The sequence below is a fragment of the Stegostoma tigrinum genome, chromosome 12, assembly GCF_030684315.1.
Source record: "Stegostoma tigrinum isolate sSteTig4 chromosome 12, sSteTig4.hap1, whole genome shotgun sequence".
NCBI classification, from domain to species: domain Eukaryota; kingdom Metazoa; phylum Chordata; class Chondrichthyes; order Orectolobiformes; family Stegostomatidae; genus Stegostoma; species Stegostoma tigrinum.
In genome coordinates, this window is record NC_081365.1 from 7,378,584 (window position 1) to 7,522,762 (window position 144,179).

Here is a 144,179-nt window from a genome sequence, read left to right on the forward strand (position 1 = left end):
GTGAAGCGGCAGTTTACTTCACTCAATCTTGTCTCTTCTATTTGCTGCACACAAAGTGATCTGCTCTACACTGGGGAGATGAAATGCAGACCGGGTGACAGCTTTGCAGACCAGGAATGTTTTGTCTACAAGAAAGACCCCAAGCTTGCTTACTACTTCAACACACCACCCTGTTCCCTGATCAACATCTCTGTCTCAGGCTTGCCGTAGTGCTTCAGTGAAGCTCAGCGCAAACTGGAAAAACAGCACTGCATTTTTCACTTGGGAACCCTGAAGCCTTCTGGGATCAACATCAAGCTCAAAAATTTAAGAGTTTGAACACAATCTTCTGTGTCCTTTATCCAACCCAACCCCACAGGTGTTGTCATAACATGAGCTGCTTTCAGCACAGCCAAACCCATTCTCACCTACCTATGGTTCCCATGATCAGTGTTTCTTTCTCCCTGGATTACCAATATCCATCCCTTTGTCTGACTCATATGCACCTCACATTCTGCTTGGGAACCCTGCAGCCCAATGATCTCAATGTGGACTTTACAAGCTTCAAAATCTCCCCTCCCCCGACCTCATCCCAAGACCAGCCCATCTCATCCTCGCCTCCTTGACCTGTCCGTCTTTCCTCCCACCTCACTAACCAACCGCAACCCCACTTCTCACCTACCAGCTCATTCATGCCTCTTCGACCTGTCCATCTTTTCTTCCACCTATCCGCTCCTCCCTCCTCATTGACCAACCCCCATTTGAACTCCCTACCTACACTCACCTTCACTGGCTCCATCCCCGCCTCCTTGACCTGTCTGTCTTCTCTCCACCTATCTGCTCCGCTATCCACCTTCTATCATCGCCTCCCCCTCTCTATTTATTACAGACCCCCCATCCCCTCCCCCATTTCAGAATAAGGGTCCAGACCTGAAATGTCAGCCTTCCGACTCCTCTGATGCTGCGTGGCCTGCTGTGTTCATCCAGCTCCACACCTTGTTATCTCAGGCTCCAGCATCAGCAGTTCCTACTATCTTCTTTGTCTGACTAACTGCCTTTCTATCCTGATAGGCTCTGTCTCCACCTATCACTTAATCCACTTACCCTCTGTCTTCAGCATTTGTACCACTTTTTCCTGGCTATTAATAATTCTGTAGAAATGGACCCAAAATGTTAACTCTGCTTTCTTACCATAGGTGCTGCCAGACCTGCTGAGTTTCCAGCATCTGCAGTTCTTTGTTTGACTAAATTACCTGTTTTGTTTAGGATTAATGTTCTTTCATTACTTATAATTCTGTCTTCTGTACTAAATTAAAAGAAAGATAATTATGTGATGTAATTTTTCTACTTGTAGCTCATACTGTGGAGCTGCCACTTCTGTTTTACGTCTGTGCTTTTGAGAGTTCATAAATAAATAAGTGCAACAAATAACAGGTCTTGAGTGTGATACTCCCATCGATGATCCAGTTCTTTGGGATGCAGCCATCGTATTTCCCATCTTTAATTGTCTTGAATCACATCAGTTCATGTATTATATTGGTGTTAAGGCGGGAATTCCAGAATTTTGACTTTCTAGATGGTAGTAACCGTGAGTTCGGTCGGTGCTGGCTACACAGCCGTGGTGAGTTTTTACAATGAACCCTGTGGGTGGCTGTGGCGAATAATGTTAGATGATGAATTCCAGGAATGGGACTTAGCACCAGTGGCAATGATACATTGCTGACTATTCCATTTTCGTGGGTAATGCCATGCCTGAAGTGAAATGTCTGCTTCCTGGATGAACTCATGGTGAGAAGGATGCAAAGTTAGAGACTGGATACAGTATACATTGTTGCAGTCTCAGGGTAAGGAGTCATCCATTTCAGATTGAGGAAAAGAGCACTTTCTTCATACAGAGGGTAATGAATCTTTGGGTGCTCAGTTGTTGAGTCTATTCAATATGTACTTCATGTCATACTTCACGGCAACCTTTCAGGTTGAACTTTGATAGATTTTAGGATTCAAAAGGATTCAAGGGTTATGTGCATTGGTCAGGAAGGTACAGTTGAAACAGAAAATTCTCTGCATTCTTATTAAATGGCTGAGCAGGATTGAATAGATTACTTATGTTCCTATTTCTTACGTTCTTATTAGGCAGGAATGTAGCAAACTGATCTGATTTAGAATTGAACTAATGAGCTGTAAGAAACCATTTAAGGACTCGAAGGGTGCTGTCTAATCAGGGATGAGAAGAGGGTCAACAGCAGGATTAACTGGCTTAAACTCATTGGACAAACAATATAAAATAAGAAGTACAATTCTGAAGGGGATGCCGGAGTAGAGGGAACTCGGTGTGTATGTTCACAGATCACTAAAAGTGGCAGGGCAGTTGGAAAGAGCAGCAAGGAAAACCATACAATGTCTTTGTTTTATTAATAGGGGCACGGAATACAAGGACACGGGTGAGGTCCTGGAGGACTGGAGGCTTGCTAATCTTGTCCCCTTGTTTAAGAAGGGTAGCAAGGATAATCCAGGTAATTATCGACCGGTGAGCCTGACATCAGTGGTAGGGAAGCTACTGGAGAAGATACTGAGGGATAGGATCTATTCCCATTTGGAAGAAAATGGGCTTATCAGTGATAGGCAACATGGTTTTGTACAGGGAAGGTCATGTCTTACCAACTTAATGGAATTCTTTGAGGACGTGACAAAGTTGATTGATGAGGGAAAGGCTGTAGATGTCATATACATGGGCATCAGTAAAGCGTTTGATAAGGTTCCCCATGGCAGGCTGATGGAGAAAGTGAAGTCACGTGGGGTCCAGGGTGTGCTAGCTAGATGGACAAAAAACTGGCTGGGCAACAGGAGACAGAGGGTACTAGTAGAAGGGAGTTTCTGAAATTGGAGACCTGTGACCAGTGGTGTTCCACAGGGATCTGTGCTGGGACCACTGTTGTTTGTGATATATGTAAATGATCTGGAGGAAGGTGTAGGTGGTGTGATCAGCAAGTTTTCAGATGACACAAAGATTGGTGGAATAGCTGATAGTGAAGGGGACTGTCAGAGATTACAGCAGAATATAGATAGACTGGAGAGTTGGGTGGATAAATGGCAGATGGAGTTCAATCCGGGCAAATGCGAGGTGATGCATTTTGGACGATCAAATTCAAGGGTGAACTATACAGTAAATGGAAAAGTCTCAGGGAAAATTGATGAACAGAGAGATCTGGGTGTTCAGGTCCATTGTTCCCTGAAGGTCAATAGGGTGGTCAAGAAGGCATATGGCATGCTTTCCTTCATTGGACAGAGTATTGAGTACAAGAGTTGGCAGGTCATGTTGCAGTTGTATAGGACTTTGGTTCGGCCACATTTGTAGTACTGTGTACAGTTCTGGTCGCCACATTACCAAAAGGATGTGGATGCTTTGGAGAGGGTGCAGAGGAGGTTCACCAGGATGTTGCCTCGTATGGAGGGTGCTAGCTATGAAGAGAGGTTGAATAGATTAGGATTATTTTCATTAGAAAGACGGAGATTGGGTGGGGACCTGATTGAGGTCTACAAAATCATGAGGGGTATAGACAGGGTGGATAGCAAAAAGCTTTTCCCCAGAGTGGGGGGCTCAATTACTAGGGGGTCATGAGATCAAAGTGAGAGGAGGAAAGTTTTAGGGAGATATGCGTGGAAGGTTCTTTACACAGAGGGTGGTGGGCTTCTGGAACGCGTTGCCAGTGGAGGTGGTAGACGCAGACACGTTAGCGTCTTTTAAGATATATTTGGACAGGTACATGGATGGGCAGGGAGCAAACGGACACAGACCGTTAGAAAATAGATGACAGGTTAGACAGAGGATCTTGTTCGGCACAGGCTTGGAGGCCGAAGGGCCTGTTCCTGTGCTGTAGGTTTCTTCGTTTCTTTGTTTGTTTGACAAGGAGGTGATGTTGAATTTGTATGAGACACTTGTTAGACCTCAGCCGGAGGACTGTACATATTTGAGATTGCACCACTAGAGGAGTGATGCAGGTGCATTAGAGAGAGTGTGCAGAAATGAATTATAACAATGAGTAACTTCAGTTGTGAGGTTAGATTGAAGAATTCCGGACTATTCTCCCTGGAGTGAAGAGGGTTTAGAGGATATCACATCGAGGCTTCATGAATGAGGAGGATAGAGTAGCTAGGCAGAAATTGCTCAGAAAAGAAACAAGAACACAAGGACACAGACTGCAAAGTAAGAAAATGTAATTTTGAGGAAAAAGAAAACATTTTCACCAGATTGGTTTGAATCTGCAATAGAAGTTTGTTGGTATCAGATTTAACTTAGCCAGTCAAGTGTGCAATGGATAATTATTGCATGGGCAGAGGGTAAAGGCTGGAAAATGGCACTAGGTAATGGTGCTCATTTAGAAATCTAATGCTCTTACAATGAGTCAAATGGACTAATTTTGTGCTGTAAAACTTGGTGATTATGTGATTATGGACCTGACTTGTCCAATAGTCCATAAACCGAGATCTTAAGCTTGCAATTATTCCCTGATTAACTCTCTGTGGAGCATTCTGATGCTCACTATGATTAAAGGCAGGTAGCTATTGAAAAATAATGTGGATACTGACCAGTTGGATTATGGTCTTGCATTTATTCATTTCGTAACCCTGGTGAGAACATTTAGAAAATTATTAACCAGATGCATTCAGCTGATCAAAATGGGAGCTGAATGCATTGCAGAAGCAGAAGTGAAACACTGGAGGAAATTGGTGTGAAGTTGGAGCAAGTCAGTAAAGCTTCTCAGGGGCTCTGTCCCTTTCCAGCACACTTGCCTGAGAGGAACCTACATTGTTTTAAATTGCGAGGTTAACAGCGACATCTTGAAGAGAGGTATGGGTGCTGATGTCAAATTTATATTCAAGGCGGAGATCAATTTTTGCTCAGGAAGGGAATCAAGGGTTTCACGGAAAAGGCAGGAAAAATGGAGTTAATTATCAGCTCAGCCAAGATTTCCTTGGCAGAGCAGACTCGATGGGCTGAATGGTCTCCTTCTGCTCCAACATCTTATGGCTTTACCAGGTCAGTGGACTGTTTTATTTCATCCTCTACAGCCCAGTGACATTGAAGCTCATTGAAGACCTTCCTGACCCCTTCACCACTCTCTCAGCGGGAGGAAGGGGGAACAGATTCAGAAACTTCTCAGGAGTGATTTGCATGGTTCATACTGGGTGAAAATTCACACTAAGACAGTCCCATATTGCCCTCCAAACACTGATCAGATTAGGGGTATGACAGCTCCTGGTGTGGAAAGCGATTCCTTGGGCCGGACTATTTAGCAGCTCTGGCAAGTGCAGGTTAGTGAGTTGCAAATGTGCTAGCAAATGAAGCTGTGAGAGGCGAATTATAGAGGGTAAAGCTGAGCATTGTCTCTTCCATCTTTATAATCTGCAACTATCCAGAAACTGATTGAGGTCTTTTCCCATGCACTTCTTCTTCCAGCCAGGCCTGCAATGGAAAATGTTGTTAGATCTGAAAAAGAAGCACAGGGACATTGACCAAGAAGGGCCCCATCCGCTCCACTGAGCTATCCATCATTCTAATACAGAAATAGGCCATTCAGCACTTTAGCTCCCTGCCAGTCCTTCTGTTCCACAGGATCCTCCCCTCGTATGGCTTTATCTCATCCCATCAGCATCTCTTCCTCTTTCTTTCTCCCTCCATGTATTTATTGAGCTTCCTCTTGTTGGGACCTCAGTGATTTTTCCAAAGCCACTTAATATGGTGAAGTGAAAAGTGTGAGAGAAGATAGCCATGAAGGAATAACATCAGCAAAGACTATTGGAGCCAAATGGCTATCAACGTAGATCCAGCAGATCCCCACAAACAGGAATGAGACAAAATGCCAATCTATGTTCATGAATTATGAAACTGATCAATTGTGCCTTAGAATGATTAACATCTCCACATGAGGGTAGTATAGTGTGTCTTCTGAAAGTTGGCACCTCAACAATTCACCTCTGGAATGTTGGCATATATATATCCACTTTCAAGTTCTCCACCATAGTGAAAGGTAGGCAATAAACATTGGCCTAGTTAACAACTGCAGCACCCTACAAGAGTGAAAAGCGATTACGTACTCAAGTATTTATTTTGGTTAAGCTTGAACCCATGACTTTCTGATAGAATTGGCAAAAACCCCAGAGTTGCCATGAAGCCTGAAGAATTTGAAGGTCAATTTTCAGGGCACTACTGTCAGCAACTCTGGAGTGAAAATCACTGGGGAGATTAAATCAAGTTCAATTTTGCCTTTTAGTTTCTTGGACACCACGTTATTGGTTGCAAAACTGTTGGAGCTGCGGAGAATCGGGTTGACACGCACGCACAAACACACACAAATGGGACTGGAATGGAACCCAGATCCCTGGCACTGTGCGGCAGCAGTGTCAACCACTGGGCCCCTGTGCCTCTCAGGTGTTGCTACAGGCAGGACCAAGTACATGAAAGGAAGCATCAAGCAAGACCTTTGACGGCACAGGCCTCTAGGCTCCAGAAGATCTGTCACATCTTGGAAGTGTACTGTGTATGGATGCTACTATTGTTGAAGATGTTCATAATTGTCATGAAGCAGATTCTACCCATGGCTGGCTTCAAGATCAGGCCAACAGGAATGAAAGTGCAACAGCAATGGCAGGAGTTTCTGGGAGTAATTTGGGAGACACAGCAAAAGTTTATCCTGAGGAAAAAGAAGCAAACTAAAGGGAGGATGAGGCAACTATGGCAGACAAGGGAAGTCAGGGATAGCATAAAAGCAAAAGAGAAAGCATATAATGTGGAAAAGGCCAGTGGGAAGCCAGGGGATTGGGAAGCTTACAAAGACCAACAGAGGAAAACGCAAAATGAAAAATGGAGGGAGAAGATTATGTATGAAGTTAAGCTGACCAGAAATATAAACAAAGTTTGCAAGACTTCCTTTAGAACATAGAACAATACAGCACAGAACAGGCCCTACCATCCTCGATGTTGCGCCGACCTATGGCCTAATCTAAGCCCACCCATCTACATGATCCCATCATCATCCATATGCTTATCCAAAGACTGTTTAAATGCCCCTAATGTGGGGCATTTAGATATATAAAGGGTGAGAGGGAGGCAAAAGTAGACATTGTGCGGCTGGAAAATGACGCTGTGGAAGTGGTAATGGGGAACAAAGAAATGGCAGAAGAACTGAATAAGTACTTTGCGGCAGTCTTCATGGTAGAAGACATGAGTAACATCCCAAAATTTCAAAGGAATTGGCCATCACTAAGGAGAAGGTGCTAGAAAAACTGAAAGGTCTGGATAAACTACCAAGACCAGATGGACTACACCCCAGAGTTCTGAGGGAGATGGCTGAGGAAACTGTAGAGGCGTTGATGTTGATCTTTCAGAAATCACTGGTGTCAGGGAGGGTCCCTGAGGACTGGAAAATCACGAACGTGACAGCCCTGTTTAGGAAAGGAGTAAGGCAAAAAGATAGATAATTTCAGGTTGATTAGTCATTTGTAAAATGTTGGAGCTCACTGTGAAGGATGATATTTCTGAATACTTGGAAGTACATGTTAAAATAGGGCAAAGTCAGCATGGTTTCATCAAGGGGAGGTCATGCCTGACAAATCTGTAGGAATTCTTTGAGGAAGTAACAAGCAGGTGAGACCAAAGAGAGCCAACGGTTGTTATCTACCTGGACTTCCAAAAGGCCTTTGACAAAATGCTGCACAGGAGGCTTCTGAGTAAGATAAAGGCCCATGGTGTTAGAGGCAAAGCGCGAGCATGGTTTGTTGATTGGCTATCTGGCAGAAAGCCGAGAGTGCGGATAAAAGTGTCCTTTCTCAGGATGGCAGTCAGTGACTAGCAGTGCTCTGCAAGGGCCAGTGTTGGAGGCACAACTTTTCACTCTATGCATTAACAATCTCGATGAAGGAAGTGAGGGCATTCTGGCTAAGTTTGCAGAGGGTAAAAAGATACGTGGAGGGACAGGTAGCACTGAGTAAGCAAGGAAGCTGCAAAAAATTTGGACAGGTTAAGAGAGTGGACAAAGAAGTGACAGATTGAGTACAATGTGGGGAAATGTGAAGCCATGCACTTTAGTACGAAGAATACAGGCATAGATTATTTTCTAAATGGGGGAAAATTCAGAAATCTGAAACATAAAGGGACTTGGAAGTCCTAGTCCAGAGTTCTCTGAAAGTTGCTTTGCGAGTTCAGTCGGTAGTTAGGTAAATGCAATGTCTGTATTTATTTCAAGAGGACTGGAATATAACAGATAAGAATGTGATTCTAAAGGCTTTATAAGGCTTTGGTTAGACCACATGTAGAATATTGTGTGTAATTTTGGGCTCCATATTTCAGGAAGGATGCATGGGTCCAGACGAAGATTCAGAGGAGGTTCACAAGAATGATGCCAGGGATGAAAGATTTAATATATGAGGTCCATGTGAGGACTCTGGGTCTATACTCGGTGGAGTTTAGAAGAATGAGATGGGGGAGGGGGGATCTAATTGAAACTTACAGAATACTGAAAAGCCTGGACAGAGTGGATGTTGGGAAGGGCACAAGCTTACAATAAGGGAAGAACCTTTTGAACAGAGATGACGAGAAACTCCTTCAGCCAGAGAGTGGTCAATCTATGGAATCCATTGCACAGAAGGCTGTGGAGACCAGGTTATTAAGTATATTTAGGACTGAGATAGATATGTTCTTGATTGTTATAAGGATCAAAGATTAAAGGGAGAAGGTGGGAGAATGGGGTTGAGAAACGTATCATCCATGATTGAATGGCAAAGCAACTCAATGGGCTGAGTGGCCTATTTTCTGCTCCTACGTCTTATGGCCTGGAAACTACATGGCACCAAGCTGAAGGCTAGATTCAATCTTTCCCAGTCAATTGTACTTTTTTTTAACCACCTGGCCAAATGGCACAGAATCCTGGTTCTCCGAGAGGTGTCATTTCAAAGTCCTGTCGTGTATACACCACTGAGGCCTATCAGGGATCATAGAGACCCCACAGTGTAAGGAGAGGCCATTCAGCCCATTGACTCTGCACTGACTCTGTCAGCAGACATCCCACCCAGACCCACCCCATCCCTGTAATCCTGCATTTACCATGACTAATCCACCTAGCATGCACATCCCTGAACACTATGAGGTAATTTAGCATGGCAAATCCACCTAAACTGCACATCCTTGGAACACGAGAAGAAACCGGAGCACCCAGAGGAAACTCACTTAGACATGGGGAGAATGTGCAAATCCCACACATAGTCGCCCTGAGGGTGGAATCGAACCCGGGCCCCTGGCGCTGTGAGGCAGTGGTGCTAGTGGCCGAGCCACTGTGCTGCCCAAAAGGAGAATTTGATGTTGGGGTAAAATCGCAAATAATATTTGTGAATGTGCCGAAAGTATAAACAGCAGAAAATGGAGCCAATCACATCGAGTCGCTCAGTGCAAATGATATAAGGGTACCCTGCCTCAGGAATGGCTGCATTGTGGACATCCTCTTTTGGGAAAAAAAATTTCAACCAACAGCCCAAGTGAGGGCAGGCTCCAAAACATGCTTGCGCATGTTCTGAGGAATGGCTGTTCAAACCTGTGGTATGACCATGAGGAAGTCGAGAGGGAGCAACAGCTGCAGAGACTTGGTCAAGTACCCACATTGGCAGCATATACTGCCAGTTCTGTGGGAGTCCATTAATCCCTTCAATCCTGAGAGACTCATGGTAGACAATGACATCCTTTATAGCTCAGACACGCTCACACACCCAAGAGGCTACCACAAAAATATCCCATCTTATTCCTTAAAATTTTGGATCCCCATCACCTTGTCTAGTTTCCACATTCTAAACACGAGAACCTGACTTTTAATTTAGACGTTTCTCAGACTCAATCAACTTTCTTTTACTTTCTTCACCCTGTGATGATGTTTTGCACTGTTGACCTGAGTTCTTCACCTTTCAATCTGGTTTCTGTCATATTAAATGGTCAACATGACTGTGCAAAGAGACAGTGAGAAATTAAATAATAAATACCAGATTTCCATTTCAAGCTGAGTCACAACCACAGATTTTACACATTGTATATCATCGGTGATATCATCATCCAGTAAACCTACAATGAGAAATAAATACGTTTAGTTTTTCATTCCTATATTACAACAACAATACCATTGTGCCACCTGACATATTTGAGATCGGTCGAGCTTAGTTTCGGGGGTACTTAGGGCAGGGAACACAATCACAGAGAGCAACTCAATTGATAGACTGTTTTTAAGCAGAGTTCATTAAAAAATTACAACTTATCATTGTTGCACTCTGTGCACAGAAAGAGAGGAGTGGTGGCCTGGTGGTCACTACAATTCATGTGAAGGGTGAGGTTGAGAAGATGGGACCATCATGGTGATCTCAGCCGTCTTGAGGATTGACCCAATGTTGTTGATACTACTGCTGAATCTCATGCCAGCCACCTAAACTAGCTGCCCCCCCACTGACATTCATGATATCTCACAAACTCCAGCCACAAATCTTGCCAATAACAATTTCCCCAGAAGTAATGGTAAGTGAGGGATGGTTATGCACTGTATATTAAGGCAGTCAAGAAACTGTGTCTACTTGACCAATATCTTGTTACCAGGGGACATCCTGTTTTCCCAAATCCTAAATGATCCATGTTCTAGGGGAAGACAAAGAAAAATCTTCAAAGACACTCTGATGCTCACTTTGAATTACAGCAACTCTGTCATCAGTGATCCTAGGAAGCAGGGGATCAGAGATAACAAAGTATAGAGCTGGATGAACACAGCAGGCTAAGCAGCATCTTAGGGTCCCTAAAGATTTTAGAACATAGAACATAGAACAGTACAGCACAGAACAGGCCCTTCAGCCCACAATGTTGTGCCGACCATTGATCCTCATGTATGCACCCTCAAATTTCTGTGACCATATACATGTCCAGCAGTCTCTTAAATGACCCCAATGACCTTGCTTCCACAACTGCTGCTGGCAACGCATTCCATGCTCCCACAACTCTCTGCGTAAAGAACCTGCCTCTGACATCCCCTCTATACTTTCCTCCAACCAGCTTAAAACTATGACCCCTCGTGCTAGCCATTTCTGCCCTGGGAAATAGTCTCTGGCTATCAACTCTATCTATGCCTCTCATTATCTTGTATACCTCAATTAGGTCCCCTCTCCTCCTCCTTTTCTCCAATGAAAAGAGACCGAGCTCAGTCAACCTCTCTTCATAAGATAAGCCCTCCTTTTAGGACAGGTAGATAATGTGGTTAAGAAAGCATGGGGAATACTTGCCTTTATTAGTCGAGGCATGGAGTTTAACAAAAGGGTGTTATGCTGCAACTGTACCCAATGTTGGTTAGGCCACAGCTGGAGGACTGTGTGAAGTTCTGGAATCCACATTATAGGAGGGCTGTGATAGCCCTGGGGTGGCTACAGAGGAGCTTTACCAAGACGTTGCCTGGGCTGGAGAGCTATGAAGAGAGATTGGATAATTTGGGTTGTTTTCCTTGAAGCAGAAGAGATGAAAGGGGACAAGACTGTGATGTATAACATTATGAGGGCCATAGACAGGATAGATAGGAATAAACTAACCCCCTTGATGGACAGATCAATACCCAGGTGGCATAGATTTAAGGTAAGGATCAGGAGATTTAGAGGAGATATGAGGAACAAATGTTTTCATCCAAAGGGTGGGTACCTGGAACTCACTACCAGTAACATCAATGGAGTATTTAGACGTGCGAGATAACAAAGTGTGGAGCTGGATGAACACAGCAGGCCAAGCAGCATCTTAGGAGCACAAAAGCTGACGTTTCGGGCCTAGACCCTTCATCAGAAGTGCATTTGCTTTGCCAAGGCATAGAAGCTTATGGTGGAAAATGGAATTATAGTAGTTGGGTTGCTGCTTTTGACAGACAGACGCGATGGGCTGAAAGCTCTTGTTCTGTGTTATAGATCTTTATGATTCTATAACTTCAAGGAGCTTGCAATCAACCAGTCAGAACAGTGATGTGTCCATTGAGCTGCAAAACATTTTTAGTTCTGATGAGCCAGAGAAGCAGCAGGAAGGGAATGAAATTCTGCTTTGCAGATAGCAATACTTTGAGGGGCATCCTACCCCATCTGTCTAAAGATTTATGGGGGGTTGAGAATTAGACTGTTCAATCACATGAAGACACACGTCAGGGGTTCATGACCTTTTCAGGCATCATGCTCACTTCCTCTACCTACTCGTAAACTGCAGGCTGAGGAACTGAAACACTGAAGCATTCATATAGCACCTATCACATTTCCAGGGCCTCTCAAAGTGCTTCACAGCCAAGCAAGTAGCTTTTGAAGTGTCTCAAGTTTGCATTACCTGAAACATTCTTTTATCATTCATTCGTGGGACATAGACAATACTGGCTGGACCAACATTTATCGTCCATTCTATTTGACCTTGAGAAAGTGGTGGTGAGTTGCTTTCTTGAGCTACTGCAGTCCATGCGCTGTATGCACATTGACAATGTAAATTCCTGGATTATGACCCAGTGACAGCAAAGGAAAGGCGATATATTTCCAACTCAGGTTAGCGAGCGGATTAGAGGGGAGCCTGTATGTATCTGCTGCCCTTGTCCTTCTAGGTGATCATGGTTATGGGCTTGGCAGGTGCTGCCTTATGAATTTTGGTGAATTTCTGCAGTGCATCTTAGAACATAGACCAGTGCAGCACAAGATCGAGCACTTTAGCCCACCATGTCTGCGCTGAATGCGATGCCATTCTAAACTAATCTCAAATGCCTGAACGTAGTTTGTATCTCTCAATTCCCTGCCTATGTCTGTCTAAATGCCTCTTAAACATCTCCACTTCTGCCACCTCGCTTAGCAGTGTGTTCCAGGCACTTTCCTTGCTCTGCATACAATAAAAAACTTACCTTCCACATCCTGTTTAAATTTCCCCCTCTCACTTTAAACTTATTCATCCTAGCACGTGACATTTCCAACCTGGGAAAAAAGACTCCTACCATTCACCCGATCCAAGACTCTCAGAATTTTATATATTTCTACCAGGTCGCCCCTCAGCCTCCGATGCTCCAGTGAAAACAACCCAAGTTTGTCCAACCTCTCTTTATAGCTAATAAACTTCCAATCCAGGTAACATCCTGGTAAATCATTTTTGCATCCTCTCTAAAACATCCACAACCTTCCTATAGCGTTGTAACGAGAACTGCATACCATACTCCAAACCTGGCCTCACTAAAATCTTTTATAGCTGCAACGTAACATGCCAAATTTTATCAGAAATAATGGGAACTGCAGATGCTGGAGAATCCAAGATAACAAAGTATGGGGCTGGATGAACACAGCAGGCCAAGCAGCATCTCAGGAGCACAGAAGCTGACGTTTTTGGCCTGAGGTCTGATGAAGGGTCTAGGCCCGAAACGTCAGCTTTTGTGCTCCTGAGATGCTGTTTGGCCTGCTGTGTTCATCCAGCTTCACACTTTGTTATCTATGCCAAATTTTATGCTCAATGGCACAATCAATGATGGCAAGTATACCATGTGCCTTCTTAGCCATCTTCTCCACTTGCGCTACTACCGTCAGGGAGCAATGGACTTGCACCCCACGATCCCTCTGTATACCAATGCTACTAAGTGCCCTGTCACTTACTGTATACTTTCCTCTTGCATTTGACCTCCCAAAATGCATCACTTCACAATTGTCCAGGTTAAACTCCATCTGCCATTTCACCAGCCAACTTTACAACTGGTCAATATGCTACTTATTATACAATTTACAATATTATACCATATTATACAGTATCCTTTGATAACTTTCCTCACTATCCAGAGCTTAATTTCCAAAGCTCCACTAAATTTTGCGTTATCTGCAAACCTTAGTAATCAGACCACCTACATTTTTGTCTAAATCAGTTATATATTTTACAAACAGCCAGGGTCCCAGCACTGACCCCTGTAGAACACCACTGGTCACAGACCTCCAGTCAGAACAAGACACCTCCACAATCACCCTCTGTCTCCTATCACCAAGAGAATTCTGTATCCAACTTACAGTGGATCCCAAGTGACTTAATCCATTGGACAAGCTTACGAGGGACTTTTTCAAATACTTTAGTAAAGTCCATGTAGACTATGTCCATTGTCTTATCCTTATCTCTTCCTCAAAAAACTCAATCAAAATTTTGAGGCAAGACCACCCTGCACAAAGCCTTGCTGACTATTTCTATTGAGTCCATTTTTTGCCAAACGCAAGTAAATCCTGCCTCTAAGAATCTTCTCCAAGAATTTGCCTGCCACTAATGTAAGGTGAAAACTTCCTGGATTCTCCCTGTTACCCTTCATAAATAAAAGACCACCACTGACTATTCTTCAGCTGTCTGAGACCTCATCAGCGAGACCTTACACGGACATGCTGGACCTGAACTCTGATCAACTCGCCTTTGAAAGGCTCCCACATGTCAGATGTGAGTTTACCCTCAAACAGATTCTCCAGCCTGATTTCTCCAGTTCCTGCCTAATGCTGTACTAATATTACTAATCTTGTAGTTGCTGCTACTGAATGTCAGCGTTGGAGGAAATGGATGCTTGTAGGTAAGGTGTAAATGAAGTGGGTTGCTAGAGGTTGCGAGTGTTACTTATGGAGCCACAGCAGATACAATGCAAAAGTAAGATTAAAATAGCATTGATTGACTTACTGCTACACTTGATCTCACAGAGATTGTAGCTGAATGCAGGTATACCATCATCACACCACTCCTTGTTGTTAATCTGGAAAATCCCATAGTTAGTTGATGTGATTATTCCAAGATTGCGATAATGTCTTTTTAATGCTGTGTTGTATCCACTTTCAATTTCAACCATACACACCCCTAAAATTAAAACAGCATGATTGGCTGTAAAATTTCGCGAGCACAAGTTTGACTCACCTTTAACCTTTGACTTTTTGGCTTGCTCACGGTCACAAGAATTTGGTCAGTATCCCACTCGCTGAAAGATTTCCCAAAAATCTTATCCTGACATTCCCAGAAACTGAAAACGAATTTCTTGAGTAAAGAAGAAAATAGCAGCAACCCCGAGAAGCAGATTCATAGGACAGGTTTTTTTTTGACTGCTTTCCATATTTTTGTCAAACCTGGAAATGGGGAAGTAAAGGCGATTTGGTGGAGTTAGGTGGTTGGTGGTGGGAGTAGCCAGGAGTATATCTAACCAGAAATCAATGCCCAATTCCTGGAATTTTGCAGTGAGTCCAGCATTGTCAGATTTTAGCACAATGAGCAAATTGAACAAAGGTTTAACATGAGTTGATATGTCATTTGTAAAATGTTACAACTAACCTTCCCAGCTATAGATCTCAGGTAATTGCAGGCTATTGTTTATATTTCAGTTGGTGTCAACAGTGAATGCATGATGTGAGGAGTCACACAACAGCTAAAATGGACATTACCGTCACTTCTCAAAAAATGGTTGGTGAATTTCTTCTATTGTGTTCATTATGTAGCAGCAACAAGCAGAGAAATGGGCCATTCAGCCCAACAGTTCTCTGCTGGTGTTTCTGCTCCATCTGAGCCTCCTCTCACCCTTTGCTTCATTCCACTCACTCTGTATAGCCCAGCCCCACATCACACAGTGCATTGACTCTCTAATTCATTGACAGGAACCTGTGATCCAGAATTAACAGCATCATGAAAGTCAATGCGGTGAAAGCGAGGAGTCAGTGGGACTGTACTGGGCCTTGTTAAATAGCAGTGAAGCAGTGAGACTTACAGTCCGTCAGTCTGTGCCTGTGAAATCCATCTAATCCCTTATCCTTCAAAATCCGGGCAAATTCGCACTTCTCATAGACTTTAGCACCTATCGACGTGAGCAGGAGACTGAGAAGCAGGAGTGTCTTCATTGGCTCAAGACTCTCAATCGATTCTGCGCTTACACAGAAATATTACATTCACCTCATTAACTTCTCCAAAGGCACACCTGGAAGACAATGTGAGAAAGAAAATGCGTTTTGAATGGCAAAACGTGCCACTTAACAATTTCAGGTAATCAGACTGTGAAATAAGGGGAAGGGAGAGAAACAGCTGGGGAACCAAGGCAGATTTGTTTAATGTCCCCACGCACCACCACCCCACCCCTCCCACCACCCCCCCCCCCCCCCCCCGACTCCCACCACCATTTTCTGAAGGCTGGGCGCAGTCCTCCTCGTCCACATTGGACAAGTGATGCATTTGTCATAATTTAAGCTGGTTCTGTGCCACAGAAAGTGGTTGAGGCCAAAACATTGAATGTTTTCAAGAAGGAGTTCGATGTAGTTCTTCGGGATAAAGGGGTCAAAGGGCATGGAGAAAGCAGAAACAAGCGGAATGAGTTGGATGATCAGCCATGGTCATATTGAATGGCAGAACAGGCTCAAAGGGGCTGAATGGCCTACTGCTGCATTTTTTACGAGTGGCAAAAGTAGATATGAAGGAATACAGAACCAGCTGTCAGGCCTTTGTCAACATGTACAGAATTACTACAGCACGGAAAGAAGCCATTCGGCCCATCGTGTCTGCACAAAGTCATGGCGTTTTCAAACTTCATTGCAGGCCAGCTTTTATTGCTCAGCGCTGAGTGCCCTGTGGCTCATGGCCATTGTTGGAGTCTTAATTCCAGATTTTTATTGAATTCAAATTCCACCGTCTGCTGTGGTGGGATTCACACCCGGGTACCTGGAATATTACCTGGGTCTCTGGATTAACAGTCCAGTGATAATACCACTAAACCCTCGCCTCTGCTGACATCTGATTCACTTTATCTCAATTGAATCTTGATGTTAGCAGTTGCTGATGAGAGTTCCAGATTTCCACCTTCCTCTGTGTTAAGAAGAACTTCCTGAGATCACATCTGGCCTATGCTAAGACATTACACCTCTTTGTTCTGGCATTTCCCTACCAGATGAAATTATTTCCCCCATCTACCCTCGTAAATCTTTTCATCATCTGAAACAACTCATTTACACCACCTCTGATCTTTTATATATTCAAAGGAGCTCCAGGACCTGTTCTCAAATTTTAAGGAAATGACCATTTTAGAAATAGCAGCAAACAAAGTCCATACAACCTGTAAGTTTGTTTCGCCAGTTAATAAGATCAGGGTGGTTAGAAAGGCATTTAGCATGCCTTCCTTCATTGCTCAGTCTTTTGAGTGTAAGAGTTGGGAAGTCACGTTCAGCTTATACAAGACATTGGTGAGGTCTCTTCTGGAATACTGTGTCCAGTTCTGGTCACCCAGTTATAGGAAGAATCTGATTAGTTGGAGGGGGGGTCAGAAGAGATTTACCAGGATGTTGCCGGCTATGGCAGGTTTGTCCCAAAAAGAAAGGCCATCCCCACACTTCCCCAACCATCTGCCTTGCCTTTAACCCCACTTTTCTATCAGACCCCACAGCCTCAAACCCCTTGTCAACCAGAGATCTGTCTAACTCAGGCTTGTTTATGTTCAATGATCTTGCCCTAAATGTTCATTAGAGAGGAGCATTCTGAGCACTCACAACTCTCTGAAATTCTTTTGTTATCTGTATATTAAATGGGAAATCTCTATGTTCCTACCCAACCCCTCATATTTTTATGGGCTTCGATGCAATCACATCTCATTCTTCTAAACTCAAATAATTATAGAGTAAACCTGCCCAATCCTTTCACTTAAGACAAATCCGTTCTTCCCTGAAACATTTTCTGAGCTGCCTCCAGTGCAGATATGCCCCTCCTAATGTAAGATATACCTAACAGCACAAAATAGTTCCCTCCCTACCCCATCTGCCTTTCTTAGGGACCACTCACTCCGCAACTCCCTTGTCCCCCCACACTCCCCACTGACCCCACCACCTCCAGCGACTTTCCCTGAAACCACACAAAGTGCTACACCTGTCCCTACACCTCCTGCCTTACTTTCATCCAATGCCCAAAACAAACATTTCATATCCGACAGGAGTTCACTTGTATATCCCTAACTAGGTCTACTGTATCTGCTGCTCCCGATGAGGCCTCCTGTACATCAGTGAGACCAAGAATAGACTCGGAGACCATTTCATAGATCATCTGTGCTCTATATGCAACAAATGACAACACTTTGCGGCTGCCAACCATTTTAATTCTCCCTCCCACTCCCTGGATGACATGCCCATCCTGGGCCTCCTTCAGTGCCACAATAACACCACACACAAACGAGAGGAGCAGCCCCTCATATTCCACCTCGGGAGCCTACATCCCTATGGCCTAAACATAGAAATCACCAATTTTAAAATCTCCCCAGCTCCGGCCTCATCCCATATCCAACCCACCCTCTCATTCTCACCTCCTAGACCTGACACAACCAGCCCACCTTCTCTCCCACCAATCTGCTTGTCCCACCTCACTGACCAATTCCCACCACTCTCTACCTTCATCCCCTTATCACCATCCCACCTACCTTTCCCTATCCCACCCCTCCTCTCTCTCTATATATTTCCCAGCTCCCTATACCCTCCACGTTTCTGAAGAAGTGTCCCGACCCGAAACATCAGCTTTCCTGCTCCTCTGATGCTGCCCGACCTGCTGTGGTCCTCCAGCTCCACACTGTGTTATCTCTGACTCCAGCATCGTCAGTTCTTGCTATCACAAAGTATTCCAGCTGTGGTCACACCAATGGCCTGTACTAATGTGCCATGACTTCCCTACTATTATATGACATCTCCTTGGCAATAAAGGTTCACATTTCATTTCTATTGATTATTTGCTGTACGTGCTGACTATTTTACAAGGCTAGGCAGATCCCCCTGTTCAGCAGCATTCTGTCTCTCTATGTAAATAGCATCTGCTTCCCTCTGCTTCCAGTCTGAGTGAACACGCTCACCTTTTCCCAAATTATGCTCCATCTGATGAAATTTGGCCGACTCACTTAACTCCCTTTGCGGCCTCTTCTCTATCCTCCTCGTAAGTCAGTTCCTCCTGCTCATTGTATCATCAGCACTTAGCAACATGACAGGGTGAGGGTTTCCTTCAGTCCTCATTTCGAGTCACAGGTTGACCCGACTGGGTGAGGACGACGAGTTCCTTCTCTTTAGGGCATTAGTGAACCAGATACTTTCTTCTGACAACCGGCCGCAATTTTGTGGTCATTATTAGGCTCTTAATTCCAGATTTTTATTGAATTCAAATTCGACCATCTGCCACTGGCATATTTGAACCTGGGTCTCTGGAATAATAGTCTGGCAATAATACCACGAGGCTACCCCAAAGTAACCTGTACAGATTCGGATAATTGCACTGACTCACCGTGCCTATGAATGAAGCAAGCTGGATGAATAGGCTATCCCTCAGGCTTTGCTACTGATGCAAAGAGAACTGGCTGATACCCCCCACTTAAACTCAGTGGGAGGGGACAAAATGGCTCATTTTCCATTCACTGCCCTTCTCAAACCTGCACCCCTGACAGTTGCCAGCATTATGCTCCTCCCTCAGTGTCAGCATGAGCCAACGTAACACATCCATGAACTGAGCCCTGGTGTTGGCAAATCTGACCTTCCGTGGAATGGAGGTGGAACCTTGGAGGGGGATGAAAGGGAACATGGGAAAGGGCCTGGGGAGTGTAGAGACACACTGGATTCATATTCACCAGCATACACCTGTAACAGCTCCTCAAAACACAGCATGACATATGATGTCCTAGACCGATGTGATTGACTTATCATCATTAACTCAATGTTCTGCTCAGGATAGAATATTATGTCCTCACCCGAACAGCTCGACAGTTAAACATTATAGTAGTACAGCACATCAATAAGATAATAAACGATATAGATGGGCTGTACTCTCTACTGTCCTGTATTTATTAAACATCTCCAGTTTGGGAACTCAGGTCTGTTGAAGGGCATCAGGTTCAGCACAGCATATAAACAGACAACTCCTTAACCTGCTGCAGAGTTCTGGAGTTCAGAGTTTATACCCTGCCTCGCCTCCAGTAATCACCCGGAAAGTCAATGGAAAAACAGATCTTTTGTGATAGTGAGGAAAAAGTCCAACGATCATAGTGTTCAAGGTGATCAAAACAAATTCAGAGGAAGCATGAAAGCAGACTATTGTCAACAAAATTGGAAAACTGAAACAGATGTGTAAAACCAAATAAACAAGATGTAAGCTAAAATGTAAGAACCAAAAGAACTGCTAGTCCGGTCATGGAAGGGTCCCGAAACGTTAACTCTGTTTTCTCCTCCACAGATGCTGCCAGACCTGCTGAGCTTTTCCAGCAACTTTGTTTTTGTAAGCTAAAATGTGATTAAAAATTCACAATGACACCAAAGTACAGAGATGGTTTCCCAATGATGAGTTTCATACTCAAACTTCATCTACTGTCCCTCAAACCCTGTCTACCATCCACAAGCCACAAGTCAGGATTGTGCTGGGATACTCCCTGCAACCCTCAATGAGTTCAGCTTCAACACTATTCAAGAAACTTGACTCTATTCAGGACAAAACAGTAAATTGATAGGCAAACGATCCACCATGAGCAACATTCGCTCCCTCAACAAGCAGCACGCAGGACCAGCAGTGTGTACCACCTACAAAGTTCACTGCAAAACTTCATCAAAGATCCTTAGATAGCATCTTCCAAGTCCATGACTATTTCTAACTAGAAGGACAAAGGCAGTAGATACATGTCATTATAATCACCCACAAGTTTATGCTCCAGCTATGCAAAACCCTGGTTCAGCCATATCTGGAGTATTGTGTCCAGTTCTGGTCGCCTCATTACTGGAAAGATGTGGAAGCATTGGAAAATTTGCAGAGGATATTTACCAGGATGTTGTCTGGAATGGAGGGAAGGTCTTACAAGGAAAGGTTGAGAGCACTAGGGCTTTTCTCTTCAGCACGGTGAGGGATGGGAGATGACTTGATAGAGGTGTACAAAATGATCAGAGGTATAGATAGAGTGTGCAGCAGAGATTTATTACTAGGGTAGAGGTAGCTATTATGAGGGGCATAGTTTTAAACTGAGTGGAGGTAGATAGTGGGAGACGTCAGAGGTAGGTTCTTTACTCAGAGAGTGGTAGGGGCGTGGAATGCATTGCCAGAGAGGGTAGTGGAGTCAGCCTCATTAGGGACATTTAACAGCTATTACATAGGCATATGGATGATGGTATAAGATAGGGATGGAGGTTAGACAGATCACCTCCCTTTTATTTACCTTAACAACATAGAGAGGTACAGCAGAGGAACAGGCCCCTCAGCTCACCATGGCTGCATTGAAAATGGTGCCATTTGAAACTAATCTCATCTGCCTGCACAGGTTTATAGCCCTCTATTCCCCCCTGGTTCATGTGTCTGTCTAAGATATTGCTTCTATACCTGCTTCTACCACTTCCTCTGACAGCGTGTTCCAGGCACCTATCACCCACTGTGTAAAATATTTGTGCAACACATCTCCTTTAAATTTCCCCCTCCCACCCAAAATCTCTGCCCCCTCATAGTTAGAGATAGTAGAAACTGCCGATGCTGGAGAATCTGAGATAAAAAGTACAGAGCTGGATGAACACAGCCATAAAGGGTCCAGATCCAAAACATCAGCTTTCCTGCTCTGCTGATGCTGCTTGGCCTGCTCTGTTCATCCAGCTGTACACCTTGTTATCCCCCTCATATTTGACGTGTCCATCCTATCCACAGCTCATAATTTTATGTACTTCTATCAGGTTGCCCCGAGCCTCTGATGCTCTAGTGAAAACAATCCAAGTTTGTGCAATCTTTCCTGATTGCTAATGCACTCCAATCCAGAAAACATCCTGATAAATCTCTTCTGAATCTTCTCAAAGCCTCCACATCCTTCCTATAGTGTGCTGTCCAGATCTGCACATTATATGTGGCGTAACTAAAGTTTTAAAACATAGAACATAGAACAGTACATCACAATACAGGGTCTGCGGCCCACAATGTGTGCCAACCTATTATTCCATGTTAAGATCAAACTAACTTGCATACCCTTCATTTTACTATCATCCATGTGCCTATCCAAGAGTCATTTAAATGTCCCTAATGTATCTGACTCTAGTACCACTGCTAGCAGTGAATTCCACGTATCCACCACTCTTTGTGTAAAGAACCTACCTCTGAAATCTCCCCATACCTTCTTCCAATCACCTTAAAATTATGCCCCCTTGTGATAGCTATTTCCACCCTGTGAAATAGTCTCTGGCTATCCACTCTATCTACACCTCTGGGGGCCCTCATAGACTTCCTTACATAGCTGCCATCTCACTCATGTTTTGACCCCACCAATGAAGGCAAGCATGTTGTATGCCTTCTTTACCACCTTATGAACTTAAGTTGCCACGATCAGGGGGCTATGGATTTACAACCCAAGTATATGAACGCTCCTAAGGGTTCTTCAATTTCCTCTTGCATTTGGTCTCCCAAAATGCATCACGTCACACTTCCCCACTCCATCTGCCATTTGTTCGCCCAACTGTCCGCGCAACTTTCCAACTGATCTATATCCTGGGGTATCCTTTGACAACCTTCCTCACCATCCACGCTCCACCAATCTTGATGTCATTAACTTTGCTTTTCTCTCCACACATGCTGCTAGACATGTTGAGTTTAACCAATTTGGTCATTTTTATTTGAGATTTCCAGCAACTGCTTTTTCTTTTTGCTTGGTTAGCTGTGTGCCAAGAAAAACAACAATTAAATAAATGCTTCAAGGTACTTTCGAAAACAAATGTCCTCTTTCACTGAGGCAACTTTTGCTCCTCCATTGATACATAATTCAGCAGGCTGTTTAGGATTGAATAGGATATATGGCATAGAAAGTGCTATTCTGCCCAACCAGTCCATATCGGAGTTTGTATTCCACTCAAATCTTCTCACATTTTCCTTATCTAATTCTACCATTATAACCAATAATGCCCTTCTCCATCATTTGTTTGCCTAGTTTCCCACAAAGTTGATCTATATTATTCAGTTCAGCCACTCTCTGTTGAAGAATTGACAAATCTCTATTGGATTTCACTTGTTTCACTTATGGGCAGTGCTGGCTTGGTCAACAATTATTCGCCTATCCTTAGTTGTCCTTATTGAATTGACTTCTTGAGCCACTGCAATCTGTGTGTAATGCCATTAGGCATTCCAGGAGAATTCCAGGATTTTGACTCAGTGGCACTGAAAGAACGGCAATATATTTCCATGTCAGGAGAGTGAGTGGCTTGGAGGGTAACTTGTCGAGGGTGGTGGCTTGTAGATGGAAGTGATTGTGGGTTTGGAAGGTGCCATCTAAGGAGCTTTAATGAGTTTCTGCAGTTTATCTTGGGAATAGTATACACTGCTACTGCTGAGCATCGGTGGTGGAGGGAGATGATTGTGGGTGTGGTGCCAATCAAACAACTGAATTGCTGTGTCCTGGGTGGTGTTAAGGTTCTTCAGTGTTTTTAGGGTTGCACCTATTGAGGCAAGTGGGGATCATTCCATCAAACTCCTAACTTGGGTCTTGAAGATGGTTGAAGATGGGGAGTCAGGAGACATTATTGACAACAATAAAACAAGAGGAAAGGCTGTAAATCCATCCCAACTCAAAGCGTTTCTCTATTAGGTCAGCTCTCAGCCTACTCTTTTCAAGAGCAAAGATATCAAGCCAGTCAATACTTGGAAATATCATCCTTGGAAATCTGCTCTGCATGCTCTCCATGGGGCGGCATGGCGGCTCAGTGGTTAGCTCTGCTGTCTCACAGCGCCAGGGACCCGGGTTCGATTCCCGCCTCGGGCGACAGTCTGTGTGGAGTTTGCACATTCTCCCCGTGTTTGAGTAGATTTCCTCCGGTTTTCCCCCACAGTCCAAAGATGTGCAGGTTAGGTGGATCGGCCATGCTAAATTGCCCATAGTGTTCCGGGGTGTGTGGGTTATAGGGGGATGGATCTGGGTGGGATGCTTCAAGGGGCAGTGTGGACTTGTTGGGCCAAAGGGCTTGTTTCCACACTGTAGGGAATCTAACCTAATCTAACCCAGTGCTTCTATACACTGCTTAAAATGTGGAGATTAGAATTACATGCTCTTCTGTAAGTGTGGTTAAACTAATATTCTTTCTAAGATTCTAACGTTGAATATATTTTAGCATCATTTCCCTCCTTTATAATTCTGTCTCTCTAGAAATAAACCAAAGTATTTGGTTTATAATTTTAATGGCATTTCTAACCTGTGACACACCTTTGTGGTGTTGATGTATTTGTAGTCAGACTGTTTTGTTCCTCAGTTCCACCATACCCAGCACAATTCAGTTAAAATGCAACCTCTCTACACTTCTTTCCAGAAGGCACTGTCACAGAAATACTTGTGTTGAACTTTATTTGCTAATGATTTGCAGGTTATTAACACCCTTCTGTAATTTAATGCACTCCTTGGAATTGGCTATCACCGCCACCCACCAATTAATTAAATGTTTAGAAACTTTGAAAATTTTTGACTCCAACATGTTGGCTAGAAAATCTTACCTGTGAATATCTGTTGGTTTAGACAATAGACAATAGACAATAGGTGCTGGAGTAGGCCATTCAGCCCTTTGAGTCAGCACCACCATTCACTATGATCATGGCTGATCATCCACAATCAGTAAGATAATAAAATGTGAGGCTGGATGAACACAGTAGGCCCAGCAGCATCTCAGGAGCACAAAAGCTGACATTTCGGGCCCATCTGATGAAGGGTCTAGGCCCGAAACGCCAGCTTTTGTGCTCCTGAGATGCTGCTGGGCCTACTGTGTTCACCCAGCCTCACATTTTATTATCCTGGGTTCCCATTATCACATCCACAATCAGTATCCTGTTCCTGCCTTATCCCCATAACCCTTGATTCCACTATCTTTAAGAGTTCTATCTATCTCTTTCTTGAAACTATCCAGAGACTTGGCCTCCACTGCCTTCTGGGGCAGAGCATTCCGTATATCCACCACTCTCTGGGTGAAGAAGTTTTTCCTCAACTCTGTTCTAAATGGCCTACCCCTTATTTTTAAACTGTGTCCTCTGGTTCTGGACTCCTCCATCAATGGAAACATACTTCCTGCCTCCAGATTGTCCAATCCCTTAATAATCTTATACGTCTCAATCAGATCTCCTCTCATCCTCCTAAACTCAAGAGTATACAAGCCCAGTCACTCCAATCTTTCAACATATGATAGTCCCGCCATTCCGGGAATTGACCTCGTGAACCTACGCTACACTCCCTCAATAGCCGTAATGTCCTTCCTCAAGTATTGAGACCAAAGCTGCACACAATACTCCAGGTGCGGTCTCGCCAGGGCCCTGTACAGCTGCAGAAGGATCTCTCTGCTCCTATAGTCAATTCCTCTTGTGATGAAGGCCAGCATGCTATTAGCTTTCTTCACTGCCTGCTGTACCTGCATGCTTGCTTTCATTGACTGATGTACAAGAACACCCAGCTCTCGATGAACTTCCCCTTTACCTAACTTGACTCCATTGAGATAGTAATCTGCCTTCCTGTTCTTGCCACCAAAGTGGATAACCACACATTTATCCACATTAAACTGCATCTGCCATGCATCCGTCCACTTACCTAGCCTGTCCAAGTCACCCTGTATTCTAATAACATCCTCCTCACATTTCACCCTACCACCCAGCTTTGTGTCATCAGCAAATTTGCTAATAAAACATTTAATGCCTTCATCTATATCATTAATGTATATTGTAAATAGCTGCAGACCCAGCACTGAACCTTGTGGTACTCCACTGGTCACTGCCTGCCATTCCGAAAGGGACCCGTTTATCACTACTCTTTGCTTCCTGTCAGCCAGCCAATTTTCAATCCAGTTTGTCATGAATATTGTTCTTTCTCATCCCCACATTTTCGGCTGGAGCAGAGAACATAGAAGATTCTAATAACATTAGGGTATTAATTCTAACTTCAAAGGTTCTTGAAAATTCTGTCACATGGCACTCCTATCTCTAACTTTCCATTTTTGTTTCTTGTACTGTGTTGCCGATATTTTTATCAATAAGAAATTATACATTTCTGTAAAAATATACACCGTCTGTTTTCTCTTGAATTTTCTACTGCATTGTCCTGGAGATTAATCTTTAATTTTTGGAATCTCCAGGACTATCTTGAGCATTTGGTAACACCATTTTGAAATGCAAGGGTGTTACTCTGACCGCGTCAACATTTAACAGACCAGGGCTCTTTTCATTTCAGAAGGAAGAACTGAGGGACAGCAAACTGTGAAAAGGTTTGAGAGGGAAGCCAAGAGAAGTGTTTTTCTTTGCAGGAGAAATTGGTGTATTGGCTATCATTAACAGGGGGATTGAGTTTAAGAGTCGTGAGATCTTGTTGCAGCTCTATAAAACTTTGGTTAGACCGCACTCGGAATACTGCGTCCAGTTCTGGTCGCCCTACTATAGGAAAGATGTGGATGCTTTGGAGAGGGGTCAGAGGAGGTTTATCAGGATGCTGCCTGGACTGGAGGGCTTATCTTATGAAGAGAGGTTGACTGAGCTCGGACTCTTTTCATTAGAGAAAGGGAGGAGGAGAGGGGACCTAATTGAGGAATACAAGATAATGAGAGGCATAGATAGAGTTGATAGCCAGAGACTATTTCCCAGGGCAGAAATGGCTAACATGAGGGGTCATAGTTTTAAGCTGGTTGGAGGAAAGTATAGAGGGGATGTCAAGGGCGGGTTCTTTACACAGAGAGTTGTGAGAGCATGGAATGCGTTGCCAGCAGCAGTTGTGGAAGCAAGGTCATTGGCGTCATTTAAGAGACTGCTGGACATGCATATGGTCACAGAAATTTGAGGGTGCATACATGAGGATCAATGGTCGGCACAACATTGTGGGCTGAAGGGCCTGTTCTGTGCGGTACTGTTCTATGTTCTATGTTCTAAAAACTATTGTACATTTTGTCAAGAAGAATGCAGAAGCAGAATATCATTTAATGGGGTGAAAGCAGAGAGCTAAAGCAAAATACTGTACCTGATAGATTTCTGAAACACCAAGCAACAGAAACTGCTGGAGAAACACAGCACGTCTGGCAGTATCTGTGGAGAGAGAAAAAGAGTCAATGTTTCAGGCACAATATCGTTCTTCTTTAGCTGAAGCCAGACAATGCCTCAGAACAGGGACATCCTGACATCTTCGACATGAATTACAAATAATACCATGCAAGTGCAGCAGGTAATTAGAAAGACAAGTAGAATGTTAACCTTTATTGCATTATCAGAGGGCAGTTAAGCCCAGCTAAGGCCATGCCAAAGGGCAATTAGGAGTCAACCTCATTACTGCCGATCTTCAGTCAAGTAGGGCAAACCAGATGACAGTAACATAAACAGAAGTTGCTGGAAAATCTGAACAGGTCTGGCAGCATCTGTAAAGAAATGATCAGAGTTAACGTTTCGGGTCTGGTGACCGTCCTCACAACTGATGGTTGCTGGGAAGGCGTTGGTTTAGATGCAGAAAGTAGGGAAGGTGTTGGGGTAAGGATTGAACAGAATAGAAACAAAAACAAAATTGCTGGAAAAGCTCAGCAGGTCTGGCAGCATCTGTGGAGGAGAAAACAGAGTTAATGTTACGGGTCCGGTGACCCTTCCTCAGATAGACCCTAGGGTCGAGGCCCAAAACTTCAGCTTTCCTGCTCCTCTGATGCTGCTTAGCCTGCTGTGTTCATCCAGCTCTACACCTTGCTATCTCTGTTGATCTTCCAGCTTGCGTTGGGCTTCACTGGAACACTGTAGCAAGCCAGAGACAGAGATGCTTTTCTGGTTGCAGCAAGCGCGAGCGAGAGCTTGGAGCAGGAGCCTGTCGGGAAGCCGGTGAGTCACGGTTTTTGAATCTTTAAAAAGCTGACCTTGTGAATAGGCGGAGGGACGCTGAGCAGGAGCCAACACGGGACTGGTGAGTGAGTGAGGTAATATATTTGTGTGGTTGCGTTACCCGAAACACTACCCGGGTAGTGTGTCCCACCCATCCTCCTCCTCTAACCAAAAAAATGGTTCTGTGTGCCTGATTGGTAAGGTAACTAGTTTATTGTTTATTCTTTATTTTTTAAGTCTTGGGGATTTAGAATAATGGGAACGGAGGTCAGGGCAGTTGAATGTTCCTCCTGCAGAATGTGGGAGGTACGGGTCACCACTAGTGTCCCTGCTGACTACATCTGCGGGAAGTGCACCCAACTCCAGCTCCTTGAAAACCGCGTTAGGGAACTGGAGCTGGAGCTGGATGAACTTCGGATCATTCGGGAGGCAGAGGGGGTTATTGAGAGGAGTTACAGGGAGGTAGTCACTCCTCAAGTACAGGAAAAAGACAGATGGGTTACGGTCAGGGGACTGAAAGGGAGCCGGCAGGCAGTGCAGGGATCCCCTGTGGCCATTCCCCTCAACAATAAGTATACCGTTTTGGATAGTGTTGGGGGGGACGACTTACCAGGGGAAAGCAGTGGGGCACAGGTCTCTGGCACAGAGTCTGTCCCTGCTGCTCAGAAGGGAAGGGGGAAGAGGAGCAGAGCATTAGTCATTGGGGACTCCATAGTTAGGGGGACAGATAGGAGGTTCTGTGGGGACGCGAGAGACTCACGGTTGGTGTGTTGCCGCCCAGGTGCCAGGGTGCATGATGTCTCTGATCGTGTTTTTGGGATGCTTAAGGGGGAAGGGGAGCAGCCCCAAGTCGTGGTCCACATTGGCACCAACGACATAGGTAGGAAGAGAGATGGGGATTTAAGGCAGAAATTCAGGGAGCTAGGATGGAAGCTGAGAGCTAAGACGAACAGAGTTGTTGTCTCTGGTTTGTTGCCCGTGCCACGTGCTAGTGAGGCGAGGAATAGGGAGAGAGAGGAGTTGAACACGTGGCTACAGGGATGGTGCAGGAGAGAGGGGTTTGGATTCTTGGATAATTGGGGCTCTTTCTGGGGTAGGTGGGACGTCTACAAGCCAGATGGTCTTCACCTGAACCAGAGGAGTACCAATATCCTGGGGGGGGGAAATTTGCTAAGGCTGTTCGGGTGGGTTTAAACTAATTCAGCAGGGGGATGGGAACCAAAATTGTAGTTCGACTATAGAAAAGGTTGAGAGTAGGGTAGTCCGAAATAAAGTTTCAGGGAAGCAAGATGGCACCGGCAAGCAAGAAGCTGGATTGAAGTGTGTCTACTTCAATGCCAGGAGCGTCCGGAATAAGGTGGGTGAACTTGCAGCATGGGTTAGTACCTGGGACTACGATGTTGTGGCCATTTCGGAGACATGAATAGAGCATGGACAGGAATGGTTGTTGCAGGTTCCGGGATTTAGGTGTTTCAGTAAGAACAGAGAAGATGGTAAAAAGGGCCGAGGTGTGGCATTGTTGGTCAAGGACAGTATTACAGTGGCAGAAAGGATGTTTGGGAGCTCGTCAACTGAGGTAGTATGGGCTGAGGTTAGAAACAGGAAAGGAGAGGTCACCCTGTTGGGAGTTTTCTATAGGCCTCCGAATAGTTCCAGAGATTTAGAGGAAAGGATAGCAAAGATGATTCTCGATAGGAGTGAGAGAGACAGGGTAGTTGTCATGGGGGGCTTCAACTTTCCAGATATTGACTGGGAACACTATAGTTTGAGTACTATAGATGGGTCAGTTTTTGTGCAGAGTGTGCAGGAGGGCTTCTTGACACAGTATGTACATAGGCCAACAAGGGGCGAAGCTGCATTTGATTTGATACTGGGTAATGAGCCCGGCCAGGTGTTAAATTTGGAAGTAGGTGAGCACTTTGGTGATAGCGATCACAATTCTGTTATGTTTACTTTAGTGATGGAAAGGGATAGGTGTATACCACTGGGCAAGAGTTATAGCTGGGGGAAAGGCAATTATGATGAGATTAGGCAAGATTTAGGGAGCATAGAATGGGGAAGGAAACTGCAGGGGATGGGTGCATTAGAAATGTCGAGCTTATTCAAGGGAAAGCTCCTGTGAGTCCCAGATAAATATGTACCTGTCAGGCAGGGAGAAAGCTGTAGAGTGCGGGAGCCGTGGTTTACGAAGGAGGTGGAATCTCTGGTCAAGAGGAAGAAGAAGGCTTATGTTAGGATGAGGTGTGAAGGCTCTGTTAGGGCACTTGAGGGCTACGAGGTAGCCAGGAAAGACCTAAAGAGAGAGCTCAGAAGAGCCAGGAGGAGACATGAGAAGTTGTTGGCGGATAGGATCAGGGTAAACTCTCAGGCTTTCTATAGGTATTTAAGGAATAAAAGAATGACGAAAGTAAGATTAGGCCCAATCAAGGATAGTAGTGGTAAGTTGTGTGTGGAGTCAGATGAGATAGGGGAAGCGCTAAATGAATATTTCTCAACAGTTTTCACTCTAGAAAACGACAATGTTGTCGAGGGGAATACTGAGATACACGCTACTAGACTAGGTGGGATTGAGGTTCACACGGAAGAGGTATTAGAAATCCTTCAGAAGGTGAAGATAGATAAGTCCCCTGGGCCGGATGGGATTTATCCTTGGATCCTCTGGGAAGCCAGGGAGGAGATTGCCAAACCTTTGGCATTGATCTTTAACTCGTCATTGTCTACAGGAATAGTGCCAGATGACTGGAGGATAGCAAATGTGGTTCCCCTGTTCAAGAAGGGGAGTAGAGACAACCCTGGTAATTATAGACCAGTGAGCCTTACCTCATTTGTTGGTAAAGTGTTGGAAAAGGTCATAAGGGATAGGATTTATAATCATCTGGAAAAGAATAAATTGATTAGGGATAGTCAGCACGGTTTTGTGAAGGGAAGGTCGTGCCTCACAAACCTTATTGAGTTCTTCGAGAAGGTGACCAAACAGGTAGATGAGAGTAAACCGGTTGATGTGGTGTGGATGGATTTCAGCAAGGCGTTCGATAAGGGTCCCCACAATAGGCTATTGTACAAAATGCGGAGGAATGGGATTGCGGGAGATACAGAAGTTTGGATCAGAAATTGGCTTGCTGAAAGAAGACAGAGGGTGGTAGTTGATGGGAAATGTTCATCCTGGAGACCAGTTACTAATGGTGTACCGCAAGGGTCGGTGCTGGGTCCACTGCTGTTTGTCATTTTTATAAATGACCTGGATGAGGGCGTAGAAGGATGGGTTCGTAAATTTGCAGATGACACTAAGGTAGTTGGAGTTGTGGATAGTGAGGAAGGATGCTGTAGGTTGCAGAGTGACATAGATAAGCTGCAGATCTGGGCTGAGAGGTGGCACATGGAGTTTAATGCAGACAAGTGTGAGGTGATGCACTTTGGTAGGAGTAACCGGAAGGCAAAGTACAGGGCTAATAGTAAGATTCTTAGCAGTGTAGATGAGCAGAGAGATCTCGGTGTCCATGTACACAGATCCTTGAAAGTTGCAACCCAGGTTGACAGGGCTGTTAAGAAGGCATACAGTGTTTTAGCTTTTATTAATAGAGGAATCGAGTTCTGGGACCAAGAGGTTATGGTGAAGCTGGTCAAAACTCTGGTGTGGCCGCACTTGGAGTATTGTGTACAGTTCTGGTCACCGCATCATAAGAAGGATGTGGAAGCTTCGGAAAGGGGGCAGAGGAGATTTACTAGGATGTTGTCTGGTCTGGAGGGAAGGTCTTATGAGGAAAGGCTGAGGGACTTGAGGCTGTTTTCATTAGAGAGAAGAAGGTTGAGAGGTGACTTAATTGAAACATATAAAATAATCAGAGGGTTAGATAGGGTGGATAGGGAGAGCCTTTTTCCTGGGATGGTGACGGCGAGCACGAGGGGCATAGCTTTAAATTGAGGGGTGAAAGATATAGGACAGATGTCAGAGGTAGTTTCTTTCCTCAGAGAGTAGTAAGGGAATGGAACACTTTGCCTGCAACGGTAGTAGATTCGCCAACTTTAAGTACATTTAAGTCATCATTGGACAAGCATATGGACGTACATGGAATAGTGTAGGTTAGATGGGCTTGAGATCGGTATGACAGGTCGGCACAACATCAAGGGCCGAAGGGCCTGTACTGTGCTGTAATGTTCTATGTTCTATGTTGGCCAGGGAACAGGGTGGTGCATTGAAGTGGTAGGCAACGGGTAGCTCAGGGTCGTTTTTGTGAGCAGAGCGTAGACGTTCTGCAACGTGGTCACCTAGTCTATGCATCGTTCCCCTCGTGTAGAGGAGACCAGACTGTGAGCAGACAGTGCAGTAGATGAGGTTCTGGGAAGTGCAGGTGGAGTGTCGCTTCACCTGGAAGGTATGTTTGGGCCCTTGAATACTGGAGAGGGAAGTAAATGGGCAGGTGTTACACTTTCACCTTTTCCAAGAGAAGGTGACATAGGTCTGTGGGGGCAGGGTGGGGGGATGTTCGGGGTGAAGAAAGAGTGGACCAGAGTGTCCCAGAGGGAACGGTTCCTGCAGACATTGGACAAGGGAGGGTAGGGGAATGTGTGTCTGGTGGTGACATCTTGCTGGAGGTGGCGGAAATGTCATCTGATGATCTTCTGGATGCGGATGCTGGTGGGATGGTTAGGATAAGGGGAACTCTATTGCTGTTGCGGGAGCGAAGAGAAGGGGTGAGGGCAGAAGTGCGGGAGATGGGTTGGTCCTAGTTGAGGGCCTGTTGATAACGGGGCTGGAGAATTCGTGTTTGAGGAATAAGGTGGACATTTCGGAGGCTCCCTTGTTGAAGTTGGCCTCATCTGAACATATGCAATGGAGACGGAGGAACTGAGAGAATGGGATGGAGTCCTTACAGGAAGTCAGGTATGAGGATATATAGTTCAGGTAGCTGTGGGAGTCAGTGGGTTTGTAATGGATATTAGTGGCCAGTCTATCCCCCAAAATGGAAACAGAAATGTCGAGGAAGGGGAGGGAGGAGTCAGAGATAGATCAGGTGAAAGTGAGGGCAGGGTGGAAATTGGAAGTGAAATCGATGAACTTTTCCAATTCCAGAGAGGGAGGGAAGCAGCACCAATGATATCATTGATATATCAGAGATAAAGTTGTGGGTGGGGTCCGGAATAGGACTGGAACAAGGAACGTTCCACGTACCCCACGAAGCGCTGGCGCAACCGAGGTCTACGTGGATATCCATGGCCATCTCTCTGACCTGAAGAAATGGAGAGGAGTTAAAAGAGAAAGTGTTGAGGATGAGGACGATCTCTGCCAAGCAGAGGAGGGTGGTGGTGGTTGGGAATGATTTAGGTCTTTGCTCCAGCAAGAAGCTGAGAGTCCTAAGGCCCTCCTGCACATCCCTGGTAAAGAGTCGGCGGCTGGAGCCTGAAAACTGGAAAGTTTGGAACTGGCATAAAGTGTCAAAGGAATCATGGATATCAGTGTGGGCAGGGATTGGAACATAGGGGAGGAGACTGAGTCAAGGTAGGAAGAAATGTGAGGCAGGAGCAGGCTGAAACAATAGGTCTACCTGGACAGTGTAATAAAGTGTGAAACTGGATGAACACAGCAGGCCAAGCAGCATCTCAGGAGCACAAAAGCTGACGTTTCAGGCCTAGATCCTTCATCAGAGAGGGGGATGGGGAGAGGGTTCTGGAATAAATAGGGAGAGAGGGGGAGGCGGACCGAAGATGGAGAGAAAAGAAGATAGGTGGAGAGTAGAGTACAGGTGGGGAGGTAGGGAGGGGACAGGTCAAGGAGGTGGGATGAGGTTAGTAGGTAGGAAATGGAGGTGCAGCTTGGGGTGGGAGGAAGGGATGGTTGAGAGGAAGAACAGGTTAGGGAGGCAGAATCAGGCTGGGCTGGTTTTGGGATGCAGTGGGGGGAGGGGACGAACTGGGCTGGTTTTGGGATGCGGTGGGGGAAGGGGAGACTTTGAAGCTGGTGAAGTCCACATTGATACCATTGGGCTGCAGTGTTCCCAAGCGGAATATGAGTTGCTGTTCCTGCAACCTTCGGGTGGCATCATTGTGGCACTGCAGGAGGCCCATGATGGACATGTCGTCTAAAGAATGGGAGGGGGAGTGGAAATGGTTCGCGACTGGGAGGTGCAGTTGTTTATTGCCAACCGAGCGGAGGTGTTCTGCAAAGCGGTCTCCAAGCCTCTGCTTGGTTTCCCCAATGTAGAGGAAGCCACACCGGTTACAATGGATACAGTGGGACTACCTGGACAGTCCTGTTTTCGGATTTTTGGAAGAAGGTAGAAGCGAGCTGTGCAGGTATGGGGAACTATCAGCTTGGAGGCAATGGAGAGGGTTGGTGGTGGTGGTTTGGGGTTTTGCGGGGGAAGTTACCAGATGAAATGAGATCAGTTACCATTGTATATACAATGGCCCGATGTGCCCTCGTAGGTTCATGGTGCAGGGGAGGGTTGGAGGAGGTATCTGAGAGCTGCTACTCAGCATCTGCAATGTAGAGGTCAGTATGCCAGACTACAACAGCACCACCCTTATCGGAAGGCTTATTAACAAAGTCAGGGTTAGATCTAAGTGCGCGGAGTGCTGTCAGTTCAGAGGGAGATCAGTTGGATTTGGCTAGTCGGGGCAGTGAAATTGAGGTGACTAATGCCACATCGACAGTTCTCAATGAACAGATCGAGTGCAGCTAAAAGGCCTGAGGGAGGGGTCCAGGTGGAGGGAGAGCATTGGAGTTGGGCGAAGGGGTCTGTAGGATGGGGAGAGGACTCTTGTTCAAAGAAATGAGCACAGAGGCGAAGACAGCAGAACAAGCATTCAGCATCCTGTAGGGCACAAAATTCATTAAGGTGGGGATGCAGAGGGATAAAACTGAGACCTATGAGTGCAGAGTGTTCAGCATCAGAGAGAGGAAGTTTAAGTGGAATGGTGAATATCTGACAGGGTGTTGGGGGAGGGGATAGAGTCAGAGGGAAGGAGATGAGAGGAGGGTTCCAGAGGGCCATGGGTATCTCTGTGTTGTTGCATCTTGTGGGCCTTGATGCCTGAAAGGAAAAGAAAAAGTTTCTTGTTAGCATGACGAATGAGCAGGAAGATGAAGTACAACGTGCAGCCCAGAGCCAGCACATTGCGATGCTGTTGGAGAGAAATGTTGAGAGTGTGCATGTGATGCCACATGGCACTGCGTGTGGATCTCGGGATGCAGCGAGATCAGCTGTCCGTGGAACATTGAACATCACGGAGATATCTGTGATTCTGGGAGGATTCAAAACAGGAGGGATAAAACTTCAGTTGGAATCCACATGGGGTGAGTCTGAGTCGGAGGCAGTCACTGACGAATGTGATATTGCTGTGGAAATGAGTTTAGCAAATACCTGCTCAAACACCAGGAGTGAGTGAAATTAATGTTGGTGGACAGGAAGAAAGATTGGAATGGAATTACAGTAACATCTTTTCTTCCTTAAAATTCATTAGTGAGCCAGATGGGTTTTTAATTCATGGAATCCCTACAGTGTGGAAACAGGCCATTCAGCCCAACAAGTCCACACTAACACTCCAAAGACCATACCACCTAGGCTCACCCCTCCTTCCCTGTCCCGAGGATCCTGCATTTCCCATGGCTAATCCACCTAGCCTACACATCCCTGGGCAGTAGGAACAACTTAGCATGGCCAATCCACCTAACCTGTACATTTTTGGATTGTGGGAGGAAACTGGAACACCTGGAAGAATGTGCAAACTCCACACAGACAGTCACCCGAGGCTGGAATTGAACCCAGGTCCCTGGCACTGTGGGGCGGCAGTGCTAACCACTGAGCCACCGTGCCATCCCATGGTGGTTGTCTGGTCACTAAAGGTGAGGTTTTAGCTCCAGATTTCTACTGAATTGAAATTTCATCATCTGCCCCTTGGTGGGATTTGGAGCATTTTGCCAGGCCTTTAGCTGGGACACTCAGGACTCCTAGTCCGTTGATTTTGCCATTACTTCACTCACCTCTCCCTACTTAAGGCGCTGGAGGTAGAAAGGTCACCCAGGCCGACTCCTGAGATAAAGGTCTTGCCTTGTCAGGAAAGGTTGTGCAGGTCGGAACACTACTCACCAGAGATAAGAAAGATAAAAATGATCTCATTGAAGCGTGTAAGATTCTGGGAGGTCTGAAGGTGAGGGTATTTCCTGATGTGGGAGGATTTAGGGCTAGAATGCACAGTTTCATAATAAGACATCTCCCAATTAAAGTGCAGATGAGGAGGAATTCCTTCTGTTGATTCAATGTTCGCTAATCTTTTCTGCAGATTGACCAATGGAAGCTGAATCATCAAACATTTTCAAGGCTGAAGTGGATCGATTTTTGATCAGTGCTGAACAGGGGGTGATGGCAGCTTGGCAGGAATGTAGAGTTGAGACCACCAGGAAAGTGATTGTATTCAATGATGGACCAGGCTCGACGAGCTGAAGGACCACCCCAATTCCTTGTGATCGTACAAGAAGTAGTTGAGAAAAGCATCAAAATCCTTGAGGGGAACCATAATAAATACATCAGGAGAAAGAGGTAGGTAGTTAAAGGTAGGAGGAGGCTCACAAGGAGCTTGCATACCTTCAGAGACTCGGTAAGCCGAAAGGCCAGTTTCTGGGATAACAAAGTGGGAGCTGGATGAACACAGCAGGCCAAGCAGCATCACTGGAGCAGGAAAGCTGACGATTCGGGCCTCGACCCTTCATCAGAGAGGGGGATGGGGAGAGGGAACTGAAATAAATAGGGAGAGAGGGGGAGGCAGATCGAAGATGGAGATAGATAGGTGGAGAGGAGACAGACAAGTTAAACAGGCAGAGATGGAGCCTGTAGAAGTGAGTATAGGTGGCGAGGTAGGGAGGGGAAAGGTCAGTCCGGGGAGGACGCACAGGTCAAGGGGGCGGGATGAGATTAGTAGGTAGGAAGTGGAGGTGCGGCTTGAGATGGGAGGAGGGGATAGGTGAAGCTTGTGAAATCCACATTGATACCATTGGGCTGCAGGGTTCCCAAGCGGAATATGAGTTGCTGTTCCTGCAACCTTCGGGTGGCATCATTGTGGCACTGCAGGAGGCCCATGATGGACATGTCGTCTGAGGAATGGGAAGGGGAGTTGAAATGGTTCACGACTGGGAGGTGCAGTTGTTTATTGCAAACCGAGTGGAGGTGTTCTGCAAAGCGGCCCCCAAGCCTCCGCTTGGTTTCCCCGATGTAGAGGAAGCCACACCGGGTACAATGGATACAGTATACCACATTAGCAGATGTGCAGGTGAACCTCTGCTTAATGTGGAAAGTCATCTTGGGGCCTGGGATAGGGGTGAGGGAGGAGGTGTGGGGGCAAGTGTAGCATTTCCTGCGGTTGCAGGGGAAAGTGCCGGGTGTGGTGGGGTTGGAGGGGAGTGTGGAGCGGACAAGGGAGTCCCGGAGAGAGTGGTCTCGGTATTGTATATATAATGTAACTTGTAACATGTTGTAGTGAACCAACAACAAAAGAAAGTGCCATTGCTAACTATGTGCTTCAGTGATTGGGAGAACAGAACAATTAGACGTCTCTCTGAAATGAAAAACTTAAGCTCTGATATTTGCATTTTTCTTTATTTGCTTATGGCTTTTGGAGTAAATGCACAGCAATTTTAAAGAGCAGAAAATATTCTTGGATTTACTGTGACAGTTTGTGTATGAGCATGAGTACGACACCGAGATATATTGGCGGTTACCATGGCAGCCACTCACAGTAACAAGATCCAGTGTTAGTACTGTCTTCTTGAAGGAAATTTAATGTAAGCTTCAGGCCTTAATTGAAGAGTATGTGAGAAAGCAGGAACAGGCAACTGAGCTAGATGATTAGCCATGATCACAGCCAATAGTGATACAGGCCTGAGGTGCTGAATGGCCAACTCCTGCTTCTAGCTTCTATGCAACCATTCTGTTCATCAGATCACTGTTTCTCCACCCACTACCGCTCAAAAATGTACAGCATAATCATTTATTTCTCAGCTGTTATTTGATTAACTTGAAAATCTCACTGTAGTTGTTTTTCCCCAATGAGATGGTGTTACCACACCTGTTAGACCCTTGCTGACTTTCTCTGTTCTGTACTTAGTTGTTATGAGGACTGACGTGCTCGAGTCTAGATGTTTCTTGGAGGGTCATGCAGACTCAATGAGCCAAAAGGCTCTTTCTGCGCTGAACTGTTTCTATGAGTCAGATGAAGGTGGATTTTAAATAAATTCCTGAAAGGAGGCAACTTCTTCATTTTTCATAAATTTTATCTTTTACTGTCTTGCAGATTTTGTGTTTATCTTGTATAGGTCCACAGGCTCAGGCTTCTTTCTAATGAGAGGGGAGAAATGACCATTGCTCACGCTTACAGGCTACATTCACTGGGATTTAAGAGCATAAGTGACTGTGGGAAGCCTCATTGGAACCATGGGAAACTCCCACAGCATTCCTCTCTGACAACTGACAGGAGCTTTTTTTTTGTAGCTTTATCTGAGATTACTGTCAATGTGTGGTGGTCACACAGGCGAACACCTTAAATATATTCCCATGCTAGCATGCACATATGGAATTTCAGCTATCACTGGACGGTGAACAGAGCTGGAGCTGTGGAAATTGTCAGACTCACTAATTTATCAATGCTAAAATACTGCCCTTTGTTTATTAGTCACACCAGTAAGCCACACACAATCTAAAACAAGACTGTTAATGCAGCAAGGTAGGAACAGCTGATGTTCAAATGTTCCTGGCCTAAATTTCTCAATTCTGTTTGAGAATTACGTCTCCACACTGACGTGGTATCAAGTATAGATCCTATCTCCAGGGATGCAAGCATTTCTGTCACTGGTCCAAATTCAAGGTGGTGAATTGATGAAAGCGAGTTCTGATCACTCACTAATCAAATGCACTGAATGTGATAACATAAACTTACATATGAATCGCCTCTAGAAATGCAGGTTAACCAATCACACCTTTACTGGACATTTAACAAATTCAAGCTAACTAGTAAATGCAACACACGTTCTGTGTTGGATCCAACAGGTGAATTATTTCATGAATTATAGTTTACAGTCATCCAGAAAATCGCCTAGGTTTCGACTCTGGCAATTTTTCTTCCAGCTGTACCTGCAAAAGAAAAACCATAAATATAGTTAAACAAGAGGAAACTCCAGGGCCAGCCACTGGAAGAATCAACAAATGTTCATTGTTTTTTCCAAGGATCATTCACATCAAATGTTAACTCAGTTTTCTTCTTGTCTCAGGATGCTGCTAGACCTGCTGAGCACATCCAGCACCTTCTGTTTCAGGCTCTGATTTCTTCGCAGGTGTCAGAGGTTATAACTGGGTATAACATTTGTCCATTCTCTCTTCTTTATTCCTTGGAAGTAGGGGGCCACCGGCAATGCCAGCATTTATTAGTTACCCTCAGCATGGCTTGCTGGGTCACTTCAGAGGGCAATTAAAAGATAACCCCATTGCTGCGTGTCTGGAGTCACACGTCGGACAGACCAGGTAAGGATGGCAGATTCCCTTCCCGAAGGGATTTTAATGAACCATATGTGTTGTTTGAGTGACAAGTGATGGTCACCATCACTGAGAACAGCTTCAGAATGCTAGATTCATTAACTGAGTGTAAATTCACCAGCTACCAAGCTGGGATTGACCAATGACCCTAGACCATTATTTATGTGATGGCTGTACTGATTGGAACCGGATGGGTTTTGTTGATATGAGATCCTTCATTGGGGGCATTAACCTGAGCCATTCAGGAAAACACTGGCTGACCAATGCTAACAGGGGATGAGGGGATCTCTTGTGGCGCCATGGTAGAGTTCTATCCCTGAGAGTCCCAGGTTCAAGTTTCACCTGCTCCAGAGATGTGTAATAACATCTTTGAACAGGTTGATTAGGAAAACTGGTTAAATAAAATTGATTTGAGAACTGAGGACAACTTAAAAAATATCTATTAACAGGGGATTTAGGATCTCCTCAGTTCAGGGGACTGACTCTGATCTGGCTGGCCATAGCCAGGGAAATAAAGACTGGCTTGTGATGGGATCCCCTCCTCTGTGCAGTTATTTCAAACCCTATGTTTTAGACTTCTCACACAGCAACTCGATAACTGGATTTTACTTCCTTTGCTTTTTTCTTTGTAGGCATGTGGGGAAATGGGTATTCTTGTGCAGAGTGGTAAGACTGTAAATTAGAATAAAGAGCAAAGGCCAATACAGCACAGGAACAGGCCCTTCTACCCTCCAAGCCAATGCTGATACATTTTGCCCTTCCATACAAAAACTTTCTTCACTTACAGGATCCGCATCCCTCTATTCCCTTCCTATTCATATCTTGGTCCATGTGCTTCTTGAACGCTGCTATTGAGTCTGTTTCTACCACCTCCTCTGGCACTGCTTTCCAGGCACTCACCACCCTTTGTGTGAAAAGCCTGCCTCACACATCTCTTTTAAACTTGTCCCCTTGCACCTTAAACCTGTGTCCCCTAGAAATTGTCCCCTCCACCCTGGGAAAAAGCCTCATACTTTCTACTCTGTCCATGCCATTCACAATCTTATAAACTTCTATCAGGTTGCCGCTCAACTCCTGCATTCCAGTGAAAACAAATGCAATCTATCCAAACTTTTTTCATAGCTAAAATCCCCCAGACCAGGCAACATCCTGGTAAACCTTTTCTGTACCCTCTCCGAAGCATCCACCTCCTTCTGGTTGTTGTATGATAGTGAAAATTGTATAATCTTTATATAAGATTAACCTTTAATGCTTCATCATTGACTTTGCTTTTCACTTTGGTGCAAGAGAAATTATTGGAAAAGGTTCCCAGGAGCAAGATCCACATGCACTTAGAAGGAAATGAACTTTTTAGAGTAGACAGCAAGGTTTTGCCTGGGGAATATCGTGCCTCAATAACTTGAGCGAGTTTTTTTTGAGGAGGTAACAAAGATGATTGATGAGGGGCAAGCAGTTGATGCTATTCACATGGACTTCAGTAAAGCCTTAGACAAAGTCCCTCATGGCAGTCTGGTGCAAATGGTGAAGTCTTAATGTATCATGGGTGAGCCGGCAAGATGGATACGGAACTGGTCTAATCACACAAGACAGAGGAATAGCAGTGGAAAGGCACTTTTGGAATGGAGGGTTGTGGCAAATGGAGTTCTACAGGTATCAATGCTGGACCCTTGCCATTCATGGTCTACATAAATGTTTTGGAGGAGAATGTAGCTGGTCTCATTCGAAGGTTTAGGGACGATACAAAGATTGGTGGAGTTGTAGATAGTGAGCATGATTATCAGACGATGTAGCAGGATACAGATCAGTTGGAAGCATGAGCAGAAAAATGGCAGATGGAATTTAATCCGGATAAATGTGAGGTGATGCATTTTGAAAGGTCAAGTACCGATGGGAATTACACAGTGAATGGCAAAACCTTTAGGGGTGTGCAGAGGGATCTAGGTATTCAGCGAGACATTGACAGAATGCAGAGCTGGGCTGAGAAATGGCAGATGGAGTTCAACCTGGATAAATGCAAAGTGATGCATTTTGGAAGGTCGAACTTAAATGCTGAATATAGGATTAAAGGCAGGATTCGCAGCAGTGTGGAGGAACAGCGGGATCTTGGTGTTCAAGTGCAGAGCCCCCTCAAAGTTGCCACCCAGGTGGATAAGGTTGTTAAGAAAGCATATGGTGTTTTGGCTTTCATTAACGGGGGATCAAGTTTAAGAGCCGCGAGGTTATGCTGCAGCTCTACAAAACCCTGGTGAGACCACACTTGGAATATTGTGTCCAGTTCTGGTCACCCTGTTATAGGAAAGATGTGGGGGCTTTGGAGAGGGTGCAAAGGAGGTTTACCAGGATGCTGCCTGGACTGGAGGGCTTGTCTTACTAGGAGAGGTTGACTGAGCTCAGACTTTTCTCTCTGGAGAGAAGGAGGAAGAGAGGTGACCTGATCGAGGTGTACAAGGTAATGAGAAGCATGGATAGAGTCAATAGACAGTGACTTTTCCCCAGGATTGACTGCCACGAGGGGTCATAGTTTTAAGGTGTGAGGAGGAAGTTATAGAGGAGATGTCAGAGGGAGGTTCTTCACCCAGAGAGTTGTGAGCGCATGGAATAGTTTACCCGTGGTAGTCGTGGAAGCAGAGTCATTAGTGACATTTAAGCGACTGCTGGACATGCACACGGACAGCAGTGAATTGAGGAGAATGTAGGTTCGGTTATTTTATTTTTGGATTAGGATTATTCCACGGCACAACATCGTGGGCCGAAGGGCCTGTACTGTGCTGTACTTTTCTATGTTCTATGTTCTATGACTGAAGGTGGTAGCGCAGGTAGATAAGGTAGTGAAAATGACTTATGGTACACTTGCCTTCATTTGAAAGGCTATTGTGTATGAGGATAGATAAGTTACGCTACAGCTTTATAGAACTTTAGTTAGGCCAGTCTTGGAATATTGCATAAGTTCTGGTCGCCTCACTATAGGAAAGATGCGGAAGCTTGAGAGAGGATGCAGTGGAAATTTACCAGGACGCTGCCTGGACTGGAGGGCAGGTCTTATGAGGAAAGGTTGAAGGAGCTCGGGCTTTTCTCATTGGAGCGAAGAAGGATGAGAGGTGACTTGATAGAGGTGTACAAGATGATGAGAGCATAGATAGAGTAGATGGTCAGAGACTTTTTCAAGGGGTGGAAGTGACTATTATGAGGGGGCATAATTTTAAGGTGCTTGGAGGAAGGTATAGGGGAGATGTCAGAAGTTCTTTACACAGAGAGTGGTAGGTGCGTGGAATGCCAGCGATTGTAGTGGAGTCAGATACATTAGGGACATTCAAGCAACATTCAAGAAGGGAAGGGGGGATAGGAAGAGAGTGATGGTCATTGGGGCCACAATAGTTAGAAGGACTGATAGAATGTTTGCCGGGAACGAAAGAGACTCACGGTTGGTGTGTTGCCTCGCAGGTGCCAGGGTCTGTGATGTCTCAGATCATGTCTCTGGGTTCCTGAGGGGAGAGGGTGACCAGCCCCAAGTCATGGTCCACATAGGCACCAACGACATAGGTAGAAAGAGGGATAGGGATGTCAGACAGGATTTCAGGGAGCTAGGGTGGAAGCTGAGACCTAGAACAAACAGAGTGGACATCTCTGGTTTGTTACCCGTGCCACATGATAGCGAGGCAAAGAACAGGGAGAGATTTCAGCTGAAGACGTGGCTGCAGGGATGGTGCAGGAGGGAGGGCTTCAGGTACATGGACAATTGGGGCTCATTCTGGGGAAGGTGGGACCTGTACAAACAGGACGGTCTCCACTTGAACCAGAGGGGCATGAATATCCTGGGTGGGAAATTTGCTAGTGCTATTCGGGTGGATTTAAACTAGCTTAGAAGGGGGATGGGAAACTGAGGTGTAGTCCTCGTACACAGGAGGATGATCGTAGGGAGGACATGGACAGGACCTCACTGTCACAGGAGTGTGCTGGCAGACAGCAAGCTGGGTTGAAGTGTGCATACTTTAACGGCAGGAGTAACCAGAATAAGGTAGGTGAGCTTGCAGCTTGGATAGGTACCTGGGGCTTCGATGTTGTGGCCATTTCGGAGACATGGATAGAGCAGGGTCAGGAATGGATGTTGCAGGTTCCAGGGTCTAGATCTTTCATTAAGGTCAGGAAAGGTGGTAAAAGAGGGGGAGGTGTGGCTTTCTTAGTCAAGGACAGTATAACGGTGGCTGAAAGAACTTTTGACGAGGACTCGTTTACTGAGGTTGCGAGGAAGGTTTGTCGACTGAGTCAGTGTGGGTGGAAGTTAGGAACAGCAAGGGAGCAGTCACCTCACTGGGGGTTTTCTACAGACCCCCAAATAGCAGCAGGGAGATCGAAGAACTCATTGGCCGGCAGATTGCTGAAAGGTACAAATGAAGCAGGGTTGTTGTTATGGGTGACTTTTAGTGCAGATGGTTTGGATGGAGCCGTTTTTGTCGGGTGTGCTCAGGAGGGTTTCCTTACTCAGTATGTGGACAGGCCGACGAGGGGGGAGGCTGTTTTGGATTTGGTGCTCGGCAATGAGCCAGGACAGGTGTCAGATCTCGTGGTGGGAGAACACTTTGGTGACAGTGACCACAACAGCCTCACATTTACCACAGCCATGGAAAGGGAAAGGAGCAGTTACCAGGGGAAGATATTTAACTGGGGAAAAGGAAACTATGATGCTATCAGACAGGAGATGGGAAGTACAGATTGGGAGCAATTGTTCCACAGAAAGGGCAGAACAGACATTTGGAGACTGTTTAAGGAGCAGTTGTTGCGAGTGATGCATAAATTTGTTCCTCTGAGACAGGTAAGAAGGGGTAAGATTAAGGAACCTTGGATGACGGGAACAGAGGTGCTTCTCGTCAAAAAGAAAAAGGCAGCTTACGTAAGGTGGAGGAAGCAGGGGTCTTGCACAGATTTAAAGGTTTACAGGCTTGTTCGGAAGGAGCTCAAAAGTGGACTGAGGAGGGCCAGGAGGGGGCACGAGAAAGGCTTGGCAGGAAGAATTAGGGAGAACCCAAAGGCATTTTACTCATACGTGAGGAATAAGAGAATGATCAGGGAGAAGGTAGGGCCGATCAGGGATAGCGTAGGGAACTTGTGCGTGGAGTCTGAGCAAATAGGGGAAGCTCTAAATGAGTTTTTTGCTTCGGTTTTCACTAAGGAAAGGGACCTTGTTGTGAATGAGAACTTTGAGGAGCAGGAAAACAGGCTTGAACAGATCATGATTGAGGAAGTTGATGTGCTGGAAATTTTGGCAAACATTAAGATTGATAAGTCCCCAGGGCCAGACCAGATTTATCCTAGGTTGCTGCGGGAAGCAAGAAAAGAGGTTGCTAAGCTGCTGGCAAAGATCTTTGCTTCCTCACTCTCCATGGGAGTCCTACCGGAAGATTGGAGGGAGGCAAATGTGGTTCCTCTTTTCAAGAAAGGGAATAGGGAAATCCCTGGAAATTACAGACCAGTCAGTCTTACATCTGTGGTCAGCAAGGTTTTGGAAAGAATTCTGAGGGATAGGATTTATGACTATTTGGAAAAGCATAGTGTGATTAAAGGGAGTCAGCATGGCTTTGTGAGGGGCAGGTCATGCCTCACAAATCTTATTGAGCTCTTTGAGGAGGTCACGAAACAGGTCGACGAGGGTCAAGCAGTGGATATGGCGTACATGGACTTCAGCAAGGCATTTGATAAGGTTCCCCACGGCAGGCTCATTCATAAAGTCAGGAGATATGGGATACAGGGTGATTTGACTGTCTAGATTCAGAATTGGTTGGCTGACAGGAGGCAGAGAGTGGTTGTAGATGGTAAGTATTCTGCCTGGAGGTCAATGCTGAGTAGTGTCTCACAGAGCTCTGTTCTTGGGCCTCTGCTCTTTGTAGTTTTTATAAATGACTTGGATGAGGAGGTTGAGGGGTGGGTTAGTATGTTTGCTGATGACTCAAAGGTTGGAGGTGCTGTTGATCGTATCGAGGGCTATTGCAGGCCTCACCAAGACATTGACAGTATGCAGAGCTCAGTGGAGGAATGGCAAATGGAGTTCAACCTGGATAAATGCGAAGTGATGCATTTTGGAAGGTCGAACCTAAATGCTGAATATAGGATTAAAGGCAGGATTCTCAGCAGTGTGGAGGAACAGCGGGATCTTGGTGTTCAAGTGCATAGCTCCCTCAAAGTTGCCACCCAAGTGGATAAGGTTGTTAAGAAAGCAAATGGTGTTTTGGCTTTCATTAACAGGGGGATCGAGTTTAAGAGTCACGAGGTTATGCTGCAGCTCTACAAAACCCTGGTGAGACCACACTTGGAACATTGTGTCCAGTTCTGGTTGCCATATTTTAGGAAAGATGTGGAGGCTTTGGACAGGATGCAAAGGAGGTTTACCAGGATGCTGCCTGGGCTGGAGGGCTTGTCTTACGGGGTGAGGTTGACTGAGGTTGGACTTTTCTCTCTGGAGAGAAGGAGGAAGAGAGGTAACCTGATTGAGGTGTACAAGGTAATGAGAGGCATGGATAGAGTCAATAGCCAGAGACTTTTCCCCAGAGCAGGATTGACTGCCATGAGGTGTCATAGTTTTATGGTGTTAGGAGGAAGATATAGAGGAGATGTCAGAGGGAGGTTCTTCACCCAGAGAGTTGTGAGTGCATGGAATAGTTTGCCAGTGGTAGTCATGGAAGCGGAGTTATTAGTGACATTTAAGCGACTGCTGGGCATGCACATGGACAGCAGTGAATTGAGGGGAATGTAGGTTAGGTTATTTTATTTTTAGATTAGGATTATTCCACGGCACAACATCGTGGGCTGTAGGGCCTGTACTGTGCTGTACTTTTCTATGTTCTATGTTCTAACTCTTGGATCGGCACATGGATGATAGTAAAATGTAGGGTATGCAGGTTAGTTTGATCTAAGAGTAGGATAATAGATTGGCACAACATCGTGGGCCAAAGGGCCTGTACTGTGCTGTATTGTTCTATGTTCTTAAAATCTGTGGTCACTTGCCAGAAATTGAGCTTTATATTTAAATTCACTGTTTTAAGTCTAAGATCTCTTAGAGCGGTAGAGCTAATCAGGAAAATCAAGATTTCTATTGCAGAACAGGTGGGGATAGTCCGTTAAGTAAAGTGGCTTTTGCAACTATGTGGTAGAAAGTCTTTTGTGTCTCTTGTCAAATAAATAAAATAAGGTTATATATCCTGTCGTGGAGAGTTCAGGGGATGGGGTGGTGATGAGAACAGTAACGCTGCGTGTTTGGTGAAAGGGGAGCTTAGTAGGAAAGGAAAGGGAGGTGCTCCTTTCTCTAAGTAAAAACCAAAAGAATTGCAGATGCTGTAAATCAGGAACAAAAACAGAAGTTGCTGGAAAAGCTCAGCAGGTCTGGCAGCATCTGTGAAGGAAAAATCCGAGTTAACATTTCAGAACTGAGGAAGGGTCACCGGACCTGAAACATTAACACTGTTTTTGCCTTCACAGATGCTGCCAGACCTGCTGAGCTTTTCCAGAAACTTTGTTTTTGCTCTTTTCTCTCGCTATTTTCAGCCTCAAAGAGACCAGGAGATGAATAGCTCCACAAGAATGATGAATTTTCAAAATGTTCAACAGAAAAATTGCCAGGAAAACTCATGTGGGCTGAGGAGCCAGTTCAGAATGCTTGTTAGGCTTGGTATGTAAGACCAAGTAGATATATCTATAGATACCAAGGTGTAGAGCTGAATGAACACAGAAGGCCAAGCAGTATCAGAGGAGCAGGAAAGCAGATGCTTTGGGCCTTGACCCTTCTTCAGAATGGGGGAGGGGAAGGGGTTCTGAAATAAATAGGGAGAGTGGCGAAGGCGGATAGAAGATGGATAGAGGAGAAGATAGGTGGAGAGGAGACAGACTGGTCAAAGAAGTGGGGACGGAACCAGCTAAGGTGAGTGTAGGTGGGGAGTTAGGGACGGTCAGTCCAGGGAGGACAAGACAACTCTTTCCATCTTCTATCCACCTCCCCCTCTCCCTATTTATTTCAGAACCGCCTTCCCCTCCCCCATTTCTGAAGAAAGGTCCAGGCCCAAAACGTCAGCCTTCCTGCTCCCCTGATGCTGTGTTCCTCCAGCCCCACACCTTGTTATCTCAGATTCTCCAGCATCGGCAGTTCCTCAGCCCTTAAAGTGTAAATTTATCGTTGACCTAGATGAAGATTCAGTTTAAATTTGAAAGAATAAAACAAGGACCCTGGTATCTATTTAATATCCCTTCAAGAAGTAAATGGAAAGGCAGTAAGTGAAGGGCACGTCATGACATGTAGCTGCTCCCTTGTGATCTGGGAAGTGGGGGACACATCCAATGACCACCCTGAGGATGTTGGAGGAATGGAAAATTGTTTTGCATGTGGAGTGGTGGCTGGATTCACTGTAAGTTATCTGCAGGGCAGATGTCTTCATGAATAACACATATACTGAGGTAGTAAAGAAAGCACAGGCTAAAAAACATGCAATGGGTGACTACCAGACAAAGTAACGCACTGAGGAAGTCTCCTGGTGCCAGCTCCCTGACATTTTCTTTTGGATGCTACTGAGGCAGATGGTTTTTCAGGGGATTTTTTTTATTCTCTGGCAGGATCTGAGATATCAAGAGTGGCTCAGCTGCATGGTAGAGAGGAGGAATGAGGGAGACATGAGTGGGAGGGGAAGAGGGATCAGGAACTTTAAGGGGAACAAGTGGTCTCTGGCTGCAGATGGAAAATCAGGATTGAATGTTGTCTCCCTCGCATCAGGTTCAAGGATGTCGCTGAGTAGCTGCAGGATATTTTGAAGGGATAGAGAGAACGGCCAGAAGTGATGGTCCATATTGGTATGAACAAAAGCATCTAAAGAGAGGGATGAGGTCCTGCGAGCAGATTATAGGATCTAGAAAAAAAAATTGGAAAGCAGGACACGAAAGGGAGTAATCGCAGGATTATTCTCAGTGTTATATGCTAGTGAATTCACGACTAAGTGTACGAGTACAATATGTGGATGGTGCAGGAGGGAGAATTTAGATTCTTGAAGGAATGGGACTAATTTTTGGAAAATGGGATCTGAAAAAGTTGGAAGGGTTGCAGCTCCTGAGGACTGGGACCAACATCCGGACAAATATAGGAGCAAATTCCTGCAGGTGCTGGAATCTGTACTGAAAACAAAAATTGCTGGATATCACAGCGAGTTTGGTGGTGATGCGATGGAGAGTTTGAATTAAGGGGACTGGCAATGGGAGGAGGGAGGTAAGAATGGGGGAAACAAAAATGAACATGAAAGATGGAAAGGCAGAAAGCGAAAGGGGAAAACAGGGCTAGCTGCGAATAGGGTTGTCAGACAAAACTGCATCAAAATGTCAGAAAGGCAAGCCTAAAGATATCAGAGTACACAGAACATTCACATTAAGGTCGATTAATTAACACTACAATTATATGTATATGTTTATAATTGTAATGATGGAGACCTTGTGTGACCAAAGGTGTGAACTAAATACCTAAAGTGTTCAATCTTTCAGAAGGACACGCACAAAGGAAAAGATATTGGGTGGCGCAGTTAGAACATAGAACATAGAACATAGAACAGTACAGCACAGAACAGGCCCTTCAGCCCACAATGTTGTGCCGACCATTGATCCTCATGGATGCACCCTCAAATTTCTGTGACCATATGCATGTCCAGCAGTCTCTTAAATGACCCCAATGACCTTGCTTCCACAACTGCTGCTGGCAACGCATTCCATGCTCTCACAACTCTCTGCGTAAAAGAACCTGCCTCTGACATCCCCTCTATACTTTCCACCAACCAGCTTAAAACTATGACCCCTCGTGCTAGCCATTTCTGCCCTGGGAAATAGTCTCTGGCTATCGACTCTATCTATGCCTCTCATTATCTTGTATACCTCAATTAGGTCCCCTCTCCTCCTCCTTCATGAAAAGTTCATGAAAAGTAAAATCCGTGCAATAGTGAGAAAGGAAATTGGTGCTGAAAATCTAGATGTGGAATCAGTCTGGATTGAGACCCTGGACGCCACAGGAAAATATTCTGATCCATAAGTCTCAAGAGCAAAAGTGAGTAATCAGCCCTTTCAGTCCATACCACAGTGGCTGATCTGATCATTCTGAATTCCACTTTCCTGCTATCTTCATATTAACATCAATTCCCTTACTGACTAAAAATATGAAAGTTGTCTGTAGCCCTTCAGACAAAGCAGTGATAAGGCAAGGGATTACATTCAACTGGGAACTGGAGCAGTATGTAATAGGGATATTATAGTAATCATGGGTAACTTTAAACTGTGCGTAGAGTATGAGCAAATCATATTAGCAATAAGATGATGCCAGATGAATTCCTGGAAGACATACAAGGTTTTTTGTAGACTAGTAATTGGAGAACCAACTGGGGAAGAGGTTATCTCAGATTTGGAGTTTTGCAGAGAAGGCATTAACTAACCTTAATTTGAGGCCTTTGAGGAACAAGTGGCCAGTCCTTCATTGGGATAGAAAGTGATGTGGTCCAACTTAAATAAAAGAAACTACAACAGTGTGAGCGGTGAGTTGGCAGCAATGAACTGGGTAATTTGATTAAATGGTATCACTATGGATTGGCACTGTGTTTAATGTTTAAATAGCAGGTGCATACACTGCAACAGTTATGCATTCCATTTGGGCAAGGGAACACTGCAGGAAATGTGATTTAAAGATGGCTAAGTAAATAAGTTAAGGATAGTATTAGATCCAAAGAGGAGTCATATAAAGCTGCTAGAAACACTAGCAAGCCTGAGGACTGGGACCAGTTTAGAATTAGCAAAGGTGGACCATGAGGTTGATTTAAGAGGGGCAAAATCGAGTATGAATAAACCTACAAGGAGCACAAAAATAGACCATAAATGCTTCTTTAAGTATACAGAGAAAATATTAGTAAAGTCAAATGCATTTAGAGTCGGAAGTGAAACAACTGATAATGGAGAACAAGGAAATGATAGAGCAATTAAACAACTACTTTAGTTCTGCTTTCTAATTAATATTCTACAAAACAAAAGTGCTGAAAGCTGATAAATGTCCATAAATCTATATCCCAGGGTATTAATAGAGGTGGAAGGAAGGAAAACTCAAGCTAAAATAAAGGAACATTTTTATTGGCCTGAACTGCAAAGAGATGTGGTTGAATTTTACTGGACGTGTCATTCGTTTCTCATAATAGGAAAATCTCTGGCAGTGATAAAACGATCACCATTAATATCTATTCTAGCATTTGGGGAACATGTTACAAGAGTCTAGATTGATCACGTAGTACCCTTCCTTAAAACAGAAAGTGAGAATCACTATTTATTGACCATAATGATGTGTCTACTAGATTTCTGCATTACACAATATCATAGCTAAAAGGAGCATAGAAGGTTTTTACTAGATATGGGCAATGCTTGGAAATACAATCAGGTCAAGGGTCAAATTTTATATTAAAATTATTCATGCAAGTTATAGAGAGCTTAGGAATAAAACAATTTAAATCGACTACATCTCACCCATTATTGTAAGGAGCATTAGAATAGTGGAATTTAACTTTAAAGAGGTGGCAAAGAGACTAGGTGAAGCAGCACTTCACTTGTACTTCCCACAACCTAGTCTATTGCATTTGCTGCTCACAATGTGGTCTCCTCTACATTGGGGAAACAAAGCGTTGACTGGGTGACCACTTCACAGAGCATCTACGTTCCACCCGCAGAAAAGAGTTGCCTGCCACTTTAACACATCCCTTGCCAACATCTCTGTCTCAGGCTTGTTGCAGTGTTTCTGCAAAGCTCAACAGCTGCTTGGCCTGCTGTGTTCATCCAGCTCCAAACTTTGTTATCTCGGATTCTCCAGCATCTGCAGTTCCCATCATCTCTGGAAGAACAACACCTCATTTTCTGTTTGGGGACCCTGCAGCCCTTTGGACTGGATATCGAGTTCAATAATTTTAGGGCCCGAATTCCCCCATGTCCCAACCCCTACCCCACACACTAGGCCTTGTTATCACATAGCCTGCCATTATGCACTATCTATTGTTAGCCACTAGCAGTCTCCACTAACAGCTATTCACTCTCCAAGCCAGATTGTTATCCACTTCATTGTCTGTCCAACTGTTCTTCTCTCTCTTTGGGCTCTATGCCCACCTATAGTTTACTCCATACCCCTATCTTCTGCATATAAACTGACATTTTCTGAGATACCATCAGTTCTGAGGAAGGATCAACGGACCGGAAACGTTAACTCTTATTTCTCTTCACAGATGCTGCCAGACCTGCTAAACTTTACCAGCAATGTCAGTGTCCACAGTTCTTTCAGCTTTTAAGACTATCTAGAGGTTGGCGTAATGGAATTCCACTTGTACGTTTAGCTATTAGGGATGCACCTAAGGAATCAAATACATTCAGCCTATTTGAACTAGTTTTCAGACATGAAGTGAGAGGACTACTGAAACTAATTAAGGCAAAATTGGTGCATCAGAGTCTAGAGACCGTGTATTTGGACAGAGTTAAATTTTAGGGAAAGCAAAATAGGGTGGGGGTGTTGCCTGGTAGCACAGCCTGTGGTTAAACAGAAAACAGATCAGAAATCAACAATTCGTAGTTTTGCTGGAGGAGATAAAGTATTAATATTACTCTCAGTGGTAGGTGAACCTTTAAAAGCAAGGTTTAGTGGACTTTATCAAATCAAATGTGAATTATTTCAGGTGAATTATTTGACAAGAACTCCACATGGAAGGGAAACTCACAGAATGTGTCACATGAATATGCTCCAAATATATTTTGATAGGGACAGAAAGCAAAAGGAGAATGTTTACTTGTTACAACTCGCAGTGAAGAACCAAATCTAGATAAATTTGAATTTGATATTTTTCACGTTAAATTAGATGATGAAGAAGTTCTCAAAAATTGGGGTAAATTATTAAGTTATCTTCCAGAGGAAAATCAAATGACCTGAAAGAATGATTACAATCACATGGAGAGATATGTTGGAATAAGCTGAGAAGTACTAACCTGATTATGCATGATGTAGATGTAGGAAATATTGTTCTATTTAAGTAACGTCCTGATAGATGTAACCCTTTAAAATTGCCACAGGTTCAAGAAGAGATTGAAAGCACGCTCAAACACGATATAATTGAAATGAGTTGCAGTAAACGGAGCTCACATGTCGTGATGGTGCAAAACCAGATGGTACCCAACGTTAATGTATTGATTAACGCAAAGTCAGTGCAGTTACAAAGTCTGATCTATATCCTATACCATGGCCGGAAGACTATATTGAGAAGGTGGGACAAGCAAATTATGTTTTGAAACTAGACTTACTCAAAGGATACTGACAGGAACCTTTACTTGAGACAGTGAAAGAAATTCCAGCTTTCGTGACACCAAATGGACTTTACTAGTTTAAAATCATGCCATTTGATATGAAAAATGCTCTAGCTGCATTTCAAAGACTAGCCTATATTTTCAGGATTACCCAATTGTTTGTTAACTGCATTTAAAAGACTAATTAATAAAGTATTTTCAGGATTACCCAATTGTTTGTTGGACATTGACAACCTGGTGATTTTTAGTCTCACATGGAAGGAACATTTGCAGCATCTACCAGAATTGTTCAAATGACTCCAGAAGGTGGACTTGGTGATAAATCTGGCTCAGAGTGATTTCACAAAAGCCCAAGATACATTCCTGGGCCATATCATTGGAGATGGACAGATGGCCCACTGGTACATGAAAACAAAGGTAATTGAGAGTTTGCCATACCATTGACAAAAAGAGTAATGCTACAATTCCAGAGACTGAATGGGTTTTATTGGGTATTCGTACCGAATTTTAACAGTGTGGCTGCTCCACTGACTGATTAGTGAAGGCATGCTAAAAATTTCAGTGGCTCATGGACTGACAGAAGGTATTTGGCAGCCTGAAAGCTGTGTTAACCACTGCCCCAGTGTTAGCCACATCTAATTCCACAAAGCCATTCAGGGTGGCTATTGATGTGAGTGATGTAGGTGTCAGTGCCATACTCTTTCAAAGAGATGGCCAGAAGATAGAAAGATCTATTGGGTATTTTTCCAGAAAGTTGAACTTCTGTCAAAAGAAATATTCCACAATTCAGAAGGAGACCTTGAGACTGGTGTTGGTGTTGCAACAATTCAACATTTATGTTGGAGTAATGCAGCTGGGACAATTGTTTTTATTAATCCTAACTCCTTAACATTTTGGAAAACAATTAAAGATAAAAATTCAGTTTTGATGGATTTTATTGTTGCAGCCATTTAATTTGAAAATTATATGCGGATGAGAAAATGTAATTGCTGAGGCATTGCCATGACTTTGATGAAGGAGGACGAAGATGTTCAGTGGCAGAACCAACAGACTGAAATGGACTGTAATAGTGAATGTTTGCATGCTTAGAGTCAATGTAAGGTATATGTATTGTAGTGCACTCATAGGGCAAAGACTAAAGGTATTTAAAAATTAACGCATCTTTGTATATTAATGGCTGTATTTTTTTAAAGGAGGGAGCTGTGGCAATTCTATGGCTTGAAAAGGTGAGCTTTGTGTTGGTTTTTGTGGAACAGAGGTTTTAAGATGGAGGGGGGCCAATAAAGTGAACATCTTGTTAGGCCTTGACTTTTTTTTAAAAAATTTGGAAAAGCAGATGCAGCCTGAACAGATGGAGTCAGGCTCCCACAGGACCAGGCTTTTACTTTAGCTTTCACTAGTTGTTGGGGTTTTGAAGTTGGCTGTGGAAGCTGTTACATCGCTCTCAGCCATTGCAAAAAACTGGTGTTCTCTTGCTGCTACCAGAGTTGCATGTGAGACAATCTGTTTTATTGACTTTACTTTTTTCAAAGATGTGTTTTTGGGATGTTACTACATTGGAACAGTTGCTGTTTAGTAGTTAAATAATCTAGTATTCTGTTACATTTTTCAAAAGAGTTACATGTTATACCAATTCTTCTTTCTCTCATTTTGTATTTTGACTATAGAGTAAAAATAAAGCATGTTTTGCTTAAAGTTGAGTAGTGTAATCATTTGAATGACATCTGGAACATAGCACCTTACACTTGCCTTTAAATAAGATAAAGGTCAAGGCCTAGGCTATCTCCATGATATATTTGAAGGGATTTGGCCTGGTCCATAACAAGCTGAATGGTGATAGACTGGTAAGGTTTATATGCAAAGGAATATTTGATATTTTCTTACAAAGCTGTTTGGAGGTTAAAAGGGAAATTTTTGGAGAAACTCGGTAGGTCTGGCAAGATCTGTGGAGAATAAGCAGGATACATATTTCAAGTCTAGTCACAAGGCTTTTTTTTCCCATTAGATGTTTTGAGACCCGTTGAGTTTCTTCAGCAATTTCTGTTTTCTTTTCAGATTTCTAGCGTCTGCATTTCATTGTTTTATTTCCCTATTCAGAAATGTTATTACACAACTTTACAGCAGGTTGGATTTCAAACTTAGGCCTCCTAACTCAGAGGCAAAGACATAACCACTTCACTGCAAGCGTATGTACACTCATCACTGAAAGCAAGCATGCAGATGCAGCAAGAAGTCGTGTAGGCAATCGGTAGGTTGCCCCTCATTGCAGGATGTTCTGAATAGAGGAGTAAGAAGATCCTCAAGGAGCTGCCTTTGCCCAACCATCTTCAGCTGCTTCATCAATGACCTTCCCTCCATCATAACGTTAGAAGTGGGGATGTTCACCGATGATTGCACAATATTCAGCACCATTCGCGACTCCTCAGATACTGAAGCAGTCTGTGTCCAAATGCAACAAGATCTGGACAATATCCAGGCTTGGGCTGACGAGTGGCATGTAAAATTCACGCCACAGAAATGTCACGCTGTGACCATCTCCAAAAAGAGACAACTTAAGCGCCATTCCTTTATATTCAATGGTGTTACCATCATTGATTCTTCATATCAACTTCCCGAGAATTGCCGTTGACAAGAAACCCAGTTGGAACTGTCACATGAACACAGTGGCAGCACGTGCAGGTCAAAAGCTAAGAATACTGTGGCAATAACTCACCTCCTGACACCCCAGAGCCTGACCACCATCTATAAGGCACAAGTCAGGAGTGCGATGGAATACTCCCCACCTGCCTGGGTGAGTGCAGCCCCAACAACACTCAAGAAACCTGACACCATCCAGGGCAAAGCAATGCGCTTGATTGGCACTGCATCCATCAACAATCACTCTATCCACCACCAACGCTCAGTAGCAGCAGTGTGTACTATTTAGAAGATGCTCTGCCGAAATTCACCAAAAATCCTTATACCTACCTCCCAAACCCACGACCACTTCCATCTAGAAGGACAGGGGCAGCAGATATTTGGGAACACCACCCCTTGCAAGTTCTCCTCCAAGCCACTTGCCATCCTGACTTGGAAATATTTCACCATTCCTTCCATATCACTGGGTCAAAATCCTGGAATGCCCTCCATAATAGCATTGCAGTTCAACCACAGAATGTGGACTGCAGCGGTTCAAGAAGGCTGGTCGCTACCATGGTCCCAAGGGCAACTATAATAAATGCCGGCCCAGCCAGTAAAGCCCATGTCCCACAAATGAATACTTTTCTTAAAAAATGTAATTTTATTGCAACTGTACGGGGCTTAGTTAAGATCACCCCTGGGATATTGTGTCCAGTTTTGATTCCTTACTTTGGGAACTTTCTACTTACCATTGTAGGTGGATGGGGATGGGTGTATGGTGCTGAAGGAGTTTAGTTAAGGTTAATCAGATGGATTTCAAAAGAATGAGCTGCGATTTTACTGAAAGGTGTTGACGGGGCTGGATTGATGTTTCACTTTGGCAGGAGGATCTGCACAAAGGTCTCGTGGTCTCAGGATGTGCAGTCAGCTGTTTTGGACTGAGACAAGAAGAAATTTCTTCACTTAGAGGGTAGTGAACCTGTGGAATTCTACTCCACAGAGGGCTGTGGAGGTCAATGCTCTGAACGTTAATTTCGAAAGAGATTGATGGATTTCCAGAGGCTGAGGTGACAATGGGTGTGAGGAGAGCAGTGGATCATGACATTGAGATAGAAGCTCAGTTGAAGAGTGGAGAAAGCTCAATGAGCCAAATAGTGTACTCCTGCTTCCATTTCCTCCATTTGTTGGTAATCTCAATGGGGTAAAATGGGCTAAATCTCAATTTTGTAATCTAAGAATGCCAATCATGAGTAAGAACTTCCATCTTCTTTTTGCATTTTCTTTTCTTCGTTTGGTGTGTGCAAAGCACAGCTGTCGAGTTCAAGTTAGGAGCTGAGGACCAGCTGTTTTAAGCCACATTTAACTTTCAAACTAGGGACAGCTGTGGATCGATGAAAGAACCAAATAAGCTAAGCTTCACTGCAAGAGTGTTTTCAGGATATCGAATGGGGAGACGTGGGTTACACTTGCTGTGCATCATACACCTGTAGCACTTACAGACGGACATGAACCAAGATTGCAGTCCTTAAGACATTAAGGATTAAGCATTAAGCATTGCCTAATACAATGATTTCGCATGAGAACAGGCAGGGAAAAATGAAGAATTCAAAAAGAGGAAGACCTTGTAATCGATTCTAACACATGGTATCTTAACAGCATCTATCTCAATGATAATTTGTTGTCTGGCTCCTGCTGCTCTGACCTCATTGGCTTGTTAAGCCATTTCTGAGAATAGTAAAGAATCAAACACACCATCTTGAGTCTGGAGTCATATGTAGACTGATCAGGGTAAAGACAACAGATTTCTTTCCTGGAACTAGAAGGGCCTTTCACAACAATTCACAACAGTTTCAGTTGCCCTTACTGACACTAGCTTTCAGTTCCAGAAATATTAATTGAGGTTAAATTCCAGCAGCTTTAGATTTGAACCCATAGTCCATCAAACGTTCTCCTGGTTTGCTGGATTACTATTCCAGTGGCATTGCATGCTAGCAATTAGCATAATAGGTTCATATTTTATTTAGTACGAGAATGCCTGGTTGTTAGATTACCAGGTGGTTTTCCTTTATCACACTGGGCCAAGAGAAGTTCCCTGAAAATCTCAACCAAGAAAGACAATGTTGCAGCCAATCTACCAGATTGACCTTGTGTCACGGTGAACAGTGGTGAGGATTAATTTTGGAACAACGCCAACAATACTGGACTCATTACTCTGAAATGGAAATGATATTTAGAGACAGCTCCAAGCAAGAAAGTAAAAGGTTCTTGACATACCAGGCATTCATCCCTTGGGGAGTCACTATCCTTTTCGCACACTGAATGTCATCTATGATGTTGTCATTGATAAAATCTGCAAATGAAAAGATAATGTTGCATTAAAATAATCTATTGAATGCTCATGTGCGAAGCTTGCACCTATGTCCATGATCTAAGCTGTTTCTGGTTTGGAAAAGATGGCCCAGTCTTTAAAAAAATAATCCAAGCGTTCATTAAATAATTAATCCCTCAGAAGATTTGTTTTCCCAGTTCCATTTCACTAGGCCATTACAGTTTCAAAGATAGAAAACTCTACCAGTTCGGTAGAGGGGCTCGCCTGCAGTGCCACCTGTGTCAAACTGATAAGCAGAGATCACCTTTTCTTTCGTACAAATGGTGATGATTTTGAATCCATTACTCAGAATTTACAAAATGGTTTTCCTTTCCTTTCTTGCCCCCCTCCACCAACATTTCCCTTTTCCCTGTCATAGATGCATTTGGATGAGCTCAAGTAAGTTTCTCTGTCATGTTGATTTTCTCACCAGACCTATCCCAGCAGCTACATCCCTTAAGACATCCCTTTCATCGATGATTTGAGTTCAAGAGCCGTGAAGTCATGCTCCAGCTATACAAAACCCTGGTTTGCCCATGTCTGGAGTATTGTGTCCCGTTCTGGTCACCTCATTACAGGAAAGATGTGGAAGCATTGGAAAAGGTGCAGAGGAGATTTACCAGGATGTTGCCTGGAATGGAGGGAAGGTCTTATGAGGAATGGTTGAGAGAGCTAGGGCTTTTCTCTTTAGAACGATAAAGGATGAGAGGTGGCTTGATAGAGGTGTACAAAATGATCAGAGGTATAGATACAGCATACAGCCAGAGACATTTTCCTAGGGTGGAGGTAGCTATTATGAGGGGGCATAGTTTTAAAGTGAGTGGACGTAGATATAGAACATAGAACATAGAACAGTACAGCACAGAACAGGCCCTTCAGCCCACAATGTTGTGCCGACCATTGATCGTCATGGATGCACCCTCAAATTTCTGTGACCATATGCATGTCCAGCAGTCTCTTAAATGACCCCAATGACCTTGCTTCCACAACTGCTGCTGGCAACGCATTCCATGCTCTCACAACTCTCTGCGTAAAGAACCTGCCTCTGACATCCCCTCTATACTTTCCACCAACCAGCTTAAAACTATGACCCCTCGTGCTAGCCATTTCTGCCCTGGGAAATAGTCTCTGGCTATCGACTCTATCTATGCCTCTCATTATCTTGTATACCTCAATTAGGTCCCCTCTCCTCCTCCTTTTCTCCAATGAAAAGAGACCGAGCTCAGTCAACCTCTCTTCATAAGATAAGCCCTCCAGTCCAGGCAGCATCCTGGTAAACCTCCTCTGAACCCTCTCCAAAGCATCCACATCTTTCCTATAATAGGGCGCCCAGAACTGGACGCAGTATTCCAAGTGCGGTCTAACCAAAGTTTTATAGAGCTGCAACAAGATCTCACGACTCTTAAACTCAATCCCCCTGTTAATGAAAGCCAAAACACCATATGCTTTCTTAACAACCCTGTCCACTTGGGTGGCCATTTTAAGGGATCTATGTATCTGCACACCAAGATCCCTCTGTTCCTCCACGCTGCCAAGAATCCTATCCTTAATCCTGTACTCAGCTTTCAAATTCAACCTTCCAAAATGCATCACCTCGCATTTATCCAGGTTGAACTCCATCTGCCACCTCTCAGCCCATCTCTGCATCCTGTCAATGTCCCGCTGCAGCCTACAACAGCCCTCTACACTGTCAACGACACCTCCGACCTTTGTGTCGTCTGCAAACTTGCTGACCCATCCTTCAATTCCCTCGTCCAAGTCATTAATAAAAATTACAAACAGTAGAGGCCCAAGGACAGAGCCCTGTGGAACCCCACTCACCACTGACTTCCAGGCAGAATATTTTCCTTCTACTACCACTCGCTGTCTTCTGTTGGCCAGCCAATTCTGTATCCAAGCAGCTAAGTTCCCCTGTATCCCATTCCTCCTGACCTTCTGAATGAGCCTTCCATGGGGAACCTTATCAAATGCCTTACTGAAGTCCATATACACCACATCCACAGCTTGACCCTCATCAACCTTACTAGTCACATCCTCAAAAAACTCGATAAGGTTCGTAAGGCATGACCTACCCCTCACAAAGCCGTGTTGACTGTATTTGATCAAGCCATGCTCTTCCAGATGGTCATAAATCTTATCCCTCAGAATCCTTTCTAACACCTTGCAGACGACAGACGTGAGACTTACCGGTCTATAATTGCCGGGGATTTCCCTATTTCCTTTCTTGAAGAGAGGAATTACATTTGCCTCTCTCCAGTCCTCAGGTACGACTCCAGTGGAGAGCGAGGATGCAAAGATCTTCGCAAGTGGCGAAGCAATTGCATTTCTCGCTTCCCAAAGCAGCCGAGGACAAATCTGATCCGGGCCTGGCGACTTGTCAATCTTAATGTTTGACAAAATTTTCAGTACATCAGCTTCCTCTATCTCTATCCATTCCAGCATGCACACCTGCTCTTCAAAGGTTTCATTCACTACACAGGTCGTTTCTTTCGTAAAGACAGAAGCAAAAAACTCATTTAGGGCTTCCCCTACCTCCTCAGGCTCCACACACAAGTATATAGGGGAGGCCTCAGAGATAGATTCTGTACTCAGAGAGTGGTAGGGGCATGGAATGCATTGCCAGAGAGGGTAGTGGAGTTGGTGTCATTAGGGGCATTTAAGCAGCTTTTAGATAGGCATATGGATGATAGTATAAGGTAGGTTAGATAGACCTTAGGATTAGGGCAAAAGTTCGGCACAATATCATGGGTCGAAGGGCCCGTACTGTGCTGTACTGTTCTATGTTCTGTGTTCTATCTTCTAAGACTTGGCCAATTCAGTCAGTTATGCGACAGCTGAGCCAATCTGGGGAATGAACATTGAAGTCCCTTACCCAGAAGACATTTTGTACTCTTCCTACTTTCAGTGCTTTTTCCAACTGTTGTTCAACATGTAGGTGCTCTGGTTCATCAGCTATGGGGTGTAATAGGTACACATCAGTGGGAGGTTTCATTGTCCATGTTTGAACAAGAGCCATCAGACTTTAGAAAGTTCAGAATCCATGTTGAGAACTTCCAGGCTACCTCAGTCACAATTATATATCATTGTGTGGCCACCTCTGATATAGCCAGGGATGATAATGGCAATGCTTTGCATTGTTTGAGAAGTACAATCTGGTGCAGATTTGGGGAAGATTCCATTGGATTGCTTGATGCTGAATTTAATTTGTTCAATCAGAAAGTGGGGGTGGGGGTTAGCAAACTACAGCCCAGTTAGCTTAACAGCTGCTATAGAGAAGTTGCTGGAATCAATTATTAAAGATGTTATACCACATAGAAATAATCAACATGGTCTTGTGAAAGGGAAATCATATTTAACTAATTTGTAAGACACTTCTGAGGAAGTAACATGTAAGATGGATAAAGAGAAATTGACGGATGTATTCAGAAGGCATTTATGAAGGTGTCACATCAAAGATTATTGCAACGAATAAAGGCTGATAGTACTATATTGGTATCAGTAGATGATTTGTTCACTTATCGGAAACAGAACAAGCATAAATGGGAATCATTCTGATTGGCAAGATTGAGCGAGTTATGTGCCATAGGAATCATTTCTGTTTACTATTTACATAAATAACTTGGATAAAGTGACAGAGAGCATGGTGACTAGATTCTGAATGAATTCAAACCCCACTATTAGCTACAGAATGATTTGAACCCAGGGTGACAGAACATTATCTGATTTACTAGAATAATAGGCTAATGATAATACTCCCTTAAAAATACCCATTTATCACAAGTCTCTGTTTTCTGCTGGTTAGTCAATCTTCTATGCTTGCCTTGTGTGTTAACCTTTCCTGCAACATTTTGTCAAATGCCTTCTGGAAGTTCAAATACACTACATCTGCAATGTACCAAATGTTTCTGCTGCTCCTTCCTTTAAGACCCTAGAATGTAGGGTCTGTCTGCCTTTCATCACAATAATTTTTGGAGCTCAGTACTTTTTACTTTTGTGATTGTGATTGTTCTAAATTCCACTTTTTCTATAATCTCTGCATCTCTTGTTACTATTGGTATGGTTTCAGTATCCCTGACCATGAGAACTGAGGAAAAGTATTGATTTTGTGTCTCTGTCATGTAAGACCATAAAACCATGTGAAATAGGAACAGGAGTAGGCCATTTAGTCCCTTGAATCCTGTGCTATTCGATAGGATCAAGGATAATCTGACATTCCTCATGTCCACTTTCCTTCCCTTTCCCCCTAACCCTCGATTCCCCAACTGATCAAGAATCTATCTATCTCAGCCTTAAATACACACAAGGGCTCTCCCCCCACACCCCTGCAAACCCCACGGCCCTCTGTGGCGAGGAGTTTCAAAGATTCACAGCCTTCTGAGAAAATAAATTCCACCCCACCTCAGTCTTAAATTGGTGCCCCTTTATTCTTAGACTGTGCCCTCTGGTCCTAGACTCTCTCGCACGTCTCCCATTGTTAACTCCCTTGCCTCATCCTCAAAGGCACTAACTCGCTTTCTTTAATTGTTGTACAGTAATTTATTTTGTTTAAATCAGAATCGTTGTGTTTTAATTCTTTCACTTAATAAACGTGAGTTTCAATTTCTTTCGAGAAATTACTGCTGCAGACCAAAATTGTAGCATTAGGAAGAGATCATTTCTGACCTGCTGTGATGTGATGAATTGCTTACCACTGCACCTCTTCCTACATCCTTTCTTTTTCTTTGGGTGCTGTGTCTGACCATCTTCACACCACTTGACACTGTTGATCTGAAAGATCCCGTAATCTGATGACAGAGTCCTTCCAGCCCTCCTGTTATGTCCGACTATCCTTGTGTTGTAGTTGCTCTCATGCTGTACCAAACAAACCCCTAAAATGAGAGCAAACAGATCACACCCTTATGGTAGATATTTACTCCAATGTCCCTTCATTTCTCAAGCGCAAATGAAAGTGGTGGCGTAGTGGTCACTGAGATAAGACCACAGAAGGTGATATTGAGCCACGAAGTCACATTTATTTACACATGGAGAGTCCTTGACATTGATCCAGCTCCCTCAGAACCAGCTCTCAGAGTGAGCAGAAACTTTGGTCTCTCCTATCACCGCCAGCTGTTACAGTTTTGGGCAGGACTGGGTCATGCTGAGTCCAAAGTCTGATATTGTCAGCTGCGACAAGGGAGAGGGTCCAGGAGAGATCTACCAGGATGTTGTCACGTATGGAAGGTTTGAGTTATAAAAAGAAAGGCTGGATAAGCTGAGTTCGCAACTGCTTGTCTGTCCAACAGCCTTTCTCTCGCTTTGGGCTCTATCCTATCATTTACTCCCTACCCCTCCCACCTCCCTATTTTCTGCTTATAAACTGATGTTTCCCAGCCATCATCAGTTCTGAGAAAGGGTCATCGGACCCAAAACATTAACAGATGCTGTCAGGCCTGCTGAGCTTTTCCAGCAACTTTGTTTCTGTTCCTAAAGAGGCTGGGAGTTTTTTCACTGGAAGTTGAGAGGTGATCGGATAGATGTTTAAAAAATAATGAGAGGTGCAGATAGAGTTCATGACAGTTGTCTTTTCCCTAGGGTGGGGGATTTCAAGACTAGGGGGCACATTTTTAAGATTAGAGGAGTAAGATTTTAAAAAGATATGAAAGGCAAATTTTTTACATTGAGGATGGTTTGTGTGTGCAATGAACTTCCTGAGGAAGTGGTGGTAGTGGGTACAAATGCAATGTTTAAAAGACATTTGGATAGATGCATGAATAGGAAAGGTTTGGAGGGTTATGGGCCAGGAGCAGGCGGGTGGGACTGGTTTAGTTTGGGATTATGGTCGGCCTGTACTGATGGTCTGAAGCATCTGTTTCAGTGTTGCATAACTCTATTACTATGTGACTCTAAGCGTGTCCAGAAAATTTAAATTTAAATTTAACATTTAATATTGAAAGTGCTGGTACTACTGGTGGTGTATCTGACAGTGGGAGGCAGCTCTTTTATTCATTCAGGGGATCAGGGTATCACTGGCCAGGCAGCATTTATTGCCCATCCTTACAAGGGATTCAGAGGGCAGGTCAGAATCAACCACATTGCTGTGAGTCTGGAGTCACATGCAGGCCAGAAAGGGTTATGATGGCAGTTTCCTTCCCAATAGGAGATTAGTGAACCAGATGGGTTTTCTAACAATTGCCAATGGGTTCATGGTAATAATTAGACTCTTAATTCCAGAAATTTATTGAATTCAAATTCCACGGAGGGGTTCGAAACCAGGTCCCAAGAGCATTATCTGGGTCTGTGGATGAACAGTTCAGCTGTTAATACCATGAGGACATCACCTCTCGCTCAACATATCTGCATTTGCTACTTGGCCTCCCAGATGGTGTTCTAATTTGTAATGATATGCACTTCCCGTTAAAAGCCCACTGCTGAATTTGGCATGAATCTGTGGTCGGCACTATCTTTTCTTCATTAAGTAGATCTAACAGGGGATTGTGATCTGCTATTGTTACAAATTTACATCCATAAAGTCCTGAGTCCAAATATGATGGCCAAACATTCCTCCTCTATCTGTAAATATTTACGCTCTGCATTAGTGAAGTCCTGGATACATACACTATTTGACAATCCTCTCCATTGGGCCATCTATGAGCTAAAGCACCCTGATGCCTTACAGGGAGACAGCACATGTCAACACTAGATCTCGCTTGGGATTACAGTGTGTCAGCACCTTAGAGGATGATTGCTGCTTCTTCACTTCCCTGAGAGCTATGGCTTGGCTATGAGCCAATTTTCAAGGTGGACCCTTTTTTAAGAGTTGATGCAAAGATACCAGGATGGAGGCCAGGTTATGTATGAACTTTCCGCAACAGTTCACCAGCCCAAGGAAAGAACTGAGCTCTGATATTGATTTGGAAGCTGGGGCACCTTTGAACCCCCTCACTTTATCTTCCAACATGCGTAACCTAGCCTTGGTGATTCTGTAACCCATTTAGGTTGCTTGGGGTGGCTGGAACACATATTTTTCTCTTCTAAGGCATACACCTACCAGGGAGAAAATTCTAACAACTGTGCTCAATTTCTCTTGGTATTCCTTATTGGTCTGCCCTTTTTGTGGATTTTATTTAGATGAATGGTGACCTGGGATAGACCTTGTAAAATGTTCTCCATCATCTGCTGAAAAATGGCACAGGCTGACAATACCCCAAACAGCATATTGGTACAAACCCTTATGGATATTAATTGCAGCAACTGCTGGAAATCCTCATCCAGCTGCAAGTGCAAGTATGCTTGGCTCAGGTCCTGCTTCGAGGGGCTGGTTATTTATCCAGCTGTGAGAAATGGTTTACAATATGTTTCAAATCCCCACAAAGGCAAACTGACCTATTGGGCTTCACAATCAGCATGACCAGGGCTGCCTATATCGCAAACTGGACTGGTTTGATGATTCCTTCGCTTTCTAGTCCCCTGATCTCTGCCTCTACATGCCCACAAGGCAAATGTCACTGGGCAGGCATTGCAGAATCATGGAATTGCTTCCTGGTCAACATGCAAATTGGCCTTGGCTCCTTTCACAGTCACTAGAATGTCCTGAAAAAAAAGTGTCTGCTTATTTAATTAGGACTTCACTCAAGCAGCCATTTCCTAATTGAAAAATGTTGAACCGATTAAGATGAATCTTTCTCAACCACTTTCTCCCCATGAAGCTTGGGCCCAATCAATGGTAAGTGAATCAGATGATTCTCATAAGAGATTGGAGCTGCAGTTGTATCCTTATTCTCTAGAAGTTCCCCAGTTTAAGTTCTTAGTCTAGCAGACATCTTGAAAAATGTAAAGGTTGGATTCCAGAGTGAATTTTGTTATAAAGACTGGTTCTGTGATCAATGAAATGGGCATGCTGCTTTCAACTTAGATTAGAATGGGGTGACCATTTTAACCAGATGTTTAGAATAACGTAGAATATAGAATATCCTTGCATTGTCATATGCATTCAGTATAACATGCGGTGAAAAGTGCACTGTCACTTTATGTGGGCATCATTCACAATGACTTAAGAATTAAATTTTTTAAAAAGTAATTTAAGGAGATATAGTAAGAACTGCTGCTGCTGGGGTCAGACATAACACAGTGTGGAGTTGGTGGAACACAGTGGGCCAGGCAGCATCAGAGAAGCAAGGAAGCTGATGTTTTGGGCTGGGATCCTTCTTCAGAAATGTTTGCAAAGGAATTTAACAGTTCCCATTTCTGAAGAAGGCTCCCGATCCGAAATGTCAACTTTCCTGCTCCTCTGATGCAGCCTGGCCTGCTGTGCTCCTCTAACTTAAAGAGTATCCACCTCTTCTTCCCCCACTGCTACAGCATGCCACCACTTTAGCCTTGCTCTGATCTTCCCGGCCCATGCTATGCCATTGCCGAGAGTATCCTGCTCCGGACTTCCCAGCTCTTGCTACACCACTGCCAGGGGCGCACTCCATGTGGAAGCGATAGTTCTGCTCCAGGCTTCACAGGACAACTGACCCACTCTGTAGCCGTGCTGCCTCTGAAAACACTGCCACTACTCTAGAACCTGTTGACACCGCGCTCTGCTGATTGGCTCTCATTATTTTGATTGGTTTTGAGTTGGATTTTGCTAAGGAATTTAACTGTTCCAAACCAGATGGAGGTGGGTTTTGCACCGTGTGTACTCTCCGGAATACCAGCCCATGAGTTGCCTTACTCAATTTAGGTCCAGTGAGACTCCCTTGTTGTGTCGAGTCCGTACAAGGGCAACTACTTCAATGGCTCATCAGCCGGGGTCCTTAAAATTTTAACCATTCACTGAGGACGTGGCTTTGATTTGGAGTTTTGCGTGGGCTGGCCTGGAGTCCCAAAAATGTTACAGTTTAAGGCTACGCGATTGCCTTCACTCAGTTGGTGCTCCCTAAACTCAGTCGGCCTGGCAAGGGTGTCCACATCCATCGGATAACCCTGTAACTCATATATTTCACTTACCACATTTTCTAATGGCAAAGCCAGTTGTAATGTCTGTTTTAAATCTGATCGACTTGACACGTTTGCAGGGTTACAGCATTAATCCCACATACCAAACACTGTCTTAGCATCTCGTTAAAAGTCAAACTAAAGTCACATACCTCTGTCAGTCATCCTTACCACGTCAAAAATCCCAATACAGATTCTCCTGGCTCTCGAATTGAACAGTAAAACTGACTGAGTCTCGGAACTAGAGGAGGCTTGGCATCATAATACTCCTTCACTAAATCAGTCAACACTTGAAAGGTGTATTCTCTGGTACCTCAGGGAAAGTTAGGCTTCTAATAGCTGAAAAAGCTGCAGGTCCACAAGCTGCTAGGAGAATTACTTGTTGCTGTTCATCTGCCTCAAGTGATTTTCCCAGAAAAAACAGCACATTCTGTCCACATACTGGGCCAAGTCTTCCACAACAGGATCAAATGATTCAAGCTGTCTAAATAGTGTCATAATGTCAGGAATGCTTACTCCAACTGAAAAGACAACTGTTGGCAGCAAACTTCTTCAGGAGCATGCTTTTCTGTCCTTGCCACTGGGATAAATCCACAGAGGCTGGTATCCCATTACCAAGTCACTCTTTATTTACACACGGAGAATCCTTGACACTGATTTATGACCATCTGGAAGAGCATGGCTTGATCGAATACAGTCAACACGGCTTTGTGAGGGGTAGGTCATGCCTTACAAACCTTATCGAGTTTTTTGAGGATGTGACTAGAAAAGTTGATGAGGGTCGAGCTGTGGATGTGGTGTATATGGACTTCAGTAAGGCATTTGATAAGGTTCCCCATGGTAGGCTCATTCAGAAGGTCAGGAGGAATGGGATACAGGGGAACTTAGCTGCTTGGATACAGAATTGGCTGGCCAACAGAAGACAGTGAGTGGTAGTAGAAGGAAAATATTCTGCCTGGAAGTCAGTGGTGAGTGGGGTTCCACAGGGCTCTGTCCTTGGGCCTCTACTGTTTGTAATTTTTATTAATGACTTGGATGAGGGGATTGAAGGATGGGTCAGCAAGTTTGCAGACGACACAAAGGTCGGAGGTGTCGTTGACAGTGTAGAGGGCTGTTGTAGGCTGCAGCGGGACATTGACAGGATGCAGAGATGGGCTGAGAGGTGACAGATGGAGTTCAACCTGGATAAATGCGAGGTGATGCATTTTGGAAGGTTGAATTTGAAAGCTGAGTACAGGATTAAGGATAGGATTCTTGGCAGCGTGGAGGAACAGAGGGATCTTGGTGTGCAGATACATAGATCCCTTAAAATGGCCACCCAAGTGGACAGGGTTGTTAAGAAAGCATATGGTGTTTTGGCTTTCATTAACAGGGGGATTGAGTTTAAGAGTCGTGAAATCTTGTTGCAGCTCTATAAAACTTTGGTTAGACCGCACTTGGAATACTGCGTCCAGTTCTGGGCGCCCTATTATAGGAAAGATGTGGATGCTTTGGAGAGGGTTCAGAGGAGGTTTACCAGGATGCTGCCTGGACTGGAGGGCTTATCTTATGAAGAGAGGTTGACTGAGCTCGGTCTCTTTTCATTGGAGAAAAGGAGGAGGAGAGGGGACCTCATTGAGGTATACAGGATAATGAGAGGCATAGATAGAATGATAGCCAGAGACTATTTCCCAGGGCAGAAATGGCTAGCACGAGGGGTCATAGTTTTAAGCTGGTTGGTGGAAAGTATAGAGGGGATGTCAGAGGCAGGTTCTTTATGCAGAGAGTTGTGAGAGCATGAAATGCGTTGCCAGCAGCAGTTGTGGAAGCAAGGTCATTGGGGTCATTTAAGAGACTGCTGGACATGTATATGGTCACAGAAATTTGAGGGTGCATACATGAGGATCAATGGTCGGCACAACATTGTGGGCTGAAGGGCCTGTTCCGTGCTGTACTGTTCTAAGTTCTATGTTCTATGTTGATGCAGCTCCCTCAGAGCCAGCCGTCAGAGTGAACAGAACCCCTGGCACTCCTGGTTATATCTGTCAGCCAGGGCTCCCTGATTAACAGCCCTAATCACAGAGCTCATATTTTATGAGCTCTATAAGGCTGATCTCATTACAATCGCACCTTCCTGCCCCCTGCATTTCTGAGAACAGAGGTCAGTTCATTCTCTTTTAGCTCCTCCTCAGGTGTATTAGCACTGGGCCAGGTTCCTCCAACTCTGTCTCTGACAACCTGCCTTTTGCACCCATCATTCTCCTCTTCAGGCAGCAAAATGCTTGAGATGGCGACAACCACAGTGCCTAAATCTGGTTCTGAGGTATCTTGAATGTACCATTGGGCTCGCAATCCTGAGGCCCAGGCTAACGTTCTGGAGCTCTGCCATGGAGGCTGGTGTAATTTGAATCCAGTAAAAGAAAACTGGCCCAGTGGTGACCACATAAACACTTTCAGTAATAATTAAAAGCTGCTCCCTTGGGAATAAATACTGGCCTGGTCAGTGACATTTACATTTCAGAGGCAAATGAAAACAGGCTTCACCATTCAACCGAAAATAAAACCCTGTCAGCTGTTTATATGGACTCTTGCAGAATCATAGAATCCCCACAGTGCAGAAGCAGGCCATTCAGCCCATCAACCCTCTGAAGCTTATTCCACCCCTTCCCCCAGACTAATCCCACACCCCTATCCCTGCATTTCCCATGGCTAATCCACCAAACCTGCACACCTTTGGACTGAGAGAGGAAACTGGAGCACTGGAGGAAATGCTCACAGACACAAGGAGAATGTGCAAATCTCACATAGGCAGTCACCCTAGGGTGGATTCAAACCTGGGTTCTTAGCACTTTGAGGTAGCAGTGCTAACCACTGAGCCACTGTGCCAGCCCTTTTCTTCCAGAAACCTCCATAAGTGGTTTTTACATTTTTCCCTTAATTCGCATCCAGGCTTAACTTATTAAGAACAGAGTGTCAATAGTGAACAGTCACGTAATCAAACTCAGAGTAAATGAGCACATCTCACTGTACAGTAACTTAACAAGTAAATCTACAAAAGCTGAAAGCAATGTATTTAAATCCCAGTGATAATTTATTTATTCAGTACAAAAGCAACGTGAGACTAATGTTGAGGATCTTCAGCCAGACCTTACTATTGTAGAGAATGTGAGACTTACAGTTTGCCAGGCTGTAACCACGATATCCATCCAATCCATTTCTGTGCAAGAGTTGAGCAAGTTCACATTTCTGATAGACATAAGAACTTGTCCCTGTGAGCAGAGCACTGAGAATGAGAAAGGTCTTCATTTTCCTGATTTCTACACAACAGACAATTCTTAAACTAGACGTATGACTTAGAATTATTCCCGTTGTCATTGGTGTAGGAATCTGATCTCCACATCTCCCCCCACCAGCCCTTCAGTATACAATCAGTACGCATATTAAAAAAAACTTGCAAAAACTTAACCAATCTCTGAACAGTCTATAAGTTTTGGCTTCAACTAATCAAAATGGCAAGATTTCTAAGAACACTTCTTTTTAAGAAATGTTTTTTCCAGGGAGCACTACAATCCTTCTTTCTCTGAAGATGAACATTTAGCTTCCAAGAGATTGCAAACACTATTTGATTGATGGAAATTCTACACTTCTACACATTAAGTTAAAGTTGATGCTTGTCCTAAACAGAATCAACTGAACTATGTCCGAATCAATTATTTCCCGTCACAGCCAATTGGGTGCTAAAACAAGCTGTATTTACATAGGACCTTTAATTAAGAAAATCACCTTGACACATTTGGATAAGTACATGAATGGGAAAGGTTTGGAGGGATATGTGCCAGACGAGAGCAGGTGGGGCCAGTTTAGTTTGGAATTATGTTCAGCACAGATTGGTTGGACCAAAGGGTCTGTTTCCATTTTGTATGACTTTATGGCTCTATCAAAGGGGAGGTAGTGATATAGTAATGGTGGTGCTACTTGCTTAGTAATCCAGTAACCTCACGCCAAAGCCCTAGTGATATGGGTTTGAATCTCAGTAGATTGTGATGTTTGAATTCTACAAAATCTTAATAAGGAGTTGGCCCAATGGTGACTGCTATCAATTATTGTTTAAAAAGCTGATAGAGATAACACAATGTGGAACTAGAGGAGCGCAGCAGGCCAGGCAGCATCAGAGGAGCAGGCAAGTTAACATTTTGGGTCAGGATTCTTTTTCAGAAAAGCGGAGGGGGTTTCCAAAATGTAAACCTGCTCCTCTGATGCTACCTGGCCGGCTGTGTTCCTCCAGCTCCACACTGTGTTATGTCTTACTCCAGCATCGGCAGTTCTTACCATCTCTTGTTTAAGAAGTAAATTGGGTTCACTAATCTCCTTTAAGGAGGGCAAGCTGACTACCAATCTACAGTAACTTTGTTGACTCTAGGCAATTACAGATGAGCCTAGCCAATGACACCCATCAATGAATTACAATAATTGACACTGAATCATGACAAAGGTGTGGCCTTATGGTGCATTTTAAGGGAGGGGAGAGAGTGTGATAGAGAGACATCAAGCTTTGGAGTGGAATTTATAGAGTTTAGGGCATAGTAAGCTGAAAGCAGGGCCAATAAGGAAAAGGAAATGTAAATGTACAGAAGCAAAGAATTGGAGGAGCACACAGTTTCTGGTCTTGGGGAGACTACAGAGTTAAGGAGATGTTTAATCCCTGGAGAGGTTTGTACACAGGTGAAATAGTTTTATAAGCAAGATAAAATGGACCAGCAGCCAATGTAGACAATTTCACAACCTTCCCTTATGTATCAGAGGCTGGGAATTCTACAGTACATAACTCCCCTTCTGATTATCCAAAACCTGTCTACCATCTACAAGGCACAAGCCAGGAGTGTGATGGAATACTCCCCACTTGCCTGGATGAGCACAGCTCTGACAACACTCGAGAAGCCTGACACCATCCAGGGCAAAGTACCCACTTGATTTGCATGTCAACCGTCACTTTAGATACTCACTCCCTCATCAGTGATGTATGGTAGCAGCAATATATACCATTTACTGCAGCAACATTGACAAGGTTCTCTCAAATTCAGCTACAAAACTCAGGGACAAAGATGAGTAAGGCACACAGGTGGGAACACCATCAACCTCAAGTTTCCATTGCAAGTCAGTGAAGGAGTTATGGAAAAAAGTCTTCACTTTAACCCTTCTGTAAAGCACCCCAGATGAATCAAGGATCTGGAGTCTAATCTCAATCCCAAAGACTCTTATTGAGAAAAAGTTTGGAAAGGAACACAACAATCTTTATCTTCCTCAAATAGTTTTTTTTTAACTTTCTTTGTACTATATAACTAAAAAGGAATTTTCTGGAATATCAGTCAGTATAAGTGATTTTTTAAGAAATGGTGTTCCCCTTTCTCAAGGAAATGTACCATTTTTTTTCTCGGAAAGAACACACTGACACTCCTTAGCATTCAGAAAGATAAGGAGCAGGAGGTCATTCATTCAGTTGAAACTCAAGACTTTAAGGCCCCCAACTCTACTGACACAAGAAGACTTTAAGCTGCTCTAATGTCACTCTACCAGCAGCTTGATCCAAATTCATTCCTTTGCAACATCCATTTATCAGATTTGTCTCAAATTACTTACGCTTCTAGACCTTTGTTGTAACTCTCTTCCTTTCACTGGAGTGGTGAAGGATCTTCCCAATTCTCTACATTCCAGCCTGTTAGTGCAAAATAAGTAGAGACCACAGGACGATTCTGTGGAGTGGAATCACTTGGGATTAGATCCTGTGTCACTCAAACCCCTCCAATGTCCACCTGACCTCAATGTTAAATGTTATTCTGTGAATCACCTTCCTCTGTCGCAAATATTAAAGTATTATAGTATGGTAACTGTTAGCTCAGTGTTCCATCATTCTAAGATAATTTACACTAAATTAAATGTGCCCAGTTTTACGGTTTGTTCAAGAATGTATTGTTCCAAAAAAACTTGCATGAATATGCTCAAGACTTTCTCGGCCTGTGTAGTTCATTTGTGTTCACCTTCCTATTGTTTGGGTGAAAATTAATATCTCCAATTATAAATTCTCCACATGAAGCCTTGCAGAATTCTGTATCTGTGTGCCTTGCTTCCTCGCTCTGCTATGACTATTTCCAATAATATCTTGCATCCCTTTCTGCTTCCCAACTCCACCCAGACAAGTTCTATGACAAGTTCACCGTTGTAAATCTATTTTTTGATGCAACAGTCCGATAGAGGTCTCATGTTTCCAGGTTGGAGGTGTTTCTGTGTAAGAATTACAGTACAGTAAAGGAAATAGCATTGGTTATCTTTATTAACTCATAGGTTAGTGACATGTTATGTTATTGTAATGTTTAAACATCAAGATATTAGGGTAAGGACATGATATTCTATTCTGAACAGAACATTGGGTTAATGATCAGATATTGACTATATTGGGCATGGGCACCATGTCCCATCCTGTGCTTTGAAGAACTGTTGAACACTGTGTCCTGTTGAGTATGTCTGCTGCTCATTAACACACCCAGCCTCTACACGTCCCAACCCACCTTCCCTCCTTCCCATCCACTTCTGTCTCCCAACCCCAGCTTCCAACCCCCTCGCCAGGAAGGGGAGAGTTTCTAAAACCAGAGGCAGTCCGTGGAGGTGTCACATTGCATCCTGTTGGCAGTGAGAGAGGAACATGTTGTTTCCAGTTATGGGGGGGATGTTGGGATTGGAAAGGACAGTGATCTCATTCCAGAAATGAAGAATGATTATACTATAACCCCTCCCACTGGATTTAAGGTGGGGATATCCGTCACTCTTTAGAACATAGAACATAGAACAGTACAGCACAGTACAGGCCATTCGGCCCACGATGTTGTGCCGTGGAATGATCCAAATCCAAAAATAAAATAACCTAACCTACATTCCCCTCAATTCACTGCTGTCCATGTGCATGTCCAGCAGTCACTTAAATGTCACTCATGACTCCACTTCCACAACTACCACGGGTAAACTATTCCATGCACTCACAACTCTCTGGGTGAAGAGCCTCCCTCTGACATCTCCTCTATACCTTCCTCCTAACACCTTAAAACTATGACCCCTCGAGGCAGTTAATCCTGCCCTGGGGAAAAGTCTCTGGCTATCAACTCTATCCATGCCTCTCATTACCTTGTACACCTCGATCAGGTCACCTCTCTTCCTCCTTCTCTCCAGAGAGAAAAGTCCAACCTCAGTCAACCTCTCCTTGTAAGACAAGCCCTCCAGTCCAGGCAGCATCCTGGTAAACCTCCTTTGCACCCTCTCCAAAGCCTCCACATCTTTCCTAAAATAGGGCGACCAGAACTGGACACAATATTCCAAGTGTGGTCTCACCACGGTTTTGTAGAGCTGCAGCATAACCTCACAGCTCTTAAACTCAATCCCCCTGTCAATGAAGGCCAAAACACCATATGCTTTCTTAACAACCTTATCCACTTGGGTGGCAACTTTGAGGGAGCTATGCACTTGAACACCAAGATCCCACTGTTCCTCCACACTGCCGAGAATCCTGCCTTTAATCCTATATTCAGCATTTAAGTTCGACCTTCCAAAATGCATCACTTTGCATTTATCTAGGTTGAACTCCTCTGCCATTTCTCAGCCCAGCTCTGCATTCTGTCAATGTCTCGCTGAAGCCTGCAGTAGCCCTCGATACTATCAATGGCACCTCCAACCTTTGTGTCATCAGCAAACATACTAACCCAACCCTCAAACTCCTCATCCATGTCATTTATAAAAACTACAAAGAGCAGAGGCCCAAGAACGGAGCCCTGTGGGACACTGCTCAGCACTGACCTCCAGGCAGAATACTTACCATCTACAACCACTCTCTGCCTCCTGTCAGCCAACCAAATCTGAATCCAGACAGCCAAATCACCCTGTATTCTATGCCTCCTGACTCTATGAATGAGCCTGCCGTGAGGAACCTTATCGAATGCCTTGCTGAAGTCCATGTACACCACATCCACTGCTCAACCCTTGTCAGCCTGTCTCGTGACCTCTGCAAAGAACTCAATAAGATTTGTGAGGCATGGCCAGCCCCTCACAAAGCCATGCTGACTCCCTTTAATCACGCTATGCTTTTCCAAATAGTCATAAATCCTATCCCTCAGAATTCTTTCCAAAACCTTGCTGACCACAGACGTAAGACTGGTCTGTAATTTCCAAGGATTTCCCTATTCCCTTTCTTGAAAAGAGGAACAACATTTGCCTCCCACAATCTTCCGGTAGGCCTCCCATGGAGAGTGAGGAAGCAAAGATCTTTGCCAGCGGCTTAGCAACCTCCTTTCTTGCTTCCCGGAGCAACCTAGGATAAATCTGGTCTGGCCCTGGGGACTTATCAATCTTAATGTTTGCCAAAATTTCCAGCACATCAACTTCCTCAATCACGATCTGTTCAAGCCTGTTTTCCTGCTCCTCAAAGTTCTCATTCACAACAAGGTCTATTTCCTTAGTGAAAACCGAAGCAAAAAACTCATTTAGGGCTTCCCCTATCTGCTCAGACTCCATGCACAAGTTCCCTACGCTATCCTTGATCGGCCCTACCTTCTCCCTGATCATTCTCTTATTCCTCACGTATGAGTAAAATGCCTTCAGGTTCTTCCTAATCTTTCCTGCCAAGCCTTTTTCGTGCCCCCTCCTGGCCCTCCTCAGTCCACTTTTGAGCTCCTTCTGAGCAAGCCTGTAAACCTTTAAATCTGTGCAAGACCCCTGCTTCCTCCACCTTACGCAAGCTGCCTTTTTCTTTTTGACAAGAAGCACCTCTGTACACGTCATCCAAGGCTCCTTAATCTTACCCCTTCTTACCTGTCTCAGAGGAACAAATTTATGCATCACTCGCAACAACTGCTCCTTAAACAGTCTCCACATGTCTGCTGTGCCCTTTCTGTGGAACAATTGCTCCCAATCTGTACTTCCCAACTACTGCCTGACAGCGTCATAGTTTCCTTTTCCCCAGTTAAATATCTTCCCCTGGTAACTGCTCCTTTCCCTCTCCATGGCTATGGTAAATGTGAGGCTGTTGTGGTCACTGTCACCAAAGTGTTCTCCCACCACGAGATCTGACACCTGTCCTGGCTCATTGCCGAGCACCAAATCCAAAATGGCCTCCCCCCTCGTCGGCCTGTCCACATACTGAGTAAGGAAACCCTCCTGAGCACACCCGACAAAAACGGCTCCATCCAAACCATCTGCACTAAGGAGGTTCCAATCGAGATCGGGAAAGTTGAAGTCACCCATAACAACAACCCTGCTACGTTTGCACTTTTCAACAATCTGCCGGCCAATGAGTTCTTCGATCTCCCTACTGCTATTTGGAGATCTGTAGAAAATCCCCCGTGAGGTGACTGCTCCCTTGCTGTTCCTAACTTCCACCCATACTGACTCAGTCGATAAACCTTCCTCAGCAACCTCAGCCCATACCACCTCAGTAGACGAGTCCTCATCAAAGGTCCTTTCAGCTGCCATTATACTGTCCTTGACCAACAAAGCCACACCTCCCCCTCTTTTACCACCTTCCCTGACCTTAATGAAAGATCTAGACCCTGGAACCTGCAACATCCATTCCTGACCCTGCTCTATCCATGTCTCCGAAATGGCCACAACATCAAAGCCCCAGGTATCTATCCAAGCTGCAAGCTCACCTACCTTATTCTGGTTACTCCTGGCATTAAAGTAGACACACTTCAATCCAGCTTGTTGTCTGCCAGCACAGTCCTGTGACAGTGAGGTCCTGTCCATGTCCTCCCTACGATGATCCTCCTGTGTACGAGGACTACACCTCAGTTTCCCATCCCCCTTCTAAGCTAGTTTAAATCCACCCGAATAGCACTAGCAAATTTCCCACCCTGGATAATAATACCCCTCTGGTTCAAGTGGATACCGTCCTGTTTGTAGAGGTCCCACCTTCCCCAGAATGAGCCCCAATTGTCCATGTACCTGAAGCCCTCCCTCCTGCGCCATCCCTGCAGCCACGTGTTCAGCTGAAATCTCTCCCTGTTCTTTGCCTCGCTACCACGTGGCACGGGTAACAAACCAGAGATAACCACTCTGTTTGTTCTAGCTCTCAGCTTCCACCCTAGCTCCTTGAAATCCTGCCTGACATCCCTATCCCTCTTTCTACCTATGTCGTTGGTGCCTATGTGGACCATGACATAAAGAAGAGATTATGTTATTGTTTTGGTGTTTAGTTAAGGGGAAAGGATTGAACCTGGAGCACCATAGATAACTATCCTGGTCATCTCCAAACCCGAGGCTGCGGGATATTTGCCATCCACTTGAGAAAGCAGGCAGTTGCTCAATTTAACATTTCATTCACACGTCAGCGCCCTCTGATAATGCTGTACTCCCTTAGCATAGCACCAGGAAAGGCCAGTTTGTACTCAAGGCTGTGGAACAGGCTTAGAAGTTATCACTTCTGATTCAGAGATTGAGAGAACTAGCTATGATAAATGTATCTTTCCTTTAAGAGATTATACTTTTCAGGACTCCCTGTGCTGTGCTGAGTAGCCTGGCACTCAAACTGGAACTCCATTCACAAACATGTAGAGCTGGACCCCACTTACTAACCTCTAAGAAACAAACCACCCACTCAAAAAAAACAAGATACATAAATAGCAAGCAGGATGGAACGCCAAAGCTTCGCCAGAGGCACACGGATGATGTTACTGAGCAGGGTGACGAAACATTTGAGAACAAACTTATCAGCTCGGCAAGCAAGTCAACAACTGCAGGTTTCCTTTCCTGAGCTACTGCCCAGTTCCAGGTCAGGGTAATCATACCGACTCACCGACTCCTTTGTCGAGGAAGATCTGCCTACTGAGTCAGTATGGGTGGAAATTAGGAACAGCAAGGGAGTAGTCACCTCGTTAGGGGTTTACTACAGGCCCCCCAATAGCAGCAGGGAGATTGAAGAAAGCATAGGTCGACAGATTTTGGAAAAGTGTGCACGCAGTAGGGTTGTTGTAATGGGTGACTTTAACTTTCCTAATATTGATTGGAACCTCCTTAGAGCAGAAGATTTGAATGGAGCTGTTTTTGTAAGGTGTGTTCAGGAGGGTTTCCTAACGCAGTACGTTGACAGGCCGACGAGGGGAGAGGCCATTCTAGACTTGGTGCTCGGAAACGAGCCGGGGCAGGTCTTGTGGTGGGAGAGCATTTTGGTGATAGTGACCATAACTGCCTCACATTCTACATAGCTATGGAGAAGGAGAGGATTAGGCAGAATGGGAGGATATTTAATTGGGGAAGAGGAAACTATGATGCGATTAGACATGAGTTAGGAAGCATGGACTGGGAGCAGTTGTTCCATGGTAAGGGAACTATCGACATGTGGAGACGGTTTAAGGAACAGTTGTTGGGAGTGATGAGTAAATATGTCCCTCTGAGACAGGCAAGAAGGGGTAAGATTAGGGAACCTTGGATGACGAGAGCGGTGGAGCTTCTAGTGAAAAGGAAGAAGGTAGCTTACATAAGGTGGAGGAAGCTAGGGTCAAGTTCAGCTAGAGAGGATTACATGCAGGCAAGGAAGGAGCTCAAAAATGGTCTGAGGAGAGCCAGGAGGGGGCACGAGAAAGGCTTGGCAGAAGGAATCCGGGAAAACACAAAGGCATTTTACACTTACGTGAGGAATAAGAGAATGGTCAAAGAAAGAGTAGGGCCGATCAGGGATAGCATAGGGAACTTGTGTGTGGAGCCTGAGGAGGTAGGGGAAGCCCTAAATGAGTTCTTTGCTTCTGTCTTTATGAAAGAAACAAACTTTGTAGTGAATGAAACCTTTGAAGAGCAGGTGTGCATGCTGGAATGGATAGAGATAGACGAAGCTGATGTGCTGAAAATTTTGTCAAACATTAAGATTGACAAGTCGCCAGGCCCGGATCAGATTTGTCCTCGGCTGCTTTGGGAAGCGAGAAATGCAATTGCTTCGCCACTTGCGAAGATCTTTGCATCCTAGCTCTCCACTGGAGTCGTACCTGAGGACTGGAGAGAGGCAAATGTAATTCCTCTCTTCAAGAAAGGAAATAGGGAAATCCCCGGCAATTATAGACCGGTAAGTCTCACGTCTGTCGTCTGCAAGGTGTTAGAAAGGATTCTGAGGGATAAGATTTATGACCATCTGGAAGAGCATGGCTTGATCAAATACAGTCAACACGGCTTTGTGAGGGGTAGGTCATGCCTTACAAACCTTATTGAGTTTTTTGAGGATGTGACTAGAAAAGTTGATGAGGGTCGAGCTGTGGATGTGGTGTATATGGACTTCAGTAAGGCATTTGATAAGGTTCCCCATGGTAGGCTCATTCAGAAGGTCAGGAGGAATGGGATACAGGGGAACTTAGCTGCTTGGATACAGAATTGGCTGGCCAACAGAAGACAGCGAGTGGTAGTAGAAGGAAAATATTCTGCCTGGAAGTCAGTGGTGAGTGGAGTTCCACAGGGCTCTGTCCTTGGGCCTCTACTGTTTGTAATTTTTATTAATGACTTGGACGAGGGGATTGAAGGATGGGTCAGCAAGTTTGCAGACGACACAAAGGTCGGAGGTGTCGTTGACAGTGTAGAGGGCTGTTGTAGGCTGCAGCGGGACATTGACAGGATGCAGAGATGGGCTGAGAGGTGGCAGATGGAGTTCAACCTGGATAAATGCGAGGTGATGCATTTTGGAAGGTTGAATTTGAAAGCTGAGTACAGGATTAAGGATAGGATTCTTGGCAGCGTGGAGGAACAGAGGGATCTTGGTGTGCAGATACATAGATCCCTTAAAATGGCCACCCAAGTGGACAGGGTTGTTAAGAAAGCATATGGTGTTTTGGCTTTCATTAACAGGGGGATTGAGTTTAAGAGTCGTGAAATCTTGTTGCAGCTCTATAAAACTTTGGTTAGACCGCACTTGGAATACTGCATCCAGTTCTGGGCGCCCTATTATAGGAAAGATGTGGATGCTTTGGAGAGGGTTCAGAGGAGGTTTACCAGGATGCTGCCTGGACTGGAGGGCTTATCTTATGAAGAGAGGTTGACTGAGCTCGGTCTCTTTTCATTGGAGAAAAGGAGGAGGAGAGGGGACCTCATTGAGGTATACAAGATAATGAGAGGCATAGATAGAGTTGATAGCCAGAGACTATTTCCCAGGGCAGAAATGGCTAGCACGAGGGGTCATAGTTTTAAGCTGTTTGGAGGAAAGTATAGAGGGGATGTCAGAGGCAGGTTCTTTACGCAGAGAGTTGTGGGAGCATGGAATGCGTTGCCAGCAGCAGTTGTGGAAGCAAGGTCATTGGGGTCATTTAAGAGACTGCTGGACATGTATATGGTCACAGAAATTTGAGGGTGCATACATGAGGATCAATGGTCGGCACAACATTGTGGGCTGAAGGGCCTGTTCTGTGCTGTACTGTTCTATGTTCTATGTTCTATGTTCACCGGGTGTGAGAAGGAAGCAGGCTGGGTGAACAGGCTGCCCCTTAGGCTCCAGTGGTGCACCCAACTCTTGCTCCTCCAAGACCGCGTTAGGGAACTGGAGCGGGAGCTGAATGAACTTCGGATCATTCGGGAGGCAGAGTCAGTGATAGACAAGAGTTTCAGGGAAGTAGTTACTCCGAAGCATGAAGAAACCTGGGTTACTGTTAGAAGGGGGGAAAAGCAGTAAGTGCAGGGATCCCCTGTGGCCTCATGGTATCCTTGCTGCTTTATTGGAATTGAAAATTGATTTATTTATTGGTTATTGTAGGTTTGATGGATGGTGATCTCATTGCTGACATCCGATATGCAAAGTATACAGCGACAATGGAGGTTGGAATAGAGACCTGGTACATTGAAACCTCGGTTTGTATTTACTCCCTCAATAATTGGTGTTGGCCATTCAACATTAGTCACCAAAAAATGGTTAAAGTGGAACCCCAAGGTGAAGGATCAGCCTCATATTGCGAGATACTATCGTGGGGAAAAGAAAATCCAAGGTAAGTCTGTTAGACCAGAAAACTGGTGGCCGTTACATTCAATGTTAAAAGCTGAAGACGAGAGAAGAGACCAGGGTGATCAGGATCTCTAAGAATAGCCCATTTTTCCCATGTCCAATCGTTCTATAACTAGTCAATGGAAGTGACCAATAACATGAAATAAAACAAAAATTCACACACCCAATGATCCTGTCCTTCAGTTTCACTTGCAAGTATACTAGTCCGCCATGGTTTCAAATCCAGTAAAAAAATACTTGGGACATAGAACATAGAACAATACAGCATAGAACAGGCCCTTCGGCCCTCGATGTTGCGCCGGCCTGTGAACTAATCTAAGCCCATCACCCTACACTGTCCCATCATCATCCATATGCTTATCCAAGGACTTTTTAAATGCCCCTAATGTGGCTGAGTTAACTACATTGGCAGGTAGGCATTCCACGCCCTTACCACTCTCTGAGTAAAGTACCTGCCTCTGACATCTGTCTTCAATCTATCACCCCTCAATTTGTAGCTGTTCCCCCTTATACAAGCTGAAGTCATCATCCTCAGAAAAAGACTCTCACTGTCCACCCTATCTAATCCTTTGATCATCTTGTGTGTCTCTATTAAATCCCCTCTTAGCCTCCTTCTCTCCAATGAGAACAGACCCAAGTCCCTCAGCCTTTCTTCACAGGGCCTGCGCTCCAGATCAGGCAACATCCTGGTAAATCTCCTCTGCACCCTTTCCAATGCTTCCACATCCTTCTTATAATGGGGCGGCCAGAACTGCACGCAATATTCCAAATGAGGCCACACTAGCATTTTGTACAGTTGCAGCATGACATCACGGCTCTGGAATTCAATCCTTCTATCAATAAAACCTAACACACCGTAAGCCTTCTTAACAGCACTATCAACCTGGGCGGCAACTTTCAGGCATCTATGTACATGGACACCAAGATCCCTCTGCACATCTACACTACCCAGAATCTTTCCATTGGCCCGGTATTATGCCTTCCTATTATTCCTCCCAAAGTGAATCACCTCACATTTATCTGTATTAAACTCTATTTGCCTTTAGGCCCAATTCTGCAGTTTATCCAAGTCTCCCTGCAACCTGCAACATTCTTCCACACTGTCCACCTCTCCACCGACTTTAGTGTCATCTGCAAACTTACTAACCCAAGCCTGCGTCCAAGTCATTTACAAAAATGACAAACAGCAGTGGTCCCAAAACAGATCCTTGAGGCACACCACTAGTAACGGGACTCCAGGCTGAATATTTTCCATCAACCACCACTGGTTGCCTTCTTACAGAAAGCCAGTTTCTAATCTAAACTGCTAAATCTCCCTCAATCCCGTGCCTCTGTATTTTCTCCAATAGCCTATCATGTGGAACCTTATCAAAGGCTTTACTGAAGTCCATGTACACCACGTGAACTGCCCTACCCTCATCCACATGCTTGGTCACCTTCTCAAAAAACTCAATGAGGTTTGTGAGACACAGCCTGCCCTTGAGAATCCATGCTGACTATCTCCAATCAAATTGTTGGTTGCTAGATGATTATCAATCTTATCTCTTATCGTCCTTTCCAAAATTTTTCCGACAACAGATGTAAGGCTCACAGGTCCATAATTACCTGGGTCATCCCTACTGCCCTTCTTGAACAAGGGCACAATATTTGCAATCCTCTAGTCCTCTGGTACTAAACCTGTAGATAATGAGGACTCAAAGATCAAGGCCAAAGGCTCTGCCACCTCCTCCCTAGCTTCCCAGACTTTTTCTCTTCCTCATTATTTCACGGAAGGTGGGTGTTGCTGGCATGCCCTTCCCTTATTGTCCATCCCTAAAGGCCCTTTGATAAGGTGGGGGGCTGTAGGTGTACCCACAGAGCTGTTAGAGATGGAGGTTCCAGGGCACTAAGGGAAAGGCAAGGTTGTTCCATGTTGCGATAACATGTGACAAGGAGACCTTACAGGTGGCATTGTTGATGCCTTTTTGTCAAATGTGACATTATACTGCCCTCTTGTGTGGATGTGAATCATTCTGAAGCACAACTGAAAAGCTCAAATATTCATGAAAGTCAATTAACGATTTGTCTCGTTCTTGATGGGGATCTGATTGATGTAGGTTGATAGTCATTTGGCCCCATTGGTCTTTGCTGATGTAGTTCCTTCACTCTCTCTTTTCACTTCACCATATGGTGTGGCTGGGGAAACTCACTGAGATAAATTGATTGAGTTTCTTGAAGAAGTAATAAAGAGGATTGATGAGGGCAAAGTGTTCAACAAAGATGCTCAGGGGAGATTGAGTAGCAAGGTTAAGTCACATGGAATACAGGGAGAATTAGCCATTTGGATATAGAACTGGCTTGTATGTCGTATACAGAAGGTGGTGGTGGAGGGTTCCATTTAAGACTGGGGACCTGCGACCAGTAGAGTGCCACAAGGATTGGTGCTAGGTCCACTGCATTACATCATTTATATAAATGATTTGGACATGAACATAGGATACATATTTAGTAAGTTTGCAGATGACACCAACACTGGAGGTATATTGGACAGCATAGCAGGTTACCTCAGATTACAATGGGATTTTGTTCAGATGAGCCAATGGGCTGAGGATTGGCAGACGGAGTTTAATTTAGATAGACATGAGGTGTTGCATATTGGGAAGGCAAATCAGTGCAGGACTTATCCACTTTATGATAAGGTCCTGGGGAGTGTTGCTGAACAAAGAGACCTTGAGATGCAGATTCATAGTCCCTTGAAAGTGAAGTTGCAGGTAGACAGGGTAGTGAAGAAGGCGTTTGGTATACTTACCTTTATTGGTGGGTGCATTGAGTATAGGAGTTGGGAGGTCATTTCGCAGCTGTTTAGGATGTTGGCGGGGACACTTTTGGAATATTGCATGCAATTCTGGTATTCCTGCTATAGGAAGGATGCTGTGAAACTTGGAAGGGCTCATAAAAGGTTTACAAGAATGTTGCCGGGGTTGGAGGGCTTGAGCTACAGGGAGAGGCCGAATAGACTGGGGCTAATTTCACTGCTGAGTCGGAGGCTGAAGGGTGACCTTATAGAGGCTTATAAAATCATGAGGGGCATGAATTGGGTAAATAGACAAGGTCCTTTCCCCAGGTGGGGTGTCCAAAGCTAGAGGGCATAGGTTTAAGGTGAGGAGGGAAAGATTTAAAAGGGACCTAAGGGGCAACTTTTTCACGCAGATGGTGGTGCGTGTATGGAATGAGCTGCCAGAGGAAGTGATGGAGGCCGGTACAATTGTAACATTTAAAAGGCATCTAGATGGCTATATGAATAAAAAGGGTTTAGAGGGAAATGGGCCAAGTATTGTCAAATGGGACTAGATTTATGGAGGATTTCTGGTCGGCCTTTGATGAGGTGGATTGAAAGGTCTGTTTATGGGCTGTGCAGCTCCATGACTCTATGACTCTATATCTTGCAGATTGATTGTTGAGGATGAAATAAAACAGTCCACTGACCTGGTAAGACCATAAGAGCAGAAGGAGGTCATTCAGCCCATCGAATCTGCTCTGCCACTGAGATCATGGCTGAGCTGATAATTAACTCCGTTTTTCCTGCCTTTTCCCTGAAACCCTTGATTCCTTTCCTGAACAAAAATCTATCTCCGCCTTGAATATAAATTTGAGACCAGCACCAAAACCTCTCTTCAAGGTGTCGCTGTTAACCTCACAATTTAAAACGATGTAGGTTCCTCTCAGACAGCGTGCTGGTAAGGAACAGAGCCCCTGAGAAGCTCTGCTAACTCGCTCCAACTTCACACCAATTCCCTTCAGCGCTTCACTTCTGCTTCTGCAATACATTCAGCTCCGGTTTTTTTGTCAGTTATTTTCAAAATGGCACCTACAATTGTTTGGAAATAAATCGACAGAAACAATGGAATCTAAACAATCAGTGTTGATATATCTTAATTCATGTCTATTAATAGTTACTCATGATTGCATCACTGTTCACGATGACATATAATATTAACTACAGACTTATGTGCACTAACCACCCCATTCTGACTGACTCAGAAGAACATTTCCCTATCTGGTTACAACCCACATAAAAGTGCAGTTACATCCCACTTAAAAGTGTAGTCATACATAACGCGCTACATACACTGTTCCATTTAACAAGGCAAGCATTCCACTCAAAGGTGCAGTCATGCATAACATGTTGTGTGCACAGCTCCACTTAACAAGACCACATAAATATTAGAGGATAACATATTTTTACACTTCTGTACTAAGAGTAGTGCTTTTCATATTAAAACCTACCCGTGAGACATGGCGCTCCCCAACTCCTTACTCTAAACACTTCTCCAGCATGACTCCAAGAATCATTCGAAGATGACAATTGGAATAGCCCTCTTCTTTAAAAGTAAAATGCCACTTCCTTGCAGACTTTCTGGTACTAGATTAAGCATTTTATGATTTATAGGTGTCTGGATTTACCTCGCCCCAAGATTTTATTCAATGCCGTGTAATAAGCAACATTTAACCGACTAATGAAACTTACAGCGCCATGTCTAGAGCCTTGTGACTTTGAATGGATGAAGGTATGAATGATATTGACAGTGTTACTATAACAGACACGATCGTGAAACTGAATGAATGACTGCGCATCTTCCTGTCTTTGTGAAAAATTGCCCAGGAAACATCCAACCAGGCCATTTACCACCCCATCAGTCTACTCTCAATCATCAGTAAAGTGATGGAAGCACCTGCTCAGCAATAACCTGCTCAGTGACGCCCAGTCTAGGTTCTGCCAGGGCCACTCAGCTCCTGATCTCATTACAGCCTTGGTTCAAACATGGACAAAAGAGCTGAATTCCAGAGATGAGGTGAGAGTGACAGCCCTGGCATCAAGGTTGCATTTGACTGAGTGAGGCATCAAGGAGCCCTAGCAAAACTGGAATCAATGGGTATCGAGGGCAGACTCTCTGGTGGTTGGAGTCATACCTAACACATTGGAAGATGGTTGTGATTGTTGGAGGTCAGTCACCTCAGCTCCAGGACATCTTTGCAGGAGTTCCTTAGGGTGGTGTCCTCGGCCCAACCATCTTCAGCTGCTCCATCAATGAGCTTCCCTCCAGCATAAGAAGTGGGGATGTTCACCGATGAATGCAGAATATTTAGCACATATCACAGACCCTTTGGATGCTGCAGCAGTCCATGTCCAAAGACAACAAGATCTGGGCAATATCCAGGCTTGGGCTGTTAAACAATAAGTAACATTCACGCGACACAAATGTCAAGCTATGACCATCACCAATATGAGACAGTCTAATCACTGCCCCTTACAGTCTCCTATATCAATATCCTGCAGTTCATCCTTGACCAGAAACTCAACTGCACTCACCACAGTGGCTACAAGAGGAGGCCAGAGGCTAGGAGTAGTGCAGCGAGTAACTCACCTCCTGACTCCTCAAAGCCTGTCCACCACTCCAAGGCACAAGGCAGGAGTGTGATGGAATACTCCCCACTTGCCTGGATGGGTGCAGCCCCAACAACACTCAAGAAGCTTGACACCATCCAAGACAAAGCAGCCCATTTGATAGGCACCACACTCACAAGGATCTACTCCCTCCACTGCCAATGCTCAGTAGCAGCAGTGTGTGCTATCTACAAGATGCATCACGGAAATTCATCAAACACCCTCAGGCTGCACCTTCCAAACCCATGACCACTTTCATATAGAAGGACAAGAGCAGCAGACAAATGGGAACATCACCACCTTCAAGTTCCCCTCCAATGCACTCACCTTCCTGACTGGGAAATATATCACCGTTCCTTCAGTGTCATTGAGCCAGAATCCTGGAATTCCCTCCCTAAGGGCATTGTGGGTCAACCTCCAGCAGGAGGACTTCAGTGGTCAAAAAATGTAGCTCACAACCACCTTCTCAAGGGTAACTAGGGATGGGCAAAGAAATGCTGGCTTGCTAGCAATGCACACATCCCACAAATGAATAAATAAAAAATAAATAATTTTCCTCTTGACCATCACCAATTGTTTTCCTCTTAGCAGAGGTGAAAATGTTTCTGTGTGCCAAACGGTAACATGGAAACTGTACCATCCCCCTGAACCAGCTCCTGACAGTTTCTCCGACAGTGCGGCATTCCCTCATGTCCTGGAGTGGACCTTCTATCTTCCAATCTGGAGAAAATTAACAATGGGGTCAAACTTCTGTTTGTCACAATCACAAGGTGAGACAGACTGCCATGTCCTTCCAGAATGGGTCCGCCATTGGACAATGGAATATTACAAGGGATAGCACAGAATATGAGCACAGCGACAGGCCATTCATCCAACAAGTCTATTCTGAGGTTTATGTTCCACTCCCCGCAACCGCCTTCATCTGACTCTCCCAGTGTAGCCATGACTGCCTTGCCACTGTTACACTGATGCATCAACCTTTAAATATATGAAAACAATTTAAATCAACTATTGACTACATTAGAGCTCAAAGTTCTCAGCATTTGTTAGATAAAGAGCCACTCAATTCTCTTCGTTGTTCATCATTATGTTCCAGGGTAACAATCGAGAGACTGGGACCAATGATCTGGGGAAATGGGTTCAATTCCCATGATGGCTACTGGGCCTTTTCAATTCAATTAATATGGGTTTTTGCCAGGAATGGCGACTGGGAAGGAAATGGATTAACATCGAAATCCGTCTGGTTCACTCATGAACATTCATCAAGGAAATCTGTCATTGTTACCTAGTCTGGCTGAGACATGACTCCAGAGCCACAGCAATGTGGTTCCCTATGAATAACACATCAGTAAGTTCATTACCAACTTTTAAATAGCAGGAATACTCATCTCATCAGTGCCACACAATCCTATGTATCAACACGAAGAAAATTATTTCTTTGTGAGCACCTTTTATTGACAGGCTGCAGATCCACTTTATAACATACAAAAGCCTCCATGAGTGAATCTGTTAGTTGACCCCTCAGCCTCCTTTCTCATTAAAACGGAGACTAGCCTCTTGAGCCGTTGCTGAGGATTACAGATTTGGTTTCAGCTTTAGAGATAATGGGAACTGCAGATGCTGGAGAATCCGAGATAACAAAGTGTGAAGCTAGATGAACACAGCAGGCCAAGCAGCGTCTCAGGAGCATAAAAGCTAACGTTTTGGGCCTAGACCCATCATCCGAAAAGGGCGACGGGGAGAGGGTTCTGAAATAAATAGGGAGGGAGGGGGAAGTGAACGGAAGATGGATAGAGGAGAAGATAGGTGGAGAGGAGAGTATAGGTGGGGAGGTAGGGAGGGGATAGGTCAGTCCGGGGAGAACGGACAGGTCAAGGAGGCGGGATGAGGTTGGTAGGTGGGAAATGGAGGTGCAGCTTGAGGTGGGAGGAGGGGGTAGGTGAGAGGAAGAACAGGTTAGGGAGGTGGGGACGAGCTGGACTGGTTTTGGGATGCAGTGGAGGAGGGGGAGATTTTGAAGCTTGTGAAGTCCACATTGATACCATTGGGCTGCAGGGTTCCCAAGTGGAATATGAGTTGCTGTTCCTGCAAACATCGGGTGGCATCATTATGGCACTGCAGGAGGCCCAGGATGGACATGTCATCTAAGGAATGGGAGGGGGAGTTAAAATGCTCCCAGAATGAGGCATTCCACTCCCGCACATCACAGATGTCCACGTTCTTCAAGGACCGCAACGTCCCACCCGCAGTGGTCGAGAAGGCCCTTGACCGTGTCTCCCGCATTTCCTGCAACACATTCCTCACACCCCGTCCCCACAATAACCACCCAAAGTGAATCCCCCTCGTCCTCACATACCACTTTACCAACATCCAGATACAATGCATCATCCTCCGACACTTCCGCCATCTACAATCCGACCCCACCACCCAAGACATTTTTCCATCCCCGTCACTCTCTCTGGGACTCCCTTGTCCGCTCCACAGTCCCCTCCAACCCCATCACACCCGGCACCTTCCCCTGCAACCGCAGGGGAAGTGCTACACTTGCCCCCACACCTCCTCCCTCACCCCCATCCCAGGCCCCAAGATGACTTTCCATATCAAGTAGATGTTCACCTGCACATCTGCCAATGTGGTATACTGTATCCACTGTACCGGTTGTGGCTTCCTCTGCATTGGGGAAACCAAGCGGAGGCTTGGGGACCACTTTGCAGAACACCTCCGCTCAGTTCGCAACAAACAACTGCGCCTCCCAGTTGCGAACCATTTTAACTCCCCCTCCCATTCTTTAGATGACATGTCCATCATGGGCCTCCTGCAGTGCCATAATGATGCCACCTGAAGTTTGCAGGAACAGCAACTCATATTCCGCTTGGGAACCCCGCAGCCCAATGGTATCAATGTGGACTTCACAAGCTTCAAAATCTCCCCCTCCCCCACTGCATCCCAAAACCAGCCCAGCTCGTCCCTGCCTCCCTAACATGTTCTTCCTCTCACCATATCCCCTCCTCCCACCTCACCCCAAGCCGCACCTCCATTTCCCACCTACCAACCTCATCCCGCCTCCTTGACCTGTCCGTACCCCCAGGACTGACCTATCCCCTCCCCACCTCCCCACCTATACTCTCCTCTCCACCTATCTTCTTTTCTCTCCATCTTCAGTCCACCTCCCCCTCTCTCCCTATTCTAGTTCCCTCTCTGATGAAGGGTCTAGGCCCGAAACGTCAGCTTTTGTGCTCCTGAGATGCTGCTTGGCCTGCTGTGTTCATCCAGCTTCACACTTTGTTATCTTGGTTTCAGCTTTGATTTCTTTTACACTTTCTTTACTGTCCCTTCATCTACTTTATGAGAAGGCAGCCACCATTTGTGGCAAGATAATAAAATGTGAGGCTGGATGAACACAGCAGGCCAAGCAGCATCTCAGGAGCACAAAAGCTGACGTTTCGGGCCTGGACCCTTCATCAGAGAGGGGGATGGGCTGAGGGTTCTGGAATAAATACGGAGAGAGGGGGAGGTGGACCGAAGATGGAGAGTAAAGAAGATAGGTGGAGAGAGTATAGGTGGGGAGGTAGGGAGGGGATAGGTCAGTCCAGGGAAGACGGACAGGTCAAGGAGGTGGGATGAGGTTAGTAGGTAGATGGGGGTGCGGCTTGGGGTGGGAGGAAGGGATGGGTGAGAGGAAGAACCGGTTAGGGAGGCAGAGACAGGTTGGACTGGTTTTGGGATGCAGTGGGTGGGGGGGAAGAGCTGGGCTGGTTGTGTGGTGCAGTGGAGGGAGGGGACGAACTGGGCTGGTTTAGGGATGCAGTAGGGGAAGGGGAGATTTTGAAACTGGTGAAGTCTACATTGATACCATTAGGCTGCAGGGTTCCCAGGCGGAATATGAGTTGCTGTTCCTGCAACCTTCGGGTGGCATCATTGTGGCAGTGCAGGAGGCCCATGATGGACATGTCATCTAGAGAATGGGAGGGGGAGTGGAAATGGTTTGCGACTGGGAGGTGCAGTTGTTTGTTGCGAACTGAGCGGAGGTGTTCTGCAAAGCGGTCTCCAAGCGTCCGCGTGGTTTCCCCAATGTAGAGGAGGCCACACCAGGTACAGTGGATGCAGTATACCACATTGGCAGATGTGCAGGTGAACCTCTGCTTAATGTGGAATGTCATCTTGGGGCCTGGGATAGGGGTGAGGGAGGAGGTGTGGGGGCAAGTGTAGCATTTCCTGCGGTTGCAGGGGAAGGTGCCGGGTGTGGTGGGGTTGGAGGGCAGTGTGGAGCGAACAAGGGAGTCACGGAGAGAGTGGTCTAGTTCTCCAACCGCATCTCAATAAAAGCATTGTGTTGCATCTGCTGAAGATCTGAAATAAAAAAAAAGAACATGATTCAGGACCCCAGTGGGTCGAACGATGGCACAGAGTCAGGGAGAGAGAAGGTGAGAGAGAGAGCTAAAGGACTATCACACAACCTTAGGCTGTGACTCCTGGTTCTAGGCTCCCCAGTCATAGGGAACCTCCTTCCTGCATTTATCCCAGCTCGTGATATTTGAACTTTACAGGTTGTTTAATGAGATCCCACCACATTCTTCTGAAATCCTGTTATTACAATCCTAATTGATCCAGTCCCTTTTCATGCTTCAGTCCCGCCATCCCAAAAATCAGCCTGGTATACCTCTCCTCCGGAGCCACAACATTATTCCTCAAATAAGGACATCAATGCTCCAAGTGTGGTCTCACTCGTGCCCTGTACAATTAAAGCTAGATAAACCCCTGGAAGAGCCATTGTCCCACTTTTGATTTAATCAACAAGCACCAAAATTAAACAGAGTTACCACTTCTCACCGAGATAATGGGAACTGCAGATGCTGGAGATTCCAAGATAATAAAATGTGAGGCTGGATGAACACAGCAGGCCAAGCAGCATCTCAGGAGCACAAAAGCTGACGTTTCGGGCCTAGACCCTTCATCAGAGAGGGGGATGGGGGGAGGGACCAGCCCAGCTCTTCCCCCCCACCCACTGCATCCCAAAACCAGTCCAACCTGTCTCTGCCTCCCTAACCGGTTCTTCCTCTCACCCATCCCTTCCTCCCACCCCAAGCCGCACCCCCAGCTACCTACTAACCTCATCCCACCTGCTTGACCTGTCCGTCTTCCCTGGACTGACCTATCCCCTCCCTACCTCCCCACCCACACCTTCTCCACCTATCTTCTTTACTCTCCATCTTCGGTCCGCCTCCCCCTCTCTCCCTATTTATTCCAGTTCCCTCCCCCCATCCCCCTCTCTGATGAAGGGTCTAGGCCCGAAACGTCAGCTTTTGTGCTCCTGAGATGCTGCTTGGCCTGCTGTGTTCATCCAGCCTCACATTTTATTACCACTTCTCACCGAAGTGTTACGTAAAGATCTAGGACCCTGGTCCCCAAGTACGTTTAAATCTGCTGGGAACTCATGGTAATAGGCTGCTAATGCCAGCACCTCTACCCTACTGGGTCTCTTCTACCTCCATTCATTGGCTGGTGACCCTGAAGTGACAAGAAATTAAACTCTCATTCTGATTCTGACTCCCTCTGCTGGTTGTGAAATGTATGGCAACCAACTCCTTCGGCAATGACGACCCCACATAACTCGCTGGGCATTGAGCTGAGAACGCATGACTTCTCTCAACGCTTCCTTTCAATTCAGTGTCAAAGATTCTGTCACAGCTTTCTATCCTTCACCCGAGCAAACAAACAAGGAATTAAAGAGTAGTCCACTCGGCCCTTCCAGCCTGCTCCTCCATTCAACAAGGTCAGGGCTGATCTGATTTTAACCTCAACTCTTACATATCCCCCATAATCTTTCAACCCCTTGGGAATCAAGAATCTACCTGCCTTTGTCTTAAAAATATCTAAATATTCTGCATACACTGTCATTTGAGGAAGCGAGTTCTGAAGGCTCACAACCCTCTGAGAAGATAAAATGTTCCCTCACCTTTGTTTTGAAGTGGCTTAGACCCTGAGTTCTAAATTCTCCCTCAAGAGGAAACATCCTTTCATCACCCACCCAGTCAGGTTCCCTCAGGATCTGACATGATTCTGTTCCCTCTCACTGTGCTGAACTCCAAAGGACACGGGCCCAATCTGTGTAACCTTTCCTCACAAGGTGATCCACTCATTCCAAGAACTGTTCCAGTGATTCTGCTCTGATCTGTGCTGTTTTCTGGGTCTGTTGATTGTTTTGGTGCAAAGGTAGCCTTTGATAGAGTGATGTGTTCTTCTTGTTGTTTGTGGGAGAGTTTCCATGTTATTGAAGATTACGTCTGCAGGAAGTGTGATTAGTTGCGCATCCTATTGTATTGCATGGATAGGTTGGTTTGACAGAGGCAATAAGGCATTTACAGATGTTAGGGGGAGGGATGGATGGCAGTTCCAGGAATGTAGAGAACCGCAAATACAGCTGGGTAGTTGGGTTACTTCAGGGAAAGGTGGGAGAGGTAGGCCGATCATGCAGGAGCCTCCTATGGCCTGTCCCCATCTCAAACAGGTATGCTGCTTCAGAAAATGTCGAGGGCGATGCACTCTTGGCAGAATATAACACTGAGAGCCAGGTTTCTGAGACTGCATCTACTTTGACAAAGGGTGTGCAAGGATTGAAGAGATCAATTGTGTTAGGGGGGCCTTTAGTCGGAGGAACAGACACATGTTTCTGCAGCCAGCAACAATCTATCAGAATGGCGTGTAGCTTCCCAAGTGCTAGGGTTAAGGATGTCTCATAGAGGATGCTGAATATTCTCAAAGGGCGAGAGATCAACAGGAGGTTGCTGTACACATTGGAGGCAAAGGCGTAGGAAGAGAACAGGATGAGGTTCTGAGAGGAGAGAACTTTGCAAACTAGGCAAGAGGTTAAAAAGTGGCCCTCGAGAGAAATAATATCTGGATGACTCCCGGTGCCACGAGCTAGTGACAGTAGGACTAGGAGATAAGAGCAGATGAATGCATGGCTGAGGAACTGGTGCAGAGGAGAAATATCCATATTTATGGAGCATTGGGATCTCTTCTCGGGTAGAAATGACCTTTATGAGAAGGACAGTTTGCATTTGCAATGGAACGGGACTAATATGCTGGCAGAAAGATTTGCTACAGATGCTCAGGAGGATTGTTCGTTGATTCCCAAACTTGATGGTACTCTTGATTCTGCGTAGGTTATCAGAAGGTCATGTCCGTGACCAAATCTGACTCGTACCCAATTCCAAGGCTGGAGGATTGTGTGGAAAAAGTAGGACAAGCCACTTTCATAGAGTTGGGCTTACTTTGTGGTTCCTGGCAAGTAATTTTATTGGAGAGATTGAAAGAGGTTTCTGCGTGTGTAACCCCAAATGGCCTGTATCAGTTTAAAGTAATGCCCTTTGGAATGAAAAACACATCAACCACATTTTAACAGCTTACGAGCAGAGCTGTGACACGATTAGCGAATTGTATTGTCTATATAGATGACTTAGTGAATTTTAGCCAATTGTGGAAAGATCAGATGGACCATTTGGGAGAGTTCTTTGAGGCAAGTTGGTCATAAACTTGGCAAAAACTGAATTTGCGAAGGGCAAAATGACCTTCTTAGGGCACATCATTGGACACAGATGGATGACAACAAGACACTTGAAGTCACCAGCCAACGAGGAATTTTCAAGATCTTCCTCAAAGAAGGAAGTGTTAAGATTTTTAGTATTGATCGGATTCTACAGGAAATTTGTACCAAACTTTCATAGTCTGGTAGCACTGCTGGTGGATTTGTTAAAAAAGAACATGAAATTTCAGTGGACAGGCCAATGCCAGGAGGCATTTGAGAATTTAACAGCAGTGTTAATAACAACACCAGTTTTAGCCACAACGAATTTCTGGAAACCCTTCAAAGCTGCCATCGAAGTGAGCGATGTAGGTGTTCGAGCTGTGTTGTTACATGAAAATGAATTTGGAATTGAAAGGCCAATCAGTTACTCATCAATAAAAAAAACCTCTTGATACCCACCAGAAAAGTTATTCAGCCAGTGAAAAAGAGTCATTGAGTTTGGTACTGGCCTTACAACATTTTAATGTTTATGTTGCAAACAATGCATCAGAGATGGTTGAATATACCAAGCACAAACCTTTGACATTTCTGGAAAGATTTAAGGACAACATCACCAGATTATTTCATTGGAGTCTCATGTTACAAACATTTACTTTACAGATTATATGTGTTGTGGGTCATGAAAATGTTATTGCGGATGCACTATTGTGGGTTTAAAAGAAAAATGTTTATATCAGATAGAAATGGTGGTGTTCAATGTTCTATATAAATGGAGTTAGTATAAAATATATAACTCCAGATTAATGAGCTACGGATCTAGCAATATAATGGAGTTAAGGTTCTAAAGAGAAAAGAATCCATCTTTTCTTAATGATAGATCATTTCTTTTCTTGTGGGGGGAGGTGTTGCGAAATTGGGTAGAATATTTGTGGATTGGGAGACAGGACATTAGAATTTGGTATTTGTAAGATATTGGTCATTTTTTAGAACTCTAGGGGAGAAAGCATTGTGTGGTCCCTTTAAAAGATTATGCTTTTTAAATAGAAACGTAGAAGATAGGAGCAGGAGAAGTCTACTTGGCCCTTCGAGCCTGCTCCACTGTTCATGATTATGGTCGATTGTCTGGCTCAATAGCCGAATCCTGCTTCCTCCCACAACCTTTGACCCCAATCACTCCCAAGCCCTAAATCTCGCCGCTTCTTATATACATTCAATTTTTTGGCATCAGATACTTCCTGTAGTAATGAATTCCACAGGCTCACCACTCTGGGAGAAGAAACCACTGCTCATCTTCATCCTAAATCGTCCACACATCATCCTTAGTCTGTGGTCCCGGTTCTGGAAACACCCCCACCACCACCATTCAGCTGAACTCTCACGAAAACAATCCTAACCCAGTCAATCTCTCCTCATAAGTCAGACCCACCGTCCCTGGAATCAGACTGATAAGCCTTCGCTGCACTCCCTCAAGAACAAGTACATCCTTCTTCTGAAAAGGAGACCAAAACTGCACATAATATTCCAGGTGTGGCCTCACCAAGGCCCTGAACTGCAACAACACATCCCTACTCCTGCGCTCGAAACGTCTTGCAGTGAAGGCCAATATACCATTCGCCTTCATTACTGCCTGCTGCACCTGCATGCTTACCTTCAGCAAGTGGAGCACAAGGACACCCAGGTCCCTCTGCACACTCATGCTGTACCGCTCCCAATATATAGCCACTCAGGTAGTAATCTGCATTCTTGTTTTTGCTTCCACATTATTCCAAATTATACTGCATCCGGCATTGATTTGCCTACTCACCCAACTTATCCAAATCATGCTGAAGGATCCCTGCATCTGCTATATATGCGCCACTATAAAGTCCTGATAATGGATTCAAAAATTTTCTCCACTACTGATAATAGGCTTACCAGTCTATAATTCCCTGTTTTCTCTCTACCTCCTTTTTTGAATATTGGAGTGACATTAGCTACCCTCCAACCTCCTGGGACTGTTTCTGAGTCTACAGAAAATAAAAACCAAAAGAACTGCGGATGCTGTAAATCAGGAACAAAAACAGAAGTTGCTGGAAAAGCTCAGCGGGTCTGGCAGCATCTGTGAAGGAAAAATCAGAGTTAACATTTCAGAACTGAGGAAGGGTCACCGGACCTGAAACATTAGCACTGTTTTTGCCTTCAAGAATGCTGCCAGACCTGCTGAGCTTTTCCAGCAACTTCTGTTTTTGTTCCCGAATCTCCAGAATCCTGGAAGATGACCACCAATGCATCCACTGAATCTAGAGTCACTTCCTTAAGTACTCTGGGATGTAGTTTATGTTTGGAGATGTCTGTGAGCAGCTTGGAAATTTGCCAGTATCGAGAGCACCCAAATTGAAACACTTGAACCGAAATGCCATGCCATTAGCAGGCCAAGCAGCATTCTTATCAAGACAATAGGGTTTTAGATTTGGCTAATCAATTTGAGCCAGGCACTTAGGTACCAAAAACAATCTATTAAAATAGAGTCTGATGGTTTTACAACCTCGGATCAATCCAATTGCAAGAAATTGATACATCATCAGGGGTATCAAAGAAGGGGACAGTTGGAAAATCGACAGAGTTAACTGCCATCTGCTGGAGACAAAGCACCATCAATTCATAACAGTACCACGGTACTCCAGCTAAAATTTCTGACAGAAGAATTCTCAGAGAAAGTATTACTGACAGAAGAACCGATGGAGAAGACATAACCTGGTTATAATTTTGACAGACAAAGTCATGTTGTTTTGTTATATACATAGGGCTTGTATTTATTGGAGTGGAATACTATTACAATGTTGCATTATTCAAGAATATTTGGCAGTTACAAGGGATTTGTTTGGTTTTTTAATAGTTTAATTAATTTGTTCGCTGTTAGTGAGATGAATAAATTATTACTTGTTGATTGCAAAGTGAGTGTCAGGGATTTATTTGACTTATTCATGAGAAGTTGCACCCATTTTCACATTCCTTTTGACAAATTATAGGGCAAGATGTTCCTCTTTGTGTTTCAGTTTTGGGTTTCAGAGGGGATGGACCTCCATTTTATAACAATTTACACCAAGGATAAAAGAGTAACCAGGGAGAAAATAAGGTCCCTTAAAGATCAGCAAGGGCCAACTATGTGTGGAACTGCAGGATATAGATGAGATGCTGAACCAGTGTTGCATCAGGGTTTACTGTGGAGAAGGACATGGAAGTGAGAGAACTTGGAGAAATAAACCGTGACAGGGTGCTGGACAGCATAAACACAGGTACATCCCTGGGACATGATCAGATATCCAGAATCCTACAGTGTGCAAACAAGCCATGTGGCTGAAGAAGTCCACCCCCACTCTCTAAAGAGCTTACCACCCAGACTCACCACTTACCCTATCCCTGTAACGCTGCACTTCCCATGACTAACCCACACACGTGAAAGGCAATTTAGCATGGCCAATCCTCCTAACGTGTACATCTTTGGACTTTAGGAGGAAACCGGAGGACTTGGAGGGAACCCATGCAGACACGGGGAGAATGTGCAAACTCCACACAGACAGTCACCCCAGGCTGGAATTGAACCTGGGTCCCTGGCACTGAGAGGCAGAAATGCTGATTACTGAGCCACAATGCCACCCCAGGTATACCCTAAAACTCAGTGGGAAGCTAGGGAAGTCATTGCCTAGAGGCCTGTGATGAGCAGTGTGCTGCAGGGATTGGTGCTGGGTCCACTGCTTTTTCTCATTTACAGAAACGATTTGAATGTAAATACAGGTGGTAGGGTTAAGAAGTTTGCAGATGACACAAGAATTGGTGGTGGTTGTGGACAGAGAACAGCAGGAACTTGATCAAGTAGGCTGATGGGCCAAGGTGTGGCAGATGGAGTTTAATCCAACTGAATGTGAGCTGCTGCAATTTGGAAAGGCAAATCAGGGTAGGACTTATGCACTTAATGGTAAGGACCCTTGGGAATATTGCGGAACAAACACACCCTGGACTGTAGGTTCATAGTTCCTTGAAAGTGGAGTTGCTGGTAGGTAGAAAAGTGAAGGCGGCATTTGGTATTCTTATCCTTATATCAGCATTAATTTTCAGAGTTGGGAGGTCATGTTGTGGCTGTACAGGAAATTGGGTAAGCCACTTATGGGATACAGCATTCCATTCTGGACTCCTCACAACAGGAAAGATGTTGCTAAACATGAACGGTTTCAGGAAAGATTTTCAAGGATGTTGCCAGGGTTGGAGGGTATCAGCTACAAGGAGAGGGTGAATAGGCTGGGGCTATTTTCCCTGGAGTGTCAGAGGCTGAGAGGTGACCTCACAGAGGTTTATAAAATCATGAGGGACATGGATAGGGTCAATAGACAAGGTCTTTTTCCCAGTTTAGGGGAGTCCAAAACTAGAATGCAGAGTTTTAAGGCGAGAGGGCTAGGATTTAAAAGGGGCCTAAGGGGCAACACTTTCTCACAGAGGGTGACCTGTGCATGGAATGAACTGTCAGAGGAAGTGGTGGAGGCTAGTACAATTACAACATTTAAAGGCATCTGAATAGGTATATGAATTGAAACGGTGCAGTGGGATATGGGCTAAATGCTGGCAAATGGGACAAGATTAATTTAGGAAATTTGGAGCGTGGATAAGTTCAACCAAAGTGTCTGTTTCCCTCCTGTACATCTCTACGACTTTGAAGTGTGGAGGGATCAGCATTTACGGAATGGCAGAAGGTTGAAGTGCTTCGGGGGGAAAGGACATTGATAGTTCAGATTAATTGTTTGGGATGCAAGAATGGCATGACAATGCTGTGTCTAACTGCAAAACTGGAAAGAGCAGACAGTCACAGTTGGGTGGAGTGAGGGGAGAGTGGGCATGGTGACAGAAAATGTAATAAGTAACGTCAAAAGAGAAGGAATGGTAGTAGGTTCACAATCTGAATGTGTTGAACTCAATATTAAGTCCACCTTATCTTCTGGACTTAATATTGAGTTCAGCATCTTCAGACATAACATTGTTCTGCCATTCTCACATTCCAATCACTTAATGTGACCTATCAACATCCTTTCTCCCCCAACACCTTCCACAATTCCATAAATGCTGCCCCCTTTACGCTTCATGACACTTCTTATGAAGAATCATCTAGACTCAAATGTTACCTTGCTCTCTCTCCACAGATTGCCTGACCTGTTGCGTTTTGCAGCATTTATTGTTTTCAGTGCCGGTTTCAGCATCTGCAGTAATTTGCTCCACCATTGTGTTCTGCCCAGTGCCTTGTACAGTTTTAAACAAGACATCCTGACTTTTATAATCCATTCCCCTTGAAATAAATGACAAACTTCCAATAAGGCTTCACTCTGGGATCATACTTGTCCAGCATTATCATCATGGCATTGCTCACGCTTACTGGGATAGCCCCTCACCTAAGCTGACACCAAAGAACGTGCTATAGCTTGACCCTCTGCATAGCCCAGCCCCACATCACACAGTGCATTGGCTCTCTAACTCACACACAGGAACATATTCTCAAACACAAATGCCATCATGAAGGCAATGAGGTGAAAGAGATCACAGACCCAATGGGGCAACTTGAATGCATTGCCTTTGTTCACAACATGGAAACAGTGAAAATCACACTGATCCCATTCGTACTTTAAATATCCATTAATTTCATTATTATTAAAAATATTGGCAACTTGACATTATTGCAAGACACTGACATCCTTGGCTGTAAGTAGCAAACTGAGAACAGTTAGGGTGGCTCAGTGGTTAGCACTGCAGCCTCACCGCGCCAATGACCTGGGTTCGATTCCAGCCGCGGGTGACTGTCTGTGTGGAGTTTGCACATTCTCCCCGTGTCTGCGTGGGTTTCCTCTGGGTGCTCTGGTTTCCTCCCACAGTCCAAAGATGTGCAAGCTAGGTGGTTTGGCCATGCTAAATTGCCCATAGTGTTCAGGGGTGTGTGGGTTATAGGGGATGGGTCTGGGTGAGATGCTTCAAGTGACGGTGTGGGCTTGTTGGGCCGAAGGGCCAGTTTCCACATTGTAGGGAAGCTAATCTAAAGTAAAAAAAATCAGTCTCTTCATCGTCTGAGGCTGATATATTGAGTTCCAATTACATCATTCCGCAAATAGGAGTCTACAATATAAGAGAATGAAGAAAAATGAACTTTAAATGGCTAAATGCCACAGTGAGTTAACAATAATCAGATGGTGTCTGTTATAAACAGACTGTGGATGAGGTTCTCCAATCCATTCCTGTCCCACACAAGTAACCCCGAAATTGTTAGGTTCCTGGGTGAGGGGTTGGGGGGGGGGATGCGCTGGTTCCCCTCTCTCTCCAACCGGCCCCTCGGTTAGTTGGACGCTTGTGGATGTCTTTCTCCCAAACCACATGAAGCAATTTCTTCAAAGGATCAAATTAAGCAGGCTGTCTTGAATTATCAGAAACAGAGTCAATCAGTGAGTAAACACAGGCAAATTAGTAACACAGCACATAGACACATGGGTTAGAAATTAGAGATGGGTGCTAAAAGATACAATGTAAAAACAACAACACAAGAAATGTACACAAATTTGAAAGGTTTATTTGAAAATACAAGCTTTTGGAGCCTCACTCCTGCTTCAGGTGTTAGTGGGAGAGGTGGTATCAGTCACAGAATTTATCAATAAATGATCAAAGGGTCATATCATTGATCAGGATGTATCAAACAAACCTGAGATGCTGTTAAATCTTCAATCAGTTAGAAGGTTTTAATTGATGAATATGTATTTGCAAATCTCTGAATTCCTTATAAGTCATTGTCCTGAGAGAACTAAAGGTTTTACCACTGCAAAGAAGAGGTGACATTTTAGATCAGACAATGCATGTTAGGTGTAAGACCTTGTTTAGATTCTGTTTGTGTTTTGGTTTGGAGTCAGATTTGTTTAATCATTTCAGTGGTCAAGGACATTTGGCTTTGAATCTTCAGTAAACGTCCTCTAAGGCGGGCTTCGGGATACACAACAAACGCAGAGTCGCTGAACAGAGGGTGATAGCCAAGTTCTGAACCCATGAGGATGGCCTCAACTGGGATCTTGAGTTCATGTCGCACTACAGGTGATGTACCACACTACACACTTTCACACACAGACTCACACACACATACATAAAACACACACATTCACTGAGGCACTCACCCACCCACACACGTATACACACACACACACAAACACACACACACACACACACACACACATGCACACAAACATAAAACACACACATTCACTTAGACATACACACACTCTCTCTCTCACACACAGACACGCGCACACACGCACACACGTGTAAATCTGAGAGGTGAATTTGTATTTTCAGATACATTCTATTCTGTTCAAAAGCACACAATTTATTGATAGTTAATCAATGTGACATTGTAAAAAGTCCTACCTTATAAAGGAGACAAGGCTGACTCCAAACCAAAGCACAATTAGAATCTAAACAAGGCCTGACACCGCACAATGCAATGCCTGACCTAAAACATCACCTCTTCCTTACAGTGATAAAACCTTTGATTCTCTTAGGGCTGTGACTCGCAAGGAATTTGGAGATGTACAAATACATACTCATTAATTAAAACCTTTTAACTGATTGAAGATTTAACAGCATCTCAGGTTTGTTTAATACATCCTGATCAGTGATGCGATGTTCTGATCATTGACTGATAAATCCTGTGTCTGATACTATGTCTCTTACCAACTCTGAAAGAAGGAGTGAGGTTCCAAAAGTATCAGAGATAATGGGAACTGCAGATGCTGGAGATTCCAAGATAATAAAATGTGAGGCTGGATGAACACAGCAGGCCAAGCAGCATCTCAGGAGCACAAAAGCTGACGTTTCGGGCCTAGACCCTTCATCAGAGAGGGGGATGGGGGGAGGGAACTGGAATAAATAGGGAGAGAGGGGGAGGCGGACCGAAGATGGAGAGTAAAGAAGATAGGTCCCCACTACACCCTCTCCACCTATCTTCTTTACTCTCCATCTTCGGTCCGCCTCCCCCTCTCTCCCTATTTATTCCAGTTCCCTCCCCCCATCCCCCTCTCTGATGAAGGGTCTAGGCCCGAAACGTCAGCTTTTGTGCTCCTGAGATGCTGCTTGGCCTGCTGTGTTCATCCAGCCTCACATTTTATTATCGTGAGGTTCCAAAAGCCTGCATTTTGAAATAAACCTGTTGGATACAATCTAGTATTGCATGATTTCTAACCTTGTCCAACCCAGTCCAGCACCTGCAGCTTCACATTAAAGTTGAACGAGACAGCCGTGTCAGTGGAGGTTACAGGACAACCATCAAGAAATTACAGCTCTGTCTGTTTGGACTCACCTCTTCCCAGTTTGAAAGGCTGTTGTTTGAGCCTCTGCAAGTGTCCATAGGTGTGATGGTCGGTCGGTCTCTCTGTCTCTACCACAGTCTTTCTCGGTTGCAGCAGTTCTCTTTTAAGAAACACATTTTAGAATTAAAAAATTAATATGATCACTGTACTTTGTAGTTCCGATTTGTGATCATGGCAAGGGGCGATTAGGAATGAGGGAAACATTCAGGAACCAGGGTAGATTTGTTTTATTTCTCAAACAGAAACGGAAATTGCTCGTGAAACTCAGCAGTCTGGCAGCATGTGTGGGAAGAAAGCACACTTATTGTTTCGAGCCCTGTGACCCTTCACCAGCAATTTCAGTTTCTGTTTCAGATCTCCAGCACCTGCATTACTTTATTTTATTTTGGTCTTTATAATTTCTTTTCCAGGATCTCTCTGCAGGCTGGGTACAATCCCTTGGATAAAACAGCAGCCCAGCTCTGCATTGCTCAGGTCATAGCTTCATTAATGAGGCTGGTTCATGAACATAAGAGAAAACATTGTAAGAGCAGAAGGAGGCAAGTCCTTTCAAACTTTCAAATGGATTCTGCCTGATATGTAGCTGATATTAATTGATCCACTTTATCTCTGGAGATGCTAACAAATTGGGAATTTCCGTGAACAAGTGAAACAGAGATGCAGTGGGTGGATTGGATACAGTCTGTCCCTGTACCATGTGGCTGATTCTGTTAGCACATCTATATTATAAAGCTGAACATGAGCATGGTAATAACTGTTGTTTCTTGTTGTAAAAACCCATCAGGTTCTGTCATAACCTTCAAGGAAGGAAAAATGCTGTCCTTACCTGGTCTGGACAACAAGTGACTCCAGACCAACAGCAACGTGGCTTACTCTGCATCGGCCTCTAAAATAGCCTGGCAACCCTCTCAGGGCAGGGGCATTCCAGGATGAACCATGTTCTACCAATAATCCCCACATCCTATAAAAAAACTCTTTCAACATGCTGTTCTTTCTCAACCAATAATAGCTACAATTTTAGTCTTGAATTTTTCAGTGGGCCCCATTCCCAATAGCAGGAGTACAGTCACAATGTACAGACCCTCACAGTCACGATTTCCTGACACTTCAGGCATGACCTACCAAAAGTGGCCGAGAGTACAGAGCACACTTTGAACTCATCCATCATTTCACACCCCATCAAAATGGACTGGAAGTAAGTGATGCATGATGGACGATGTTTAGGTACTTACTCACTGACCAGTCAGAGCAATGGGAGCCTCAGCTGCAAGTTTCACTGGAATGTCTGTACCTCTGAGCATACAGCAGTCCCTCAGTACCGTACCGAGTACATCAGCCTGGGTTATGTGCCCAAGCCGGTGGGTGTGAGAATTGACCTGGAAATGTCAGGGCCCTCCCCTGATCTTGATGCCCCGAACCTGGTCAGCTCATTCCACAAGTACAGCTTTCCAGATACACTGAGGAGTGGGAGAGACAGCAATCCATCTCACAAGGATGGGGTTGGAGCCTTCTTCACTCAAGGCACTGCATTCTCACCATGCAAAGTACTTACACTGTGAGATGTGGGTTTCTTTAACCCACCTTCTGAAGCTGCAGTGATTTACAGGTTTCCTTTCCTAAGCTACTGCCCAGTTACAGGTCGGGGTAATCGAACTGACTCACCAGATGTTAGAAGGAAGCAGGCTGGGTGAACAGGCTGCCCCTCAGGTTCCAGTGCTAAAGAGTGACAGATATCCCCACCTTAAATCCAATGGGAGGGGTTATAGTGTAATCTTTCTTCAAATCTGGAATGAGATCACTGTCCTTTCCAATCCCACTGAACCCCCCCCCCCCCCCCCCATAACTGGAAACAACATGTTCCTCTCTCACTGCCAACAGGGTGCAATGTGACACCTGCACGGACTGCCTCTGACTTTGGAAACTCTCCTCTTCCTGGCGAGGGGGTTGGAAGCCGAGGCTGGGAGACAGAAGTGGATGGGAAGGAGGGAAGGTGGGTTGGGACGTGTAGAGGCTGGGTGTGTTAATGAGCAGCAGACATACTCAACAGGACACAGTGTTCGACAGTTCTTCAAAGCACAGGATGGGACATGATGTCCACGCCCAATGTGTTCAACACCTGATCATTAACCCAATACCTGCTCAGGTTAGATTACCATGTCCTTGCCCTCACATTCTGATGTTTAAACATTACAGCAGTGCAAAATGTCACTAACGCGTGCGATAAGAAATAAGAATGATAGAAGGCTGTACTCCTTACTGTTCGATAGTCCTCACACAGAATTGTGGGGTCTCTGGGCTGTTGAAGTGCATCATGTTCTGCAGAACCTAGAAACAGATAACTCCATTACCTGTAGCAGAGTTCTGGAGATCAGAATTCAAATTCTGTCTCATCTCCAATAATCATAGAGCCAAAGTCAAACAGCAAAGAAACTGAGTCTTTGATCCAATCAGCCAATGCCGAACACGATCCCAAACTAAGCTAGTCCCATAGGTCCGATTAAGTGATCAGAATGTGAGAATGGCAGAGTGATGGTGCATGTTAAGGTGTTGAACTCAATATCAAGTCCGGATGTTTGGAAAGTGGACCCACTTCCAGTCCTCTTCTTTTAGCTTTACTTGTCACCTTTCCAGTTAGCATGTGTTGTCTCCCAAACCCCCACCCCAGCGGGACTGTCAATCTTTCTATTTTTACAGTTTGACGCCACAATAGAGAGTCTTTTTCACATTCTGAACAAATAATCTGCACTATCAAAATTTCTCCCCCGCTGTCCAACCTCCCACCATTGCATCAGCCCTGGCCCTTCCACAATTCACATCAGCCGTGATGAAGAGTGATAGAGTTGTAGAGCTGTACAGCACGGAAACTTGGTCCAAGCCGACCAGATATCCTAAATTAAGCAAGTCCCATTTGTCAGCATTTGGCTCGTAACTCTGTAAACCCTTCTAATTCATGCATCCATCCTTTTAAATGTTGTAATTGTACCCATCTTCACCACAGATTCACACAGATTGCCCCTTGATCCCTAATGAGCCATACTCTTTCCCTGGCAAACCTCCTCTCTTGATTGCATTTATAAAACGTCTTAGAATTTAAAGTCTGGAGCTGGATGAACACAGCAGGCCAAGCAGCATCTTAGGAGCACAAAAGCTGACGTTTTGGGCCTAGATGCTTCATCGGAAAAGGGGAATATGGGGGGGGGTATTCTGAAATAAACAGGGAGAGAGGGGGAGGCGGACCGAAGATGGGTAGAGGAGAAAATAGGTGGAAAGGAGAGTATAGGTGGGGAGCTGGGGAGGGAACACCTGGCACTTTCCCCTGCAACTGCAGGAAGTGCTACACCTGCCCCCACACCTCCCCATCACCCCCATCCCAGCCCCCAAGATGACTTTCCACATCAAGCAGATGTTCACCTGCACATCCGCCAATGTGGTATACTGCATCCGCTGTACCTGTTGTGGCTTCCTCTACATTGTGGAAACCATGCAGAGGCTTGGGGACCGCTTTGCAGAACACCTCCGCTCGGTTCGCAATAAACAACTGCACCTCCCACTCACGAACCATTTTGACTCCCCCTCCCATTCCTCAAACGACATGTACATCCTAGCCCTCCTGCAGTGCCACAATGATGCCACCCGAAGGTTGCAGGAACAGCAACTCATATTCCGCTTGGGAACCCTGCAGCCCAATGGTATCAATGTGGACTTCACCAGCTTCAAAATCTCCCCTCCCCCCACTGCACCACACGACCAGCCCAGCTCGTCCCCGGCTCCCTAACCTGTCCTTCCTCTCACTCATCCCTTCCTCCCACCTCATGCCGCACCTCCATCTCCTACCTACTAACCTCATCCCAACCCCTTGACCTGTCCGTCTTCCCTGGACTGACCTATCCCCTCCCTACCTCCCCACCTATACTCTCCTCTCCACCTATCTTCTTTTCTCTCCATCTTCGGTCCGCCTCCCCCTCTCTCCCTATTTATTCCAGAACCCTCACCCCATCCCCCTTTTCTGATGAAGGGTCTAGGCCCGAAACGTCAGCTTCTGTGCTCCTGAGATGCTGCTTGGCCTGCTGTGTTCATCCAGCTTCACACTTTGTTATCTTGTATTTGTGACTATGTATGCATGTAAATATATATCTTTTGCACAAAGTTTATTGTTGAAGCTAAAAATAAACAGACCAAAGAATTCGACAAAGCAGCGAACGATACGAGTATCCGGGAAGATTTCAAGTTTCTTTAAAAAAACCCGTGTAGATCCCCGTAAAGTTGTTAATGTTAAAACTGTAAAAATCTAATTCTTACCTTTGTTGTCTCTGAATAAACTCGTTACGCACATCACTGACTGCTGGCTCATTCTGTGCGATATATTCCCCGACACTTGCAAACGTACCTGGGCAAATTAATATTGCACACCAGTCGAGAAGTCTGAAGGGTCCTAGAGGCAGCCAGTTTCGAACGACACAACACAATTGCTACCGACAGCAAAGTCTTGCAAATAAGCAAGACCTGGCCCTGCCTTCGAGACACAAGGATGCATACTACCCGAGAGAGATTGTCTCCTTATTCTCTGATACGATTCATCAGGATACCTGCTCTTGTAACTGTGATTTCTCGAAATGCCTCAAGCTGTTAGCATCTTGCTTTTCGAGTGCACGCCGGCTGTTTTTGGGGTGTTCAAACATGAGAATCGATTTATAATAATTCTTCGAACTCTGGCACTTGTTATATTTTATTTATTGTCCAGTACCATTTCCACAAATACAACTGAGTTCCACTCATCCTTTTCTTCATAGAAGCTCATCTATGCAGCTTTATATTTCTATCTCACAGTCATAGAGTCGTGGAGTAATTCAGCATGGAAACAGGCCTTTCAGCCCAAACTGCTCCATGCTGGCCATGGTGCTCACTCAGCTAGTTCTAAATGCACGCATTTGGTCTGTATCCCTCCAAACCCTTCTCATTCATGTGACATTGTAATCGGCTCCACTCTCCGAAATTGACTCTTTTCTTTCCATGAACACACCCAGCCTCGACGCACCCCAACCCACCTTCCCTCTTTCCCATCCACGTCTGTCTCCCAGCCCCGGCTTCTAACCCCCTCGCCAGGAAGGGGAGAGTTTCCAAAGCCAGAGGCTGTCCATGCAGGTGTCACATTGCATCCTGTTGGCAGTGAGAGAGGAACATGTTGTTTCCAGTTATGGTGGGGGACGGTGGGATTGGAAAGGACAGTGATCTCATTCCAGAAGTGAAGAATGATTACATTATAACCCCTCCCACTGGATTTAAGGTGGGGATATCTGTCACTCTTTACCACTGGAGCCTGAGGGGCAGCCTGTTCACCCAGCCCGCTTCCTTCTAACACCTGGTGAGTCAGTGCGATTACCCCAACCTGTAACTGGGCAGTAGCTTAGGAAAGGAAACCTGTAAATCACTGCAGCTTCAGAAGGTGGGTTAAAGAAACCCACATCTCACAGTGTAAGTACTTTGCGTGATGAGAATGCAGTGCCTTGAGTGAAGAATGTTCCAACCCCATCCTTGTGAAATGGATTGCTGTCTCTCCCACTCAGTGTATCTGGAAAGCTGTACTTGTGGAATGAGCTGACCAGGTTCGGGGCATCAAGATCAGGGGAAGGCCCTGGCATTTCCAGGTCAATTCTCACACCCCCCGGCTTGGGCACATAACCCAGGCTGACGTACTCGGTACCGTACTGAGGGACTGCTGTATGCTCAGAGGTACAGACATTCCAGTGAAACTTGCAGCTGAGGCTCCCATTGCTCTGACTGGTCAGTGAGTAAGTACCTAAACATCGTCCATCATGCATCACTTACTTCCAGTCCATTTTGATGGGGTGTGAAATGACGGATGAGTTCAAAGTGTGTTCTGTACTCTCGGCCACTTTTGGTAGGTCATGCCTGAAGTGTCAGGAAATCGTGACTGTGAGGGTCTGTACATTGTGACTGTACTCCTGCTATTGGGAATGGGGCCCACTGAAAAATTCAAGACTAAAATTGTAGCTATTATTGGTTGAGAAAGAACAGCATGTTGAAAGAGATAATGGGAACTGCAGATGCTGGAGATTCCAAGATAATAAAATGTGAGGCTGGATGAACACAGCAGGCCAAGCAGCATCTCAGGAGCTCCTGAGATGCTGCTTGGCCTGCTGTGTTCATCCAGCCTCACATTTTATTAGCATGTTGAAAGAGTTTTTTTATAGGATGTGGGGATTATTGGTAGAACATGGTTCATCCTGGAATGCCCCTGCCCTGAGAGGGTTGCCAGGCTATTTTAGAGGCCGATGCAGAGTAAGCCACGTTGCTGTTGGTCTGGAGTCACTTGTTGTCCAGACCAGGTAAGGACAGCATTTTTCCTTCCTTGAAGGTTATGACAGAACCTGATGGGATTTTACAACAAGAAACAACAGTTATTACCATGCTCATGTTCAGCTTTATAATATAGATGTGCTAACAGAATCAGCCACATGGTACAGGGACAGACTGTATCCAATCCAACCACTGCATCTCTGTTTCACTTGTTCACTGAAATTCCCAATTTGTTAGCATCTCCAGAGATAAAGTGGATCAATTAATATCAGCTACATATCAGGCAGAATCCATTTGAAAGTTTGAAAGGACTTGCCTCCTTCTGCTCTTACAATGTTTTCTCTTATGTTCATGAACCAGCCTCATTAATGAAGCTATGACCTGAGCAATGCAGAGCTGGGCTGCTGTTTTATCCAAGGGATTGTACCCAGCCTGCAGAGAGATCCTGGAAAAGAAATTATAAAGACCAAAATAAAACAAAGGAAAGCAGGTGCTGGAAATCTGAAACAGAAACTGAAATTGCTGGTGAAGGGTCACAGGGCTCGAAATGTTAACCTTGCTTTCTCCCCACACATGCTGCCAGACTGCTGAGTTTCACCAGCAATTTCCGTTTCTGTTTGAGAAATAAAACAAATGTACCCTGGTTCCTGAATGTTTCCCTTATTCCTAATCGCCCCATACCATCATCACAGATCGGAACTACAAAGTACAGTGATCATATTTCATTTTTTAATTCTAAAATGTGTTTCTTAAAAGAGAACTGCTGCAGCCAAGAAAGACTGTGGTAGAGACAGAGAGACCGACCGACCATCACACCTATGGATGCTTGCAGAGCCTCAAACAACAGCCTTTCAAACTGGGAAGAGGCAAATCCAAACAGAGCTGTAATTTCTTGATGGTTGTCCTGTAACCTCCACTGACTCGTTCAACTTCGAGCACGTTTCTGAATCTAACCCAGAGTACATTCTGTTGTTTTCGCCTTGTATCTTTTGTGGAACCATCTTTAATTTCTTATCCATGTGCCTGTGTGCTCTATGGCGAATTTACCTGTGTTTCCTCATTAATAAACTCAGCCTCTGCTAACTGAAGAAATCCTGACTAAATTGTTCCTTTTAAGCAAAGGGTTCATGTAGTTTGGGAGAGAGAGATCCACAAGTGTCCATCCAACAGAGGGGCCGGGTGGAGAAAGAGGGGGATACAGCTCATCCCCCCACACCTCACCCAGGAACACAACAGTTTGGGGGTAACTGGTACGGGACTGGAATGGATTTGACCCTCACCGACAGTCTGTTTCTAACAATCACCATCTGATTATTGTTAACTCTCTGGGATGTTTGGCAATTAAAAAATTCATTTCTCTTCCTCTTTAATTGCAGACTCCCGTTGGGGGAAACATTGTGAGCGGAGCTCGATGTTTCAGCCTCAGACGATGAACACGCTTACTGTTCTCAGCCTGCTGCTTACCGCCACCGATGCCACTGTCTATACAAAATGCGAAGTTGCCAATATTTTCAACGATAATGGACTGAATGGATATTTAGGATATGAACTGGGTCACTGTGAGTTTCACTACTTGCATGTTGTAAACAAGGACAATGCATTCAAGTTTCCCCATTGGATTCGAGACCTCTCTTTCACCTCATTGCCTTTCATGATGGTGTTAATGTTAGAGAACAGATTCCTGTCAGTGAATGAGAGAGTTAATGCGCTGTGTGACGTGGGGCTTTGCTACACAGAGGCCCAAGCTACAGCTCATTCACTGATGTCAGAGATAATGGGAACTGCAGATGCTGGAGAATCCAAGATAACAAAGTGTGGGGCTGGATGAAAACAGCAGGCCAAGCAGCATCTTAGGAGCAGAAAAGCTGATGTTTCGGGCTGTTTCCCCCTCTCTGATGGAGGGTCTCGGCCCGAAACGTCAGCTTTTGTGCTCCTGAGATACTGTTTGGCCTGCTGTGTTCATCCAGCTCCACACTTTGTTATTTAACACATTCACTGGTGTCAGCTTGGGCAAGGAGCAAGGCACTATTACAGAAAATGTGAGGGGCATCATGATGATAATATGGGACAGTTACAATCCCAGAGTGCGGTCTTGTTGGATTGCTGGCCTTTATTTCAAAGGGAATGCAGTATAAAAGTACAGAAGTTTTGTTAAAACTGTATGAAGCACTGGGCAGGACACAATGTAGGCACATTAATGCTAAAATTAATTTTAATATTCAACCAAAAAGTTGTAAAGTGGACTAAATATGGAGCTCAATACCTTCAAATTGTGGATCCACTCTCATTCCTTGCCTTTCTTATGGCCTTACTTATTACTTTCTCTGTCACTATGTCCATTCTCAACCTTCACCCCCTCACCCCAGTAGGACTGCCTGTTCTTTCCAGGCTGGCAGTTCCACACACCATTATTCTGCCATTCTGATATTCTGATCACTTAATATGACCTATCAGATCCTTCCTCCCCCAGCAAGCCACTGCACCATCATTGCATAAATGGAACCCATCTCCACACGTTTGGTCAACTCTGATAAAGATTCATAGAGTCATAGAGATGCACAGCACAGAAACCGATCCTTAATGTCCTACCCGTCCATGCTGACCAGATATCCTAATTTAATCCAGCCCCATTTTCCAGCATTTGGCCCATATCCCTTTAAACCCTTCCTATTCATACACCCATCCAGATGCCTTTTAAATGTTGTAAGTGTACCAGCCTCCACCACTTCCTCTGGTAGTTCATTTCATACACGCACCACTATGAAAAAGTTACCCCTTTGGTACCTTTTACATCTTTCCTCTCTCAACCTAAACCTATGCCCTCTAGGTTTGGACTCCCATTGGATTTTCACTCTATCCGTGCCCCTCATGATTTTATAAACCTCTATAAGGTCACCCCTCAGCCTCAGACACTCCAGGGAAAATAGTCCCAGCCTATTCAGCCTCTCCCTGTAGCTCAAACCCTTCATGACAAAATCCTTCGAAATCTTTTCTGAATCTGATCAAGCTTCACAACATCCTTCCTATAGCAGGGAGACTGTAACTGGATGCAATATTCCAAAAGTGGTCCCATCAATGTCCTGTATGGTTGTAAAATGACCTCCCAACCGCAAAAGTCAATGCATTGGCCAATAAAGGAAAGCATACCAAATGCCTTCTCCACTATCCTGTCTGCCTGCAACTGGACTTTGAAGGAATGATGAACCTGCACTGTAAGGTCCCTTTGTCTGGCAACCACCACCGCACCCCCCCCCCCCCCCCGCCCAACCCCTGGACCCTACCTTTAAGTGTATAAGTCCTGCCCTGATTTTTTTACTGCAATGTTGCACTTCATATTTATCAGGATTAAACTCCATCTGCATAATTCCATCTTGGCCCATCAGCCCATCTGATCAAGGTCCTGCTGTTCTCTGAGGCAACCATCTTCGCTGTCCACTGTACCATCAATTTTTGCGTCCTCTACAAATTTACTGACTATACTTCCAATATTCACATTCAAATCATTTATATAAATGACAAAAACTGTGGGCCCAGCACTGATCTCTGCAACATACTGCTCATCACAGGCCTCCAGTCCGAACGCCAACTCCACTCCACAATGACCACCAATCCTCTGTTTCCTACCTTCAAGCCAATTTTGTATTCAAATGGCTAGTTCTCCCTGTATTCCATGTGATCTATCCATCTTAATCAGTTTACCATGTGAACCTTATTAAATTCCTCACCAAAGTCTATTTGGACAACATTCCCCAAACTGCCTTCATCAATCCTCTTCATCAATTCTTCAAAAATCTCAATCAAGTTAGTGAGACATTTTGACTTTCCCTAATCAATCCTTGGCTTTCCAAATATATGTATATCCTGTTCCTCAGAATCCCCTCCAATAACCTACCCACTACTGATGTCAGGCTGACTATTCTGGAGTTCCCTTGCTTTCCCATCCTCAAACAGTGGCACCACATTAGCCAGCCTCCAGTCTTCTGGCACCTTACCTGTGGCTATCAATGATACACATATATCAGCAAGGGGCCCAGCAATCACTGCCCTAGCTTCCTGTAGTCTTCCAGGGTACATCCGATCAGCTCCCAGGGATTTATCCACGTTTATGCATCTTAAGGCATCCAGCACCACCTCGTTTTTAAGATGGACAGTTTTCAAGATATCATTATTTGTTTCGCCACGTTCTGTGTCTTCCATATCCTTCTCCACAGTAAATAGTGATGCAAAATACTTCTTTAGTATCTCCTGCGGTTCCACACAGAGATGACCTTGTTGATCTTTCAGGGGTCCTCTTCTCTCCCCAGTTCCCCTTTTGTCCTTATGCATTTGCAGAATTCCTTTGGATTCTCCTTAACCCTATTTGCCAAAAGTACCTCGTGATCTGTTTTTGCCCTCCTCATTGCCCTCTTCAGTATCCTCCTGCTCCCATTATACTCCTTTATGGATTCACTCAATCCCTGCTGCCTATACCTAAGACATGCTTACTTCTTTTCCTTGATAAGAGCATCAACTTCTCTGGTCATCCACCATTCCCTACGCTTGCCAGCCCCTTCACTCTAACAGGAAGAGTCAGCCCCTGGATTCTCAGGCTTTCCACTTTCCAGCCATTCCTTTACCTGTGGATATTCTTCAACGCCCCCACCATAATCAACCTCCAACAACCATTAAGGGGAGGGGATGGCTAGTGGTATTATCGCTTGGACTGTTAATCCAGTTTAATTGATCAGTCCCTGCTTTTGTCCTGCTTGCCTTGACTATTTGACCTGCTCTTTTTTCCAACTGCTTGAGCTTTACACCGATCCCTTTTCTCATTATCTCTCTGAGTTCCCATCCCTACTCCCCCAACTACTTTAAAATTCTCCTGAGCAACTGTAGCAAATCTTTCTGCCAGCATTTTAGCCCCTTTCCATTGCAAATGCAAACTGTCCTTCTCATAAAGGTCATTTCTACCCTAAAAGCGATCCCAATGATCCACAAATATATATGCTTCTCCTCTGCACCAGTTCCACAGCCATGCATTCGTCAACTCTAATCTCCTATTCCTACCGTCACTAGCTCATGGCACCAGAAGTATTCTAAATATTATTCCCCTCGAGGGCATCTTTTTAACCTCCTGCCTAGTTTGCAAAGTTCGCTCCTCTCAGAACCTCATCCTGTTCTCTTCCTACGCCTTTTCCTCCAATGTGTACAGCAACCTCCTGTTGATCTCTCGCCCCTTGAGAATATTTGGCATCCTCTATGAGACATCCTTAACCCTAGCACTTGGGAAGCTACACGCCATTCTGATAGATCGTTGCTGGCTGCAGAAACATGTGTCTGTTCCTCTGACTAAAGACCCCGAACACAATTGGTCTCTTCAATCCTTTGTCAAAGTAGATGCAGTCTCAGAAACCTGGCTCTCAGTGTTATATTCTGCCAAGAGTGCATCAGCCCCGACATTTTCTGAAGCAGCATACCTGTTTGAGATGGGTACAGGCCATAGGAGGCTCCTGCATGATCGGCCTACCTCTCCCACCTTTCCCTGAGATGATCCATCTACCCAGCTGTATTTGCGGGTGTTTCTACACTGCTCCTTTCTTTCACCTCCCATGTGGTACCTGCTTCCCCCCCTTGTTTTGCCCTTCTACCAAATTTCCAAAACAATGAAGCAGCTTATGAAACAGTTACTATTGCTCCAAAAAATCGAGGAAATAAGCTCCAACACTGAAAAAAAACTCAACAAAGGATTGGCTGATACAGCCCCAATTTCCACTCGTCCTCCATTTTTGATTACCCAGAATCCTTACTCATCTAGACTCCAAATCGTGAGCTTGCCCTCACTTCATGGCACAAAGATAGAAGTTGCTGGAAAAGCTCAGCAGGTCTGGCAGCATCTGTGAAGAAAAAAATCAGAGCTAACATTTCGGGTCTGGTCAGTCTTCCTCAGAACTGACCCTTCCCTCCACAGATGTTGCCTGGCCTGCTGAGATTTCTTGAAACAAAGAAACATGGAAGCACAGAAAATAGGAGCAGGAGTAGGCCATTTGGCTCTTCAAAACTGCTCTGCCATTCATAGAACATGGTTGATCATCCAACTCAACAGCTGGTTGTTGTTTTTCTGTTATGGTCTTTGATCTCTTTAGTCCCATGTGTTATATCCAACTCCCTCTTGAAAACATGCAATGTTTTGGCCTTGACCATTGTCAGTGGCAGAGAATTCCATAGGTCACCGCTCTTTCTGAGAAAACATTTCTCCTCATCTCAGTCCTAACTAATCTGCCTTGTATCCTTTGACTGTGACCCCTATTCTGGGTCCTTTGTCCTCAGGAATATCCTTCCTGCATTTACATTGTCTAGTCTTGTTCAAATTTTATAGGTTCCTATGAGAGTCCCCCTCATGCAGTTAAACTCCAGTGAATGCAATCCAAACCAATTCATTTTCTCTACATATGAAAATCCCACCACCTCAAAAATCCATCGAGTAAACCTTCACTGCACTCCCTCCGTTGAATGAACATCATTCCTCAGATAAGGAGACCAAAACTGCACACAATATTCCAGGTGCGCTCTTACCAAGGTCCTGTACAATTGCAGCAAGACATCCCTATTCCTGTCCAAACCTGTTCCAAACCCTCTCTCTATGGAGGGCCACATACCATTTGCCTTCTTCACTGGCTGCTAAATTTGTGTGCTTACTTTCAGCGACGAGTGTACAAGGACGCCCAGGTCTTGTTGCATATTTGCCTTTCTCAATTTATTGCTTTTCAGACAATGATTTATTCTTCGTGGTGACCAAAATGTGATAAACTCACATGTATTTACAATGTTTTTCATCTGCCATGCATTTGCCCACTCCCTCGGCCTGCCGAAATCACATTGAAGCATCTCCCCACACACCTCACTGCTCACCCTTCCACCCAGCTTTGCATCATCTGCCAGTTCAGAGATGTAACATTAAATCCCCTATCCAAACAGTAAATATATATTGTGAACAGCTGGAGTCCCAGCACTGATCCTCGTGGTGCTATACTTGTCACAGCTAGCTATTCGGAAAAACCCTCGTTTATTTCAAATCTTTGCTTCTTGTCTGCCAACCAGTTCCCTATCCATCTCGATATACTGCCCTAAATCCCATGTGCTTTCATTGTCCCTTTTACCGGCAGAATTAAACAGAAGCAGATGATCCGATTGGCGATTTGTTGCAGACACTGAGAGGGAGAGAGATGTGGATGTCCTCATGCATGTCTCACAGAAAGCTGTAGGTACAGCAAGCGATCGGGAAAGCTGACAATGTTGCAGTTTATGGGTAGGGGAATTGAATGTAAGAGTAGGAAGGTTATATTTCAGTTACACAGGGCACAGGGACTCCATCCAGCGTACATTGTGTGCACAATATAGGTCACCTTACTTATTGAGGGATGTTAACATTTTAGAAGCAGGTCAGAGAAGGCTCACTGGAAAAATTGCTGGGCTCCCTGGACTCTTGATTCCCAAGGGGTTGAAAGACTATCGGGGATAAGTAAGAGTTGAGGTTAAAATCAGATCAGCCCTGACCTTATTGAATGATGGAGCAGGCTGGAAGGGCCGAGTGGTCTACTCTTTAATTCCTTGTTTGTTTGCTCGGGTGAAGGATGGAAAGTTGTGACAGAATGCATCTTTCCTCAGCATTGCTCAAGTTCCTTCTTCCCAAACCACTGTGAGAATTAAAATGAGAGAAGTCAGTGCCAGCAGCCTCTGTGCCCTCCCCTTGCATTGTGTCACCATCTGCCATTCAGGATTCCGGTGCTAATCTGGTAAACATCTTGTACCTTTGTTTATTTCCCAGCTTCGAGGTTAGTTAATTTTGTGGAGCTGATAGCCACAGGCCTGATTCTGTCTGAAAGAATGTTTTAGATAACAGGTGGTCCCTTGTGATCTCTTCAACTGGTTTGGATCAGCTGAGGGGGCCCAAAAAGATCCCTCATTGTCTCTGGCTGACCACCTCTCCACAGAGAAGCCTGTGGTGGCTATGTGTGATGGAGGGTGGTGTTTGGGGTGGGGCTCAGGGGAAGGAATGGCAATTGGTGACGGTTACTCAATTTGGAGGTTTTAATATATTCTCCTTCTGAGCCGAAATCACCTACCGCAGAGGTCACATGACTATGGCAAGTCACAGAAAATACTTTTCTCCAAATAATAATGATCCGGTCATCCTGATTTCAGACAGAGATGTTTGTTCCTGCCATTCATCTTCTGTGGTCATATGTCCCTCAAACAAGTGATGGACAGTCAGAATGAGGATACCTATAAGGTTACTGAAAGGCAAACTTTACTCAGAGATAGTAAGAACTGCCGATGCTGGAGTCAGAGGTAACACAGTGTGCAGCTGGAGGAACACAGCAGGCCAGGCAGCATCAGAGGAGTGGGAAAGCTGACGTTTCGGGTCGGGATCATCAGACAGTTCTTCAGAACTTTACTGCAGTGTGTTCCACTCTATGAGGTGTAGTGTGAACCACACTTCTGTTTGCCGCAAGCTCTGAGCAACAGGTTCTGGTGTTTGTTTTAATTCTAGGGATGTGCGCAGCCTTCTACTCAAGTCATTATGACTCAGCTAAATTATCTCGTGGTAAAAGACCAGATGGAACACCTGCAGCATCGTCGTTTGGAATCTTTCAAATCAGTAGTGCGTGGTGTCATGATGAGAATTTCCGAGAAACCCTAAATATGTGTCAGATAACATGTGAAGGTAGGTAAAGCTGTCTAAGGTGAATCTTAGTCTAATTTTTTTCTGTCATTTTTGTGCCACTGTTATGAACATTTCTGATATTTTTATTATTTGTTGTGAACTGGGGACTTAAATAGAAGTAAATATGTTTCGGTTTACAGTTTTTTTGACCTGTTTGTTTCAAAGGTCAGAAAGTCATCTTTGACACTGAATTGAAAGGAAGCGTTGAGAGAAGTCATGTGTTCTCAGCTCAATACCCAGCGATAATAAAATGTGAGGCTGGATGAACACAGCAGGCCAAGCAGCATCTCAGGAGCACAAAAGCTGATGTTTCGGGCCTAGACCCTTCATCAGGGAGCTCTCTGATGAAGGGTCTAGGCCCGAAACATCAGCTTTTGTGCTCCTGAGATGCTGCTTGGCCTGCTGTGTTCATCCAGCCTCACATTTTATTATCTTGGAATCTCCAGCATCTGCAGTTCCCATTATCTCTCAATGCCCAGCGAGTTACGTGGGATCGTCATTGCCGAAGGTGTTGGTTGCCATACATTTCACAACCAGCAGAGGGAGTCAGAATCAGAATGAGAGTTTAATTTCTTGTCACTTCAGGGCCACCAGCCAATGAATGGAGGTGGAAGAGACCCAGTACAACAGAGTTGCTGGCATTAGCAACCGATTATCATGGGCTGAGAACTACGCCTTTAGGAATTCCTGTGTGTGCCTATGTTTGGCTTGGGCTACTTAGGTTACGTTGTCCCAATTGAACTGATGGCCTTCACTGTCCGAATGTACTGATATGAAAGAAAGCTTGTTGTGCTGTTTTGCCGCTAGCTGATGTTCATGTGTTCTGCTGGCTAGTTACTTCCTGTCTGTCTGTTGTGTGGTATTTTGTAAACCACGTTGGTTCGGCATGTTGTGTGAATGGGGTCTTTAATCCTTTGAAGTGATTGTCGTAGAGTGGCTGCAGGCTTGAGGTCCACCATGGTTCCTCGTTTTCTTGGCAGTCTCATTGTCAGTTCTGAAATGTTCTTGAGTGGCCATTATGTCAGGGAGTACTGTGCCCTCTAGTTGTTGCCTATTTAGTAGACACCTTTGGATGAGGTTGCAGGGATAGACGTTCATAGCAAAGAACCCGTATCGATGCTCTTACTCGTAGCTCTGACATGTGCTGCAGGTGTCTACAAAACGGGTAACAACAGGAGGACACAGTACGCTCTAACACACTGGCCACGCTGCCCTACATCAGAACATAGAACACTACAGCGCAGTGCAGGCCCTTCGGCCCTCGATGTTGCACTGACCTGTGAAACTAAACTGAAGCCCATCTAACCTACACTATTCCACTATTATGTTTATCCAATGACCATTTAAATGCCCTGAAACTTGGCGAGTCTACTACTGTTGCAGACAGAGCATTCCACCCCTTACTAATCTCTGAGTAAAGAACATACCTCTGACATCTGTCCTATATCTGTCCCTATATCTATCAGGAACATATTGGAACTGACAACAAAGACTCCTAAGGCCACCAGGAATCATGGTGGTCTACACGCCCACAGCCACTCTACGACAAACACTTGCTGGGACAGCCAGTGGCTCAGTGAATAGCACTTCTGCCTCAAAACACCAAGAACCCAGGTTCGATTCCAGCCTCGGGTGACTGTCTGTGTGGAGTTTGCACATTCTCTCTGTGTCTGTGTGGGTTTCCTCCAGGTGCTCCGGTTTCCTCCCACAGTCCAAAGATGTGCAGACTAGGTGGATTGGCCATGCTAAATTGCACATAGTGTTCAGGGATGTGTAGATCTGGTGGGTTACAGGCGGATGGGTCTGGGTGGGATGCTCTGAGGGTCAGTGTGGATTTGTTGGGCTGAAGGGCCTGGTTCCACAATGTAGGGATTCTATGATTCTAACTTACAAGGATTAAAGACACCTTTTCCCACAACATGCAGAATCAACGTAGATTACAAAATACCATAGGACTGCCACAAGCATTACATTGGGCTGACAGGAAGGAAACTAGCCATCAGAATACACGAACATCAGATAGAAGCAAAACGGCAAGATGAACTCTCCTTAATGTCATGCACTCGGACAATGAAGACCATCAGTTTAACTGGGACAACATAACAACAGCAGCCCAAGCCAAAAATAGGCATGCACAGGAATTCCTAGAGAACCCTTAATACAATCAACAAATACATATATATAAATTGGACCCCATATACAAACCCGTACAGAACAAAACTGGAAATGACAGTGCTCACCAGAACAGACTGGACAGTATAAATTCCAAGTGGAACAGAACAATGTCGCTTCATTGGAGGTTTCATTGATGATGTTACCTTGCATGGTAATGAAATGTCTGAACAAAAACGAGCCAGCTCGGCGAGGAAGTCAAAAACCTCACTGCATTGCAACTTTAGTCGCACTTCTCCATGCATCACAACATTAAAACAATTATCATTCCTGGGCACTGACATGACCAATTAAGTGTGTTATTTATGTTAGATTTTAGATAAACATAGCTACAAACTTAGCTTTCCTTCCACTGATGCTGCCAGGCTGGATGAGTTACTCCAGTATTTTCTGTTTTAGTTTAAGATCTTATCACCAAGCTGTCACTTCGATGAAGACTTGTTTAAAATAAAATCCACAGTGATCTTTCAATAACTTCTGTCAACAAAAGCCCTCCAGGCATTTCCACAAAACTTCAAATAAATGCATTTTTTCAGGCTTCCAAGTGATACGAAACACGCAAGCTGTTTGTGATAGCTCTTGAACAGTTCAGTGTGAACTAATTGGAGTAGTAAATGGCTCAGTGTGGAAATTCTCTCTGTTTTCTTCTCACTGACCCTTCCATCCTCTACTGTCCTCACTGCCTGACACATCTGCATTTGCTACCTACTTCCAGACTGTGACATTGTTTCCACATGTTGAGATAACACAGTCATTTTGTTTGGGCTCGTTTGATGATATGGGGCGCCAGTTCATTTTCTTTGCTAACATTTGAGACAACCTCATTTGGGCGACAGAACCACGCTTCCACTTGTCCCTTAGAAGTAGAATTAAGGGTTTTATTGTACAGTGTACTCAAGTACACAGCTAAAGATGTACAATGAAAAGATTACAAATTAGCCTCTCGTGGTGCCAAGTTAGGTAGAAAGTACCTACATACAAATCTTAGATACAGAGAAAGAAATAAAGAAGAAAAATGTTGCAATATTTAATGATTCATAGTATAAGTCAGGAATAAGATGTAATTAAAAGGATAAGCATTAAAGTTGGATAAACGCGTTACAGATAAACATTACATTGCAGTAGACTATAGCAGGGTCTTGCATATGATCTGATTGGCCCTGCTACCCTCTGAGCATCCTTGTTCCACTCCAGCCCAACTACTGTCCCAGCTCCACATCATTCCTCCAACCCTATGCATGCTGGCTCTCAATTGCTCCAAGGGATGTCTTTTTATCCAAAAAAAGCACTTTAAAATCTCAGAAAAAAAGAAAGAGAGAAGGAATAAAAGAAAAATGCAGAAAAAGAAGAAAAAGAACAATACAGCACAGGAACAGACCCTTCAGCCCTCCCTGCCTGCGCTGACACTTTGCCCTTCCAGTCGAAAGGATGGATGAGCCTCGGGCTGTGGAGCCCAAATGTTCCTACTATACCTCTGCCATCTTCTCTACATGGTTCACATCATAAAGGCAGTCACAATAGCACCTAACCCCTGGTTGAAATGTTTAGGATTAGCCATGCTTATCAGACCACTGTTTCATGATTGTCCATTGTTCTCTGCAAGTTCTGGAGCTCCCTCTCAGATTTGACTGAGCTGCTGGTGGAACATGGGTTCATAGCTGAACATGAAACACTTATCCTTCAGCCTGAGAAACGTTTCTTTGTTTAGATTTAGCGGCCCTAGGAACAGGAGAAGGCCATTCAGCCCCTCTTGTCTGATCCACCATTCAGTGAGATCATGACTGGTTTCTGTCCTAACTGCATGAGCTTGCGTTTAGGCCTTATTCTCTTAATATGTTTGCTCAACAGAAAATTGTCTATCTGACAAGACATGTACACAGCAGTCTCTTTACAGTTTTGGCACTTGTAGCCATCAAACCTTTGTACAGTCTACACAAGACTAAAGCCTCATACTGTTGTGAATATTTCAGTTGGCAAATTAGGAAAAATAGCCACCTGGCCATTCTCTCCACATCTTGTATTCTTGTCATCAAATTGCACACAAACTCATGCCTCCTCACGATTTAGTACTTCTGGGATTGATGAGGTGGTCAGCACAGCTTTCAAATTGTTAAAGAGCCCCGGACATTTTCTTTTATTCAAATTAGTGATCAGACATCTGCAGGTTCAGGTCCTGTCCCTGTTCTCTCTGGCTAGAAACATTTTAAACTGGCTGCTGCAGGACATGAATTAATTAATAAGCCTAATCTATAATACAGTTATATACCAATGGTTCATAACTGGCTTATCCAAAATCGTCAATTGCTCCTGGTCTAGAGTCACTTGTTGGCCAAACCAGTTAAGGATGGCAGTTTCCCTCCTGAAGGACATTAGTGATTCAAATGGGTTTTTCCGACAATCGACAATGGATTCGCTGTCATTAGATTCTTAATTCCAGATATTTATTTAATTCAAATTCCCCCATCTGCTGTCCTCAAATGCTATTTGGATCTCTGAATTAGTAGTCCAGCGAAAATACCGCTACGCCATTGCCTCCCATTTCTTAATATTAAGCTCATAAAAAAATACGGAAGTAAAAAAGAAATCAAACAAATGAATCCTCAATAAATTCAAGCATTTAGCTGAACAATCAAACTAAGAGAAAGACTCCTGCTCAAGTCATCCAGCAGGCAGCTTTCAATCTTCTGCAAAAGAACTCACTCCAGAACCATCCACATGTAGGCCTCTCCAAATCCTCTGTTTTTTAAAACACTCTCCTCCGCCATTTAAATAAAAATCTCTTCAACAACGTTGAAAAAAAGGTCTCTTCTATGCGCATAATTTAGAGAGAAAAGAAAACCCAAGAAATCCACTTGTAGGTCTCTCCAAAAGGTCCATTAAGAGAGCTCTGTTTGAAAAATAAACCATACTCTTTTTTGTTTGTTTTTGTGATTTTGAGAAAAAAAGAGCTAAAAATGACTCAAAATAAAAGTCTTACATGACTGAAATGTAATCACTGGGAGAAATCCAGAAGTAAATCTGGAAATAAGCTTAAATCTCTGGAACAAATGCAAGATTGACCTGACTCTCACTCTACCATTTTAGAATGGCGTTGAGGCTGCTTGCAAACCATGCACTGGGATATTGGTAGTTACCAGAGGCCTGGATGAGTGAGCATTGAGCTGTAGGTCACCATGTTTCTCTGCAAGGTGGGGAATTGTTGCTCTGATGAAATTCTGCACTGTGCGTAGGAGAATGAGGAACTCATTACCAATGAGGCAAGATAGGAATGTTACTGCATGCCATGTATATGAAAGAGGCTGAAGGAGTGCTCTGTCTCTCTGTCCCACTACTCCATGAGCCACCATATAAAATATAAAAATTGTTATCTTTGGAGATGACCAGTTAAATGCCTTATATAGAACAGAATTGTCAAAGAAATTTAGCAAACATTTCTTTAATAAATGCTATTACAGGTCTGTTATCAAAATAAAACTTATTCACTGAAGTTACAATAACTGGTTCATATACACAGTTGCTAATCTGGAAATAAGAATGCCTTATCACTCAAAATAACCTTAAAAGACACAAACGAGCATATATGGTCACACATGTGGATAAATGATGAATAAAGGGATTCTGCGCAGAGGAAAAAGAACTTGGTGAAGCGGTGTTCTTGAAGGCAAAAAGAACAAGATGTACCTTGTACCAAAGTCAATCATTCTGATTGTGTGGCACATGTGGTCAATTCACTCAGGACATATGATTGTCTCTGGAGTCTTGACAGACACTGTTTGCTCAGGAATTTCAACATGCGAAGGTCCTGCCATTCCTGTTTCAGAAGAACTGATCTGTTTCACCTTGAATTTATCAAATCAAGTTTTTTTTAAAAAACAAGAGAGATCTGCTGGGTGGCTGCTCTTCCTCAGAGGTTTCTGTTTCCAGAACTAATTCCAAAAGCAAAATTCTCTCCATCCTGTCACCGTTCAAACAGATCCAGATTTTACAGCAAAACAAGAAATTATTGCCAGTTATGTATGTACTTTCCAGAAAACCTTGCTTAAAAATGAACTTCTAATACCAAAGAGTCAAGCTCAACAGGGTCTTCTTTCCCCGCTGATTCTGCCAAGCCCGTTCCCTTGGCTGTGGTTTCACTAGATAGTAGGTAGGGACAGTGGGAATCTCGTTCATCCATTCATGCGCATCGCTAATTAGATGACGAGGCATTTGGCTATTTTGGAACACTCGGGGAAGTGCCTTTTCCGAGTCTTTACATCGCTCGTCGATGTTTTTGTAATCTCTAGCATCACCATAGACCAAGGGCCCGGGTGATACTGGTGTTATATGAGGCAGGTTGTTATTGTCATTAACGGAGACTGATGTTATGTGCAGCTTTGATGGTCTTATGTCTCGGTGAAGGATCTTATCTCACCGTTTGTGGTTTTTCCTCACTTGTCACTGAAGAGTTGCAGAAGTTCGAGTGTCAGTAACAGAGTGAGTCTCGAGGTCTTTTGGGCGAACGTGTCATATCTCTCGATGCCGAGGAATGTCATGAGGCGGTTATTCATTTCCGACCACTTGCCTCGTGCGCCCATCACGAAGCCAAAGTAGCTGGACACCGCGCCTCCTGTCAATTCCGTGATCTCGGCATTCAGATGTTTATATTTTTCCACTTTTTCTCGCCATGCTGTTTCCAGTGCTTTATTGTCATTTTCGTACCGCACTGTGACATCTACGACCGCGATCTTCTTGTCTTTCTTAAATATGAGATCGGGTTTCCATAGGGAGCCGTGTTTGTCGAATAGTCTGGGCTCCACGTACGATGTCCAGCCGTACTTACTGACGTGTTTCTGCAGCTGGTCAGCGATCTTGTTATGGCGTTTGATTCGAGCGTTCTTAACGAATGGGCAGTATCCTGAGATGTGTGGTACGGTCTCACTTGCCATCTCACACCTACGGCATAGTTTGTTTCTGTTAGGCCTACCTCTAGATAATGTGGTTCTCGTCGGGTGTAGATTACACCGCAAGAGCACGCTGTTAATGAATCTAGAGGATTTTTGTTGTACTCCAGCCTTAGCCCAAGAGTTAGAGACCTTGTCATCTCTAAAATACTGGATGCCCGTTCCCTGACATTCCAGCTTTTGCCATTTTTCGAATTCCCACTCCCTCCAGCCTGCATACCTATTGGGTGGTTTCGGTCGCCCCGCATTTGCCTTCTGCAGTACCGGCATCATGTCCTGGATGTCAGTCATCAGGTCTATCTCCCCCTCACCGTTGCCGTGGCTGTTGGGTTGGAAATTTTCTATTTCCTTTAGGACTTTGAGTTCACGCAGTCCCGCAACTGTCTCTGTGTTGCTCTCTCCTTTATATTGAAAGGAGGCCCGAATGACTACATCACTGGACATGTCTAGTGCTTCGCGTTTGCGGATAATCGCGGATGGTATTTGCACTTCGAGTTTTGGGACGCCTAGACCACCATTCCTGTTGCTCGAATATAGCATTCCGTCTGCGGTATGAGGTGGTAGGTGTAGGAATTCTTTTGTGGCGTTACGGATGATTTGGTCCAGCTTTACAAGAGTAGTTTATGATGCTTCTGTTAGGATCAGATGGAAGTACCATCTGGGGATGACATGTACCTTTAGGATTTCTAACCGTTGCCGTGGTCGGAGAGGTGCTGCCTGTATTCCTTTAACCCAGGACTTAAGTGGAATCCCTTCGTTTTCGCTATGTTAATACTGAGGCCTGTATGGTCACAGTATGCCTGGAGCAGCTTCAGGTTCCTAGCCATACCAGTGTGTGAGTCGCTTAGAAGGGCGATGTCATCCGCGAAGGCCAAGGTCGAGCAGTTGACTCTTCTGCCGCCCAGGGGCATGGAGACCCCTGAGTTGGCCTTCTCCAGAGAGCACACCAACGGATCCAGAGCAATGTTAAATAGAATTGGTGAGAGTGGGTCGCCCTGCTTCACGCCCCTCTCTATGGTTATTGGGGTGGTCAAGTTACCGTTCCCTTCCACCACTGTTGTGTTGCCAGTGTATAGGTCTTTAATGAGACTTACAAAGGCTTTCGGTAGTTGCATTCTTTGCAAAGATTTGATTGATAATTTGTGCCCAACTGAGTCGAACGCTTTCGCTAGATCAACAAAGCGGAACCTTCCCCTGCAACCGCAGGAAATGCTACGCTTGCCCCCACACCTCCCCCCTCACCCCTATCCCAGGCCCCAAGATGACATTCCACATTAAGCAGAGGTTCACCTGCACATCTGCCAATGTGGTATACTGCATCCACTGTACCCGGTGTGGCTTCCTCTACATTGGGGAAACCAAGCGGAGGCTTGGAGACCGCTTTGCAGAACACCTCCGCTCAGTTCACAACAAACTACTGCACCTCCCAGTCGCAAACCATTTCCACTCCCCCTCCCATTCTTTAGATGACATGTCCATCATGGGCCTCCTGCACTGCCACAATGATGCCACCCGAAGGTTGCAGGAACAGCAACTCATGTTCCGCCTGGGAACCCTGCAGCCTAATGGTATCAATGTGGACTTCACCAGTTTCAAAATCTCCCCTTCCCCTACTGCATCCCTAAACCAGCCCAGTTCGTCCCCTCCCCCCACTGCACCACACAACCAGCCTAGCTCTTCCCCTCCACCCACTACATCCCAAAACCAGTCCAACCTGTCTCCGCCTCCCTAACCTGTTCTTCCTCTCACCCATCCCTTCCTCCCACCCCAAGCCGCACCCCCATCTACCTACTAACCTCATCCCACCTCCTTGACCTGTCCGTCTTCCCTGGACTGACCTATCCCCTCCCTACCTCCCCACCTATACTCTCTCCACCTATCTTCTTTTCTCTCCATCTTCGGTCCGCCTCCCCCTCTCTCCCTATTTATTCCAGTTCCCTCACCCCATCCCCCTCTCTGATGAAGGGTCTAGGCCCGAAACATCAGCTTTTGTGCTCCTGAGATGCTGCTTGGCCTGCTGTGTTCATCCAGCCTCACATTTTGTTGTCTTGGATTCTCCAGCATCTGCAGTTCCCATTATCTCTGGTATCAAATGGTATGTTGGCTTTCATAACGAGAGGATTCAAAAAGACATGAGCAACATTACAGTTAATTGTATGGAGCACTGCAGAAGGCTCCCTCCAGGACTTGAGGGAGTGCCACACTGTCAGAGAAACTGTCCTCAGAATGAGCTGGTTCAGGAGGATGGTACAGTTTCCATGTTACCATTTGGTACAGAGTGACATTTTCACCTCAGCTAATAGGAAAAGATTGGGTGATGGTCAAAAAGGAAGATTATTTGACCCCTTGTCCAATAAACTTTAACCATTGCTTTGAACAGGTAAAGGAATCTCTCACTCGGTGTAAGATGTGCTGCAGATTCAGAATGAACCGGAATGTGCCATTTAATAAAAGTGAGAATGAGCCTGCCTTGGCGCCCTGGCCAGCTTTCTTTACCCCAACCACCACCCCCCCTCACCTCCAACCCAATGGGAATAGGCAGGTTCACTGCCCATCCATCTCATTCGTGATTGTGGAACCTTGTTGAGGAGGAAAGGCCTGACATTTTCTACAGATGTTCATGTTATCTCCACTCACTGCTGAGCTGCTGAATGTAGACCCTCATTACACCACAACACGGCATCTAGAACAGCAAACACCGTCCATTCTCGGGATTTATACTCCTGCAACATACAACAGCAGTGAAAGCTTTCAGTAACATCAACCCAAGGGACATCTCAACCCGAGGCTTTCTACTTTTGTGTTAATACACTCTCATATACCAATATTTCTCATAATGTCACATTTATTTTGTTCCTATAGATATGATACACGACAATGACGACTTAAGAATCAACATTGCTTGTGCTGCAGTAGTTGCACGTGAACAAGGAATGAAAGCCTGGTACAGTATAGCCTGAACCACTTTATTTCATTTTGTATTTAAGTATTGAGACTGTAACTGTGGTATTATGTGCTGCTGGCTACCGCATTCAGGTTATAAATACTGCATTGTTGTTGTGCTTGCATGCAATCAGCTCATTATCAAAAGTGATACGACCTTTGCTGATTTTCCAATATTTCATTTTCTACTTTTGGTTTGGAGCTATGAACTGTAAGATGAAAGCTGATGGTGACCTTTGGACTTTGAGCAGTAAGTTGCTCTTTTTTAAAAGTCAAAGCAAACTGATTTGTTCATGAGGCCTGTCCTGAAAGTTTAGTACAGATTGATTCTTGTACAAGGTACTCTCTAAATGCTTTGACTCTGGAGAGAACCTTATGCATAAGCAGATGGCAGATTTTTAAATCGTAGTAGGGGCCTTCCAAAGGGACAACCGGCCTAACATAGAGAAACCAGAGCTTGAACTGGTTTCTGAATTGGGTTTTCATTCAGAAAGATTATGCCTGCGATAGCTACAGGATGGAGGTTTGATTGTTCCTTAGTTGGCCTTCCATTATCAACCTATTGAATGTTTGAAGAATAGAATCGCAGTTCTCAGTATTCAGTAAATATTCCTTGGAACCTATAGGAAACTGTTTGCATGATTCAGTGCCTTAGGAAACAGCACAAGATATAATCCCATGTGCCAGTGAGAATCTGGATCATGGAAACAGATGAAGTGAACTGGCCAGTTACATCCAATTTTATTTTTCATTTTGATTTATCCCTTAACTGTGTCTGTTTGTCTGTCTCTGTGTGAGAGTGAGTGGCTAGAATCGAAGAAGATAAGGTTTAAATCGCAGACGTTAGATAGCTTACCTGTTGTTTAACTTTGCCCTACAAAAGGTGCTGCGTTCTTAATAAATAGTTATTTTTTTGTTTCAGCTACAAACCTGGTAGCTGTTATCATTTATTCAGATAACCAGAATGAGATGAACATTGGTCATACAAAGAGTCTGGTTAGAAACTATTAGTGCCAGTTTTGAGGAACTTTCAAGGTTTTAATTCTCCTGTGTTGTAAATATAGGGATCTGGAGGCTGATTTGATTTGGCTGTGTGTCTTTGTGCCTTAACAACATTCAGTTCAGGGATCAGGTAGATGATTGTTTTAAAGAATCTTACAATAATGAGTGTTAAAATAAGGTGTGTTACAGACAGTTTCATACTGCAGTTGTACATAGAACATAGAACATAGAACAGTACAGCACAGAACAGGCCCTTCAGCCCACAATGTTGTGCCGACCATTGATCCTCATGTATGCACCCTCAAATTTCTGTGACCATATACATGTCCAGCAGTCTCTTAAATGACCCCAATGACCTTGCTTCCACAACTGCTGCTGGCAACGCATTCCATGCTCTCATAACTCTCTGCGTAAAGAACCTGCCTCTGACATCCCCTCTATACTTTCCACCAACCAGCTTAAAACTATGACCCCTCGTGCTAGCCATTTCTGCCCTGGGAAATAGTCTCTGGATATCAACTCTATCTATGCCTCTCATTATCTTGTATACCTCAATTAGGTCCCCTCTCCTCCTCCTTTTCTCCAATGAAAAGAGACCGAGCTCAGTCAACCTCTCTTCATAAGATAAGCCCTCCAGTCCAGGCAGCATCCTGGTAAACCTCCTCTGAACCCTCTCCAAAGCATCCACATCTTTCCTATAATAGGGCGCCCAGAACTGGACGCAGTATTCCAAGTGCGGTCTAACCAAAGTTTTATAGAGCTGCAACAAGATCTCACGACTCTTAAACTCAATCCCCCTGTTAATGAAAGCCAAAACACCATATGCTTTCTTAACAACCCTGTCCACTTGGGTGGCCATTTTAAGGGATCTATGTATCTGCACACCAAGATCCCTCTGTTCCTCCACACTGCCAAGAATCCTATCCTTAATCCTGTACTCAGCTTTCAAATTCAACCTTCCAAAATGCATCACCTCGCATTTATCCAGGTTGAACTCCATCTGCCACCTCTCAGCCCATCTCTGCATCCTGTCAATGTCCCGCTGCAGCCTACAACAGCCCTCTACACTGTCAACGACACCTCCGACCTTTGTGTCGTCTGCAAACTTGCTGACCCATCCTTCAATTTCCTCGTCCAAGTCATTAATAAAAATTACAAACAGTAGAGGCCCAAGGACAGAGCCCTGTGGAACTCCACTCACCACTGACTTCCAGGCAGAATATTTTCCTTCTACTACCACTCGCTGTCTTCTGTTGGCCAGCCAATTCTGTATCCAAGCAGCTAAGTTCCCCTGTATCCCATTCCTCCTGACCTTCTGAATGAGCCTACCATGGGGAACCTTATCAAATGCCTTACTGAAGTCCATATACACCACATCCACAGCTCGACCCTCATCAACCTTTCTAGTCACATCCTCAAAAAACTCGATAAGGTTTGTAAGGCATGACCTACCCCTCACAAAGTTGTGTTACAAGCATCTTGTGGTGTGCATGTAGGGTGTGCCTGTGTGCAGTGTGTGTAGTGGATAATGTTGGAAGAAAGATGTGCATCATAGAGAATGTTCAAATGGTTTTTTGTTGGAGAGAATGCTCCAATGGAGTATGAGTTTTGAATGACTGTTGTCCAACCTATGGCCAGCTGTGGTGAACTAGACACAGACATGTGGTGAACTGATGCTCGTCACTGGGAGAAAGATTTTAGCTCTATGGGCTATAGGACCATGTGGCATTTCAGTGGAGGGTCTGAGACTGTGTCCAACATAAGTAGAAAATCCTGCAGGAGAAACATTCCCAGAGTTTCTGAAAATTAGTGGAGAAGATGTCCCCATTCAATGGGTGTGTCTTGTGACATCATGTCAGCTCTAGAAATGCAAACACTCAGATAGAGGCCCCACTGAAATCAAAATGAAAAGATATCGAAAACAACTGTATGCCTTTCAACTCAAGACATGAGTCTGGTCTGGGCTGAATCACTTAACTGTGGATGATATTGTTGATGGAGTGTCTGCTCTGACATTATCTCTTCCAGCAACATGAACAGTCCTTTTACACCCATGTGTGATTGGTGTGGCCAGTTGAATGACTCACTGGAGGTGGGACCTCCACAAATGTCCCCATCCATAATGATGGGGGAGCCCAGCACATCAGCACAAAAGATAAGGCTGAAGTAATGGCACCAATCTGCAGCCAGAAGTTCTGAGTAGATGATCCATCTGGGACTCCTGCAGTGGTCCCCAGCATCACTGATTCCAGCCTTCAGCCAATTCGATTCAATCCACATAATATCAAGAAACACTTGGAAGCTCTGGATAGTGCAAAGGCAATGGGCCCTGACAACATTCCAGCAGTAGTACTATAGGCTTGTGCATCAAAGGTTTCTGCTCCCCGAGCGAAGCACATCTCAGACATGTACAACACTGAAATCTACCTGCTATGTGGAAAATTGCCCAGAAATGTCCTGTGCTCAAAAAGCAGGGCAAATCCAACCCGACCAATTACTGCCCATCAGTCTACACTCAATAATCAGTAAAGTGATGGAAAGTGTCATCAATAGTGCTGTCAAGGAGCACCAGCTCCGAAATAACCTACTCAGTGACACCCAATTTGGGTTCCACCAGGGTCACTCAGCTCCTGACCTCATTACAGCCTTGGTTCAAACATGGACAAAAGAGCTGAATCCCACAGGTGAGGTGAGAGTGACAGCTCTTGGCATCAAGGCTGCAATCGACCGAGTGTGGCATCAAGGAGCCCTGGCAAAACTGGAATCAATGAGTATCAGGAGACAAACTCTCCAGTGGTTGGAGTCATACCTGGCATATAGGAAGATGGTCGCATTTGTTGGAGATTACCATCCAGGGCAAAGCTTGATTGACACCACACCTACAAGCTTTCACTCTCTCCAACACCGCTGTTCAGTAGTAGCAGTGTGTATCATCTCCAGGACGCACAGCAATGATTAAACCCGGTTAGTTACAGTGACACTACTCTCATATTGATGGTTACAGCCTTGGCATCACCATTTCATCTGCTGTTCCTAGTTCCAATGGATTAATTACAGGCAAAGCTGACACTGATCACTTTGTCTCAGTTCTATCCATAATCATAGAACATAGAACATTGCAGCGCATACAGGCCCTTCGGCCCATTGATGTTGCGCCAACCTGTGAAACCAAACTGAAGCCCATCTAATCTATACTATTCCATTATCATCCATATGTTTATCCAATGACCATTTAAATGCACTTAAAGTTGGCAAGTCTACTACTATTGCAGGCAGGGCATTCCACACCCTTGCTTCTCTCTGAGTAAAGAACCTACCTCTGACATCTATCCTATATCAATCACCCCTCAATTTAAAGCTATGTCCCCTCATGCTAGCCACCACCATCTGAGGAAAAAGGCTGTCACTGTCCACCCTATCTAATCCTCTGATCATCTTCTATGTCTCTATTAAGTCACGTCTTAACCATCTTTTCTCTAACAAAAACAGCTTCAAGTCCCTCAGCCTTTCCTCATAAGACCTTCCCTCCATATCAGGCAACATCCTGGTATCTGCACCCTTTCCAATGCTTCCACATCCTTCCTATAATGTGGTGACCAGAACTGTACGCAATACTCCAAGTGCGGTCGTACCAGAGTTTTGTACAGCTGCAATATGACCTCATAGCTCCAAAACTCAATCCCTCTACCAATAAAACCTAACACACTGTACGCCTTCTTAATAACCCTATCAACCTCAGTGGCGACTTTCAGAGATCTATGTGCATAGACACCGAGATCTCTCTGCTCCTCCACACTACCAACAATCTTACCATTAGCCCAGTACTCTGTATTCCTGTTACTCCTTCCAAAGTGAATCACGTCACACTTTTCCACATTAAACGCCATTTGCCACCTCTCAGCCCAACTCTGCAGCTTATCTATGTCCCTTTGTAACCTGCAAACCTTCTGTACTATCCACACCTCCACCGACTTTAGTGTCATCCACAAATTTACTACCCTATCCTTCTACGCCCTCATCCAGGTCATTTATAAAAATGACAAACAGCAGTAGCCCCAAAAACAGATCCTTGCGGTACACCACTAGTAACTGAAATCCAGGATGAATATTTCCCATCAACCACCACCCTCTATCTTCTTACAACTAGCCAATTTCTGATCCAGACCGCTAAATCACCTTCAATCCTATGCCTCTATATTTTCTGCAATAGCCTACCGTGGGGAACCTTACCAAGCGCTTTACTGAAATCCATATAGACTATATCAACCGCTTTACCCTCATCCATCTGTTTGGTCACCTTCTCAAAGAACTCAATAAGATTTGTGAGGCACGATCCACCCTTCACAAAACCGTGTTGACTATCCCTAATCAAATTATTCCTTTCTAGATGATTATAAATCCTATCTCTTATAATCCTTTCCAACACTTTACCCACAATCAAAATAAGGCTCACTGGTCTGTAAATTACCAGGGTTGTCTCTACTACCATTCTTGAGCAAGGAGGCAACATTTTCTATCCTCCAGTCATCTGGCACAATTCCTGTAGACGATGACATAAAGATCAAAGACAAAGGCTCTGCAATCTCTTCCCTAGCTTCCTAGAGAATCCGAGGATAAATCCCATCCAGCCCAGAGGATTTATATATTTTCATACTTTCCAAAATTGCTAACACCTCCTCCTTAAGAACCTCAGTCCCATCTAGTCTAATAGCCTGTATCTCAGTATTCTCCTCAACAACATTGTCTCTTTCCTGTGTGAATGCTGACGAAAAATATTCATTTAGCACTTCTTCTATCTCTTCAGACTCTGTGCACAACTTCCCACTAATGTCCTTGACTGGCCCTAATCTTACTCTAGTCATTCTTTTATTCCTGACATACCTATAGAAAGCTTTAGGGTTTTCCTTGATCCTACCTGCCAAAGACTTCACATGTCCCCTCCTGGCTCTTCTTAGCTCTCTCTTTAGGCCCTTCCTGGCTAGCTTGTAATTCTCAAGTGTCCTAACTGAACCTTCACGCCTCATCTTTACATAAGCCTCCTTCTTCCTCTTGATAAGAGATTCAATTTCTTTAGTAAACCACGGTTCGCTCGCTCGACAACTTCCTCCCTGCCTGACAGGTACATCCTTACCAAGGACACGCAGTAGCTGTTCCTTGAACAAGCTCCGCATTTCAATTGTGCGTAATCCCTGCAGTTTCCTTTCCCATCCTATGCATCCTAAATCTTGCCTAATCGCCTCATTATTGCCTTTGCCCCAGCTATAACTCTTGCCCTGCAGTATATACCTATCCCTTTCCATCGCTAAAGTAAATGCAACCGAATTGTGGTCACTATCACCACAGTGCTCACCTACCTCCAAATCTAACATCTGGCTGGGCTCATTATCCAGTACTAAATCCAATGTGGCCTGGCCTCTTGTTGGCCTATCCACATACTGTGTCAGGAAGCCCTCCTGCACACACTGGACATATTTAGTCAATATTTAGTCAATATTTAGAAAGTTAAAAGTCCCCCATAACAACTACTCTGTTACTTTCGCTCCGATCCAGAATCATCTTTGCAATCTTTTCCTCTACATCTCTGGAAGTTTTCAGAGGCCGAGAGAAAACTCTCAACAGGTTGAACTCTCCTTTCCTGTTTCTAACCTCAGCTCGTACTACCTCAGGAGATGAATCCTCATCAAATGTCCTTTCTGCCACCATAATACTGTCCTTGACTAACAATGCCACACACCCCCCCATTTTTACCACCTTCCCTGATCTTATTGAAACATCTAAATCCTGGAACCTGCAACAGCCATTCCTGTCCCTGCTCTATCCATGTCGCTGAAATGACCACAACATCAAAGTCCCAGGTACCAACCCATGGTGCAAGTTCACCCACCTTATTCTGGATGCTCCTGGTGTTGAAGTAGACACACTTCAAACCCCCTTCCTGCCTGCCAGTACTCTCCTGCGACCTTGAAACCTTATTTGTGACCTCGTTATTCTCAACCTCCTGCACACTGGAGCTATAATTCAGGTTCCCATCCTCCTGCTGAATTAGCTTAAACCCTTTCGAAGCGCATAAGCAAATCCCCCCCCCCTCACCTCCCCCCCCCCCCCCCCCCGTCCCCCAGCCCCCGCCAGGATACTGGTACCTCTCTGGTTCAAGTGTAAACCATCCCATTTGTAGAGGTCCCACCTCCCTCAGAATGAGCCCCAATTATCCAAGTATCTGAATCCCTGCCCCCTGCACCATCCCTGTAGCCACGTGTTCAACTGCTCTCTCTCCCTATTCATCACCTCACTAGCACCTGGCACGGGCAACAAACCAGAGATAACAACTCTGTTTGTTCTAGCTCTAAACTTCCACCCGAGCTCCTTGAATTTCTGCTTTACATCCCCATCCCTTTTCCTACCTATGTCGTTCATGCCTATGTGGACCACAACTTAGGGCTGCTCCCCCTCCCCCCAAAGGATCCCGAGAACATGATCCGAGACATCACGGACCCTGGCACCTGGAAGGCAACACACCAACCGTGAGTCTCTCACTTCCCCACAGAACTTCCTATCTGTCCCCCTAACTATGGAGTCCCCAATGACTAATGCTCTGCTCCTCTTCCCCTTTCCCTTCTGAGCAACAGGGGCAGACTCTGTGCCAGAGACCTGTACCCCACTGCTTACCCCTGATAATTCATCATCCCAACAGTATATGAAACGGAATACTTGTTATTGAGGGGAATGGCCACAGGGGATCCCTGCACTGTCTGCCTATTCCCTTTCCATCCCCGGACTGTAACCCAGCTACCTTTTTCCTGTACCTGAGGTGTGACTACCGCCCTGTAACTCCTCTCAATTACCCCCACAGCCTCCGGAATGATCCATAGTTCATCCAGCTCCAGCTCCAGTTCCCTCATGCGGTTTTCAAGGAGCTGGATTTGGGTGCACTTCCCGTAGATGTAATCAGCGGGGACACTAGTGGTGACCCGTACCTCCCACATTCTACAGGAGGAACATCCATTCCCACTGTTCTGAATTCCCAAACAGACTACTGAAAAAAAACTGGTAACCTTACGAAATCGGCACTCAGAATTTTTTTTTTGGTTCGAGGAGGAGGATGGATGGGAGACACTACCGAAGTAATGTTTCGGGTAAAGCAACCGCCCAAATATATTACCTCACTCACTCAGCCGTCCTGTGATCCGATCCTGCTCAGAGTGCAGACTGCCTATTCACGGGGTAAGTTTTTGAAGGATTAACTTACCTTCCCGGCAGCTCTCACTGCTCCCACTGCTGTCGCAAAATGGAGCTGAAACAACTGAAAGGCCGCAGTCACGCGAGGTAAGACTTTTTTTGTCAAAAAGCTTACCATAATCTGCATTTATGGCCTGAACAAATCTTCTTCTGTGTCCCTCCCTGGAAAATACTATCTCCATTTCACTCACAATTTCACTTGAAATATCTCATATTTGGCCTTTGACCTTTGGCCCTTCAGCTGCCACAACATTTCTGCAGCTATTGAAATGCTCAACCACACCTTCATCTGCCTTTGGGAGATATGGTTCAACAACAGGGGAGTTCTGATAAGCTGTTATAAAATTCTCTTGGCCTTCCTCTGGAGAATTCCATCTCATTCGAAGTGCCACAGTTTAAAAAGTTTGTGACAATTTTAAGCAGGATACAGAAGCGATTATTGAGAATGCTGCTAGGATCAAGGAACTGTGCTGAACATTGTGTAATCATTCGGCAACATTGCTACCTCTATCTTCACAATGGAAGAAAGGTCATTGGTGAAGCAGCTACAGATGCCTAGGCCTAGGGCACTACTCTAAAGTGGAAGGTCTGTTGCACAATGGAACTGCCCCTCCAACGGATAGGTTGATTCAAAAATATCTCCGCTGATGAGGTCCTGCACTGACATCTTGGGACATAGATGACCAACCACAACCATTGTCCTTTGTACCCGGTTTGACCCCAACCAGCAAAGTGTTTTCCCCGATTCCCATTGACTCCAGTGTTGGAGAGTTCCTTGGTGCTGTATTGATGTCACAAGGAGATACTGTTCCCTCACAGAGAACTGGCATTGGGGTGAGGTGCTTAATGAGCATTTTCTCTGCTGTAAGCTTTCTATGATCGTACCCATCTTCCTTCTGTCACAGTAACATATAGCTAGATACTTATAACTTTTGTCGATAGGAAAATCAGAAATAATTGCACATCCATAAGCCCCCCATTGAACTGAACGGCTTGTTGAGGCCATTTCAGATTGAACTTAAATATCAACAGCATTGCTGTAGCCGCGTGTAAGGCAGGCCTGTGAGGATGGCACATTTCCTTACTGAATGAAAATTCACCTGGGTCTCTGGGTTATGAGTCAAATGATATGATCATGATACTGGAAAATTTCGAATAGATTCCAGATCTGAGGGTACATTGCTGTAGAGCACGAAGAGATGCAGCATATCACCAAAGAATTTGTGGTTGATACCTGGAATTAGTAAGAAGCACATGCATGGAGAATGCTTGCTGAATGAGCTCTGTTTGGGTTGACTTATCTGCTACAATGTTAGCAACTTCAGGAGAGGAGGAGAGAAAGCATTGAGGAGCAGAGAAGGATGATCCCAGTAACTTTGGACAATGAAAGATCAATAATGAAGTTACTTCTTGGTGACTGACATCATGTCTCTGCTGTTTTGGTGTTACAGGTTCAGCTGGAGAAAGAGATGCCAGGGGAAGCGAGTCCAAGATTACCATGAAGGTTGTCAGCTCCGAAAATTTGGAGTCTGATCAAATTTGTGTCTGATCTCTTGATCAAACCTGTCTCTTTGACACATTGTAGGGTGGAATAATTTCTGTTTCTTAGCTGAGCATTGTTAATGTGGTTCAGAATCCAACAAAGAAAGGCTTCTGCAACAGGTCATTCAAATAAACACAAGCAGCAATCAAAACTCATGTCATTCCATTAAATAATTGAGGTAATTCCAGAAGTGATGTTTCTACATGGGAAGAGATCTTGAGGGGACTTAAAAATTCAGAGGTAATGCACGATGCTAGCAAAGTGCAGCAGATTTTGTGTAAATAGTTTATGAACCCTGTCTCTTCCTGTTCATACCTTGAAGCCTTCAAGCAAATGACCCCTTAACCTTCTAAATTCTGGAGAGTACAGGCCTAATATGTACAATATCTCCTCATAGGTTAAACACTGATCTCCAGGCACCTTGTAAACGTACCATGTATTCCCTCTAAAGTCAATATATCCTTCCTAAGGTGTGGTGCCCTGATCTGCTGAAAGTACTCTGAATGAGGTCTCACCAGGGATTTGTATAACTGTAGCGTAACTTCTCCATCCTTGTACTCCAGTCTTCTAGATAGAAAGGCCAGCATTCTATTTGCTTTCTTGATTATTTCCTGCACCTGTTAATGATAATACAAAAATCTAGGTTCGTAAACCCCGACTCTCTTTGGATAGTCAGTGCATTTAGCTTCTTACTACCTCAACAGTACCCCGATCTATCCTTTTTTGTTCCAAAATGGCTAACGACACATTTGCTTGAGTTGAGCTTCACCTGCCAGAGTTTTGCCTTTTCACCAAGTCTATCGATGTGTGGGGAGAAAGTAGAGTTAATATTTCAAGTCCAGTGACCCTTCTCCAGAACTGGATTTGTTTTGCTGTGCATTTTTATATCCCATAATATTTAGAGGGCTTGATTTATTTCATTTCTTAAATTTAGAGCACTTTTAAATTGTGAGAAAGATAGTTCTGGTGTACCACACTGATGCCTTTACAGTTTAAATTGTTTCCCAAGTTGTATGTGTGTGGCATCTGCTCAGCTTACATGAAGGCGATTCTCTGCACTCTGCTTCACTGCCCTCCTGCCTGAACATGGGCAGGGCCTGAAGGAAGCTTTCAGCAAATGACAAACATCTATTGGCAAATGAAATCTTAAAGTGTAAAAGCAAACCACAATGCACAAAGAGCACACAGAGATATGCAAAACAGCATTTGATTTGCCTTGATGGAATGGGTTTCCTCATTTGGTTCTTGCAGAGACTTCATTCTTCATTTGTTTCAGCTCCCTCAGGACCCCACCCCCATAAAGCCCCCGGGGTGAGGAAGTGAGTGATGAAGAATGCCACTGGAAGGAGAAGACATTATGTGACTAATGATCAAGATGCTTACAGTCCAAATCATACATTAGAGGCAGCCATTGAGAAATGGTGTGAGAGGTAACATCTCACAGTATTTAGCTTCAGACAGTCGTAGAGTCATAGACCTTCGGTCCAACCAGTCCATGCTGAACATAATCTCAAACAAAATTACCCCCACTTGCCTGCTCCTGGCCCATAATCCTCCAAATTGTTCCCAGCCATGCATCTATCCAAATGTCTTTTCAACATTTTAATTGTACCTGCCCCCATTACTTCATCAGGAAGTTCATTCCACATGTGAACCACCCTCTGTGTAAAAAAAAATTGCTCCTCATATCTTTTTTAAACCTCTCTCCTCTCACCTTAAAAATGTGCCCCCTCGTCTTGAAATTCTGTATCCCAGAGAAAAAGAGACTATAAGTAACTCTACCCCTCATTATTTTTTAAATTTCGATCAGCCTCTGAGCCACCTGTGCTCCAGTAAATAATGACTCAGTCTAACGAACGTTTCTTCACAAAGAAACCTTCCAAGCCTGGTGACATGCTGGTAAATCTCTTCTGAACCATCTCCAGCTTCACCTCGTTCCTGAAACTGGGTGACCAGAGCTGAACACAACATTGCAGAAGAGCCCTCACCAATGTCCTCTACCTCAATGATTTCCCAACTCTTCTACACAAAGGATTGAGCAATGAAAGCAAGTGTGTTAAATGCCTTTTTAACTACCCTGCCTACATGTGATGCAAACTTTAAAAAATTACGTACCTGAACCCCTAGGTCCCTCTGTTCTACAACTCTACCCACGATCCTACTGTATAAGCCACCCACTTCTTTCTCATTGTATAAGTGCTCCCATGACCATTGGATATGAATCCTCACACACTGAGCTCTCCCATATCTTGAGGAATAAAAACACAGTACAAATTGCCAATGACACACCGAGGTCTAACTAATCTTGTATCTCCAAAATGGAGGACCAGTATGACCAGTACAACAAGCACATTCCAATCTAATTGCTACTGTTCCTTTTTACTGGTTTCTGCCATCTGGGGAAAACACCTCAGATCCTCAAACCCTAATAACAGTGGAATTTCACAAAGAGAGAGTTTCGCCTTTGGATTAAGTTCCAAAGTTGCTCCACAGTCTCGATTCCATCCAGAAATTATGGAAAGAATTAAGCAAGGTTCCATTGAATTTGACCAACAACAAGAAAAAGATAAAAACCGAAAGAACTGCGGATGCTGTAAATCAGGAACAAAAACAGAAGTTGCTGGAAATGCTCAGTGGGTCTGGCAGCACCTGTGAAGAGAAAAATCAGAGTTTATGTTTCAGGTCTGGTGACCCTTCCTCAGAACTCAGAAGGAATAAGGAAATGGTGTTCCAACCAAACTACAGAATCTCACTTGAGCACAATAAATCTAAAAACTACTCTCAGTACCATTAATCTACATCATAGGTCTGTAATATGATAAATAGAACATAGAACATAGAACATTACAGCACAGTACTGGCCCTTCAGCCCTCGATGTTGTGCCAACCTGTCATACCGATCTGAAGCCCATCTAACCTACACTATTCTATGTACATCCATATGCTTATCCAATGACGACTTAAATGTACTTAAAGTTGGCGAATCTACTACCATTGCAGGCAGAGCGTTCCATTCCCTTACTACTCTCTGAGGAAAGAAACTACCTCTGACATCTGTCCTATATCTTTCACCCCTCAATTTAAAGCTATGCCCCCTCGTGCTTGCCGTCACCATCCTAGGAAAAAGGCTCTCCCTATCCACCCTATCTAACCCTCTGATTATTTTATATGTTTCAATTAAGTCACCTCTCAACCTTCTTCTCTCTAATGAAAACAGCCTCAAGTCCCTCAGCCTTTCCTCGTAAGACCTTCCCTCCAGACCAGGCAACATCCTAGTAAATCTCCTCTGCACCCTTTCCAAAGCTTCCACATCCTTCTTATAGTGCAGTGACCAGAACTGCACACAATACTCCAAGTGCGGCCGCACCAGAGTTTTGTACAGCTTCACCATAACCTCTTGGTTCCGGAACTCGATCCCTCTATTAATAAAAGCTAAGGCACTGTATGCCTTCTTAACAGCCCTGTCAACCTGGGTGGCAACTTTCAAGGATCTGTGTACATGGACACCGAGATCTCTCTGCTCATCTACACTACTAAGAATCTTAACATTAACCCAGTACTTTGCCTTCCGGTTACTCCTACCAAAGTGCATCACCTCACACTTGTCTGCATTAAACTCCATTTGCCACCTCTCAGCCCAGCTCTGCAGCTTATCTATGTCTCTCTGCAACCTACAGCATCCTTCGTCACTATCCACAACTCCACCGACCTTAGTGTCGTCTGCAAATTTACTAACCCATCCTTCTACGCCCTCATCCAGGTCATTTATAAAACTGACAAACAGCAGTGGACCCAACACCGACCCTTGTGGTACACCACTAGTAACTGGTCTCCAGGATGAACATTTCCCATCAACTACCACTCTCTGTCTTCTTTCAGCAAGCCAATTTCCGATCCTAACTGCTATATCTCCCACAATTCCATTCCTCCGCATTTTGTACAATAGCCTACTGTGGGGAACCTTATCGAGCGTCTTGCTGAAATCCACATACACCACATCAACTGGTTTACTCTCATCGGCCTGTTTGGTCACCTTCTCAAAGAACTCAGTAAGGTTTGTGAGGCATGACCTTCCCTTCACAAAACCGTGCTGACTATCCCTAATCAATTTATTCTTTTCTAGATGATTATAAATCCTATCTCTTATGACCTTTTCCAACACTTTACCAACAACTGAGGTAAGGCTCACTGGTCTATAATTACCAGGGTTGTCTCTACTCCCCTTCTTGAACAGGGGAACCACATTTGCTATCCTCCAGTCGTCTGGCACTATTCCTGTAGACAAAGATGAGTTAAAGATCAAAGCCAAAGGCTTGGCAATCTCCTCCCTGGCTTCCCAGAGGATCCTAGGATAAATGCCATTCGGCCCAGCGGACTTATCTATCTTCACCCTCTGTAGGATTTCTAATACCTCTTCCTTGTGAACCTCAATCCCAACTAGTCTAGTAGCCTGTATCTCAGTATTCCCCTCCACAACATTGTCGTTTTCTAGAGTGAATACTGTTGAAAAATATTCATTTAGTGCTTCCCCTATCTTGTCTGACTCTACACACAACTTACCACTACTATCCTTGATTGGCCCTAATCTTACTTTCGTCATTCTTTTATTCCTTAAATACCTCTAGAACTGTAATTTTTATTCCTTGAATTCCTATAGAACTTAAATACCTATAAACTGTAGGAGCAGAAATCGGCCACTCAGCTCATTGAGTCTGCTCCACCATTCAATAAGAGCATGACTGATCTGTTAACCCCCAACTCCACTTTCCTGCCTTTCTCTTGATTCCCTGTCTGATTAAAAATGTCTGTCTTAAATCTGAATATGTTTATTGCCCCGGCATCAACAGCCGATGGCAGAAAAGAATTCCACAGATTCACTTGTCTCTTTGTGAGATTCACCCTTCTCTTTGTGGTAAATGTAAAACCCCTTATTCGGAGATAGTGCCCTTTTGTCTGGGAGTTAGAGACAGCACTGTACCTGTGAGACAGCAGTGTTAAGCAGGCCGGTATAAATCGCAGCTTGAGACTTACTGTTTCCTGGGAGCAGAGACACAGACGTTGGCTCACAACTGGCTGCACTAAACTGGGGGAGAGAGACAGTCACATCTCAGGAAACTGGCCAATTGATTGGCTGTGATGGACTTACCATTTGGGACTGTCACTTAATTGTTACAAATTCAAAACATGCTAATCTTTTCTATTTCTCCTACTCAGAGATGTTGTAGCACACCTCCGGAGCAGTGGGACCTGAACAACAGCCCCCTGGCTCAGAGATAGGGATACTCACATGACACCAAAAGAGCCCCTTATTATTGAGGGATTAGCTGAAAACATCAAGGAGAAATGAAAGTTGGAGAAGTTACAATAAAGTTGGATAAAATAATAACATGTAGTAATAATAGATTAAGGAGGCCAAAGGAGGATAAGAAAGGGAGAGAAAAATGAACATAAGCAGTTACTTTGAGATGAAATAATTCTGAAACTCAACAAGTAAACAAGTAAGTAGGATGCAATAAGTTTAAGACATGGCAGCTCAGGTTCATCCAGAATGAAGTGTGTGAACATTCGCATGTGGGAAGCTATGGACCCTCCCAGTACTCGAGATGACCACGTGTGTAGGAACTGCTCCAATTCACAGAAACCTGAGCTCTGAGTTTCAGAGCTTGGCCAGCAACTGGAGACCAGGTGGCACATCCACAAGACTGGGAGTTGGTGGATAACACATTCAGAGAGCTGGTCACACCCACAGCTTAAAGGGCTGGAGGAAGGAAGGCAGTCAGTGATCGCTAGGTCATCACGGAGAAACAGGCAGCGATCGCCGCAGTTCTCTGGGGTCCCACTCATTTCCCACTTCGGAAACTGATGAGGACACAGGCTCCTCAAGGGAAAGCAGTCACAGCAAGACTCCCAGTATCACAATTGCCAATAAGACCACAAGGTACAGGAGCAGAATTAGACCATTTGTTCCTGCTATTCTCAACCTCATTCTCCTGCCATCTCCCCGGAACCCTTGATCCCCTTACTAATCAAGAACTTAGCTATCTCTGTCTTAAATACACTCAATAACTTGGCTTCCACAGTCCTCTGCAACAATGACTTACCAATCTCTGGCTGAAGGAATTCATCTTCTTCTCAGCTCAAAAGGTTTGTCCCTTCTCCCTGAGGCAGTGTCATATTTCTCCTACTGTTGGAAACATTTTCTCCACGTTCACTCGATCAAAACCTCTCAATGCTCTGCAAGTTTCAATCAGATGCCCCTCATTCCTCTAAACTCCATCATGTACAGACCTGGCATTCTCAATAGCTCCTCATATGACAAGGTCTTCATCCCTGATATCATTCTTGTAAATCTCCTCTGGACACCACCCAATATAAGCATATACATGCTTAGATATGGGTCCCAAAACTCCTCACAATATTCCAAATGTGGTCTGACCAGAGCCTTATAAACTCTCAACAATGCATTAATCTCCCCTATTACACTCTGAACTTAATGTGTATTTTTTTGAGGCTCATACAAAGGCAGTGATATTCTATCATCAGGTCCAGGGTGGTGTTGGGGCATTATGTGTGACAATTCAGGGAAAGAACAATTAATTTGGCAGAAAGCTGACTTTAATGGGGAAAGAGCTGAATAGGTTTGATTGGAAAAGAGGTTGTTAAGAAAACCAGTCACTGAACAGTGGATCACATTCAAGGAGCAGATGTGCCAAGTGCAAGCAGGGTACATTCCCTCAATCTGGGAAGATTGAACAAACAAATCCAGAGTCCCCAGTTGACAATGGAGACAGAAATAAACAGGAGATAGAAACAGTGTGCTGATGACAGGTGTAAGACAGGAATATCGAAGATTTTGCATGGAGGTGAAACAATAAATAAAGGGAACAATGAGAACAGACCAGAAACCAACATAAAGGGGAATCCCAAAATTGTCTCCAGGCAAATAAACATTGAGGAAGAAGTTAAGGAAGGAGTAAAGCTGCCCAGAGACTGAAAAGGGAATTTACTCACAGTGACGGGAGGGCATGGCTGAGATGGTCAATGAGACTGAACATTGGCCTTTAGACAACAGAAGCATGCTAACCAGGCCATGGTGGCAGAGGTGAGATCTCTGTTATTCAGGAGTTCAAATTCAATTCGGAAGAACTCTTGGATACATTGTTGGCAATTAAATTTGACAAGGCTCTGGGACCAGATCCAAGGACACCGATGGAAATGAGTTTAGAAATACCTGGTATCAATGCTGTGAACCATTGCTAGCTTATCCTTTCTGAGATAAGGGGTCTAAAACTGTTCACAATTTTTCAGCAGTGGTCTAACTTAATACCTTGTATAGTTTTAGCTAAACTTCCTTATTTGAATACATCATTCCCTTTGAAATAAAGGTAAAAATTCCACCTGTCTTCCCTGTCACCTTCTGATCTTGGAGGCTCGGTTT

At 44.6% G+C, this 144,179-nt stretch overlaps 1 protein-coding gene across 1 annotated transcript; it reads right to left on the reverse strand.

Annotated features, from left to right (window-relative positions):
* Positions 1–38,809: 38,809 nt before the first annotated feature.
* Positions 38,810–106,267, reverse strand: LOC125457170 (lysozyme C-1-like). Its single transcript, XM_059650021.1, has 7 exons — positions 106,183–106,267; positions 104,141–104,208; positions 101,874–101,983; positions 69,742–69,834; positions 62,317–62,496; positions 57,535–57,610; positions 38,810–38,919 (listed from the first exon to the last, which is right to left on the reverse strand). The coding sequence occupies exons 2-7, from the start codon at positions 104,194–104,196 to the stop codon at positions 38,853–38,855; spliced, it is 582 nt and encodes a 193-aa protein (XP_059506004.1). The 5' UTR covers positions 104,197–104,208; positions 106,183–106,267; the 3' UTR covers positions 38,810–38,852.
* Between the last annotated feature and the right edge of the window lie 37,912 nt (positions 106,268–144,179).

Coding starts and splice junctions, on each gene's coding strand:
- LOC125457170 (XM_059650021.1), bottom strand. CDS start 104,196: ATGATGCACTTCAACAGCCCAGAGACCCCACAATTCTGTGTGAGGACT. Junction 101,984..104,140: donor TGTGTGAGGACTATCGAACA/GTAAGGAGTACA, acceptor GTTTCTTAAAAG/AGAACTGCTGCAACCGAGAA. Junction 38,920..57,534: donor CCCCAAGGGATGAATGCCTG/GTATGTCAAGAA, acceptor TTTCTTTTGCAG/GTACAGCTGGAAGAAAAATT.